This window comes from Megascapheus bottae, chromosome 11, assembly GCF_031878675.1.
Source record: "Megascapheus bottae isolate mThoBot1 chromosome 11, mThoBot2.hap1, whole genome shotgun sequence".
Taxonomy (NCBI): Eukaryota; Metazoa; Chordata; class Mammalia; order Rodentia; family Geomyidae; genus Megascapheus; species Megascapheus bottae.
In genome coordinates, this window is record NC_143519.1 from 39,961,757 (window position 1) to 40,074,351 (window position 112,595).

At 38.2% G+C, this 112,595-nt stretch overlaps 1 protein-coding gene across 2 annotated transcripts; it reads right to left on the minus strand.

The window, feature by feature from the left end:
• Positions 1 to 24,243: 24,243 nt before the first annotated feature.
• On the minus strand, positions 24,244 to 105,871 carry Epsti1 (epithelial stromal interaction 1). 2 transcript variants are annotated; one of them, XM_090341722.1, is made up of 11 exons: positions 105,581 to 105,871; positions 86,427 to 86,485; positions 84,370 to 84,453; positions 81,481 to 81,554; positions 80,287 to 80,370; positions 67,183 to 67,256; positions 55,308 to 55,401; positions 47,928 to 47,960; positions 31,950 to 32,023; positions 26,781 to 26,880; positions 24,244 to 24,571 (listed from the first exon to the last, which is right to left on the minus strand). In XM_090341722.1, exons 1-11 carry the CDS (start codon positions 105,748 to 105,750, stop codon positions 24,563 to 24,565), a joined length of 855 nt encoding a protein of 284 aa, XP_090197848.1. In that variant the 5' UTR covers positions 105,751 to 105,871; the 3' UTR covers positions 24,244 to 24,562. The 2 variants fall into 2 exon arrangements, with proteins under 2 accessions (XP_090197848.1, XP_090197849.1); XM_090341723.1 differs by lacking the exon at positions 47,928 to 47,960.
• Positions 105,872 to 112,595: the final 6,724 nt, after the last annotated feature.

The following is a 112,595-nucleotide window of genomic DNA, read 5'->3' on the forward strand; positions in this document are numbered from 1 at the left end:
CAATTTCAAAGGTACTCATAAGAATTGAACCTAAGGTCTCAGACATGCTATGGATGTATACCACCAATGAGTTACACACATGACCTCTGCACATTCTTATATTGCATGTTGTACCTCAATAAAAAGCTTACTTAAATGTTGAAGAAAAAGTCACTCATGAGTATCAGGCAGATAACTATATTTTGTGTTTGAATCATCAGCCAAACCAAACCAACCAAAAGCAGGCAATTCTGAAGACATCAGAGAGATTTGAATATGACTTGGTTATAAGTGATAATGGTATTCTAGAATAGCCTTAGATTTTAAAAATCCTCATCTTGGGGCAGGAAGCCTAGTCCAGTGGTAGAGTGCTCGCCTAGCATGCACAAAGCCCTGGGTTCTAGTCCTCGGCATCATACACAGAAAAAGTCAGTAGTGGTGCTGTGGTTTAGGTAGCAGAGCACTAGCCTTGAGCAAAATGTGTCCATGGACAGTGCCCAGGCCCTGAGTTCAAGCCCAAGGACTGTCAAAAAATTTTTTAAATCCTCATCTAGCTAGGAACTGATGGCTCATGCCTGTAATCCTATCTACTTAGGAGGCTGAGATCTGAAGATTGAAGTTCAAAGCCAGCCCAAACACAAAAGGCCATGAGACTCTTATCTCCAATTAACCACCATAAAATCAGAAGTGATGCTGTGACTCAGTGGTAGAGTACTAGCCTTGAGATGAAAAGCTCAGGGACAGTGCCAAAGCCCTGAGTTCAAGTCCAACACAACCAAAAAAAAAAAAAAAAACAATCCTCATCTGTTTGGTGATGATATATTCTTAAATGTGGGAAATCAAAACAAGAAGTCTGGCATTTGCTTTAAATTATTCCAGAAAAAAATTAAAATCTAGGTGTGATAGATAGGTAAAATAACAAACTGTCAATATTTGTTGAAACCAGGTATAAAAAATAATGAAGATTTGTTATATTATTTCCTCAACCTATGTCCTAGGCTTAGTTTTTAAAATTAAAAAGAATAAAGTTCTGTCAATTAACCTGGTGAATTCTCCATAACTTCTTGCTGAGTAAAAGCAAGATGAAATGCAATTATAAAATAAAATTATTTTTGCAACCTAATCACCTGGTTTCCTGAAAAATATACATATGTGTTTTTAGGATTATATATATTTATATATGCATATGACTTTTGGCTAATGAAAATTATTTGAGAGGAAATGTGCTACCTCTAAATACTGGGGTAGAGGGTGATATGATGGAAAAGAACAGACAAGAGCAAAGAAGAACAAGATTTCATTTTTCAAAGGCGGTGTGTGATACAAATCCCACATATGGATTTAGGTGAATCACAGAATCACACATGTCAGTTTCTATACATGATCTTGTAAGATCTGCTCATGCTGAACCCCAGTTGTGTTCCCAGCCACAACAATAGGGTAGCTGCAGGAAACTTCTGTCAGTCTACAGGCAGGAGGAGGAAAAACAAGCCAGGAGTTCCCAGAAGCAACTACAGTGAGACAAATAGACTTGGGTGTGTGATAGGGATTTGGGGCTGGGGACTGACTGGAAATCAATACTTTCACTACGAACGGAGACACCACTGTGTGTGAGTGTAGATAACAAGGAAACAAAATGAATTGTCAGCTAAGCAACGCACGGAGCAGGAACATCTCTTTCAGAGTCCAGGTATTCAGCAGAAAGCTCAGTGGTACCAGGTAGAGTACAAATTTTGACCCAGGAGTCAGAGGCTACAGAATCTGCCTTACCTCAGCTCAACTACCAACCAAATGCATGACCTTGGAACAGATGCTTCACCTCAGTTTCTACACAAATTATGAATAACATCTCATCTGTGATGATCAAGTAAGATCACCTATACCAATATTACAAAGTGTTAGCAAAGAAAATAGGACACTTATGAAAATACCAGAAAATTACTGCCCTTTCTGTGCACATACATGGTATGTTCCTGTAGACACAATATTCCTATACTTAACATATATTCACACATAGAGATATATGCCCTTCACATGTAGAATGATGTTATATGTGCACTTGGGCCCTCCATATTGGTAGGTCCACCTCTGCATATGCTGATTGAAATATTTTCTAAAAAGGTTATATCTATACTGATGATGATGTTAGGATGTAGCAGAGAGCTCTGGTTTGAAAATATTCTCCTTCATAATTGATAAATGTGATTGCTAATCTGAAGTAGGGTAAGTTTGGCCTAGAAAATGAACCAAGTCAAATGTTCTGAACTGAATTACATCTAACACTCATGTACTGAAATCCTGGTTCCCAGGTGATGGCATTTGGAGTTGGAGCTTTTGGAAGGTAATCATGAGATTGGGAGTTACATGCTGAGATTAGTGCCCTTATTAGAGAAGAGCTTACACCATCTGTCTCTCTATCTTTCTGTATCTTTCTCCATTTCTGCTCCTCTATTTCTCTCTCCTCTCTCTTTTCTCTCTCTCTTTCTTTCTCTCTCTCTCTCTCTCTCTCTCTCTCTCTCTCTCTCTCTCTCTCTCTTTGTTGTTTCTGTCTCACACTGCTGTCCTGTCTCTATCTTCTCTCTGCCTCTTTCTCTTTGTCTCTCTCTGTCTCTTATATGTATATATATACACATATATACATGTATGAATACATAGATATGCATGCACATGTATTACATAAACATATATAATATGGCTGTCTATACAACAGAAAGAAGGCCTTTACCAGAAACCTAACATTGCTGAACTTTGATCTTGGACTTGATAGCCTATATCCTAAACTTTGTGTAGCATAGCATCCATCAGCCTGTAATATGTTCCCGTCTGTGTGGCTTTGCTCCTTCTGCCTCCACTTCCTTTTATACTACATAGATAAAATAATGAAACTTATCTCAGAGCTCTTCCCACAGCTTATGTAATGATTAAGTACATCTTATTGTAATGATTAAGTGCTTAATGCATAAGCTCATTTCCAACGGTATCTGGCAAATAGTAAACACTCAATAAGAGTGTCAGTGAGAAGCCGTGGTTGGTCACTGTTGTTTTTGTTTTCAGTTTCCTTGGCTAACTTCTAGATTCCATAAGGGTCTAGAGACTGATTATCTGGCTTACAGTTATCATTCTCAGAAGCAAAACTGTAAGATGGCAGATGGATAAATAAGTATTTGTTAAATGAACAGCAGATGATGAGAAATAAAAGAGTGATTCGCAATAAGAGGGAAGACCTTTTCAGGAACCACATACTGTAGCTACCTACAAACAGAAACACAATTTCCTGAGGAATTTTTAGCAGCCATTTAGACCTTACAATTGAATTGATTCAACACATAGTCAAAAAAGATGAAGAAATCCTAGCAAAGGGTAATACTCTTTGAACAAATGTCCTGTGCACAGCAAAATGTCCATGGAGAAAGTAGCAGGGGTATGTATTCTATGTGAAAGCCAGTAAGAGCTGTTAAACAAACATGGGAAAACTTTTGGTTTTTCACTTAATTTTAACAAAATATTTTACTGGAGGAAGGAAGGGCTGGGGTTTCATAGAATGGAGAGTGTGTACTGAGTTAGTTGACATGTCATTTCATTTCCAGACTCCTGGGGAAATGAATATACTAAAACCTGATGCCTAGGAATTTTAGTTGCTGGTAATCCAAAAAATGAAATGTCATGTACTGAAACTTGTTCTTTATTGTTTAATTTCCAACCGTCTGCCCAGCAAATCAGAATGACAAAGACAATAGCTATTTCAGGACCGGGCAGCACATACATTAGAGAAAATGCATCTCATTTGAAACCTGCATCCTTTCATAACAAAAGATCAATAAAAATGTGAATTTAAAAATATTCTTCACTGCTTCCTGAAACAAGGGTGATTATGAGCCTTTAATTTTGTCTCGACTGAAATCATAAAGCAAAAGCATGGATATATATTGCATAGATTCAGCCATGCGGTCTGCATAAACAATTTGTACTGCTGGGCAAATCTTTTATAGCCTAAGTAAGAATGGAAGACCCTGAGAACAGTAAGTTAGATTCTTAAAGCAAGAAAGTGATCTGTAGCTGAAGGAAACCAGACAAAGAGCCAGAATGTTCTCTTACCAGGACTATGGTTGACTATTCTCAACTGTATCACCTATCTCCAAATGTAATAGCACCTTGGACTAAGTCACCTCAAAAAAATTAGCCATGTTTCCCCCTCCTCTGAACTGTAAATCAGTTGTACAATTTTATGCTCAAAATGAAGAGAGAAAATTCTCTCAGGTCCCTTCTCAGTAGCCTTTGGGGCTACCAAACCTTGTAAGAGATTTATGTCCCAAATATGTGTACTGAAGCTCAACTCTAGGTCACCTGCCTCAGAACCTGTTCTACCTACCTCACAGGACAGAGAGAAGGAAACAATATTTATGAAAGAAATCTGACTATTTTTTAGAGCAATCAAATTTAACACTATTCCATAGCTGCTACGGCTGAAGGGACCATTCTTTAAATCTTTCTCTGTCATGAAAGACTTAGAAAAGATCATATTAAGTGAAGTAAGCCAGACTCAAAGGAACTTAGGCTCAATGGTTTCCCTCATTTGTCATAATTAGTAGAAACCTTGGGCTCTCCTAGCAGAGATTTACAATAGAGCAAAACCTTGATACAAAGGGCCATATAGTAGGACGCTAAATGAAAGGATCTCTAGGATATAGAAACATAAGCCATATAATGAATGATTGTTGTTCTTAAGGTACTATGTTATCTCTCATCTCTTTTGCTGTCACTTGGTTATGTCATATTGGTACAGTATCTCACTTTGTTACCTGATATATCAGATATATTTGCATTTGGTTATTTGAAATTGGATAGGGAATGGGGGAAAACAAGATGAGGGGTGGGGGTGGGGGGGGGAGGGAAATAGGGACCAAGACATGTGAAAGGGTATCAATGTATGGGAATTAATGCACCATCTATCTAGCAAATATCATGTAACCCTTCTATTAACTACAATAAAAATATATGAAAAAAATCTTTCTCTGTCATGAATAAGAGTTAAGCTAACATATTCTTGATAATTCAGCTAAATTTCTTTATCATTGTACATGTATTCATGTGATGGCATTTCCTGGTAGCTCTCACTCTGTCACCAGCACTTTGCTTTTCACCTGGATACCACTGTCTAGTCATGTGGCTTTAAATATTACCTGTATTCAATAACACCCAAGCAGGCATGTCTGTCTGAAGCTGTTGCTTGAGTTCCTGGCTTTTATTTCTAATTCCAACTTGAGTTATCTACTGGGATTAAGAATAGAAATCTCAGGACTGAGAGTTTGGCCTAGTGGTAGAGTGTTTGCGCAGCATGTACAAAGACCGAGGTTCAATTCCTTGGTATCACATACATAGAAAAAGCCAGAAGTGGTTCTGTGGCTCAAGTGGTAGAGCTCTAGCTTTGAGAAAGTCCAAGGACAGTGCTCAGTCCGCGAGCTCAAGTCCCAGGACTAGATAAAAAAAGGAACAGAAATCTCACCCATAAACATTTTGAAAACAGAACCAAGTTCCACCCTTTCCCTGTTTCTATCTCAGGTATCTACTGAAGCCTCAGATCTAAAATAGAGCCTTCATTATTTCTTTCCTTTCTCCATTAGTAATCCCCGCCTAAAATAAACATATGAAAACATAGATTAGTGGTATTAATTTATGTAGTGAGGAGTGTCATGGGGTGTTATGAAAGGAAAAGAGACTCTACTCTTGCCAGGATAATTAAGAAGCTTTTGTATTTCTTACTGTTTGGGTTGTAGTTGTGTGTGGTTTATTGAGAGGATGAAAGGTGGCATAGAACACTCCAAAGATTAACCTTCTCCAATTTCATTTGAGCCAAGGCAGAGGGCTACTCAAATATTAAAACCATAGTTTTAGGTCACACATCTAAGTTTTGATATTCCTCATGTCACAGCTGGTCACTCATTCCTGTATCTCAGATACAGTATCAGGAAGGGCAGAGGAAAGAGATTGACGACATGACAGAGAAAGCCATATGGGGCAGATAAAGCAAGTTAACCTAACTGCAGCCATCTTTGGGATACATAATGTCCTGATTTAAACAGGCAAAGAGTTAAGGCAAGGGGGAAAAGGATGCATACTTATTAAATAATTGCAGTAGTTAAGGTGTGCGAAATGATGACGGGTGGTCTGGTAACTCACTGTGGTAGGAGTTGGCCTGGTGGATCTTGGTTGGCCATTATTTCATTCCTTTTTCTTAGAGAGTTCCATAGAGGGTGTGATAACTATTAATTTGAGGAGAGCAGCCTTCTTCTATAAGATGATTACTCCCACTCCAGAATGTGGCCTCATTGTCATAGATTATTTTTCTCACTTTGGAGGGAAGTTTCAGCCCTACAGGGGCTGTTTCTCCTCAGGGATAGACTGAGTCTCTTGTTAGCAGGATATTATCCATCCATCCTGAACTTCCTAGGACCCCAGAATATCACAGATTGACTAAAAGGGGATGGCATCGATCAGAGACAGGAATGGACACCGAGATGTAGCTTTTCTCCTGCTTGTAGTTAATTCATTGATCTAAGTGAAAAAAATATATATATCAGTACTCTTCAACAAAAACAGTTTTAACAGTGTTACAACACAGTGACAGAGAGGTTCTGTGAACATTTCTAGATTCCCAAGTGCCAAAGACATGTATCCAAGGCAACTTTTGCACATGAGGCCCAAAGCAGCATTGAAGCCAGTGATGGTGACCTTAGTGATTCTTATCGTGTCTCTCAGAGGTAGAAGGACAATGTCTCACCTCAAGGCACAATGCAGTTTGGGGTGGTGTTGCAGGCAACCACAGCTCTAAAGTCTGTGGAGAAGAGAATATTGTTTCTAATTCCACCAGCAGACCCCGCCGTAGTGCTCAGTTTGGGGTGGAAAAGGGAGTGGTCAAAACCTAGAACCCTCTGGACTTTGATGGGGCTGAGATGCCCAGGTCCCTGGTTCCACCCTCCCAAGATTTCTGAACTTCTACACAGATGAATCAGGGCTCCTCCATCATATAAATCTTATGTGGGGTAACATATGGTATCTGGGATGCAGAAGTCATTAGCTTTTGAGCGTTTATTCTCTGTCATTGACAGAGTGGTCCTCAGCACACAGCAGGAAGCTGAGTGGCGGTGTTTTATTCCTCGGATCTCATTGCAGGAATTACTGATGTCAACATAACACCCGACATTGGGGATAATGCAATCTGGAGTTAACTCACTAGGTGACTGATTGGCACAATCCGAATGAGTTAAGGGATGAAAAAAAAAAGTACCAATGTGAGGAAAAGTTCTTTAAGTGACGTTGGTCTCTAGAAAGTATGTTTCAAGTGTAAATAAAGTCTGTAGTGTTGGAGTAGAGATTTGAACTCTTGTTTTGCCTGAGAGGAAATGATTAGTGTAGATTCCAAAGCCCTCCTTTAGTGAAGTCAAGCAGGATGTCTCTGTGCAACTGACTTCTTGCATTATATATGCTCCTGTCCCCAAAGTTCATTCATGTTGCCCCAAATGGCATAGTAATGTTGGACTCGTATTACTTTTTACTTGACTTTTTTTCCCTTAGGGCCTATCCCTTCTACCCTGAACTAGGGCTTGGCTGTGCAGCTGGGGTGATAACATGAATCATCAGATGTAGCTGCTTTGTTGGTCTAGCTGGGTCTTCACTCACTTTTTCTTGCCCAGGCTGTCCTCAAACTAAGATCATTTGAATCTCTCACTAGGCTTTAGACGTGGGGTTGCCTGCAACATCATTCCAAATTGCACTGTGCCTTGTGGTAGGAGGTTGTCCTTCTGCATAGCTGGGATTACAGATAGAGACACAGTGCCAGGGTTGTTTTTGTTGTTGCTGCTGTTGCTTTGTTTTGTGTTGCTTTTTCATTCTGAAAATCATGTCTGGCAGCAAAGACTAGGTAGGCTTTCAACTCTCCTTCCTCCTGGCTTTGCCTCCTGGAAATCTAAGGAATTAGGAAATATCTGTAACAGGAAGTATCTGTAACAGGAAAATACTTGTTAGGGAAAAATGACATCGGTTAAAATATAAAAGATAATAAAAATTCAAAGTGTCACTAGATATTGGTGAAATGCCAAGAAGGTCACCAAGAGAAAGAGGTCTCTACATGGCCTGTATATATGCTTGTCTCTCATTTCTGGATGTGGTACAAGATAGAAAGGTAAAAGACTTTTATTCAGTAAGCTAAGTAAATAAAAGGCATATCCCCAAAGTAGAGTATGGAAAGATATAATAAGTCTTCTAACATCAGGAACATATTACTTAAAGCAAAATAGTTTAGGGGGTTCAGTTTAAGCATCCTATAGATACATTTAAGTGACTGGTGCTTTCTGTCACTCTTCTTTGTTTTTTTTTTGGAAGTCCAAGGGGCTTGAACTCAGGACCTAGACACTGTCTTGGGCTTTCTCAAGGCTATTGCTTTACCACTAGAGCCACAGCACCACTTTTGTCTATTTCTGTGTATCTGGTACCAAACAATCAAGCCCCAGCACTCTACCACTAGACCTCACTCCTGGCCCCAAAATATTATGGGGGGTTTTGTTGTTTGTTTGCTTATTTTTCCAGTCCTAGGGCTTGAACTCAGGCCCTGGGCACTGCCCTTGGGCTTTCTCAAAATTAGCACTCTACTACTTGAGTCACAGCACCACTTCTGGCCTTTTCTGTGTACATGCCAACCAAGGAATCGAACCTAGGGCTTCATGCACACAAGGCAAGCACTCTTCACTAGGCCAAACTCCCAGCCCTTTCTTTTCCTTTTAAGGTTTTCTTTCTTTGTTTTTAACTCTCTGTTAAATGATGCACAGTGTGGGGTGATTTTGTGATTTTTTTTTGTTTTGCCTGTAAGATATTTTATTTGCTTAAGAGCACCAACAGCAATCAGGATTATGTTCATAGCTGATTGTCTAAACCTTACAAATTAGTGATTCAATAAATATTACTGATTGAAAATAAGAAGACTTGTCTTGCTGTCTGGATATCAGGGTGATGGCAGCCTCTCCAAGTCCAAGTTACCCACTGTTTCTAGCACACTGTAGAGTTGAAGAGTGATAAAAAGAAGATTGAAAAATGGAGTATGGTTTGATCTCTGGCTAAACAGGAAGATAGGGAGCAACTCATGTAAGGAATTTTAAAATAAGGAATTTAGAGTTTATTTTTGTGTAATAGAAAGTTCTATTGGTGATCTTAAATTGAACAGCAGCATGAGCTATTTTACTTTTCAAAATTCACTGTAGGGGCTTGAACCACTTGTGGGAAATGACTTGCGTCAGAAGGGCACACTCTGGTACATTTTGGAGCTTGTAAACTAGTCTACTCCTTGAGCCACATTCCCAGCCCTTTTGCTACTAGTTTAGTTTTCAAATAATGTCTTGCTCTTTTACAAGGGCTCATCTTGGGACCCCAATTTTTCATAGTTGGGATTACACCATTGTGCCCAGCTTAACCAGACAGGATCTATTGCATTCTAAACAAGTAAGAGTGTTGGGGAAAAGAGATAATTCCAAAAAGGAGAGAAAGTAGAAAAAGAGAGAATAAGATAGATAGAGATGGGATAAAATGGAGGAAATCCTTGAAAAACCAGGATGAAGAAAATGTAAAAGCCCTCAAAAACAGACTGTTACTCTTGACAAATGTGAAAGAACCTCAAAATGCAAAGCTAGTATATTGGCTTGAGTGGCAAGGGCAGGGCCTTTTCTTCAAAAGAGGAGATGAGGCCCAAGGCAGTGTGAGACAGAATGCTGGAAACAAGACATCCAGCATCCATCAAGTAAGGCTCCTCAAAGAACAATTATGCTAAAAAAAAATAGGAAACTAGAAAAGCAGCATCTAGTTATTTAGAGACGAACAGAAGAAACACTAGGAAGTGTGGAGCATCTAAATAAAAAAAAACTCTTCTCAGTGATTGCAACCCCACAGTGGATATGGTATTTGAATGTTACAATACCCAAGTAGTATAATAAATTCAAACCAAAAGAAAATTATAAAACTGCTTTAGTACTGCTAAGCCCCAACAGCCTCACTAAAAGTAAATGCAGAATTGAGCCACAGAGGAGTGTATGAGTTGTACAGAAAAATGACCCCATTTTGGCTGCAATTTACAATGGAAATTACAACCCACACCAGACATAAAATCACCTATGGGGGATCACACATGATAATCAGGAGAGATAGCTCCACAAATTCTAGAGGAGTTGATAAAGTAATCCAAAGGAGATCATAAAATGAGAATGGAAATAAAAATGAAAACTGGGAATTATGACAAAGGGAAAGACAAAAAAGGAAGCAAAAGCACTATCCATATGTCTTTAGAATATTAAAACTTAGTCATTAACACCCAAAAACTAAACAAGTGAGTGAAACAGATGAGAACCAGATCAAGAAGAAATTAGTCAAATGTAAGATATATTTGAGAAAATAACACCAAACACTGAACAATGATATATATAAAAATATGAACTATGCAAGAGGGATTAAGAACCATGAATGGAAGGAGAGATTTAAGATTTATCTGTAGGTCAGCAAGAAACAGACAGCGGGGGGGGGGGAGGAAGCAGTATTCGTCATTTTTCTATAGTGTTAGCAGTATTCATGCAATTTTATTCTCCTAGACCTAAGATTTGGTCCAAGGTAGAACACAGGTCCAAATGAGTCTAAACAAAACCCTCCTTTAGGCTCAATATAGGAGATTGAATGCTTAATCTTCTCACTAAGTTGGCTTGGAAGGTACAAAGTCAAGAGAAGGGTCTTCTGCCTGGGTCCTGGTGGCAGAGGTTAGAGGATGTGTTGCACAGAATGAAGAATTTCTACAGTTCCCTAGTTTTTGATTCATTCCACTTTTTTTTCATTCTGTGGCAATGGATGTCATATAATGAATAAAATCAGATCTCTGGAGAATCAGAACCTTAGGCACTTCAAGAGGCTCGAACTTACGACTCTTGTTCAAGACTCCTCTTGCTGTGTCTGCCTCCTTTCCAATTCTACAGCATTGCATATGTACCAGGCTTGACAATGATTGAGAGCTAACTAAAAGTATTTTAACCTCTCAATCCTGGTCGGAGCTGATAATGAAACGGGATGCATCAGCCTCCCTCTGGTAACCAGAGTCTCTTGCCCTATTGCTTTGACAGAAGGATTTCATCTGGAACAGCATGGGCTCCCTGGGCTCTTTGAAGAGATTGGTGAGGATGAGTTTTTATGTTTTACAATTGCTGTGAAATTTTTTTCTGCTCACAGCCTAAGGGACAGTGAGGCCAAGTAATCATGCCCGGGGCATGCTGGAACCTGCAGCCAGGCTGCCCTGGACAGACCTGGGGTCTGCTGAGTGACCACAACTGGGCAGCAGACACAGTGATTTTAAATGGAGAGGAGGAGTAGCTGAGAATGAAAGGCAACAGTGAAAGTACTAAAGCCCCAATGACTAAATTGTACACCACACAAAAAGAATCAACTTCAATCCTTTTTGCATTTGACTGACACCAAGAAAATTAGTCAAAATATTTCTAGATTAGCCACTCATTTTCAAAGCTGTTAAACTGTTTTTTGTTTTTGTTTTGTTTCCTCCCACAGAATTCATGCCTTGGACTACCCTTTAGAGAAAGTAATGTTTTCCTGGCTTGTTTAGGGACCATTTCAGCTTACCTCTGTTCCATCAACATTTTACCAGTTTAAGCATTTGTCCAGGATGATGAGAAGCACTGTTGTTAATAACAAGAATGGTATTCATCATTGTGTTGGAAATAGAGATATGATCCAAGTGGTAGATTATCAGCCTTGAGTAAAGAGAGAGAGGTAAGGGAGAGGGGAAGAGAAAGGAGGGGGAGAGGGACAGGGAAAGGGAGTGACAGAGACAGAGACAAGGGAAGACTGACAAGAGTGTGATCTCAGTAGACTTCAGGCCTAAGTGCTGTGACATGCCTCTTAGCACGCCCTTCAGGACTGGAGGACTATTCTCTCTGTGGACTGGCAGGTTTGGGGGAGGAAGCCCCACCTATCAGCCCTCATCAGAATGATTTTGATGAGAAAAGCCTTCTCAACCATGGCCACCTCCTTTTCCCAGATCATCCATGTAAAATCACAGATCTGTGGAAGGTCACAGCGGTCATCCAGCTCACCAGTGGCTTTGTGTCTATTAAGACTGAGCCACAAGCCAGCTTTTCCTACCCAAACTTCTATCCTGCTTTCCCCTGCCACAGATAATAATCCTCAGCACTCTCTTGACCAACCCATTTGAATATCAATAACTATTTCAGAACTTGTTCTTAGGCTACTCCCAGCCTGTAATAATGACCATGTGATGCTTTTGCTAATCTTTATGACACATGTTCAATGAACAGAGTTCTCAGTTTGGTTAGATTAGATGATGACCAGAGACAATCTGTCCCATCTTTCACAATCCTATCTAAATGCAGTGCGATGCCTAGATTTGTTCCAAGGAAGGGCTTGTGGCTAAGCAAGTATAGTAAGCAGTGTAGTGAACAGACAGCCTCAAACTGACAGCTTCTTCTTCAGGGTTGGCCACAGTGGTAGAACGGCTCCACTGAAAGATAAACTATGTCCCTTCCAGATTAGCGGATGAATGGGTTAAAAAAATGTGGTATACATACACAACGGAATTTTACGCATCCATTAGGGAAAAAAATGGTACTATGCCATTTGTAAGGAAATGGAAAAACTTGAAAAGAATTATATTGATGAAGTAAGTCAGACTCAGAGGAGCAAAATTTGCATAGTATCTTTCATTATTGGTAGAATGTGCCTATAAATCTATAAAGAAACACCCTGGGTGGTATGTAAGCAGTTCCAAATGAAGTAACTAAATTATAGAAGATGCTATGGAGAGCTCAAATACTACATTTTAAAAGAAAGACTAAGTCAAAGGCCAACAAAATGATCACCAAGAAATGCGTACTTGCAGAGTGGGGGAGGACGGGGTGGTAGGCGGGACAGACGGTAACAGGATGATGAGAATGCATTCTATATATCACAAAACTGAGAAAGGTAAGGGAATGGGTAGGTCAACGGGGAATGGGACTATGGAAGGGATGACAGATTTAGATGCATTGTATTCATGCACTGCTTTGTCAAATGACAACTATTTCTGTTAAATGTATCACTAATGATAATAAAAATAATTTTAATTAAAAACCAACTTCTAAAAATTTATCATTAAATTAAAATTACTTTGAAAGTGCTAGTAAATATCACAAAAAGCCACATACTACATGTTTTACTCATTTGTAGAAGCTAGATATAAACGATATATGTGTGTATGATATAATACATGGGTTTACATATATAACTTACATACACACATAATTTATTACATATAATTGTATATAATATATGTATATATGCATTATTATATATAAATATAAATTTATATTTGTAAATACCTAGGGCATAATTAAATGTTCACTCTTCTAATAATGTACAAGATTTAATTTTGATCTTCGGAGTGCCTCAATCTATAGACTGTTTTTGCACAAGCTCTTATTTTAAACTATTTGAAATTAAGGTAAATACAAGAATAACTAAATATAAATTAGGAAAAAAAATAATGAATAGGGGCCAGGAGTTTGGCCTAGTAGTAGAGTGCTTGCCTAGCATGCACGAAGACCAGGGTTCGAGTCCTTGGTACCACATATATAGGGGAAAAAAAAGCTGGAAGTAGTGTTGTGGCTCAAGTGGTAGAGCACTAGCCCTGAGGAAAGCCCACGGACAGTGCCCAGGCTCTGAGTTCAGTCCCTAGGACTGGCAAAAAAAATTATAAAGAAGAATAATGAATAGGCAAAGTTAATTTGCCAAGCTTTGCTTTTTAAAATACTTTTTGAAGAAAGATACTGAATAGAGGCAAAAAGAAAGTGCCCTTGAAGATATATTAGAATTGAGAATGTCATGCTCTTAGCAGAATTGTTCTGATCCTATTAAGTACAGTATCAAGAATATATTCTCAAACATGAGATGGTTCACAGAGAATGTCAATTGAAGGATTATTTAATATATTTTATCCATGAAATATAACTTGGAAGAAAATTCAGGTTTGACATAGAAAAATTATATTAGAAGAAGCAACAATTTTAGAAAAATTCAGTGACTTGATACTATAGATACTACAAAACCTGAGTTAAGGGGGTAATTATTCTGAATTTTTATGCCAGTCCTAGGACTCAAACTCAGGACCTGGGCATGAGCTTCTTTTGCTCAAGGATAGCACACTACCACTTGAGCCACAGCACCACTTCCAGCATTTTCTGTTTATGTGCTACTGAGGAACTGTACCCAGAACTTCATGCATACTAGGCAAACATTTACTTCTAAGCCATATTCTCAGCCCCTAATCTTAACTCTTTTCACCACAAGGAAGTCGGGTTTTTGTTTGTTTGTTTGCTTTGCTTTTTGTTTTTCTGGTCATGGGGCTTAAACTCTGGGCCTGGGTACTGTCCCTGAGCTCTTCAATTCAAGCCTACCACCCTACCCCTTGAGCCACAGCACCACTTCTGGTTTTCCAGTAGTTAATTGGAGATAAGAGTCTCATGTTCTTTAGTGCCTAGGCTGGCTTTGAACCTCAATCCTCAGATCTCAGTCTCCTGAGTAGCTAGGATTACAGTGAGCTACTGCACCTGGCAAAGAAGTTTTATAGGTTTACTTTGATACAGAAGTATGCTACTCAATTTTCAAGAAAAATATCAATGTTCATGTAAAACCATCAATGTAATGATAATGATGTACCCCTTAATACATTTTCAACAAACACATTTATTTGTAGGGTTTATTTTTATTCTCTTGAGACATAGCCCCATTGTGTGATTCAGGCTGGATTTGAACTCATCATCTTCCTTCCTTCACCTCTCAGGTACTGGGTGTGCCACTGCATCTGGCTTAGTATTTCCTTTCACTCTCAGAAGTAAATATCCTAGTTTGAAGAATAAAGTCTGGGGGCCAGGAGCACAGCCTACTGTTAGAGTGCTTACCTAGCGTGCACAAAACCCTGGGTTCAATTCCTCTGTACCACATGCCCAGAAAAATCTGGAAGTGATGATGTGTGGCTCAAGTGGTAGAGGACTAGCGTTGAGAAAGCCCAAGGGTAGTGCCCAGGCCTTGAGTTCAAGCACCAGGACTGGCAAAAAATTAAAAAAAGAAGAAAGTCTTTTGTCATCTAGGTATAGGGTCATCAGATGTCTCACATTCTAAAACAAAATGTTTTCTGGTTCACTTTTCTAGGATCTCAGAAGGATTTAAGACTTCCAGGGTGGGGGCCGGGAGTTTGGCCTAGTGGTAGAGTGCTTGCCTAGCATGCACGAAGACCTGGGTTCGATTCCTCGGTACCACATACATAGCAAAAAGCCAGAAGTGGTGCTGTGGCTCAAGTGGTAGAGCCCTAGCCTTGAGAAAATCCAGGGACAGTGCTCAGGCCCTGAGCCCAAGCCCAGGAGTGGCAAAAAAAAAAGACTTCCAGGGTGAAAAAATGTTCTCCAAGATGGGACATGAACTTCTCTAAAGTTTTCTAATACCTGGGTAAGTGAAAGTTTCTGTGGTAAACTAATATGATGTAAATTTCTGATCTGGATAATAAGATTTATAATATGAGTCCAGGTTGGGGCCCTAAAGTTTATGTATTTTTTTTTACCAAGTCTCCCTCTATCCCCAAGAGATGAGAAATGTACACAGTCAATCTCTAAATTTTTTTACATAGAATCTACACCTATAATATAGTGACTAGTACTTGTAGTTACAGTGTGGGGGGACAACAGTCCTTTTTACCATGATAGGCCTTCAAATAGAGGAGAAATTGGTTATCTATTTCAAGACTTTTCTCCAGTCCAACTACTTCTATTATTTCATTGCTTCTCCAGAACATAATACAATGCAAAATCATATACACAGACATGCACACTCATACAATACTAAGAAGTATTTCAACAAATAACGTTTAGAGTGCCATTTCTCACAAGCAATGTGTGTGGAAAAGGCCAAAGCATTGAGATGACAGTAAACCACATGAGTCAACAAGAAGAGTGGAAAGGAGGAGAAGGTAGAGAGAGGAAAAGAAAGGCAAAAAAAAAAAAGAGAAAAGTTCTGTATCAATTCTCTCATTGCCAAATCAATAGCATTCCTTTAATCAAATTCCTTTCCACTTTTAGAAATACTAGCTTCACCCCTCCCAACAAGCAATGGTTTTTCAAAGCCATTTCTCTTTCAAGATTTTAGCTCAAGCAGTAGTAACTCTTGAAATCTCTTGAAAGGATAAAGAAAGGCATTTGCCTCCTTCTCTTTAGATATCCACTGTCCATAAAAAAATTTACATCTCATTCCATGCAAATGACTTCCTTAACCTCTACTTCTAATACACTATGTAATAAATATACACTATGTATAAATATAGTTAGATAGGGGGGTCCATCTTCCTAATGATCATGAAAAGATTTTTTTTAAATGTATTTTACAGCTGGGTGCGGTGTCTCACACCTATAATCCTAGCTACTCAGGAGGCTGAGATCTGAGGGTTGCAGTTTAAAGCCAGCCCAGGCACTAAAGAATGTGAGACTCTTAATTCCAAGTAAATGTGAAGTGGTGCTGTGGCTCACGGGGTAAGGCAGTAGGCTTGACCTGAAGAGCTCAAGGACAATGCCCAGGCCCTGGAATAGGGTGATAACCTTGAGCTGAAGAGCTCTGAGACAGTGCTAAGGCCCAGATTCCAAGCCCTACCACTACCAACAAAAAATATATACATATACATATATATACATATTTTACTGTTACTATAGAGGTGCTGATATGGAAGGATTACAATGAGCACATTTCTTTGTGAACCATGTCTCCCCTTCCCTTGCTTTCTCCCATTTTTTTCTCTCCTATTCCCCACTGACAAGTTGCATAGTTCATTTTCCATACAGTGTCTAGTGAGGACCACTGCTGCATCTGTGCACCCTTTGTCCCACCTTTTCTGTGCTTCCCCTTTCCCTTCCAAAGACAAATAAACAAACAAAAGGAAAAGACGACAAAATCAGCAGCAACAACAAAACTCTCCTTTCCATTTCTTGGAGATAATTTCAATAAACCCCATTTTATATCATCATATGCACATCATTATTGAGCCTTTGTGATCCACTCCTATGAATATCCTTTGAGAAATCTGTATAATTTATCATGTCACTGCTTTTTTTAACCATACAGTTTGTTTACTTGTATATTTATAGGCACAGTCTAGTTACCACAAATGAGGAAACTATACAACCTAGGTTTTTAAATTTTTCCAAGTCTTTCCATTTCCTATGGATGTTACGATGCCCTCTTTCAAATGGCAGAGAATTCCATTGTGTATACATACAATTTTTTCTTGATCCATTCATCTTCTGATGGACATCTGGTTTGATTCCAGAGCTTGGCTACTGCAAACAGTGCTGCAATAAACATGGTTGTGCTGATAGCTTTAGTGTAATATTGTTTGTGTTCTATTGGATAAATGCTAAGAGTGGAGTTCTATGTTTAGTCTTGTGAGAAACTGCTATACTGTTTTCCAAAGTGATTTAACAAGTTTACATTCCCACCAGTAGTGTAGTAGAGTTAATGGTTTTATCCTTAGTACTTTGAAGAGTGCCTAGTGCAAACTAGGGACTCAAAGAATTTTAATTAGAAACAAAATCTCCCACCCAGAAATTCTTTACATAAAGAGACAGAAAACAATTTAAATGTTGAGTAGGCAAAAGTGGCATGAGGTGGGGCCAGGAGTTTGGCCCAGTGTTAGGGTGCTTGCTTAGCATGCATAAAGATCCAGTATTGATTCCTTGATACCACATGCATAGAAAAGCCAGAAGTGGTGCTGTGGCTCAAGTGGTAGAGCATTAGCCTTGAGAAAGCCCAAGGATAGCATCAGGCCCTGAGTTCAAGTCCCCAGAATTGACCAAAAAAATTAAAAAAGCATGATGTACATGAGAGAAAATCTGCCACATGATGCCAGCAGGTAGAAGGCAGAATGTTTCACTTGTGAGATAACCACTAGTCATATGGTGTGCCAGGAGTGAATGACAAAAGCTATGTGCCATGCTGGATGGAGGTTAGATATTGTTTCATGACTTTGCTCATGAAAGGCACCCTCCCCTGCAGGACCTCATGCCAGCAGGTGGCAGCTCCAAGATCACAGGAGTTCAAGGCTTTTTAAAAGGAAGAGGTGGACTAGGAATGTGGCCTAGTGGTAGAGTGCTTGCCTAGCATGCATGAAGCCCAGATTTCATTTCCTCAGCACCACATAAGGAGAAAAGGCCAGAAGTGAAGCTGTGGCACAAGTGATAGAGTGCTAACCTTGAGAAAAAGAAGCTCAGGGGCAGTGCCCAGGTCCTGAGTTCAAGCCTGAGGACTGGCAAAATAAACGAACTGAATCAAATAAAAAAGCAGGGGATGACTCTGATGAGGTTGATTATATCCATAAACAAACATGTTACAATGAAACACCATCATATAGCTAATTGATGCTAATTTTTTAAAAATTAAAGCAAAACAACAAATGGAAAGAAACGAAGAATATTTGCCGTGGAGCTCATAAAAATAAAGCAGGCTCATAGCTAAGTGAAGGGCGCATTGCATTGGTAGGTTTAGGGATTTGGACAGCCTGTCTTCCCTGGCAGTTCAAGAAAATATTCTTAGATGGTAAAAGGAAAATTTCTGATTGTGAGGCATACAAGGAGTTCAACCATGAAAAAGTCTTGTGTACATGAAAAATAACGATCAAGACGCATTGACTCATAAACTGACATCTTCAACTACAACTACTTAAAGGTAATAAAAATAATTGTAAAAGGCAAGAAGTGAGAAAAGAACAGAAAAACACATTCTGAAGGAGGAGATCGACTGATGGTCCTTGGGAGTGCACTACTCCCAGACCATAGCTTTTGCTTCTTCCAGACATCAGAGCTCTCCAGACTTGGGTGGTTAAACTCATGCAGCATTTTCCTTCGGAACCCTGCTCTGTAATTCATTCAGAGCCAGAACCTTGGGCTCATTTACAGCAGCTGCATGCTCGTGCGTAATCTCTTTACCCATCTTGGACTTCAATTTTCTTTTAATAATGTTCGTTCTATCCTGTTTGGTCCAAAGATCACTCTGACAGAGAAGACAGGAGCAGATGGTAGAAAAGGAGTTCTGCTTTTTTCCTGACATCCATCAACATCACATGGTTGGACTCAAGCAGCAGGCCTCTTTGTTCCAGCTCTAAACTTAGAAGTCCTCCATTACCCCCATGCATTTTCCTCATGCACCTCAGTTCACTGTCGCTGGTTCTCGTCTTCTACATCTTTAGTATCCTTGCTCGTCTTTTCAATTTTAGGCACACACCTTGAGACTCCTGGTGAGGGTGTGCAGCCACCCTTCTCTCACGTTCAGCATGAATAGCATCGGGGATGGTGAAGACAGATTCACCGTTTTGAAAACTTACCAATTCCCTTGAGTCTCCTTTTCGGAACAGTAGCGATCTTTCCTTGAACTCATTAGAATCCACTCCTCGAAGCAGGGATTGTAGCCTTCTCTTCTTGGCTGACACAGGTCCTGCAATGATGAGGATGAGATCACTTCCTCACTAGATCCCTGCTCCCCACTATCTCTTCTGTTATAATGTAGAAGTGAGAAGCAAGAGACAAGAGAGACAGCCATAGGGATGCTATGAAGCATGGCAGCACTCTATGTACCCCAAATTGGTACAAAGGGCAGTTGTGTCAGCAACTGCTCTTCACAGGGCCTAAGGTTAGTCATTACAGGACAGCCTGGTCTAAGCCTATTTCCAGAGATTCTTCATCCTTGACACTTGCTTCAGAACCTGATCTTCATCAGCCTGGCTTCCTGAGAGATTAACTGGAAAAAAAGCTCCAAATCTGCTTCAAGTACTGCATGAGCAAGAGACAAAGCATGAGGGCTCCATGGAGATGCAGGGAGAGTCTAATGTAGTCATGTATTAGTAGATTGTCCTGACTGCTGAAGTCCATAAGGACAGGGCCATACCCCTTACCATTGTGTCTGTCAAGAACCATTTTCATAACAGAATTCACGATGTACATCTTCACATATCCTTCTCCTGTTTCTGCTCATTCAGCAACAAACCATGATTTCTATTTTTGGCTCAAGGATCAGTTCAATGTATAAAAATGAAAACTTCTCACCAATTCAGGATGGAGTTCTGATCATTTGTATAACATTCTATAGAGAATGAAATGTCAGTTCCACCAGCTGATGGAACAATCGAGAGGAGAGAAAAGAGAGGAGAGAGGAGAGAGGTGAAAGAGAGAGAGAGAGAGAGGGAGGGAGGGAGGGAGGGAAGGAGAGAGAGAGAGAGAGAGAGAGAGAGAGAGAGAGAGAGAGAGAGAGAGAGAGAGAGAGAGAGAGAGAGAGAGAGAGGAGCAGCAGAGCCCCGGATAAGCCCTGTGGTAGAGCAGCAAAGCCAAGGGGAATGAAACACATTAGCTGACCAGCAGCTATGCACGCTGCAGCATGGGTCTTCCTGCATCTTCTACCCCAGTAGATGGCACAATAACATGACAATAAAAGTAATGAAAGTGTCTGTCCATTTGCCATTTGTATGTCCTAGAAAGAAAATCCTTCACCTTTGAACCTATCATGTGAGAGCAGAAAAAACAAATCCAAAGAAGATTCTCACCATCCTTTTCAAACTCCATTGTGAAACAATGCAGTACTTGTCAAAAGGAAAGAATCCTTTTTAAAGGAGCAGAACCTGCTCCTTGAAATCCTAACATGTTTATTCTCTGCAACTCTCTTGGTTACTTGAAGGGCATAGTTTTAAACTAGCGTAAATCTCTAGTACATCATGTCTGCGTTACTTTGTGCCCATCAGACCATAGCTAATTGCTATGGTGCCTTCATTCATGTTAAAAACAACCCACAACTTTATCTCTTTTTATCTTCCATTTGTGAACAGAAGATGATTCCTGTTTCTTCCTCTACCAGGAATACTTTCAAACATATCTTTTGCTAGGAATAAATAGGCCCAGCTGATCACCATCCATCAGCTTAATACTTTGACATTTAAATTCGGCATACAGGTACTATTTCTGTTGTCATAGGCTTTATAAACCAATTAGTCAATTTTTAGCATGCATTATTATAGAATTTTGAATTTTAACTTATACTTTTCATATCTATAAATGTCAAATGTTTTATGGGGAGGCAGTAGAAATATGTTAACAGTTATTATAGTTACAATATCATGTTCTGAAGATACTTTCTGAAAGAATCATATCTCAGGAGTTAAGTATGTTTTCTTCTTTAAAAAAAGATACCAAAAGTAACCCAAAGAAACAATCCAGTGCTTCTTTCAACTTGAACTGAGTATCTGGGGGTACAAAATAGGACTCTGGTCTAAACACACATCCAAAACCACCAAGGGCTGTGCATTACAGGATTGAGATCTTCTTGTCATCCCTATAATATGGTCCAGCAGGAGGGTGCTATCTTTTGTTGTTAGGAGAGCCACTAGGCAGGTTGTTGTTTTCCACATTTAAGAATCTATCAACCTGATGCCAAGAAAAGACCACAGGAAAAATATAAAATAACATATTTAGATTTTCAATACGAAATTGAGTGCTAAAATATACACAAAAATTAGAAAAATATTGGCAACAGTGTACCATGACAAAGAGAGATCTTTTAAACACATACACGCATACCCCATTTAGGCACAAAAGAAAAAGAAATGACCAGCAAACATATGGAAACAAAGAAGGTTATTGAACATTTTTTGCTGGTAATGGGGCTTGAACTCAGGGCTTGGGCACTGTCCTATAGCTGTTCTACCACTCTGAGCTACAGCTTCACATGTAGCTTTCTGGCGGCTTTGAACTGTGATACTCAGATCTCAGCCTCCTGAGAGGATTACAGGCGTAAGACACCAGTCCCTAGTTTTCCAAAACATTTTTAGCTCAACCTTCAGGCAAGGGTTTTTAAATCATTAATAGAACTGGAGAATAGGAACAAAGACACTATTGTATGTTTCTGATGATATTTAGTATTTTGCTGTCTTGACTACCTACGAATGTGGTCTAAATGTTTGTGTTCTCCCAATTACATACCCAAATCCTATGTTGAAATTACATCCTATAAGGTGATGTCATTAGAAAACAGAAGTTTTAGAAGGTGATAAGGTCCCTGGGGGTAGGGAAGAGCCCTCAGGAACTGGAACAGTGTCTTCATAAATGAGGCTGAGACAGTCTTTCCATCATTTAAGAGCACAGCAAGAAAGCGGACCCTCCAGGTAGTGAATTCGCAAGCTCCTGATTTCTGGTTTCACAAATATGGGAAATAAATTTGTTTACAAACTACCCAGCCAAGAAATTTTATTATAGAATCCTGAATAGACAGATAAAGACAATTTATACCCCTTTTAATCAACTCTAAGTGATTGTTCTCATCTAATTATCAGATAAGTAATAGCAAAGATTTTGATATTCATGCAGATAGAAAAGGATCTGGGAAGTTGCACACCAAACTAATAACTATGATTACCTATGAGTAAAACCTGAAAAAGTACCTCTTCAATTACTCTTTATCATCTAATGTTGCTAAAATGCACATGTTGCTTTTTATGACAGTTTGTTTCTTATTTTCATTTTCTTTTCCAGAAAAATGAGATCACTCTAAGAGCACAGAATTGGTAACTGGAACTTTGGGCTATTCAATGCAGAGTTACCTATATGTCAAAGTTTATTCCCATTGATTTTGAAGAGCAGATTACATGTGAAAATCAAAGTTGCAAGTTATTGTAGGCAGCCAGTCTCATCTCTTTCCTGATTCCTTCTGCTTACATAGAAATTATTCAAGACAGATGTTTATCACCCCTATGTGACTTTGAGAATTTCAGTCACAAGGTCACACTCTTTTTAAAGCTGAATAATATATTTTTTGGAAGTACAGACTACTCTACACAGTGGAAGCTATATTGGCACCAACTTCCCCAAGAGTCCTAAAAAAAAATCATCCTTTTCCAAAACTTACTGCTGGTTACACACTGGAAAACCACAGTAAGTTAAAAATTAAATAAATGCCAAGACAAGACACGAAAAGCACAAAACAACTGTAAAATAGCCAAACTATCAAGTGTGGGGCTGGAATGGCCGCTTCCATGACAGCCAAATGCCTACTACAGCCAAACATTGACAAAAGTTTGGTGATATGTCTAAGACTGGCTGTGGCATTTATTTTCCCCATGTAAAGCAACAACAAAGATTTCAAAAGGACCATGCATTTTATATTAGTGTCAACAGCACTAATGCAGTGTCAGCTGGCAGAGGACAGGGGATGCAGAACATCTGCATTTTTTATTCTAGAGAAACAGCCTGAACATCATCTGCTCTCAGTCACCTTTATCCTACTCAGCCTGGCACTTTCTGTAGGAAAATTGTGCCCCTGGTGTCTTGGCCCAAGAACTTCAAATCCTAATGTTTCCAAAACATAGAGATTGGAAAGTTAATTTCAACAGGGTAATTGGCAACACAGAAGATTTCTTAAGGATGCACACACACACACACACACACACACACACACACACCCACACACCACACACACACACACACACACACACACACACACACACTTTATTCTAAGATTAAATGAGTGTTTTCCCTGTGTCACATGAGGGATGGAAGAAGAAGTGAGAAACCAGATTACATACCATGGGAAATCAATACTTTTGTACTCTGGGATTTATGAACTGGGTCAAGGTCACAAAAATTGCAAAGGAAAGTCTATTGAATTAGCAGGCAAACTAAGCAGCATAGAACAAAGAAGGTACATTTTCAATATAATTTACAAAAAAATATAAAGTCTCTACATTTCTGTGCAGTTGATTTGTACAGAAATAAATATAAGCCTTTCAGCAAATATAGTGTCCATTCTAAAAATGAAGGTCACTATTAGTTATATTAGAGAGACAGAAAAGTAAGATCTAATAGTGCTTACATAACTACATTGGGTCTACATGGAGTGTTATAAAGAATATTTAAGTAAGATTTCTTGAAAACCCAAGTGCTTTTCAATAACAATAGAAATGACCCATTAATGTCAAAGCAATTCAAACTTTATTTATTTGTTTATAAGAAAAAGGAGAAGTTTATTGTTTTGATCACATTTGTTTCCTAGATTAAGAGAATAGAGATTAAAATATTAAAAAAAAACTCAAAAGCTTCCCCAAACTTGATCTGAGAATTAACAAGAATTACTTAGTGAGACATGAGACTTATAGCACCCACATCTCTAACCTAAAAGTACCGAGTGATTTTTCTCTTTTTCTGTCATCCTAACATTGTTGTAACTATTCTCCTCATCAGAGGTCAAACCAATTAGAAAAGCAATGTGCGCTTTTTGGTAGCAGATTAAATGTGAGTTCGGCAAACTGCTCTTGTAGACATGCATATGTAATGGCAGGGAAAGTTGGTCATTTCTAACTATGCAGGTAAGAGGGTGCGCAGTCGATGTGAAAGCAAAAGTTGTGAAGTTGAACAAAATCAGAGTAAGGGAAAATATTTCATGAGGTTTGTAAAGGTCAGGGTCCACTGCTAGATGCACGTAAATCTCATATATCCTAGAAGTAAAAGGAAACATTAATTACCATAAGAAACAAAACAAAATGCAGTGCCTCTGCACTCGAAAAAAAAAAGTTCCTTCAAATAATACATAGCAGGCTAACCTGGCTATTTTTTAATGATTTTAAAATACAAGTGGCATACTACATTTGATTCACAATAGCCTCTCTGAACAATGGAAGAGCTTGACCAATACATCTTATTGGGTGTGCTCTTACAGATAGGCTAATATAGGTCACAAATAATAGAATTTATGAATGTGTCACCCAACCCCCACAAGGACAGCCAGAACACAAGGTGGAGCCAAGTAATCTAAATGGAAATATATCCTATACAGTTGTACTGCATTATGTAGAAGGAAGGTGGCTTCGTAGGGCCCCTTGAGAAAGGAGACAGATTGAGTCTTGACAAGGTCAAAATATCTCCTGGAGTCTTCCACAAGATAGGGTCAAGCTATGTGTGGAATAGAGACAATTGTTATATTTTCTAACATTCTGAGAACCTAAGCTCAGCTTGCATCACCAGGAAAGGTAAATGCTTAACTGCCCCTGAAGACAGAGGATTTAGTTTCCAAAGTATCCTATAAGGTCCCTACTGTTGCCAAATCACCATTGTTTTTTTGCCCTATCATGGTATGTATACATGCTCCCATTATCATCCCTTTAACACCAGCTATTTTTCTAAGGTGCTTTCTAAATTTGAGCAATTGTTCAAGTTGGGAGAAAAGCTCAATCAACAATGAGTTTCCTAGTCCTGACTCACACCTGTATTCCAATCATGTTTCACAGCTAATGAACTTAGATGGTGTCTTCAACTCATAACGCCCCATTTTCCACAAGACTCCTGCTTGCGTATTATTATGAATAAGTCAGTGCTGTGTATAGTGTTTCATATAACACAGAGATAGTGTGTTTTGATTATTCTTTCTTTTCCATGTCACCCCTATTCTAAATGCCATAGTAAAGCAAATAAAATTACATTATAGAAAAAACAGAAATGCACAATATGCATTCTCCACAAATTTGCCTTCATTCAATTATCTTAAATATGTATGCTTCTATAAAATCTATCTGTTTTAGTTACTAGATCTATTACCAGGAAGCATGCATATCAGATTTTTAACAAATAGAATTCTTAAAAAAAACTATCTTTTGCGGGGGGTGGGAGTGTAGCCTAGTACTCGCCTAGCAGGCATGAAGATCTGGGTTCGATTCCTCAGTACCACATATACAGAAAAAGCTGGAAATAGCGCTATGGCTCAAGTGGCAGAGCACAAGACTTGAGTAAAATATGTCCAAGGACAGTGCCCAGGCCCTGAGTTCAAGCCCCAGGTCTGTCAAGAAAAAAAAAAAACGGAATGCTAGGATTAAAGTCATCACATTAAAACAAACAAAGAAACAACAACAAAAAAAACTATCCTTTGCCCATTAGTTATTTATCATAGGGTGATCCTTTTCAGTTTACAACTAGCAAACACCGGGCTATTCGTTGGACTTGCTAATTTAAAGATTGCTTTCTGATTTTTGTAACATATATATGCATATGTGAATGTGTAGAAGTACATATAGAATATAAATATGCGTGTAAATATGCATATTCACTCAGGCTTCAACTAAACTAAAAATTTCATAATTGGTTTTGGCTTTATACACATTGTGATCTTCATAATCATTTAATCACGTTTTCTGAAGCTTTGGTTCTAGTTTAACGGTAAATGTACACAAAATATATTAAGTGCATATTACAATATATTTTCAGGGTTTTCTTCAGAGGAATAAGTAAGGGCATTTCATTTTCAAAAAGTGCTTTTGGCTGCAACTTTTTTAATGTTTTGTAGTGACAAATTAAATATTAGTTTCTTTGATGTGCTAGTTTCACTGAAATGAACATATTACTAGAGAAAAAATGTTTACTATTTTTATAACCTTATTTTGCCTTTTAAATTCTTGGGAAAATGTTCATTTATTTTTGTTGTAGGTCTGGACAAGGAGTGATAAAAGACCCTCAAGTCTAGGCAACCATGCTGAGAACAAAGAGCTGGTGTCATTCATATATATATATATACATATATATATATATATCTCAATTAGCCAAAGCTAAAATCAAGACTCTCAGAGGTGGTGAGGGTTTTGAAGAAACCCTCATTGTTTTTATTTTTCAACTTGGGAAGATGGTATTATTTTTTTTAAGAGAAAAGAAAAAACTCACCCAACTGTTAGCACTGTTCATATTGCAATAGCCTCCAGACTGCCCATGGCCACCTGGTTGACTTGAGCCTTGGAGTCGGTCCAGAAAAGCATTATTTACTCTTTAAAACAATGAAAAATATGTGTGAGTGGAAAGCCTGCTGGAGGGCTAACAGATTTTTGAGACCCTAATGCACGGTGTGAACTGGCGGTGGGGATTGCTTCCTCCCTTTCTACTTAGACGAGATCTCTCTTTGCATTCACCATCCTTTGTGGGGGCTAGTGCCAGTCATGGGCATAATTCGAAGCAGGCAGAATTCTGAACTCTACGCTTTCAATTGTCCATCGTCTACCAGTTCAGCAAGAGTCTCAGTCACCCCTTGGGGTCAGGAAACTCTGAGGCTGAGCATGAGGCTTCAGCAGAAGCCAAAACAGAAAAAAAATAAAAGCCGAACCAGTTCAATGGTTACTGTTTAAGACAGACATTATCCCCATGTACGCTGTGTAGTTTACTGCCAGTCTTGCTAAAATAAAACCCGGGAATAGAAAATAGAAGGAAAATTGGAAGAAAAATGTGGGAAAAGCTAATATCAGAAAAGAAAGAAGCTCAAGCTTTAAAAAAAAAAGAATATCTTATCCCAGAGGTCTGTCATTTTTTGTAGCAATTTCAGAAGTTCTGACTTTATACAAAAGTTACTATCTCAAAGGTTAGTATAAATGCTACCACTATAATTATTGTCGTGCAGCAGCTCCTCAGTATCCATGACAAATTGGTTCCAGGATCCACAGTGAATACCAAAAATCCATATGTTAAATTCTTGATATAACTGCTATTATATTTGCATACATCCTACATCTATCCTCCAATATAAAACCATCTTTGAAATCATCTGTAGGTTACTTGTAATAACACAGTAGAAGTGATATGGAGAGGGTTATTACACAGCATTTTTTAGGGGGAAAAAAAAGGTCTAGGCACATCAAGTACAGGTGCAATACTTTTTTCCCAAATATTTTCAATTCGCAATTGGTTGCATCCATGAGTGCAGACTCACAGATATAGAGAACTGACTGTATTCTATTTGTTGAGCTGGCTACCTGAAGGTTCACCTTCTACTTAATCATTATTCTCAATATTCCTTGTATGGGCCTTGTGGCCTCATCATCTGTGTAGAGTTATACACTTGTACTTGGAAGCTAGAGATGCATCCGTGGATTCCTTAGGAGCTTTGCAAATGAGGCTGTGAGATTTTTGGAGGTAGAAAAAGTTCCTAACACAGATCAGCCACTGGATGCACACATATGGGAAGAAGCACAAAGAACCCCCAGTCACATTATCCTTTCTTTTAGTCAGGAAGATTTAGCAGAATATGGTCATGGTAGGTGCTGATAGTTATGGACTCAGAGATATAAGAACTTGGAAGACATAATGGCTAGATGACACAATCAAAGGCTGGACTCAGGGCTAGCCAAGATGTCCACTGTGTTTTGACTCATCTTGTACTCTGGGTCAATTTGCTATTTCTCTATCATCTTCTTATATTCTGTCAAACAGTGGTTCTATGTCAGTTTTCATAAGGGCTTTTTCCTCTCTCACCAGGTATTTACTAGTCTTATTGCAGGACTCCATGTTTAAGTTGCCTTTTCTGGATCACCCAGAAAATATTACAGAAGCTTATAGAGCTGTAGTGTGAAAGGGGAAGCTGCTCCTAACTCCCTCTTCTACCAGCAACACACCAACAGTGTTTCTGCAGCTGCCTATTTGCTTGCAGCTATGCTTACATAATCTTTTTGTCAGTATCAAAGAGGGGTAGTCCCTCAGTATCTTTACCCTTATCCTATACTCTCAGCCACTCGAGGTGTTTTCTCCTTTACCTACTCAATACACCCTGACTTCACCTACTTCTGTCCAAGGAACACCATTTGAGTTCTAATCACAGTCACTTCTCCTGTCTACTGCCTCCTCCCACACTCTGCAACTCCTTCTCTACACAACAACCCACCAAGGTTTTAAAAGAGATCCTCCCTTGATTTCACTAATCTCTTCATTCTCATACCACGTCCCCTCCAGACTACTTTCCAGACCTCATCCACCACAGCCCAGTCATTTTGGACTCGAAGTCCAGCCACTTTGCTATGTAGAGCCCTTGCATTTGTCCTCCTGATTCCACGGGATTACATGTCTCTGCCCTCAATCTGGCCGGCTCTTCCTTGTCCTTCAAGTGGTCTCCAGTCACTAACCACTCCTATAGCTCTCTGAGCGCTCCCTGGGATATATTTCTCAGGATATTTCGCACCATCTGAAAAAAAAATACTTTGCTGCTTTGAGGTTGACTTGTTCCTTTCTCCCAGATTGCAATTTCTATGTAGCCAGGGACCTTTTCATCCTCTGAATCACATTCTTGGTATCTAGTACTTATACTTACCGACAGAACCTGTCATCTAGGCGAATGACCTAACCTTACCCACTGCTATGATGGCAGCTGCATTGTTAACACACACACACACACACATACACACACAACCCATTGGTGGTGAATGTAAAATATGCTGCTCAATGCCAAGTGCTTTTGTGGCTTCTTTTGAAGCAAGGTGATGTGATTCACAACTATCAGCTACCAAGAGAGGCAAGAGTGGTTGAGCTTTGATGCTTTAGGAATGTACTCAGCTAGCCTGCCATCCATGGTATGATCAACCAGAGATGATCATGAAAAAGATGTTTTCTCTCAATTTCTATCCAATAGAATATTGGATAGAATAGTGAATATTGATCCAATATCTACCCAACTAGGCATGAAAAGTTCCTGTTTATAGTTTGCTTGCTAGTTTAAGACAGGACATACATTTTCTTGCTGTCAAACTTGTGCTTCTGGGTTTACCTCTGAGTAATAATGCAGAACAAAAAGTATCATTCAGAAATGGTTCAAGTTTCAATCAATCATTTTGGTTCTTTCTGTTGTTCACCTCCTGACCCACGTCCTTTCAAATCCATGACCCCATGATCTGCCTGTTCTCTCTGGAGTCTCTACTTGTCTTCTTTTGCTCATAGAGTTACACTAGGTCAGGCTCAGGAGCAGAGTCAGACTCAAGCTCATTTCAGGACTCATTGAAAGCCTATGATGACTCCCCCAAGCTTTCCTTTATGAGTTCAAGGTTCAGTGTTCTGCTAGTAAACTTCTAGACAGGAGAGGACATTTTGCTTTTCTCAACTATAATGAATTTATGCCCCTGGAGAATACCTAGCTTATATTCCCCATGCACATAATATACAGCTTGTGTTTTTACTCTAGTAATAGACACCAGTACTTTGTTCATTAACAGCTGATTGAAAGAGTATCTATAAGAAAATTGGAAAGAAAATTCTATATAAACTTTGAGGAAAACACAAACATAAAATTCTCTAAAACTGAAGAACATAAATGGGTATTTCTAAGTCTTGATCAATGATTTTAAAACCAATTACTGAGTTTATTATTTAGAAAAACCTCCTCATGGATTAAATTTGGATCTTTCTTTAACCCAAATCAACAAAATAGAAAATAAGGGATAGAAAATAAACAACCTTACCAATATTTATTCAGCAGTATGAATAAAGAGAAAAATCAAGGGTCAAGATTCTTATAATAAGAAAGATACCCTTTCCATGTCTGATCAAATAATACTAACACATATTTTTCTGGGTTACCATCAAAGGTGAACATATTAACAACAGGACCTATTAATATGGTATATCTGTATATAGTTAAGATGTTTAAAGCTTCCCAATCTAATTAATCTGCAGAAATGCAGAGAAATAATTGGCAACTTACAGCAACAAATGTTATATGAATACAAAATGAATATATAAGGATAAAAATAAGCAAGGATAGTAAACAGAGATAAATAACTATGGGTACTTTATCATAAATATGTAGCAATAAGTGTTCCTAAACAAGGTTACCCAACAAAATGGGATAGACAATATCTCAGACTCTTAACCTTTCCATAAAACTACATTCGACACTTAAAAACTATTTTTGGTTGTTACTTGTCCAACAGTCTTGCTCTGTGACTCACAATATCCTGAAAGTAGGTTCCTCCTTGCCACAGGCTCCTTTGTGCTTAGATAAGCACAAAAATGTCCATCTGAACACCCACCCATAGATAGTGGCCCCTTTGAAACTGGGAACTTCTATTGACAGGTTTTAGTCTCTTTTACCAAATGAAACAACTCAAAAACATGCAACGGAGGAAAGTCAGATACAGAAGAGAAGCTACTCACTTTCAAAGAAGAATCTGCTTCATTAAATAATGAAGGCCCTTACATTAAATTCTTCTCCTAAGCCACTCAAGCATACCTTTAATGAACTTACTCTAAGTATCTCCCAGGAAAACCCCAGTAAAATAATGACTGAAGATATGGTGGTTATTAGTATTCTTCTAAAGTTAACATAGTATTTACTGGTTCCTCTCAAGTAATTACATCTGACAATATTAAGAAAACAGGATATTTTTTTGCCAGTCCTGGGCTTGAACTCAGGGCCTGAGCACTGTCCTTGGACTTTCTCAAGGCTAGAGCTCTACCACTTGAGCTTTAGCACCACTTCCGGCTTTTTTCTATGTATATGGTACCGAGGAATCGAACCCGAGCCTCCGTGCATGCTAGGCAAGCACTCTGGCCAAACTCCTGGCCAAACAGGATGTATTTATACTATTAAAATCACTTCCTGATTTTAGATAATGTATTGATATATTAGTCAATATAAACTAACATTAGTAAGTTTTTCTCTGAACTTTTAGACCCAAATTTGGTATCTGAACAACTAAGCAAATCCAATTATTCTACAAACAGTAGAATACTATCTGATGGTACTCTGAGAACAGAGGTCTTAGACAGAGCATATCCATGATGTTTCATTCCAGAGAAGTTAAATCAAATGTAACTAAATACCCATGTAAACTCATTTATATTATCTTATAATACCATCTGCTCATGAAAACAGGATATATATATATACGTATATGTATTGGGGTACATAAACACAGTATGTATACCTCATATATACACCATAACCCAACAACAAAGATTTAAAGAGGATATAGATTCCAATATCTTTTTTAACACTATTGTTGTAGTGTTTCTCTAAAACACCACAAAACTTTATAAGTAATTGATTTTACCAAGGATGCTTATTTTATTAGCCAGTTATACCTCCTGTGCTCAGTTTGATGGATTTTGGCTCTTTCTTCCTCTTGCTGCTGTCGTTTAGGTTCCAGTAATTTATTCTAGGAACAATAAAAGTTTTAAAATATGGTTTTCAATTAACACGGTTGTACAGAAGACACCCAAATCAATTACACATTTAACCTTAGCTGGTGCAATATTTCACTTTTGAAGTTTTTACTTAAGTACTATTTGGATGTGAAATTATTTTCCTATATAAGTAAGTAGCAAAAATAATTGCAGCTTAGTCAAACAGAATAGCTCCATGAGTGTAAAATTGCCAGATTCAAAAGCCAATGTGCATGACCAAGAAGTCAGACCAAGAAATAAAAGACACACAGAAAAATACAATATAAATCAAACTCATCAATGTCCTACAAAGAAAAGCAAATCAAATTAGTTCTTTCAAGAGGATCAGTGTCACACAAGACTATTTATTGGTACTTCTTTAAAGTACTTCATGCCTGTGCTGGTCCTGGGGCTTGAACTCAGAGCCTCAGCTTCTTTTTGTTCAAGGCTAGCTCTCTACCACTTGACCCATAGTGTCACTTTCAGCCTTTTCTGAGTAATTTATTACAGATGAGAGTCTCATAGATATTCTTGCCAGCTCTCGCTGTCTTCGAACTGAGAGCCTCAGATCTCAACCTCCTGAGTAACTAGAATAATAGGCATAGGCCTCTACTGGCCAGCTTAAAATAATTTGCAATGTAATGTTTCAAAACTTTATAAAAATGATTGGCAGGGGAAAATACCAAATATGTAATCATAGCCATGGGGAAAAAGTATGAAAAAGAAAGAAGTTATGAATAATCAGATCTTAAACATGAACATGTATCACGAAATGTATCATTACAACAATTTGAATCTAGGAAGGACCCTGATGCACATGGAAATGTGGCTTATCATGAAGCTGTTGTGTTAGAGCCAATATGGAAGAAACCATTTGGTGAGTGATAATGGTGGACTAAGATTTGAACTTAAAAGGTTGCTATTCAAAGGAAACAGAGGTAAATTTATAACTTGTAGTAGGGAAGATCCAGAATCTGTAAAAGGAAAAAAAATGAACTTGGATGAGAAACTGAGAAAGGAAAACATGCTTTATATGTTTATTCATATATAAAACCTAAACCTAATAATAATAGGAGGAGGAAGAGGAAAAAGAAGAGGAAGAGTGGTGGGAGAAAAGAAGAAAGAGATAGTCATAAGAAGAGGATTTCTACTATTTTCCATAGCAAAAATATGGAACCAACCCAGATGTCTCTCAGTTGATGAATGGATCAACAAGACGTGGTATTTATACACAATGGAATTCTATGCTGCTGTCAGAAAGAATGACATCACCCCATTTGCTAGAAAATGGAAAGACTTAGAAAAAATCATATAAAGTGAAGTAAGCCAGACTCAAAGGAACATAGGCTCAATGGTTTCCCTCATTCGTCATAATCAGTAGAAACCTTGGGCTCTCCAACAGAGATTTGCAATAGAGCAAAACCTAGATACATAAGGCCATACAGTATGACGCTAAATGAAAGGACCTCCAGGATATAGAAACAAAAGCCATATAATGAGTGATTGTTGTCCTTAATGTACTATGTTACCTTTCATCTCTTTTGCTGTCCCTTGGTTATCTCATATTGTTACAGTATCTCACTTTGTTATCTGATATATTGGATATATTTGTATTTGGTTATTTGAAACTGGATAGGGAAGGGGGAAACAAGATGAGGGGTGGGGTGGGGGGAGGGAAATGGGGACCAAGACATGAGAAAGGGTATCAATGTATGTCAAGTAATGCACCTTCTATCTGGTGAATATAATGTAACCCTTCTCTTAATTACAATAAAATATATGAAAAAAAAGAGGATTGCTGAGCTGGAAACCAGATGTCGGGGGAAAGAAAAGGGTACTGTGAGGGCCAGGAGCATGGCCTAATGGTAGAGTGCTTGTGTAGAATGCATAAAGCCCTGGGTTGGATTCCTTGGTACCACAAACACAGAAAAGGCAGGAAAAGGTGCTGTGGCTCAAGTGGTAGAGCACTACCCTTGAGAAAGCTCAAGGACAGTGCCCAGGCTTTGAGTTCAAGACCCAGGACTAGCAAAAAAAAAATTGTGGTGGAGGTGACCAAAAGTGAAATACTACACACACACACACACACACACACACACACACACACACACACACACACACACATATATATGAAAGCAGCATAACAAAATCCACTATTGCTTTAACAGAAAGGGCTATTAGGGAAATAGCAACAGATAAATTTGGCCAAAGTATACAGTGTACATGGATATAAGCATATCTGGCAGAATTCCTCAAAGGTACATGGATATTAATATTTGCATTACTAATTGTAAGGAACAATGTCTGCTGCTAAGGAACAGATTATTATGAAACAGTTAAAAAATAAGGCAACTTCTTGGTACAACTACAGAAAAATAATTTTAAAAATACACAAAATAAAATTAATAATAATAAACACAGGCTAAAAAGAGAATGTTATATTTTTCTGGGAGAGGGTAGGCCTACAGAGAGATTGTTAAAATATGATAAATGATCAATCCATAGCAGTCTTACTGGGACCCTTCCATATAAATAAAAAATATATTCATATATCTATTTCAACTTTTATTTTCTAGTACATATCAGATATAAAATGGTTTATTGAAAAATACATGGTAAAGCCAGGTTCTGAGTGACTCGTGCTTCTTTCCTGGACTCACATAAGGCTGCAATCTGAGGATCAAGCTCTAGCCCATGCAGGAAAATTCCTGAGGAGCTTAGTTGTCGTTAACCAGCAAAATCCAGCAGTTAGAGGTATGGCTCAGGTGGTAAAGCACCAAATTTGAGCACAAAAAAAAAGGTAGGGGACAGTGCTCAGGCCTTGAGTTCAAGTCCTAATACCATCCCTAAACAAACAAATAAATAAATAATAACACAATAACTATAATTACTGCTGGGTAGATAATCTTGGAGGATGTACTGACAGGAAAGACAGCTTTAATGTTATAGTTTTTATTTTTCAGTCATAGAACAAGTGTATGTATTACTTTCTCATACCATTAGCAAGGATCGGGTAGCCAAGTGGATGGTCATTTCTGTTTCATTCCATTTTTCCTTTACTTCCCAGGAAGTTGGGTGTGGTGACATACATATATCATCCCAGTTGGCCCAGGAAGTCTAAAACAGACCCACTGTGGTCCAGATGCATGCCTGGGCAGGACAGTTAGATTTTACCTCAAATCTAACCAGTATGAAAAAAGACTTGGAAGTCTGGTTTAGCATAGAGGCCCGGCCTCACAAGTGGGAGACCATGGGTTCAAACCTTAGAATTGAAGGGAAAAAAATCCAATAAGTATATACTTTTAAGCATTTTGAAATATGAAAAAGAGGAAGGCACTATTCATGAAACTAAGAACTTCTAAGAGGAAGAAAAGAGGAAGGGAAGAAGGACAATGTACAATCTCCTATTCCAGAAGCTCCTGTGGGAAAAGGAGATGAAGACCTGGCAGGAAATGGGGTCAGGGTTGATATAGCCTCATCATGCAAGAACATTGTTCCAGATGATAGAAGAGAGATGCTGCCATTACTGTACCTAGGGTCAAGTTGTCCTGTAGCTAGCAAAGGGCACTTCCTAGGGAGAGGATTATTTTTCATTGGTACCCAAAAGGTTAATTCCAATGAATTGATTTGATCTGTTGAGCTGACAGCCACTGAGAATGCCATATAAGAATATAAGACATGAATTCATTCCCTAGGTTTATACGAGGAATTGCAATCTCTAGTTGACAAATACCAAGTAAACGTCTCTGGTGCTAAGGACTGAGCTTGGGACATTAAGAGAATTAAAATGCCACACGGAGGAGTCCTGTCTAGCCCAGTTGGACTCAACACCTATTTGTTAAAGCAACCAGTTTTCAGACAGCTGGATTCATGCAGAAGGTAGAGATACAGGTCAGCTGAGCTCTTCCCTGAAAGCAATTATACAATACACAGGAAGACAAGAAGACACAGAAACAACCATGCTGTATCTACAAGTGATAATCTACAAGTCATTTACATCTACAAAGGAAGAGAGAGACGCACACAATTGGATGCTCCTTAAGTTCATCCACAAAAGTCCTCCAAGGAGACAGAAGTGGAGTGGAGGCAGGGGTGGGGGGGCGGTTCTTCTCATTGTGCTACACAACTCCCTGCACTCAGCGTGAGCACAAACAATGGAGATGCCAAGTGGTCTATGGTAAATGAGGCAAGAAGTAAATGTCAGATTCCACAGCAAGGCTTCAGTGCAGTAACTGTAGATAAAGATAGGGCTACTTTCAAACCATGTCTGAATCCCACTGGGATGTGTGCGACATGACTCAGCCTGACTGCTGCATGTAAACATTAAAGGGCCATCGCCTGGCAGCACAGACATCTCTCAGGAGAGGATGTCTTCTCAACTTAAGAGGAACAGGACAGGGGGAGCAAGAGAGGACTCCTTGGCTTTGAGTGTAGACTACAGAAGATCATGTAGGGAGAAGGACCATTTAAAGCAGTGCTTGATCTGAGGCTCCTCACTGTGATTTCTTTGCCTGGGAGGACACAGAGGTAAAAAGAACCTTGGAAAATTAAGAGAAGACCGAGCAACTCAAAAGAAATAAATACACATGAGAAGAGAAATGGCACTCCAAAATGTAACACTTTTTTACTAGCTATCATTAACTCCAACCTTTTAATATGACCATAAATAAATGAACTCCAGCTACAAAAAAATCATCGAATTTTACAGAGTTGTATTTTTACACCTAGGACAGATACTATCAACATTATAGTTTTTATTGTAAACTCTATTGCAAAAATAACTTAGGAACATCTTGCTATCTATAGTAAATCAGTGGACTGTCTTTCTTCAGTCCAAGACAGCAATAAGCTAAAACGATATATGTTTTCTGCTTTCTTCCTTCCTTTTTAGCTGAGGATGGAACTTAATTATCATTAATCCAGAGTGTGTACCAGAGATACCATTTTCTAGCCTTGTCATTTTCAGGACATTTTCTGCTGATTTTAGTAGCCTTTGTAACATCTTTCCAAGTTGTCATATTTCAAACTTAGATTCACTGTGGCTGGAAGGCCCAGGCCAATAGATAAGAGACATGTTAGAGAGCGTGGCTGTATCCACCTTGCTGAATGTTGGGCAGACAAGTCTTGTGACCTCCAATTTTAATGGAATTGCACAGAATTCACATATTAATTTGGTGAGTATGCGGTCATTGCAACTTTGCTAGCATACTAGTCATCTCTGCTTTATTCAAATTGGATTCTATGGATTACAAGAGAGTTTTATTGTCCCTTCAGTCTAACTACTGAGTGATTTTCATAGCTCCTTTTTCATGGGGATTTTATTTCCCATTATATTTTCTAATTAAATTTTGCTGATATTTGAGAGAGCTAAGTTTTACATGTTTAGATCTATTTTTTTAGACAACCCTCGCATTGGACTCCAGGTTTTCTAATCAGGTTCCAGTTAATTCTTTTAGATTGTACTGAAAAGTGGCTTTTTACATTTTAATAGAATACTTTTTTATTTTCAATAATTGGAAAAGCACCTTTTGATTTCTCATCTTTTTCAGTTGACTGAAACAATTTCCAAATCTTATTTCATATGATATTAGCAGAATATATATTTTTAGTTTTCTATTGCATAATTTTGATATGTATTGGCATTGCCACAAAAAAAGCTGGTTAAAAGGTGGCATTTGTGTTAAATACTGTTTTAGTATTTTACTACAGAAAATGCTATGGCTATTGCATTGAGAGGCTATGTACATTAAGAATATCTTTTATTCTCCCAGTACCTTAAAATATTTTTTCATATATTTTTATTGTAATTAATAGAAGGGTTACATTATATTCGCTAGATGGAAGGTGCATTAATTCACATACATTGATATCCTTTCTCATGCCTTGGTCCCCATTTCCCTCCCCCCACCCCCACCCTCATCTTGTTTTCCCCCCTTTCCTATCCAATTTCAAATAACCAAATATGCATATGTCCAAAATATCAGATAACAAAGTGAAATACTGTAACAATATGAGATAACCAAGGGACAGCAAGAGATGAGAAATAACATAGTACATTAAGGCTAACAATATCTCATTATATAGCTTTTGTTTCTATATCCTAGAAGTCCTTTCATTTAGCATCATTTTTGTATCAGAGCTTAAACTCAGACCCTTGAGCTAGTTCAGCTTGCTTACTCAGCAGGATGCCCTATTACTTCATTTAAGCCATGCTTGAATCTAGATATTTGCTGGTTATTTTGGAAGTGGCATTTCCCATACTTTCATGTCCAGGATGGCTTCAAACCATGATCCTCTAAATCTCAGCTTCCTGTGAAACTAGGATTATAGGTATGAGCCAGAAGTTTATTTTTTTAAGTGATAGACATTAAAGCTTGCCAATACTTTTTGTGTAACTGAAGAGATAGCTGAATTATTCCTTTCATGACATATTCTCTTCTAGTGATAAGATAGGACGTTAAAATGCAAAGTTGGTCATCTTTGTGTCTCTAGAATAAACCCTAATTTGCCTTGGTAAATTACTATTTGAGAGGAAAATTCACCTTTAGTTATATTTTCTCTGAAATGTTAACCTTTATGAGATTTGTCTATTATGAGATTTGTCTATCTATGAAGTGTGTGTGTATGTGTATATGCATATGTGTACACAGGTATATGCTTTTACCAGATTGTTATGCTGTGGGGATGAGAGTCAAATAGAATTCTAACATGTTTCCTCTTTTTCCTTGCTGTAAAACAATTTATAAAGCCTGAGGATGGGGGGGAGAGATTTAGTCCTCAAAAATTCAGAAGACTTGGCTTGTGACTTTAATCACCTGTAATTCTCTGACAATGAGTTGCAGGAAAACTTCCCAACCATCAGCATTTTCATTTATGTTTATGTATTTTAAATCTCTGGGCCACTTTATTTTTTTTTGCTACTTCTGGGGACTGAACTCAGGGACTGAACACTGTCTTTGGGCTTTCCCCAAGGCTAGAGCTCTACCACTTGAGTTATAGTACCACTTCCAGCTTTTTCTATGTATGTTGTACCAAGGAATCGTGCTAGGCAAGCACTCTACTGCTAGACCAGACTCTCAGCCCTCCAGGCCACTTTAGAGTTATATTTTCACAGAAAAATCATTTACTTAATTCAGATTTTCAATTTATTAGCATAATATTATTCATAGCAATATAAATGTAATCTTTTTTCACATATGTACATTGAATGCTATGACTATATCAACCCACAACCCACCTCTCCTCTCTCCAGTCATCTGTACACATGTGAACCAGGTAACTTGAGAGGAGGGCTGGGGTTGAGATGAATGGGTCGAGAATGATGAAAAGGGTATCATTGGTCAGTATATGTTGTACTCATAAACTGACATGGTAAATTGAAACCTTTTTGTATAATTACTTGAAAGATAATTTTAAAAGATTTATAGCAATAAAAATAAATTTAGTCTTTATAACATCTGTGGGTTTAGCCTCTAATTTTTAAAGTTGTATATTTGTGTTTTTCTTAATCTCTTCTTGGTTAGACTTGTAGATTTATTGACTTTGTCAAAGAGTGAATTTGGCTAGATTTTTAGAACAGCTGTTTCTTGAAGTTTCACTATTATTTCCACTTCTTATTAATTATTTCTTAACAATTTCATTTGTTGTTCCTGCTCCAAATTCTTAGTTGGAATGTAAAACTCATTCATTCATTTTCTTAGTATTAAGTGGATTAAAAAATCATAGTTTTCCTTCTTTGAGTATAAGCTTTGCATGCCTTCCCATAAAATATTCTCTTTAGAATTGTTTTCCTTTCTTAGAATAATTTCATTTGTTGTCAAATAATTAAGATATATCCTGATTTCCTATTGATATTGTACTTTGTAAATGATGAGAATCAATAATTCTGTGAAAATCAGTAAGCACCGCTGGCCTTTCAAGATATGACTGAAAGACAGAAAGGAGATAGCTAGGTCTCCTTGGGGGAACACAGGTCGGGATACCTGGAGCCAAGGAGTAATAGTGCAAACAAGGAGCTTCAGGAGGGTATGCTATCATCAGCCCCATAGCAGCACTGACAGCAGCTTAGTGCTGGGATTCATCCTTCCTGTACCTCACACAAAGCATTATGGACAAACAGGCTAATATCCCCCAAACCCACTGAGCCTAGGATAAGAAGCCTCCATACTCAGAAGACAAGGGTCTGAAGGCTTCATTTATGACCAGATGAATATAAGATGATAGGAGGCAAGAAATATCAAACATTTGAGAAATAAATGAATAGGAGATATAGTTTTAAAGGGAAAGGAAAAATACAATTAGCATAGGGCTTGAACTCAGGGCCTGGGCACTGTCCCTGAGCTTCTTTTGCTCAAGGCTAGCACTCTACCATTTGAGCCACAGAGCCACTTCTGGTCTTTTCTTTTATGTGGTACTGAGGAATCAAACCCAGGGTTTTCTTGCATGCTAGGAAAGCACTCTACCACTAAGCCACATTCCCAACCCTGAAATAGCAATTTTTCATGTTTGTGGAGTTATTATCAGTGGGAAGACGAAAAAGAGTATTATATTCATAACACGGTAATAGAGGAAAAAATAAACCCTCAGAAATCTTGGTAAGTAAATTCAATATATGAGCCAAATAAACATATAAGAAAGTTTTGAAACCATATAGTAAGTAGATGATCTAGCTAAAGGCTTCTTCCAGAAAGAAATGGAGGGGAAAAAAGAAGGAAGAAGAGAGAGGTCAAGGGAGAGGAGAAAGAAGGGGGGGAGAGAGTGAGACAGACATATTTTAATTTAAAACCAACTGAGAAAGTTGGACATTAAGTGACAGAGATTTAAAAATCAACTGATACAACAGATTAGAGAGAGATTCAACAAATGGGACTACTTAAAAAAAAGTTTCTGAACAGATAAAGACATAGCTACCAAAATAGAAAGACAGCCAACCAACTAGGAAAAGATATTTACCAACAATACATCAAACAAAGGCTTAATATCTAATATCTACAGGGAACTTAAGAAATTGATCCCCCCAAACCCAACAAACCACTCACTAAATGGGTAAGGGAACTAAAGAGACTTATCAGAGGAAGAGGGAGAATTAGCAAAGAAACATATGAGAAAATGCTCATCATCCATGGTCATAAAGGGAATGCAAATATAAACAACCCCGAGATATCACTTTACCCCAATCAGAATGGCCAATATTCTGAATCTAGACAACAACAAATGTTGGTGGGGATGTGGAGAAAGAGAAACCCTAATTCACTGCTGGTGGGAATGTAAACTAGTACAACCACTTTGGAAGGCAGTTTGGAAGTTCCTCAAAAATCTAAACATAGACCTTCCCTACAAACCAGCCATACCACTCCTGGGCATCATAACCCAGGATATGATAAGGACACCTGCACAGCCATGTTCATCTCTGCACTATTAACAATAGCCAAGTGATGGAAACAATTCAGATGACCCACTACAGATGAACGGATACAAAATGTGGTACATATATACAATGGAATTCTACATAGCCAACAGACAAGATAAAATAATGGCATTTGCTGGGAAATGAATGGAACTAAAGCAAATCATGTTGAGTGAGACAAGCCAAGACCAAAGGAACAAAAGGCACATGGTATCCTTGATATGTGGGTATTAGATCCAAATAATACGAGAGCTGTGACTCAATACTCAGGTACTGCAGGTCAATGACATAAATCTGGAGATATAACTATATCTATGTAGACATGTAATTCTATGATGCAATATATATTCTATAGACATATTGATGCATAGATCAATATATATCTATGACATACAAAGACTCAGCTTAATTTTAATTATGTTCTTAAATTTATGTGCCATTGATTGAATATAGATATTTTTTCTTGAATACTTGTTTGTAGAACATGACATTTGAAATATGATGTAAAAACTCAGTGTTAATAAAAAGTTTTAATGAAAAAAATCAAGTGATAGATGTTTACCAATAATGAATAAAAATTAAAAGTATTTCAGTACAGTTCTTTTCAAAGATTAAGAACATTTCAATGATTAATCTCTCTTCTTTCTCCCTGTCTGACTTTTTTCCCCCCTTGAAAGAGTCAACTCGAAAGCATATGGCCCAGGAAGAACATCTCCACTTCTTTAGAGCAATAAGCCAGCTTTTACATCTCTGCAGGTAAGAGTATACAAATGACTTCACAGGCAACAGCTTCCATAGCTTCCATAGTTTTAACACTGATCAATCATAAAAAGGTTGTTTGATTCTCCTTCCCTCCAAATCACGTGATAGAAACAGGAAATGCCAAGCAAATTATAATAACAACCAAGCAACCAACCACCCAAACCAACAAAACCTAAGTATAAGAAATACTGGAATCAGACCAAGTAGGGAAAGAAATGGGAATCAAGGAGAAAATCACAAGATGTAAAATAGAGTAAATCATTTTAATACAGTATCTTCTTACCTTGTTATCTGGTATATTGTATATATCCTTGTTTATTTGAAATAGGATAGGGAAGGGGGGAAACAAGATGAGGGGAGTGGGTGAGGGAGGGAAGTGGGGACAAAAACATGAGAAAGGGTAGCAATGTTTGTGAAGTAATGCACCTTCTATCTGGTGAATATAATGTAAACCTTCCATGAATTAAAATAAAAATTTAAAAAGCCAGAAGAAAATTTAAATGGTATTACATAGTGTGATAGTTATAGGAAGATACATGTCACCGAAAGTGACAAAATGTGCTGAATTGTGTATTCAGGAGCTATTTTACCTTTAGGGAACAATTCCATAAAAGCCATTTGTGAAAATAAAGCAGATCATAAAGAATTAAGGATGAAGTAGAGATAAGAAAATGGTTACAGTAAGATGAACTTTGAGTTGTTCATTAAATTTGATTTTTAAAAAACCGTAAGAGATAGTTTCTCTGGAGATAGCAATATCAGAAAAAGAGTTGGTTGGTGCCTTTCATTTTAGTTTAGTTGTTTTATTGATGGTATTAGGGACTGAACTCAGGGATTGCTCCCAAGGCAGGCTCTCTACCATTTGTGCCATGCCTCATTTATTTTAGAATAGTAAACATATTATTATAAAGAGGAAATTATTAAATATCCTTATATCCTAATTATTACATATTATTACATAATATATTGAGATGAAAAGGGAATCATAGAAGGTAAATAACTTGGTAGAAAAAGATGGAACCAAATCAAAAATAAGATACTGAATGGTTAACGTTAAAGAAAAAAACGACAACAGCAACACACACACACAAAGAAGATTGTCCTCAGAGGCCACTGTAAAAGAAGAATATGAAAGCAATATATGCCCAGAGCAAAATAATTGTGTTGTCACTTCAATTTTAACTCCTTATGAATTCATACTACCTATGAAATATGCCCCTGTAGGCATTCACTACATGTCTCTTGAATGGCTAGAATTAGCAAACACACAAATAGCTGCAATGATATCAATTTGTTTTCTGTATCATCTTACCATTTACACAATCCTCTTGCTAAGGTAAATCACTGAAGTGATCAGGGCTGACAGATTCACCCAACCAGAGAATGCCTTTAGTGGACATTTCCCAACAACAGATTGAGCAAAGAGGGAGGGAACCAAAAATAAGATAGAATGAACAGATGGGTAAAAATCATGATGTGTCATTCCACCATTAGAAAGTCCCAACAGACACAACAATCTGAACACGAAAGCTATTCTTTTCAGTCACAGTTACAGTAAATAAGAGAGACTAAGTTTTGCAAAAGGATATGTCATAAAAACATGTTCAATCAATAACCAAAAATGTGTACACATCAATATTTGCTTATCTGTAAAATAAAAGCAAGAAGTAAACATCGTTTAATAAGAAACTGAGCCACAGGAGCCCCATGCTTCTGCGCGTAGCTACCCATTATTTCTCTTGCTTGTACTGGGGTCCTGATAAATCCCAAATGAATAAGTAAAGGAGAAAGAAAGGAGATGGGAGAATAAGAAGAATGGAGGGAGGGAGAGAAAAAGGGAGGGAGGTAAGGAAACATTTTCCACTGTTTCACAGCTCAACCTGAAAATTAAATCTGTTTTTCTAAGCTGCTATGCATTCTGTTTGTGAAATGTTCTGCTTTTAATGGTTTCTGTGACCCAAATAGATATATCAAGTTTTATAAAATATTATTTAAAATTCACTAGAAGTTCTCTTAAAAGATACCATTCTACAGTGGATATGACAATATTCTCCTTAGAAGTCAAGTACCTCTGGACTTGATATTAAATTAGAAGCTCATATAAACATAAATACTTTCACCTTCTTTGAGAAACATGATTAAAAATACAATATGAACATATACTAGATTTAGCTTCTACTTACTAATTATTAGAGTCTAACTATAGCATTGTTTATTTAATTGTAGATTTCCAGTAAGGACTTATCAAAACAAAAGAAAATATTTGAGAAAATCACCAAGGGCTAAAAATTGCTTCCCATTTCTTTATTGCTTGCATTGTGGATTTAATCATTAAATACACAACTCCATTTATTTATTTCAATAACTTAATGACCACAGAGCAAAAAGGTGACTGGATGGCACAGCCATGGACACTGTGTACTTGTTGAACCACGTGCCAGGAAATGTTTGGCTATTTGTTAAAAAGGACTCAGTGCTCAAAACCATGGAAACTACAATGGGTGGACACTCCACTTTCTAATGAAACTTTCTGTACAAGGTTGCTGCAACAAATGTCTCCATCCTCCAAAGCCATGCAAAACATAATGTCAAGGAAATGCACATGGGAGTTAGGATTCCAATTAATTGTGCAATCAAAGAAAGCAGCGTGAGAAATTTTCTGGAAGAAGTACTGACAGCATTCGTCACCCACCAATATGGCAAAAAGCAAAGCTAGAATGACGACAGTAAGTTACTCAGCTAGTTGGAGATGACTGAAAGGATGTGGAAAATAGTAGCACCTTGAAGTTAGTCCTTTGTCTTCCTCACTCTTACCTTATGCGAAGGATCTCTTAAGCCTATTTATCAAAGGAAGGTATGAGTATCATGTCATAACCAATTCCAAAGAACCTTGAGGATTCACATTTAAGAATTCAGGAAGCAGAGAGTTTATCTCCATTGCTCAAAATATTTGGAATGTAACACATGGGTATTCAGATGTGGTACATTAAGATACACCACACCTGTATATAAATATGCTTAGTTTTGTAAGTTTGTACACCTGCCTTGTTATCCATCATAGGATGGCTCTGGCCTTCATCTGTAATTTCACATGCCTTGGGTTTTAATGGAATTTGTTTTGTGTGGCAGATCCAAGTTCACTGTGCCCTATGATCTTCCAGGACCAGCTGACACCCACTCACAGGGCCTCACTGCAGGGCTATCTTACCATGGAATTTTGATCAGAAGATGTGGTTACCATACCCTCAAAACACAGAACTCAGATATTATTTTCAATGGTGGTGGTGTTTTTACATATCTAAGTATGGCATTAACTAGGAATGTCTTATAATTACCCTTCTGATACCCTACAGCCTTCAGCTCTTTCAAAGTTTTGTGTGTCTTCCTCCCTTTGAGAATCCTTTATAAGCCTGGCTTACTGGCCTATAAAAGTGCAGTAGAGAAGTCCATGGAAAATTCTTACCACAGCTTACAACTCTGTCTACCACGGGACTAGAGTTAATAATTCAACTTCTATTTGGAGCATCCACTAAGCTCCCTCTCCATACTTGCTTACTGAGTGATTTATGCATGTCTAAAGACATCCCTTGGGATATATATAAAAAGAAGGCTAGTGTAAGCACAACCATGCAGCACATTGTAAAGGATGATTTAAATGTTTGTTTAATTAAGCTTTAAAAATTTCCCCTCAGAGATAACCAACATAATTTATTCCCTCTGGTGGAAGCTACAGATAGTTTCAAGAATATTCCAACTGGCTGATCAGTCCCTATTAATGACAAACAATAGCAGCAATGTCTTTAAAAGCACTGACAAGTCCATACTTCATCACTGGCATTCTATTATATATGCCACTTGGTGATGGATACCATGCAGTTCAAAGGATGGGTGTCTTTTTAAGTCTTTGCATTCCTAATCTGTACCTGAAGCACACTGAGAGAGGAAGCAAAGCCTATCCTAGTAGACAAGAGCACTGGCAGAACCAGCCTGTACTGTGGAAAAGTCCTTCTGTCTTCCTCACCCACCCTATCAGTGCAACTGGCCAACCGAGTTTTCTGAAATGTATGAGATTCAAGCACAGACTGGTTCTGATCAGGGATGGCTCCACTTAATATTCCTCAACTTGACCACAGTGCCAAAGTGACCCATGTTCAGTAAGAGTTACATTTGAATTTTAATCTCTTCCCAGGCCAGAGATACACAGTAAAATATGATCTCTAGATGCTGAGAAGCACAACAGGAAGCCGCTGCTTCCATCAGCTCTGCAATTTAGAGGATAAACAACGGACATCCACATCGTGCTGCGCTGCTGAGCTAGGATGCTTGGTGGGTGAGATGTATGGAATGGATTATCAACCTGCGATATTTTCAACTTAGGATGGCTTTATTGGGCGCTAACTCCATCCTGAGCTGAGAAGCATCTGTATTCTGTTCATTTGTCTTTCGACCTCACGTTGACTTGTAGCATCAGCCTCGGTAAGGCAGAGGCACCAGTCTGAGCATCTAATGCTTAGGAAATTCCACTGATCTCATAAAACTCCCAGCAGCATTGCAGTAGCAGATTCCATATTTCAGGCCTCGTTCTCTGGACTAATAATCCATAAAGCTTATGTAGGCTGGTTCCCCCTTTTCCCATAGTATAATTTTTCTCAAGCACTTCTTAGCTCATTGCTCCATTCCTGTCATGATGAAAATCTATATGCCATCACACAGTAAGACCTACTTTGTACAGAGGGGGAGAAACTTTTAGAATTGTATCATTTATAGCAGTACCAATGAGAATAGAAGAAACCCATGTATACAGAAAGCCCTCATATTTCTAAGGCCTGCTGCACCAAATAGGCAGGCCTCTACAGTTTGATTTTCTCTTATCCCCTAACCTGAGGGAACTGTAGTAAAGCACAGATGAGGTCTAGCCTTTTGATGATCCCTACTTTTTTACAGGAGAGGATGGCCTTTTTCACAAATCTTCTACATAGGACCCAGCTAGCAAGGGAAAAAAAAAAGAAAGAAAAAAGAAAAAGAACAGACAGTTTCTATTTAAGAAGTTAAAAGGTAGGGTAAAGTAGGTAGATAAAGCAAATGCTGGCCGGGAGATTGGCCTAGTGGTAGAGTGCTTGCCTAGCATGCACAAAGACCTGGGTTTGATTTCTCGGTACCACATACATAGAAAAAGCCAGAAGTGGTGCTGAGGCTCAAGTGGTAGAGCTCTAGCCTTGAGAAAGTCCAAGGACAGTGCTCAGGCCCTGAGCCCAAGCCCAGGACTGGCAAAAAAAAGAAAAGAAAAGAAAAGAAAAAAAAAAGCAAATGCTAGGATTTTCGCAAGAAACCTAAATTTTATTTGAATACTTTCCTTTTACCCTTAACTGCTTCATTCTTTTATCCGAATATGGATCCTAGCTTGTGACTGGGCAATAAAATGGTTATTATACATATATAAAATACCATATAAACTGCTTCAGAAACTAGAAATTTATGTGATACCTTAGCTAGGAGAGCTTGAAGTTACTTATAATCTTGTTTTGCCAGTCGTGGGCCTTGAACTCAGAGTCTGAGCACTGTCCTCGGGCTTTCTCAAGGCTAGAACTCTTACCACTCAAGCCACAACACTACTTCTGGCTTTTTTCCATGTACGTGGTACCAAGGAATTGAACTTGGGTCTTGTGCAAGCACTCTACTACTAGGCCAAACTCCCGGCCCTGAAGTTACTTACAATCTTAATGCATACATACCAAGTTGGAATCCCTTGGCAGGATTGGAAGTTTCTGTTTAAAAACATTAATAGGAGGGTAAATATTTGTTAATGCTATTTTTCCTTAGTTCCTAATATAAGACATAGCTAAAGTCAGAATAATCATATAATTTTCCTAGTTATAAATGTTTATTGAATATAATATGTATAACATTGATGCTAAGATTTTTGTGTTAAAGTAAAGCACATTTTAATCTAATTCTTCCCGAAAGCTGTGCTTATGATATATGCAGTCATAATAATAAATCATACTTAAAGTCAATAGGAACAGCATTGTGCCCACATCTTTTGTACCTGTTACCTCATATGGATGTCAGACAAGATGAAAATGATTCTAGTGCCACGATGTGATAACTGTTGTGACAGAAGCCACTGAAGAGGACACTTCATTAAACTGAATCTAGGACACTTTCTCTGAGTAGGTTACTATACAAAGTTGTGCATCAAATACTAAAAGAAATCACTAGAAGGGAGGATGGATATCCTATAAACAAGACACAAATAGCATTATATGCTTTTAAGCTAAGAAAAACAAAGAACCACATTCTGGTAGCTTACAGGAAAGAAGCTTCTTATCTCAGGGACTAACAGACAAAGTCCTTGAAGACAAGTATCTCCAGAATTGGCTTATTCTAAATACTGTGAGAAAAGGAAATTTGTTTGAAGCCTGGCTCCTTGGCTTGATGATAACCATCCTTTCCTGTCTCTTCCTGTCATCTTCCTTTTCCATCTCTATGTCCCAATTTCCCTTTTGATATTGAATGGGAACTTCATTTTTATTTCACTGCCTCTGTAAAAAGCCTATCTTCATATAGGGTTACATTCTGAGTTGAGAGTTGGGATGCAACATATAAATTTGAAGAGCAGACCAAAATTTGGCCCATGATATGCAATAAATCTAACTTCTAATGGCGGAAAGCAGATATATCTTTCTTCTCTAGTCTCAAAATATACTCCTATGAGGGGATGTAGCAAACAAACTCTTATCTTTAAAACCAAGGAATAGCCAGGTTCCGATGGCTCATACCTATAATCCTACCTGCTCAAAAGGCTGAAATCTGAGAACTATCACTGGGAGCCAGCCTGAGAGGAAAAATCCCAGAGATTCTTATCACCAAATAATTAGCAAAATATAGAAATGGATATGAGGCCTAATTGGTAGAGTTCCAAACATGAGTCAAAAAGCTGAGAAAGGGCAAAAGGTCCTGCGTTTAGGCCATAGTGTCAAGCGATATCTAATAGAGATACAATACAGATACTTCTCGATGAAAAAAATCTATGAAGATGAAATAGAATTGATTAGTGACTTAGGGAAAGGGTGAACTTGCAGATTTGCTAGAAAGGAACAGAGGATACCCATTTGGGAAGTCATTTTTTTCCACAGAGCATCATGACGTTCAAGAAGTGAATGTACTAGCTACTGGAAGAGCCGGGGGAATGACAGGAAAATGAAAGAAAGGAATTATGAGGAAGTCTTAGTAGGAAGTCCTAAGAACTCAAATACTAATTCTCAGAGCCCCAACAGGAAATCAAAACTGTTTTCTAGGAAAATGAGACAAGGTACAAAAACACAGTAGTTTTAGAATTCTAGACTGAGAAAGAAAGAATGGAATAAAATCTTGTATATCAATCTCCTCTGGGAGGTATTCTTTTGTTTCCTGTGCTGTTTCTTTAAGTAACAGAAAAACAAAAAGGAAGAAAAGAAAAGAAGCCCTTGGGGGAAAGAATTTAATATATTCTCTGCAGAAACAACCAAATCAGTAAATGATTAGAAGACAGAAATATATGTCTAACTAAAAAGGAAGAATATTTAAAATAAAAAAGTTAGAAGATAAATTCATGTAGCCTAGAATCTGAGTAATAGGAATTCTATAAAGAGAAAATGAAGAGAAATAAATCAAAGAAATAGCACAAGAAAATCATTTAGAACTAGAGATGAGTTTCCATACTGAAAAATGAATTTTTTAAAAAAGATCCTTACATTAAGCCACATCTTTATAAAATATAAGAAAAAGTAAAGATATTAAAACATTTTCAAGGGAAGCAGGGAAAAGTCATTATATGAAAACTGAAATTCAAATTGCTTGAAATCTCTTAGGAGACAATGCTTAAAAGTAGAAGTACAATGCACTCAAAATTATCAAGGAAAATGATTTCCAATTTGGGACAGTGACTAGTTAAATTCCAAGCACAATAGAAGGGCTGAACAAAGATAGTTTGAAACTGAGAAGAATCTGATCATCTTTTCTCAAGAAACAACTAAATAATATGCTCCACCAAAAGAAATAAAATTAAAAAAAAACAACAGCCAAAGAAACTAAATAAACCGGATAGCAAGCTATAAAATCAATTCCCAAGCTGACTTCAATGTAGTGATTCTCAGTCTTGACTGCACTTTAGAACTACCTTGAGAGCTTTAGAAGACTGAAGCCCCCAGGCCATAGTACAGCAGGCTTTCTAGGAATGTGACCTAGGCATCAGATACTTTTAAAGCTCCCCAGGTTTAGACCACAAAGCAGACAAGACCATGAACTTTTGTGATAAAGATGAATCCCAAGACAATTTGCTGGGCAGAAAAACTGAAGCACAGTCAATGTGGTTTCAAGCAGATGGAGATTCATTATGGGATGGGACAGTCAAAATGGACAAGCAATCTCACAGGCACAAAATAGAGATCTACGTCCAGAGGCCATTTCAAGATCAGTCACAAAAATGGAAGACAGCTTCCTTTGGACATTCGACTGAGGAAATGCAATAAAAGGTTGTAAAAATTATAAAAGAAGAAGGAAAATGGAACTATAGCATCAGAACATGCTAGGCTGTGAGAAAATGCTCATGTAATCATAATAAAGGAAAGCTTTACACTAAGAGTATAAGAAGAAATGAGTTAATAAGGTTTAAAAGTAAACAAGAATAGCAATATTGTGTCAATGGTCCTAAGAGTCAAATAGCAAAGCAACAGAGTCAAATGGTATGCTAAATAATGGTTTCACAAAGATTTTCTCAACCTAAACCCTGCAGTCTGTTAGTGGTACTGCATGTAGCAAAAGAATTTCACAGAAATTGAAAATCTTCAAGATGGGGAGAATGGACTGGATTTTTCAGGTAGGCCAATATAAATATAAGGGTCCATGTTAGAGGAAGACAAGAATGTCAGAGGGGCAAGAAGGAGATATGAAGGCAAAATAGAGATTAGTAAGATGGGGACAAGAGTAAAGGAATGCCAGAGGTATAGAGAAGCTGAGAGAGGCAAAAAAAAAAAAAGTCCCTAAGGCCAGAAATTAGCCTGTAGACACACCAATTCTATCACCTTAAAACTAGTTTTGAATTTCTAGATCCAGAAATGGAAGCAGAATATACTTGTCTTATATGAAGTTATTAAGTTTTTGGCATTTTGTTACAGCAGTGATACAGAAATTTAAAGTAGCAGGGTAGTATTGAAGGGTACATGTGACTCAGACATTTTCATATCATTTGGCATGCCAAGAAGTGAATAGCAAACTGGGTGTGGTGGCTCATGCCTGTAATCCTAGCTACTCAGGAGGCTGAGATCTGAGGATTGTGGTTTGAGCACTAAAGTCCATGAGTTCAGATACAATCCCAAGCCCAGAGGTAGGGTGGTAGCCTTGAGCTGACGAGCACCAGGGACAGTGCCCAGGCCCAGAATTCAAGCCTCATGTCCAACAAAGAAAAAAATGAATAGCAGAGGTGAGGAAGAATGATGGATCAAGATGCACTAAAATCTCCAAACTGATAAGTTGAATTGAAATCTTTTTGAACACCTACTTAAAGATAACTTTTTTTTTGTCAGTCCTGGGGCTTGAACTCGGGTCCTGAGCACTATCCTTGGGCTTTTTTCCTCTCAAGGCTAGTTCTGCCATGTGAGCCACAGCATCACTTCTAGCTTTTTTTTCTATTTGTGTTGTACTGAAGAATTGAACCCAGGTCTTTGTGCATGCTAGGCAAGCACTCTACCACTAGGCCAAACTTCCTGCCCCTAAAGATAACTTTTTAAAAAGTGAATATGTGATAAGGCACAGATGAAAAGAACAGTCTTAGTGAGTGTTCAGAGCAATGTGTGAGTAGATGTCCAGAGTGGAATGAGTTATAGGGCATTTTTCTGACACCATTACTGCACATCTAAATCACTGTGTTTCAACACAGGTCTACAGTAGGCCCTGAGATTGTGTCTGTATTCAGGTGATGCTGATGCTGCCAGCCCATGGACCACTCTGAGTGGAGAAAAGATCTAGACTCAAGACTAATCCCCCATACCTTGGAGGATAAGGAAAGACTACAGAGAGAGACTGAATCAAGAGGAGAAAGAAGACAGGCAGAAGCCGGGCATGAAGGCTCCAGCCTGTAATCCTAGCTACTCAGGAGGCAGAAACTGAGAGACTCTTATCTCCAATTAATCACTAGAAAATGATAAGTGGGGCCTTTGGCTCTAAGGAAGGGTGTAGCCTTGAGCTGAGGAGTTCAGGGACAGCACCCAGGCTGGAACAGCAGGGCTGGACAGCCTTGATCTGTAGAGTCCCCGGCCAGAGTTCAAGCCCCATGATCAAAAAAAATTAAATTTAATTTAAAAAGACAGGAGGAAAAGAACAGAGAAAGAGGAAGGAAGGCAGGAAGAGGGCATGTCAGAAGAGGTACTGTGTTTAGTCTAGGGCATTTTAACTTAGCCTTAGGATATAGAGAGACAAGTCAGGTGCTGGTGACTCACACCTGTAATCCTAGCTACTCTGGAAGCTGAGATCTGAGAATCGTTCAAAGCCAGTCCAGGCAGGAAATTCCATGTGAACTAATCTTCAATTAGCCACCAGACAACTGAAGTGGTACTAAAAGTGGTAGAGCTCTAGCCTTGACTGAAAAAGCTCAGGGATAGAATCAAAGCCCTTAATTCAAAGCCCCATGACCACACACACACACACACAACACACACACACACACACACACACACACACAGATATAAGGAGCCAGAGATGAGTTTGAGCAGTAATGATGTTTAAATACCATTATTCTCTACAGAAAAAGGGGAGGAAGGAAACCAAGGGCTAGAAGCTTTTAATATGTACCTGAAAATCCATAATGCTAAGGCAGAGGAGGGTAGCACTTTGGGTTCCACCAAAACACCATATACTTATAGGAGAAGACTATGTAAATCTGTATGTAAGTAGATTCTATAAATATATTGTTTGGAATCCTAAACCTAAAGTTTTCTTGTGATAATTTAAAGGAATTTTTATGGCAGAACCACACTCAAATGATTTCATGAGAAAAAAAAGAAGATTCCCAGGAAAACTGATTTAGATAGTATAAGTAAAATTGGGGGGTGGGGATAACTGAAAGCATCTCAATTCCTTAAACTCCATATTGATGAGTCATCCATTTAAGAAGCTCTATGCATTGATCATCCACTAAGCCAAAAGTCAAGTACCTTCTTTGAACATGTTCATCACAAAAGTGCAGTGTACATACTCCATTTCTTTCCTATAGTGTTAGGAATAGCTTCACAAAGCATTCTCAGAAGAATTCCATGCAAGTGGATTATATAGTATGAGAATGCCATACTATGGATTAAAAAAAATCACCTAAATATATTGAATGCTAGCAACATACTAATAGTCAAAATGAGAGAAGCTGTCACATGTGGTTCATAAGGAGCCACCCAGAGTCAGTCATGCTCCATGTTTTCTATTGATAGCCCTGGGAATCTTGTGACAAATGCACTCATCAGTCCACAAACTATGCAGCTCTGGGAGAGACTGTTAATGCTTCTGAGAACAATATTAAAATTCAGGATGATTTTTCAAAGTTGAAGAAATGAGCAAAAATCAATAGAGCAAGCATACACAATTCTGCCAGGTGTTTCAAACCATAGGTTTCAGAAGCCCTCAAAGAAAAAGGAAGAAATCCTGGTAGGCAGAAATTCAGTCTGTAAGCCACTCAATTCCTGGCTATTCCCCTCCCCTTCTTCCAGACACAAGAATATCATCCAGATGTTTGGAAATGGCATTTATACATGATTCAACTGAAAGCTTCCCAATTCTTTCACCCAAAGTCCTGAAATAAGAGAGATGGTCGATTTGTGGAGTATACACTGAAAAACTGAGACTCTCAAACATGATTTTATAGGAAAACCTAAAGGTTTGTGGTAGAAGTATCATGTTTCCTTGACATTTTAAAATGTGGTCCCTATTGAGAAAGGCATTGGGAGGAATGAAGACTAAGTTTCTCTAAACAACTTAGCATTCACCTACCTGAACCCTGGGAAAGCTCAGGACTTTTTAAGACTTCAGCCCAACTTTTCTTTCATCCACAAGAAGGAATCCTAATTGCATTACTTCCCTGTCTCCAGTTAACCAGTCAATAACCAAGTCCTGCTGATTTCTCCTTAAAAGAAATTTTCCACCAATAACTTCATCTCCATCCTCTCACCTGCCATCTTTGATGATGTCTTCATTCCTTAACTAGACCAGGGCTGAAGGCTTATTAGATTCATTCTTGAAATGGTTACCAGTGTGATTCAATGAGAATACAAACTTGATCCTTAAATTTTCTTCTGTGTCTCAGTGAATTCTGACAAATGGAATGGCTCTACTAACTCATTTTTGTGTGTCTGTGTGTGCAAGTCATAGAGCCTGTACTCAAAGCCTAGAGCTCTGTCTCTGAGCTTCTTTTGCTCAAGGATAGGGCTCTATTACTTGAGCCACAACTCTAATTCCAGCTTTTTTGTAGTTTGTTGGTGATAAGAGTCTCACAGACTTTTCTTCCTGGGCTAGCTTTGAACCGTGATCCTAAGATCTTAACCTCCTGAGTAGCAAGGGATACAGGTGTCAATACAGCCACTGGTGGTCAATTTTCAAGCTGTAGTCCAGGTGTCACCTTTATTAGGAAGCACACACACACACACACACACACACACACACACACACACACACATACACACACAGAGTTTGGTTTAAATGTTTCTTCCACATACAGCAATGGTGCTAATTACAATATGCTCTACACTCTGTACTTTTCTTCCTAGCTATTGTTTTACTCCATTACTCCACTTACAGTCCTTTTGGGAAATGATATACACATAGTAGATTTTATGCACATGTTAAGACTCTGTGGGAGGGATGAATGGATAACTGAGTGAGATCAATGACATTAAGATGGTCATAATATAGCTAACATATACAAGCATCATTTTACACATATCTATATATAGCTCCGGAAGGAGATGTGGCTTAAATTTTAGGTTATCCCATCAACCTTTTGTTCTAGCATTTGGTGTTATGCCAGTCATTTTGTGCCCTTAATTTTCAGCCTCAAAAGCTCTCTGAAAGTTTCCAGATGATGTTGCACTTACCCATGTTGAGGATTGTGGGTCATGGAAAGTAGTTTGGCAGGTCCTTCTGTTTGGTAGTTCTGTGTCTAGCCCACTCAAGAACTCAGCAGTTTTGCTATCAAGAATAAAAATAGTATTAATGCCTTCATTAAAAAATGAAATACCACTCTTTATTTTATCTTGGATACTGGCCTAGACTTTATTGGGTTGATGACTAAAATAGAACAAAAAGTTAGGTTGGTCATATACACATAGCTATTGGGCCAACTACTGCTATACATATGCTCCCTTGGCCTCAGTATGTGAATGTGTAGAGTCTTATATAATTTATCATGTCCCAGTGCATATGTGTGTGTGTATTTTTAAATAATTCAGTGTGTTTACTTGTAGATTTATAGGCCCACTCTAGTTAGCACTTAATATAATTTTTCCAAGTCTGCATTTCCTTGCAAATGGTACAACATCATTCTGATGGATGAATAGAATATGAGTGTATATGTTGAGTGTACATGCCATATTTTCTTGATCCATTCATCCACTAAGGGACATCTGGATTGATTCCATTATTTTGGCTATGGTAAACAAGGCTGCAACGAATATGGTTGTACTAGTGGCTTTAGTGTGTCTTGGTTTGTGGTCCATTGGAAAAGTGCCCTGGATTGTGACTTCTGGGTCACAGGGAAGCTCTATGTTTAGTCTTTTAAGGAACTTCCACACTATTTTCCAGAGCAGTTGAACTAACTAGTTTATATTCCTAACAACACAGCCCTGCCAGCATTTTTTATTTAATAGCTGTGTGCCTATGATCATATAAAATATTTTATGAAATGAACTCCAAGAAAATGAAATGAACACTTCTTAGTTGCCATTGTGCTGGGTTTTTGTTGTTGTTTTCCTTTTGTTTGTTAGTTGGTATTTAGGATGGTAAGGGGAGCAAAGAAAAGGTGGAACAAGGATGAACAAATAAAAGTGTGGTACTCACTAGACACTATGTGCATAATAAACTGCTCATCTTGTGTGTGGGGATGGGAAAAATTGGAAGAGAAAAATTGGAGGAGAGTGAGGTAAAGGGAGACTTACTTAAAAAAGAATGATATTAATTACTCATTATCTAGTTCATACAACTGTAACCCCTCTGTATATCAACTCTACAATAACAAGAAAAAGGTTGGAAACAAGCTATGGGGCAACATCAAAATTAAACCTTTTCAGGTTTGCATTCATGAACACTATTTTGAAAAATGTAAAGCAAGATTTGTGAAAGGTGAACTTATCACCTCATTTTTCTACATCACGTTACTGATTTGGATGATAAACCCTTTCTCAGACTCCACAGCATGGGACCTAATTTCTCTGTGAAGTTTGACACTAGGCTTCAGTATAGAGCTATGAAACATTATTCCTCTACAACATCCTATTTTATACTGGGTTTAAATTAGATTCTTTATCAATCATGGGTCTTTATCTCCATTGGGACTATGGCTGTGCCCAGGATATATGGGTATAGTCCAGGAGCTCTTTCCTATCTACTGATCAGAAATCCTTTGTGATTTTGTGTTCAGAAAACAGAAGTGGAACATTTATACACACACACACACACACACACACACACACACACACACACACACACACACCCCTTTGCATTTTACTCAAGGATCACAGTGAATAAAGGCTCTATAGAGACCAAAAAGCTCTGTTGATTGTGGCCCGTATTTCTGATATCTCTTTTTAGCTTTAAAAAATTGATCTAGAAATGTCCTCGTGCTTGGTGATTATGGTGTTTGCTTTTGCTTTGGGAATTCAAATATGTCTTTAGGTAGAGCAAAGAAGGGGCAAGGAAAGTCAGGATGGATAAACGATGTGGAAAATGAACTATGCAACTTGTGGGCTGATCCAAGAGGGGGAAACTAGGGGGAGCAGTAAAGGAAGGGGTGACATTATCCAAAAAAAGAAATATGCTTATTATCTGACTTATGAAATGGTAACCTCTTTGTATACTTTAATAATATCAATAAATTTATGTTTAAAAAAAGAACCCTCAATGATCCATTTGGCTTCTTATTCATCTCAGAAATTAAGGAGGGGAAACAAAAAAAGTAAAGGGAGAAATTTTAACTTTTAGATCTCTTTTTTGTGATGTCTAGAAAACACCTACACCTAGGAAAGAGAGTACAGAAATCAGCAGTAAATTCACCTAGGTGGTTAGGATCTTGTCTAATATAAAGAATGGTGGAGGACTTAGATAAGAAACATCATTGTGAGAAAACTAAAAACAAAAAAATACCTTGTTATATTGCAAGGTGGTAGAATATTTAAAATACTTTAGTAGCTATTCATCAACAAAATTTGAACTTCATAAAACACACACAAAAAAGGAAAAAAATCTACAGAGCAAAATTTTTATCTGCTCATTTATGTAGATAGTGCAGATTTGCAAAAGACAACTCCCATATGGTTGACTAGTTAGAAAATCGGGGTTCTGGCCAGGTACAATAACTCATTCCTATAATCTCAGCTACTTAGGAGGCAGAGATAACAGTTTTATGGGTTCAAGGACAACATAGGCAAAATTGTGAAAGTTTATCTCAAAAAACAAGTTAGGTGTGGTCGCACATAGAAAACTCAAAACGCTATGTAAAATAACAGACAGGAATAAGGGCTGAAAGTGAGGCACCTGTAGCTTACGCCTACAATCCTATCTGCTCAAGAAGCTGAGATCTGAGGATAACAGTTCAAAGCCAGCATGTGCAGGAAAGGCCATGGGATTCTTATCTCCAATAAACTACCCAAAACCCCAAGTAGTGCTGTGGCTTTCGTGGTAGAGTGCTAGCCTTAAGTGCTAAAACAGTTCAAGGACAGTTCGTAGGCCCTAACTTCAATCAAGGCTAAAGATCACACATTCACACACACACATACACACCAAGATCTAGAAGCATGGCTCAAGTGGTAGAGTACTTGCTTAAGTATGTGATCCTGAGTTCAAATCCCAGCATTGACAAAAAGGTAAAAGAAAAAGACAAAAAGAAGGATAACTAGAATCTTTATAATTTAAAAGAAAAATAAGTAAATATACCAAAATATGGAATTGTATAAGTTTATGAGTCAGGAGGCTGCCACTTATACTATGCTACAAGACCTTAAATATCTTTCTCTACCTAAGCACATCACAATCAGAATGTTAAACTAGTGATTGTAAGCAGTCATAATTAGGCAGGTACCGTCACTAGTAAATAAACATGACAAGCATCTTTCTTAGTACTATGTTACTCGGTATCTACAGAGCAGTTAACCTTCTCTTATCCTCTGTTAGCTAACATACAAACTCAACTATAGGGTCAAAAACATTTATGTACGAGTCAGCAAAATAGGAGCTCAAACACTGTGATAAATAGCACCAGTCACACAGATCAAGGTTAGAGAGAGCATCAGGGATTTAGACAAACTACAGAGGGATCTTTCATCTCAAGGGTCAGATGCTATTTAATTCCACACCACAGCTGTCCATGGAGACACAGGCCAGGAATGCCAGATGTCCTTGTTTATACTGCTATAATCAAAATGCTGAAAACATTCATTCTAAACAATTTGGCAACTAATACACAATTTAAAAAAATACTACAGGCCTGCATTGTATAGCACACATGCACACATGCACATGCGCGCGCGCGCACACACACACACGGAAAACACTAATATTAGATAAAAAGATGAATTGCAGCTGAGTGAAGTGGCTCACACCTGTCATCCTAGCTACTCTAGAGGCTGAGATCTGAGGATCAAGGTTCAAAGTCAGCCTGGGCACAAAAGGACCTGAGATTCTTATCTCCAATTAATCTCTAGAAAAGGGAAGTGGGCTTGGCTCAAGGGTAGGGTGGTAGCCTAGAGCTGAAGAGCCCACTGACAATGCCCAGACCCAGAGGTAGGGTGGTAGCCTTGAGTGGAAGAGCTCAGGGAAAATGCCCAGGCCAAGTTGAAGCCCCAGGACCAAAAAAAAGAAAAGATGAATCACAGATAATGTTTGTAAAGATTAAAGTTCAAAATATATAAAAGAACACCAACAAATTAAGTTTTAGCAAGACAAATTACTCAACAAAAAGGATAGAAGTTAGAAATACACACTTCATATACAAATAAATGCAACTAACAGCAATAATAAAGAATGATAACAATGTAGGGTTTATAGAGTATTCATTATGCATCAAGCTCTGTTGAAAGCACATAGCTTTGTGACTGCTTTGCAAAGGCTCCATTATCATCTCCAATTTATAGAAGGAAGTTCATCAGTGTCACACAACCATGAAATGTCTAAACCTGAACTCAAGACCAAGGAACCCAGAGCCCATACATGTGGCTATCACATTTGACCACTTTCTTCTGAGCAATCCCTATTGAAAATTATCTTCAATCTCACTAGTAATTATGAACATGAAAATAGAAAAAATATACCATTACACATCTGCTGGGAAAGAAAAAAAACATATGTAAAAATCTTGTCATACTTGAGGGCAGAGCAGATATCTGACGGAACATTTCCTCTTTCCTCTTAAGAATTACTGGTGTGAGAATTAATTCCAAATGGATCAAAGACCTTGAGATAAAAGCAGATACTCTGGGGCCGGGAATTTGGCCTAGTGGTTAAAGTGCTTGCCTAGCATGCATGAAGACCCGGGTTTGATTCCTCGGTACCACATATATAGAAAAAGCCGGAAGTGGTGCTGAGGCTCAAGTGGTAGAGTTCTAGCCTTGAGAAAGTCCAAGGACAGTGCTCAGGCCCTGAGCTCAAGCCCAGGACTGGCAAAAAAAAAAAAAAAAAAAAAAAAAAAAGCAGATACTCTGAAAACTTTACAGGAAGAAATAGGTATAGTAGGACTCCTTGGCACATATATAAACTTTCTTAGTAAAAACCCAGAAACACAGCAAATTAAAGAAAGTTTGGACGAATAGGACTGCATTAAACTACAGAGCTTCTGTGAGGCAAGGCAAAGCACATAGCTAGCGAGTTAAATAGAAAGCCCACAGAGTGGGAGAAGATCTTCACTAACCATACAACAGACAAGAGTCTCATATCTAAAATATACCTACAGCTCAAAAAATTCAATTTCTCCAAAACAAATCTTCAAAGAAACAATCCTCCCATTAAAATATGGGTCAAAGACTTAAAGAGAGTCTTCTCTGAAGAAGAAATAAGAATGGCCTATAGACACATGCAGAAATGCTCGATATCTTTGGCCTTATAAGAAATGCAAATCAAAACAACTTTGGTTTTCCATCTCACTCCAATTAGAATGGTCATGATTAAGAAATCTAATAACAACAGAGGCTGGCGAGGATATGGCCAGGAGGGATCACTGTTGGTGGGAGTGCAAACTCGTTCAACCACTATGGAAAGCAGTATGGCAGTTCCTCAAAAGACTAATCATAGAGCTTCCCTATGACCCAGCAATACCATTCCTTGGCATTTACCCAATTGTCCAGAAACAAGGCCATACTAAAGCTATTAGCCCAACGATGTTCGTTGCAGCATTGTTTATCATAGCTAAGATATGGAACCAACCCAAATGCCCTTCAGTAGATGAATGGATCAAGAAGATGTGGTATTTATACACAATGGAATTTTATGCTGCCATCAGAAAGAATGACATCGCCCCATTCATAAGGAAATGGAAAGACTTGGGAAAAAAATCATATTAAGTGAAGTAAGTCAGACCCAAAGAAACATAGGCTCCATAGCTCCTCTGGTAGGATTCCAGAGGACCCCAATATCTCAAAAGCTATGTACAGATGGTTATACCAGATAAGACTAAATGAAATGAACTCTCAGCTATGGAAACAAGAGGTTTACCTTTGTGATAGTTTTTCTTAATGAACTATGTGAAGTTATTTCTTTTTTCCACTTCTGGTTAATCTCATGTGGTTACTGTATCTGACTTTGTTACCTAGTATATTGTATATACACTTATTTATTTGAAATAGGGAAGGGAAGGGAAGGGAGAAAACAAGATGATTGTGAGGGGGTGAGGGGAGGGAATGGGGAAAAAAAACATGAGAAGGAGTATCAAGGTTATAGAAGTATTATATCTATTACCTGACAAATGTAATTGTAACCCCTCTATACATTATCTTGATAATCAAATATAATTTAAAAAAGTATTACTGGTAGGAAAACAAATAGTTAGAAATTAATTTGCATCATGAGTTACTATGGGTAATTTCAACTTACAAAATTATGCCATATTTTCCAATTCCCAGCCAAATAAACAAACAAAACTTGCAATGTAAGAGGGAAGAGGAACAATTCCTTTCAAGAGTTGATCTTGAGAAGAGCCAACAGAAGACTATGTATCTCAGAGTTTCCTGTGAACAGAGCTTTGAAAACAAAGTCTGGTAAAACATGTGAGTCAAGAGAAGAAACTGAGAAACTGATGGGGAAGACAGTAGTGAAGCCACTGCCAGGGAGTGGCCATGGGGCACAAAGAACAAAGACTATAATTTAAGGGACATGTGACAAGTTCCAACATGAGGGCAGTTAGGGAGAATAAAATGAGTTAACAGGCCAGGTGATAGTAGGTCATCCCTGTAATTCTCTACTCAGGAGGCTGAGATCTGACGATCACAGTTCAAATTTAGCGCAGGCAGAATAGTTTGTGAGATTGTTTTGTCCAATTAACCAGCCAAAAAGAAAAAAGAAAGAAAGAAAGAAAGAAAGAAAGAAAGAAAGAAAGAAAAAGCAAGCAAGCAAGCAGTAGATGCAGCCAGAAATGAAGTGAAGCTCAAGTGATAGAGCTTCAGCCTTGAGCAAAAAAGCCAAGTGACAGTGTGTGGCCCTGAGTATGAATACACAAACCCCAGGTGTAGTGCATACACACACACACACACACACACACACACACACACACACACACACACACGAGTTAACATACATTAAATACAACAGGGTATCTGTGGGAAGCATTGATAGTGGGTAATGGGTAGAAATTTTGCTCTGGCTTTAATCACTACATCTAGCAGTTAGCACTCGGAGATTTTCTCAGACCAGATACCTTATAATAAGCTGGTCACTTCTGTTATGAAGTAAATAGAGGAGTGTGTGTGTGTGTGTGTGTGTGTGTGTGTGTGTGTGTGTGTGTGTGTGTGTGTGTGTGTGTTGTTCCTGTTACTGGGAAGGGATTGGCCTTGATCTCAAGACCTAGATACTATTCCTTAGCTTTTTTTTTTCTTCTTCTCCTCAACAGCACTCTACCACTTGAGCCATAGCTCTACTTCTAACTTTTTGGTATTTAATTGGAGACAACAATCTCACAAATTTTCCTGCTTGGGCTGGCTTTAAACTGTGATCCTCAGATCTTAAAATCTCTCTTGAGTAGTTAGGATTACAGATGTGAGCCGCTACCACTTGGTAATAGAAGGATTTTGTGTATCTATACGTTTGCTTCATTAATTTAAATTAGAAAGTTATGAGTAGGTTGCTATTCTATTCACCTTACCTAAATTATAAAATTCAAGGTTGGAAACCTAGCATATGGATAAGGGAGCAGTGCAGCCCTTAAGTGTCTTTCAGAAGTTCCCATAAAGGGCATTAGAAGTTTTGCGAGCATATCAGAAAGCAAACTCGGGGCCAAAGTGTGCATAATCAGCAGACCTGCCCAGATTCTCAACTCTCAGAAACTAAAATAGATGGAGATGTGCCTCCGAGGAACTAAGCACACTATTACTCAACAGGAAGTGTAGGAGACGCATGGGTCCCAGTAGCAGGAATGAAGAAAATTTCCCAGAGTTATAATTGATGGGTTGAGCTGCAGGCTCTTATTCAGGAACGGGCTTGATTCCAAGAACTTTTCCAACTGAATTTTTTTTCTTTTTCTTTTTGCTGGTCCTGGGGCTTGAACTCAGGGCCTGGGTGCTGTCTCTGATCCTCTTTGTGCTCCTGGCTAGTGCTCTACCACTGAGTCACAGCACCACCTCCAGCTTTTTCCAAGTATTTTATTGGAGATAAGACTCTCATGGACATTCTTGCCCATGCTGGCAAGCTAATCCTCAGGTCTCCACTGCCAGAGTAGCTAGGATTATAGGCATGAGCTTCCAGCATCCAGCTTTTGAAATAATGTTGGAAACTGCCTTAGAGAAGACACAGCTTAAGGTCACAAAAAGACAAGGTCAATTCAATGAGATGATAGGAGGAAAAACAGATTTATATTTCTAGGCTTCTTTTGGCTACTGTAGGCAAAATTCACGTATTGGTAGAAAGACACAGAATCAACTCAAGTCCAGTCTGTCTCTGAGCTGACTTGCCCTTTCTACTAGTTCTTCTCACAGAGCTGCCCACAGTCTTGACATGCCTGGCTTGCAAAGCACCCCATGCTCCCTAATTCTCTATGCTCCCTATGAGTGAGTTTAAGACCCAAATTTGGAGGCATCATTTACTATCTCTGTGAATACAGCAAAAAATCATTTTTAAGATAAGAGTCTCCTTACAAAGCTCTGGCTGGCTTCAAACTCTCAATCCTTCTGCTTCAGCTTCCATCCCAAGTGCTGAGATTAGAGCAAACTCCATCATACCTAGCCTTGCTTTGGAAATTTTATTGCCCAATACATGTAAAATGGGGATGAGAAATCCCTAATAATGTTGATTTGAGAATTAGATGGAAATAGGTCTATGTAATATGCTTAATGGTGAGCCAGACAACTCAGTTTCTCTACTACATGGAAGCCTCTCATTGCTTTCTTTTTTTGTTTTTGTTTTTAAAAGAGGAATCCCTTTTCCTTTGCTAAACCATATATGTGCACAATCTCTTATGTTCAGTTGGTTATTAGGTACGAATTACCATTTTAAATGTGGAAAATATACCAAATTTTCATGGTTCCTAAAAATCTTTATATCTTTTTTCTTAACACCTGCACACAAATTGCATTTATATTGCCACTACATACCCTTCCCTCACCCCAATGCTCAACAGCCTCGGAATCCAAATTCATCTCAACATTCATCCAAAAACAATTAGAAAGATGACTGTGCTCCCTCTCACTCATAAATCATCATTTAAAATACCCAATGTTATAAACAATCTCCATCACACTATCCCCTCCTGGATATTTTACAAAGAAGATTTAAATGGTATTTCAGATTTTCAGATCTTGATATCGATCAGTAAACACTGAGTCACCCAAAAAGCCAGCTCAATGTACAGCACACTTAAAATTAAAAAAAAAAATTGTAAATGGTTACGGTGAAAATGATGACATGTTTAAATCTCTATTTCTACTCTCCACTTTCAGGCTCAAGAATCCTAGAACCCATTCTGAATTGGGAAACTGGAGATCATCCTCAGCCAGAGCAGCAGACTTAATGCATCATTAATCTGGTCTGCTCTCAGCCGCCAACTGCAGTAGTCACAGCCATTCGATTTTTAAGGAAAAGACAGGGCTGCAGAAGTACATTCCAGAGGTCTTTTCATAAAAACTATCCTGTGTGCTCCATCTGCATGTACAATCTGCTTGTGTATTTTCAGCCAGCTTGCACGGGCAGATTAATGCGTACAATTAGAAAGCAACCTCACAGGCATTCAATAAACTGCCTTCATTATTACACTCAGGAGAGTCCCTTTGGATGTCAATAAAAGCCTAGTTTTCTGCCTGTTAGCTAAATAATTGACAACACTAAAAATAATCTGAAGCGAATGAACGGAGTCAGGAGCAAGGTGTGAAGAAGAGCACATTACGATGCCTGTGTGTGGTACCCCAGGTGGCCGTCATATCGCTTGTCTCCGGCTACTTGGATTTACAGTCTACCCAAGTCCACAGCTGACCTTCTTTACAGGGAAAACACACTACTGCTAGTCGGCTGTGTGAACCACACATCACAGCATGCAGAAACCAGCAACAGACTGCCTCATTTGTGAGAACTTATTTAGGTTTCTACAGTAGACAGCTACTGGAGAATCTAATTTGGGGAGTAGAAGGCAGGTAGACTGGTTGGTCTGATGAACTCTCCATGCTGCTTAGCACATTAACTTTCCCTCCACCTCGAACTAGTTCTAAGAAAGCATGATGAAGTCCCACTTTTCTACAAAGCTCCTTTCATACTTTTGGGCCTTATAATGGTCAGTCTTTTCAGGAGCTATTGTCTTCTGATTTCAAAAGAAATTAAAAAAACAATATTGTTAAGAGATACAATTATAACTGTAACCCTTTTATACATTACAATAAAAAAGAAATACAAAAGCATATACATGTATATCTCTTCTTGTATTTCTCGCTAGGCTTTCAAAATTAATTTGGGATACTTCTCAATTTTAGCCCACTTCTCTTTTTCCTGACTAACTGGGACTTTCCTGATAAGCAAGAAGAAAGAGAAAGAGTGAAATTTGCACGTAATTGAATTCAACTAACTGCACAAATAGTATATGAGGTGGCTAAGGGCAAAGCCTTCTATACAGAAGAGAGGTGATTGATCTTTAGTAAAACATAAACTCAAGGAGCTAGAAGACTAGGAAAGAAAGGAGGCTTGGCAGCACAGTCTCCCACTTTTGAAAGCTCCAAGAATCTCCCCACCTTCCACCTTGCCATATGTCTAACTTTCCAAAGCATGAACTTCCTACAACTTCCCAGCCCTGTCCTTAAGACTCGTTAACAATTTAGTTTTCCCTTTTCCAATGTGTAATGATTATACAAAAGGATAATTACAATTATGGCTCTAGAAAAAAAACAAATTCTTGTTTTTTTTCATAAAGGAGGATGCGATAATACATACACTCTTAATATACCTTTAATCCATTTTCTCCCTCCTGCCATGTCCACCCAGATCTGTTTAGTTCTAATTCTACTACACTTAAAATTAGCACAGAGCAAATACAAATACAAATACTGTAAAAATATAAACACATGAAATAAAAAATATTTCTAGGGCTCTGAATACTCACAAAAAGAAAATATTAATAAAACTTCCATGCGTATAAAAATGTATATAAGGCCAGCAATATGGTCCTTTGGTTTTATCTTTTTAAAATCTGTATTCAAGTAACCTAGTTACTTAGAGAACATGAATTTATCTTTGAGAGCTATATAGATTATCTGTATTAAGACAGATTATAGTTGTTCTAGTATATTAACATCAACTACTGCTATTTGCAAATCAAACTGGAAAATTTATCTAAGCATATGATCATCAACTGATGGTTTTGACAATTAACTTATAAATGATACCTCAGTTGCTGACTATTAAAAAATAATTAGGTAAGACCTTAATTAGTTTAGATTTTGCTTGGGTATTTATTTCAAGTATCCTCTTCCTTATGCCCATATGTTAGACGTCAATCAGAAGTACTTGGGTCACCAAAGTATCAATTGCTCCAATTGATTGGCGGTGATGAACCTCTTAAATTAGTAGTGTTATTACTAATCAAATTACCACTAAAGAATACTTTGATAATTATAGAAATCTCCAATTTTAGATTCTCACATGGATGGCAGAACTCAACAGCACAATTACTGTAATAGCCAATAATCTAATTACCAGGTGTTTGAAAGGTTACCATCATCTGGTACTCAAAAACTGAGTACACTAATAGCTCACACTTATTATCCTGGCTGCTCAAGAGGGTGAGTTCTGAAGACCACAGTTCAAAGGAAACTTGGGGAGGAAAGTCCATGAGACTCTTATTCCACACAGAAAAAGCTGGAAGTGAAGGTTTGGATCAAATAGTAGAGCACCAGCCCTGAACAAAAAAAAAAAAGGAAAGAAAAAGAAAAGAAAGAAGAAAAAGCTCAGGGACAGCACCCAGGTGCTGAGTTCAAGCTCCAGAAGCAGCATACACACATACACACACACACACACGCACACACACACAAATTAAATGTACAACATGCCTATAAAGGTATAAAGTTCTGAAAAGAAACTTACTATTGATGGTGGTCTCTAAGCCGTTCTCTTCTGAGGGTTTCTTGAAGTCGCTTTTTCTCCTCTAGTTTATTGCTCTGAAATTATAAATATCAAACTGTGATCTTTTAAGGAATTATAGTTAGAATTATGATGTTGAAGTAACCCAAGGTCTAAAATTCTTGGGTTCTAACAGTTTTCAAGACAGTCTCCCCACTCAGAACCTATGAATACCAGATACCACCATATTCTTTCCCTAATCCTTTCTCCCAACTGGACTGGTTTAAATCTCACACTTGAATTTTAGTTCAAATGAGAGTAACACTTACTTGTAAGCAGTATTTTCAAAATATTCCAAGTAGAAACAAGGAATTTCCATACCAAGTGTATTAAAGTTATAATAAATGATTAAATAGTTTATATGATATATATATATATATCACAGTCTACTCAAGCATTCAGGAAAATAATTTTAATAACTCAACTCAACTCCCTTCTGACATAGTATCAGATACTTAAAAGCTATTGAGAAACTGACTAGCATATGTCCTTAAAAAATTCATCACTTGAATAGAAAACCTACTTTTAAAAAAATAGCTGTTTAGAGCCTAGAGAAAAAAGAAATTCATATTTGATATTACTGTCAGCATGGCTCTGCCATATTTTAATTCAATTTTAATTAAAGCAAGTAAGATTTGCTTTGCTCACAGTATTTTTTTAACATGCCTAAGAAAAATAGGCAAAACTCTGAGATAACAAATTTAATGAGGAGTTGAAACAAGTTCTAAAGCATATCAAAGGAACTTAGGCTCAATGGTTTCCCTCATTCATCATAACCTGTAGAAACCTTGGGCTCTACTGGCAGAGACTTGCAATAGAGCAAAAACTTGATACATAAGGCCATATAGTATGAAGCTATTTGAATGGACCTCTAGGATATTGAAACAAAAGCCATATAATGAATGATTGCTGTCCTTAATGTGCTATGTTATCTCATCTCTTTTGCTGTTCCTTTGTTATCTCATATTGACACAATATCTCACTTTGTTATCTGATATATTGGATACATTTGTATTTGGTTACTTGAAATTGGACAGGGAAGGGGGGGAAAACCAAGAGGGGGGTGGGGGGAAGGGTAATGGGACCAAGACATGTGGAAGGGTATCAAGGTATGTGAATTAATGCACCCTCTATCTGGCAAATATCATGTAACCCTTTTATTAATTACAATAAAAATATTAAAAAAAGAAAAAAAATAAAGCATAGGAAAAATGTGAATTTTAAGTAAATCTAAGAGAGCAAGCAAGCAGCTGGGTTTAATAACAAAAAAATTGGATTCTTCCAGGGAAGTACTTGTGAAAGAGAATAATGGAAGTCATCACTTTAAACTCTAAGTTTGGCTTCATCATTCAAGGAAGGGAAAATAATTCTTCATATTGTTTATTTCCATGAAAATCTTCTCTCACATATAACATTCCCATTTTGGCAGGCAAAATGAATGATGGTTTCAGCTTTAAAAAATAAGCTATGGGAAATTTTCTAGAGTCAAAGGGAATCGATTATAAAGTAAGCAACTGGATTGTCGGCAAAACAGAATCATAGGAGAAAAAAAGAAACCAAGAGAATGTTATAAACCAATAAGAATAATAAAAAACCAATAGACATTATTCCACTGTAGACAAAGCTATGAATCATTAACTCCAAAGGTGATTAATTGTGAGGGTAGGGAATGGGGAGGCTCAAAACTATGAGAAGCAGGAAACAAGAAGTATGTTTGATTAAACCAATGTTATGAATGCTCTTCTATGAATAATAACAAAGCGACATAAGCATTTAAAGACAAGGGCTGGATTCCTTTAGCAAGGTCAGAAATTGAGAAAAATCAGTTTGAATGTCCTCACTAATAGCTTCCAACTCAAAAAATCTCTGCTATAGTAGCTAAATTTCCCAATGAAATTTGGAAGCCAACAGAGAAGTCTTTTTCAAAATAGTAAGGGTATTTTAAGAAATTGTAGGCAACAATTTTAATGCTGACTTAGGTTGTTTTCTTTCCATTTAACAAAATGGAAACAACCTTATTTATTTTGATTTAAACACACTGAAGGCACATACACAAATATAGAATGTAACATCTAAAACCACAAGATGCAGAAAAAGAAAACACAGATTCAGCTCCAGTCCAATGTCACTGACAAATGATTTCATTTACTAACATGAATCTCATTCATTCAACAAACATCCATCTGGAGTATGTTTGATTCTGTTAGATGCTGGTAATACAGCTAGTATGAATTTCTACCCTGAACTTGCTCAGTCAGTTAAAGGTATAGAAGGAAAGCAAGAAGGTACACTGAGTTTGCAAGTGAGCTCACATGAGCATACAGTTAAAACGAAGATTGTCAGGAAATGCTCACAGTAGTGCCATAAACGTCCACTCAGTGACTAATCTAAAAAACCTCCTGAATATGTCTTCTAATTTCAGGTTCATAGTGAGCTGTAAAAAGTACAGGGATGGGGTGAGGGGGAGGGAAATGGGGACCAAGACATGTGAAAGGGTATCAATGTATGGGAATTAATGTACCATCTATCTGGCAAATATCATGTAACCCTTCTATTAACTACAATAAAAAAATATATGAAAAAAAGAGTACAGGGATTCAGTGAAGAATAAACTTAGAGCTTTCTTCATGTTTTCCAAGCACTGATGAATAACTTAAGGGATTAAAGGAGGAAAAACAAAAAAGCATGGGTGTAATGAAAGATAGTCTAGATAGAAACCAGTCTCAAACAACCAACAGCTTTCCAGAAAGATTTAGAGGGAATGGAAACAGAGATACCACGTAACATTGTACAAGGGTTCCAGCAGAAAGAAACAAAGATAGCATGCTGCACCTCCAGCTTTGCTTGTAGCATAGGGTTGCTTCTGTGTAGAGCAGGGTTTTTGATTTTTTTTGTCTTGGTTTGTATTCTTTTCTTTCTCACAAAGATGCCATTTATCATCAGCTGGAGCACATACAGAATCGACTTTGCTTTTTTATTCTGGTTGCTTATAAACTTTATTGACTGTGACCCACAGAATACATTTTGTTTATATCATTACCCGACATAGATGCATGGCTGAAAAATAATGTATGACATGACATGGTCTATTCTATTCTTCTATTCTTAACAGAATTGACTCTGGGTCGAAGAACTGTTTTCTAATTTGAACAAAGGCAATGGTGGGTTTATAATGGCCTCAGATGGCAAAGGCCAGTTCCAGAAATTACAATGTCCTCAAAACAGAAACATCATGGAGTATGCCAGCTCATGAAATTGTGAGAGTCTCATGGATGAACTGAAAGATGTTTGTGAACACATGAATGGATAGTAAGACTGGAAAAGTATGAAGAAGAGATAATGAAGAAACATATGTTAAGTAAGGGATCTGAACCTCACTGATAGGTTGTTACATTGTTTTAAACAAGATGGTAGACAACTTATTCTGATAGCAACATGGAACCATAATTCTCATAGTAATCCAGGCCATAAATGATGAGAGTTTCAAAATTAAAGCAAAATGGATAAAGGAAAAAAATGGGACCTTTGCCAGGAGTTCGGCCTAGTGGTAGAGTGTTTGCCTAGCATGCATCAAGAGCTGGGTTCAATTCCTTGGTACCACATAAACAGAGAAAGCTAGAAGTGGTGCTGCGGCTCAAGTGCTAGAGAAAGCCCTAGGACAGTGCTTATGCCTTAAGTTCAAGACCCATGACTGGAAAAGAAAAACTGTCATAACAAAGGACATAGGTAGCAAACTAACTAGAAATCCTATAGAGTGGGAAAAGATCTTCCCTAACCATACAACAGACATAGGCCTCGTATATAAAATATATCAACAGCTAAAATAATTGAATCATTCCAAAACTCATCTCCAAAGAAACAACCATCCCATTAAAAGATGGGCCTAAGACTTAAAGAGAGTCTTCTCTGAAGAAGAAGTAAGAATGGCATTTACCCAACTGTCCAGAAACAAGGACATACTAAATCCACTAGCACAGTGATGGTCATTGCAGCACTATTTACCATAGCAAAGATATGGAACCAACCCAGATGCCCCGCAGTTGATGAGCAGAATAACAAGGTGTGGTATTTGTACACAAGGGAAATCTATGCTGCTGTCAGAAAGAATGACATCGCCCCATTCGTAAGGAAATTGATAGACTTGGAAAAAATCATAGTAAGTGAAGGAAGCCAGACGCAAAGGAACATAGGCTCAATGGTTTCCCTCATTTGTCATAATCAGTAGAAACCTTGGGCTCTCCTAGCAGAGATTTACAAGAGAGCAAAACCTAGATATATAAGGCCATGTAGAATGACGCTAAATGAAAGGACCTCCAGTATATAGAAACAAAAGCCATATTAGTGATTGTTGTCCTTAATGTCCTATGTTATCTCTCATCTCTTTTGCTGTCCCTTGGTTATCTCTTACTGTTACAATATTTCACCTTGTTATCTGATATATTGTATATATGCATATTTGGTAATTTGAAATTGGATAGGGAAGAGGGGAAAACAAGATGAGAGCAGAGGTGGGGAGAGGGAAATGAGAATCAAGACATGAGAAAGGGTATCAATGTTTGTGAAGTAATGCACCTTCTGTCTGGTGACTATAATGTAACCCTTCTATTAATTACAATAAAAAAGAAACACTGCCATAAAAAATGGGACTTTACAAAAATATAGTTGAGGGGCCAGGAGTGTAGCCTAGTGGTAGAATGATTGCCTAGCATGCATGAAGCCTCAGGTTCCTCAGTACCACATACTAAGAAAAAGCCAGAAGTGGTGCTGTGGCTCAAGTGGCAAAGCACTATCCTTGAGTAAAAATTGTCTATAGACAGTGTCCAAGCCCAGAGTTCAAGCACCAGGACTGGCAAAAAAAAGTGTAGTTGATAGAACAACAGATATGACTATTTGGGCAGAGGTAGGGTAAGTATAAAAAGAGGAAAACTTTCCTTTATAGAATCAGCTTGAATAGATGCCAATTTTGAACTCATATTCAAAGTGTACATGTGAAACAGGAAGAAAATGATCAATCATAGAGTATAAAATGTATATATAGATTCTGTGTTCAGAACATGGTCTGACTAGAGGATGAAGATTTCAGAAACCACTAGCATTACAAGTCATAGCTAATGCCTTAAATGTGGGGGTTTTTAACCTAAGGATGGGGCTTAGAAACAAGTGATATCACAAGAGACCAATGGATGAACCTAACAGATCATCAGTAATGGAAAAAAATAAATGGAGGGAAGTAATCCATAGGGAATCTAGAGGGTCTCACTCCTCTAAACTTAAGGTAGGGGATATTTAATAATAATCTGATACTCCACTGAAGAATACCACCAGATCTTTGTACAAGAGAAGTATTAGGGAGAGAAGCCCAACTCAGCCCACAAAGGAATGAGAAAAGAAGAGAAACTTGAAAAAATGATTTCCCTTCACTTAAAACCTTTGGTTTATGTGAAGGGGAAGAGTCAGTCCATAGACTGACACTTAGAAATGAAAAGTTCTTGAAAGCCTTCTGTCCCATGATGCTTGAGACAGACAAATGTAAAGTATTTGAGAATACGAAGATGTGATTTGTTAATCTAAGAGACTTGACTATGATGATTATCTACTGAGAATGGAAAAAAGTACAAGTGAGAAGAAAAATCCAGGTGGGGATTAAAGCAGCAAAACCCCTGAGATAAGAAAGGCAAGATGGTGAACACAGGTGAAAGAACCCATCAGAGAAACCCAGAAATGTACCTGCTTACTCCTCTTAAGGAGGAGTGAGGAATAGAGGAGTAAAAAGTAAAGAAAAATAAAGGCACTTGAGGCTTGGTGGTCTTTATTTCCTAGAAAATAGAAGATGAAGTCATGAAAGAAGATAAAAGGACCTGAAATGAGGAAAGACCGTGGTGTTAGGAACTGAGCCTGTAACACAGAGCAAAAATGCTGGGCACTGGGTATTGTTAGCTGAGAAGGAATCCCTGAAATACAGTGTACAAAAGCAGTTCTGTGTGCTTTTCCTCCAATGACCTCATTTGTGTGGCTTAATAGAGATGAAATGATTAAGCCCATCATGTCCATGTGTTAAACAGGAATGTTTCTATGCCACTCTTACAAAAAGCTGACATGCTAAAGTAAAAAGAGATGGTAGTTAAACTCCTTTATATTTATAACATTAGTGCATCTGGACCGAGTGCTCAATAAGTGTCAGGTATTATACAAAGGACTTGAATGCATAATGTTTTGAAGCATGTCATTTAATAAATTACATTTCAGTTTCTCTAGTTGCTTAATGTGGATATCACTATGATAAGTGTACTCAGACAGTAGTTGTCCAAGTCTGTCTAATCTAATTCTACCATATCTACTATATCTATTTTACAAACAATGAAAGTGAAGCGTGAAGAGTACCACATCTGCACTTCCGAAATAACATTTGCACTCCAATGTAATGGTATTAAAAATGAGTAAAATCTCACTGTGCATCAACAATCCAAAGATTTAATATTTCCACCAATTCATCCAGAGAAACAGAGGATCTAAGAACTAGAATTCTTAAAGACAGTGGTAATCCTGTGAGTTTTCAGAAATGGACAGGTTTCCCAGTTTATACATGTTGTATTGAAATAATTTCCTCAATGTTAGGCTCTGTTTTGTTATAATGTTGTTTGTAAATGATTTTGGCCCTTGCTACTTTGGGCTTCCTAGGAAGAAAAAGCATCAAAGATGATATATGTATGTGTGTATATATATATATATATATATGCTATGTGTTAGGCAACAGATAGAAACACATATATGTGTGCATGTGTGCATACGTTCCAGTTTCAAAGAACATTCTTGGAAGTGGCAATGAGACTCAAGGGATAGAGCACTGGCCTAGCTGAAGAGTTCAGAGACAGAGCCCAGGCCCAGAGTTCAAGCCTCAAGACCAATCCAAAACAAAACAACAACAAAAACAGAATAAAGAACATTCTCCATATCTTACAGCCAATTAACCACCAACCCTAATTTTAATTGTGAACTAAGTATCTTTGGCCATGTAATATAGTCCTATATTTTAAAAACTAGAATTTGAGTATGTTGAGGGAAGATGAAGAATTATTTTGCCTACCATGAATTATAATTTATTTTTGAATCAATAAGGATCAGGCACAATGTGTCAGGTACCTCATAAAATCTTTGCCCTTCTTAGCCTTCTAAGGATTGACTACGGAATGTGTAAGCAAGTACCCCTTTCATTTTAGTAGTAAGTAGCTAGTGCTGGTAGACATACAATCAACCATTCTAACAGAAAGGAGGAAGGGAGGGTGAATTGTGGCTTTTGCCAATTCCTACTGCATAAGTATTCCCACCACACTCCATTGCACACTACCAACACATAGTAAGTAACTCACAACATCTCTGAAAATTTAACAATCTGTTCTCACAAGCCATCTGAGGCTGCTCTAGGATAACACTGGAAGTACTTAATATTAACATCCTCTAGCTTAAGGAATCTAACTTTGACCAAAATGTCCCAGTGAGTCCTCAAGACATCCACTATCATCTATAGTATTGACATATTCTGTGTTCCATCATTGAGAATAGGTAGTAAGGAGCTGGCTGCCTTTTACACCTACTTATTGATTAAAAATCGAAAGCCAGGCACCAGAAGCTCATACCTATAACCCTAGCCACTCAGGAAGCTGAGATCTAAGGATTCTGATTTGGAGCAAGCCAGGAAAGAAAAGTCCCTAAGATTATCTCTAATAAATTGCTCATGCCCGACACAGTGGCTCACACCTGTAATCCTAGCCAGCCTGGGCACCAAAGTACCTAAAGAATGTGAGACTCTTATCTCCAATTAATCACTAGAAAACAGGAAGTGGGGCTGTAGTTCAGGGGTAGGGTGGTAGCCTTGAGCTTAAGAGCTCAGGGACAATGCACAGGCCCAGAGTTTAAGCCCCACAACCTACAAATAAATAAACAAACAAATAAATGAAAATATATTCTTCAGAGCCAGGAGTTTGGCCTAGTGGTAGAGTGCTTGCCTAGCATGCATGAAGACCCGGGTTTGATTCCTCGGTACCACATACATAGAAAAAAGCCGGAAATAGTGCTGAGGCTCAAGTGGTAGAGCTCTAGCCTTGAGAAAGTCCAAGGACAGTGCTCAGGCCCTGAGCTCAAGCCCAGGACTGGCAAAAAAAAATTACATATATATATATATATATATATGTGTGTGTATATATATATATATGTATACATATATATATATATATATATACATTCTTCATAAAAAACTGGAAATGATGCTGTGGCTCAAGTGGTAGAGAACTAGCCAGGAGCATAAGGAGGCTAAAGGACAGTGTCCTGGCCCTGAGTTCAAGCCCCAGGACCAGCAAAAACTAAGTAATTTTTTTTTTTAAATCAAGGAACACAGGGCCAAGAGTTTGGCCTAGCAGTAGAATACTTGCCTAGCATGCACAAAGACCCAGGTTCAATTCCTTGGTACCACATACTTAGAAAAACCTGGAAGTGGTACTGTGGCTCAAGAGATAGAGCTCTAGCCTTGAGAAAGCCCAAGGATAGTGTGCAAGCCCTGAGTTCAAGCCCCAGGACTGGCAAAAAAAAAATCAATGAACAAGTCAGGCACTGGACTCTCATGCCTGTAATCCTAGATTACAGATCAAAATAAGCACAGGCATAAAAGTATGAGAGACTATCATTTCTAATTAACATCAAAACAAACAAAAAAACATGAAAGTATAGCTGTACTTCAAGTGGCCGAACACCAAGCCTAGAGTGAAAATGCTAAGGGGCAGTACACTAGCCCTGAGTTCAAGCCCCCCACTCCAACATACACATACACACAGTGAGGGGAAAGAGACAGAGAGACATGGAGAAAGAGAGAGATGATGTTTGGTCTCCCTTTACTCAATGTCACATATGCAGACACAGCAGAATGAAACTCAGCTTCCCCTTTGATCTCTCCTGGGGTAGGAAAACCCAAAGGACACAGTTGGCAGGGGATGAAAGTTGGGACCAGCTCATGGGTAGCTGATTAGCTTGGCTCAGTTCTGACTTCCCTGGCAGCACCCACTGTCTGGGGAGGAGGTGAGTGGTTTGCAGGCTGGGGTCTGCGCGTGTATTTGCTATGCATTGTAAAGAATAAGTGCTCCATAAGCTTCATCATTATCACTTCCCCCTGGCCATTATCACACTAGCGATGTAAAATATGTCATTTCTAGATGGCTAATGTCCACTTTGCTATCTGACACGAGTTACTGAATAGGCTTATATTTAGTATGGAAAGCCATATATTTGTATATGACAGGAAGGGATGGGTCACAGTGGCAGTGCAGGCCAACCAGCCACAGAAATCAAATCTGTAGTGGCTTTTTCTTTCTTTTTTGGTGGGTTATAGGGCTTGAACTCTGCCTGGGCACTGTTCCTGAGCTCCTCAGCTCAAGGCTACTGCCTTACCCTGGAGCCAAGCCGCACTTCCCATTTCCTAGAGGTTAATTGGAGATAAAGAGACTCAGGTCCTTTTGTGCCTCAGATCTCAGCCTCCTGAGCAGCCAGGATTGCAGGCATGAGCCACCACACCCAGCTGGCTTTTTCTTTTGTAACATCATGTAAATGAATATACCTCAAACTCTTGTATGCACAGGAATTAGGGCTTGGCACAAAGTGGTTCTCATTCAGTAGGTGTGAGGTGGGCTTAAAATTCTGTACTTCAGCAAAATCTAGGCTGTTCATCTCAGGGTCACATTTTGAATGGGAAGGGGCTAAACATCAAGTCTCTTTCAGAGATATGGAAGTGAGTCAAGACATTTGCCTAGCAAGTGCAAGCCAAACCTCCCTGCCCCCCGAGTTCAAACTCCAGCACTGACAAAAATAAAAATAAATAAAAGTGTCTCTCCTTGTCCCTTACTCTCCATCAAATATAGAACAGTAAGCATTATAGTTATCATTTTAGAAAAGGCAAGCCAATGAAAGTTTCCATATGTAATGATCACTGTAGATCGAGTGCTCTAATAGAATTTAGAAGGGACAAAATAGTGCTTTGACTTAATGTTAACAGACTTTCAGTCACTAACATTTAAGAAAAGTATCTGCTATTGACCCACAAAGAGCTAAGCTATAAACAACCCACAAGTGGCCAATTATAGGGGTTAAATGACAACCAATAAATGACTTTTAGGACAAGAGTGTAAAACACTGTAATTCTTTTGGGCCTGCAAGGCTCTTAGTTCCATTCCTGGTGAAGGTTTGCTTGGTTCCACTTGAAATGCAGGCAGACTACACAAAGGGAAGGCATCCTTCCCCCCCCCCCCCCCAATCACCGACCTGACTTTTAGGACAAGAGTGTAAAACACTGTAATTCTTTTGGGCCTGCAAGGCTCTTAGTTCCATTCCTGGTGAAGGTTTGCTTGGTTCCACTTGAAATGCAGGCAGACTACACAAAGGGAAGGCATCCTCCCCCCCCCCCCCCAATCACCGACCAAAGGCTTTGAAGGAGTAAGTTGGAGGGGGAAAAGACAGCTGAAGAACAGAACTGTTGGGATTAGAACAAAAAAGAGAAAGACAGAGAAAGGGATGGATAAAAATAAAGATTGCTGTAAAAATCTTTTACAAAGAAGGTATAATAGCTAAAATGAATGATATATGTATATATATTGTGCATACATATGTATATATAGAAATATGTCTATTATTGGTCATGGGACTTGAACTCTGGGCCCTGTCCCTGAGCTCTTCAGCTCAAAGCTAGCGCTCACCACTTTCAGCCACAGCACCACTTCCAATTTCTGGGTGGTTAATTGGATTTTTGTGCCTAGGCTGGCTTTGAACCATGATCCTCAGCTCTCAGCCTCTTGAGCAACTAGGATTACAGGTATGAGCCACCAGTTCCCAGCTTGAAACAACATTTTTATTTTATTTTTTTTTTGCAAAGTTAACATTTTTATTGAACTGAAATTGGTGAAGGAACAATTGGGGCCACCACAGCTGCTGAGCTCACACAAGAGCAGCCCCAGTGACATTTTAGCCTTGAGAGGCCTAACATGTATGGAAACAGCATAGAGATATAGGTATTATTTTTTTTTAAACACTCAAGATAGTTTGAAATGAGCCTCACAACCTTGTCGAATTTCCAAGTTACATAGAACATTGTTAACACCTGTGGCCTTCATTTAGTAATGTTAGTTACTGTCTTTTCCCAAAATATTCCTCTCAAAAGTGCTGGCTCTATTTTGGTTCCCCGTTCCATATCAGTACACATAAAGGATTTAGTAACACTTGGGCAAGTAATAAACTGTCAAAACTTTAAAAGTAGTAAAGGCATTTACCAAGCATATGGACTTGACACAAGGCAGGTGAACTGGCTACAGAATCCCAGCCAAGTTCCAGGAGCTAAGAACACACTAATGAAAATGGTAAGGAACCCTGGCAGTGTCTGAACTGACGACCTGTTTTTGTCTGAACGTCTCCTCTACATCTTGCTTACAACATGTAAATATTCACGTATTTTACATAATGAGATGAAATACATTAAGCTAAATGTAGTTTCTATACTTTTATTTTGGGCAGTTCAGGAGCTTGACCTCAGAACCTCGTCTTCGCTCACGAGGCAATTTACCACTTGAGTCACTCTGTCAGCTCTCCTATAGTCCTTATGTATCTCCAGCGTTTTATTACTGTTCTTCCTGTAAAGTTTAGTCTTAGCTTCACCCCCAATACCTACCTCTCTAAAGTAATAAGCTCTTGGTGGGCTTGATGAGGTGGGCTTATAGACTAATTTTCCAGGAATAGTTCTGAGAACATTGGGTATCTGTCCTAGGTCACAGAGTACAGCATCCAACTTCCAAGGAGGACCAGCGAGATCAAGCTAACAGAAAAGGGAGAGCAAGATGCCTATGTATTTCCTGTGTTTCACAGCCACCAGTGTTTGGTTCGTTAACTTGTAAAAGTGTCCATTGTTTGATCATTTTTGGCTGAGATTTAACTTTTAAAAGAAGATAAACTAGGAAGAAAGACCATCAGGAAAAGGAATTGTACTTCTCTAATATACACCTGAAGTAGGTGTTTAGCAACATGATGTCATCTTCCCTTTCCCCAAATCTCTTAACCCTTAAAATCTATTTCTGATGAGGACTTTGTAGGGAATGGGAATGAAATACCTCTACATTCTTCCCTCTCTGGCAAATGAGCATTTTATAAAGATGAAAATGGCTTCAAAACTAAAAACATTAGTGGCTCACGCCTGTAATCCTAGCTACTCAGGAGGCTGAGATCTGAGGATCATGGTTCAAAGCCAGCCCAGGCACAAAAGTCTATAAGACTCTTATCTTCTAATAGTCACTCAAAAACCAGAGGTGGCACTGTGGCTCAAAGTAGTAGGGCTCTTAACTTTGAGCTGAATTGCTCAGAGAGAGCATCCAGGCCCAGAGTATAAGTCCCACCACCGACAAATGAGAACTAAAATCATTGCTTTGGGTTTTAGAATAGACCCTCTCAAAGTGGGAAATAGTGGCTATAATTCTAGTAATTGGAAGGCAGGGATTGGAGGATTATGAGTTGAAAACCAATCTGGGCTACTTTCTGTTTAAGGAGAGGGAGGAAGAGTCAGAGTAAGATGGGAAGGAAGTGTTGACAAGCTTACCATTAATACTGGCACTGTAATGCAAGCTTTTCCTTCTGTCTGTAAGAGGCATGGTTACCTATGTCACAATTTCCCTTGTGGAAGTGGATAAAACTATATGTCACGAACTGCCATTATTAACTAATCACAAAGCCTCAAGTTATCTTTTGGCCAAATATGCAACTAGTAATTTGATTATACACCTTCTAGGTGATACAGTACTGACTAAGAAATCCAATTCTGAGGCCATGAGACTCTGCCAGAATGCCAGTTTTCATTCTTTTTCTTGCTCTAGGACCTCAGGCAAATTATCAACCTACTCTGTGTCTTCATTTGCAAAATTGGATAATATCTGCTTCCCCAGATTACAGCAAGGATTCAATGAGTCGATGTATGGCCAACATCTGGAAGGGAATCTGGCACACGGTCCTGGGTAGACGATATCTAATCACACTCTCCACCTTCTTTCTTACCTTCTCTCTCTGAATGGCCTTCATTTTTTGGAGCTCAGCTTCTTCTGCTTCTTTCTTGATTCTTAAAGATTCTTCTCTCTTTAGCTAAATTGTATTGAGATTACAGAGGACAAAAAAGCAGTTACCATTTTTCAGTCTGAACTTCTAGAACACAAAATTATGATGAAAGGCAAATTATAGTATTGTCTGTGCTATACCTCACCGTGATTATAGGTGTTGCTTCAAGCTACTTAGATTGTAGTGAACGGCTAGGCTATGTCTCATGCCTATGAAATGTCGGTGTTTCCTATATGTGTATGTGTGTATGTGTCCATTTCTCTTTCCTCTCTCTTTTGCCTCTATCTCTCTCTTCCTCTTTGTCTCTGTCTCTCTCTGTGTCTCTGTCTCTCCACATCTTTTGTCTCTTTGTTTGTCTCTCTGCTTCTGTTTTCCTCTGTCCCTTGATTTCTGTCTCTTTTGTCTCCCTGCCTCTCTCTTTGCCTCTGCCTCACAACTCATAGTGGCTGGTTGCTGGTGGGTCATACCTATAATCTTAGCTATTCAAGAGGCTGAGATCTGAGAATTGTGATTTGAAGCCAACCTGGACATGAAAGTCCACGAAACTCCATCTCCAATCACTCACCAAAATATCTAAAAGTGAAGCTGTAGAGCACTAGTCTCTTAAAAATCACTGGATATCTTAAACTTTTTATAACTTCCATGATCAGTTAGGGTAAAGCCAATCAGCCCTCCCAAAACATTAAAATATAGGACAGTTGATACATACTTTCATTAGAGAAAAATTAGCCTTAACCAAATGTCATGCTGATACCTGCATGGCTTGGATTAAAAAAAAAAAAACTCTAGATAGTTCTCTTTGCACCTCACTTTCTAACTTCCATTTTAAGAGTTGTATTTTGCAGTGGTTTAAGGACTTTGTTTATGCTGGGCACTGGTGGCTCCTATGCTGCTCAGGAAGTTAAGATTTTAGGATTGGAGTTTTAAGACAGCCTTAGCAGAGAAATCCTGAAATGCTTATCTCCAATTAACCATCACAAAGCTGAAAGTGGACCTATGGACCCACTGGTGGAATACCAGCCTTGAGTGAAAAAAATCCAAGAGTTGGTAAAGTGACCACATTATTTTATGGTTGTTTGTTGGATTACAGTACTCAAAATTTTTGCCAAAATTGGACTAAAAGAGATGAGTTCTGACCTTTTGCTGATATTTAGATTGCATCAGTTGGAGTTGTTGCTTCTTCCTCACTTCATACTCTGATTGGTTCCCACCTAATTGAGGAGAAAAGAGCCATGAAAGCAAAACATAAATGCTGGTCATTAAAGACAAGTGCAGGTTAGGTCTACACCATGAGCTTCCTTAACGGTTCCATACTCCTGGAAATAAAGGTCTTAGTTAAGACCTTAAAGAATGGCAATTACTTAAAAGAGAAACAGAGCTAGACAAAAATGATAATGTCCTGTTTTGTTGTTTTTTTTTTAGTCCCTCTGCCCTCCCCTTTATTATTATTATTATTATATTACTATTATTTTCTGCAAGGGTAGGTAGGGTAGATGATAAGACCTGTCACTTGGACAGATGAGTTGTTGTTGTTTGGTTAGGACCCTACTTGTACCTGATGACATTAATACCTGCTGCTTACTGAGAACATTTGTGGTTGATCTGTGGGGCAAGTTGGAAATTTTAGTTAGCAATGTTTTTAAAAAGATAATAATGCCATGTATTTTCAGCCAGTAGGTCACTAAAAATGTTTTTCTTAGATTGAAATCATAACTGAAGCGCCAATCTGAAGAGTTCTAAGTACTTCCTGTCTTAGAAATTCTAGAACATTTTTCATGCTTAAATGTTTCCTAACAGAAACAGTGACCAGTAATACTTCTGTTGTTTATGTGTGTTTTCTTCTTCAACCTTTTACTGTCCTCTGTTCATCCAGTTCCTGGCACTACACAAGTATTTGCTCTTCATAACCCAGTCTTTCAAAAGACAATGAGAATATTCCAGCTAGTAACTAATTATCAATCCATACTATTTATTGTTCTTTCATTGGTGATTCAAGAAGACAACAGGGAAAGAAGGATATTTTCTTGCTCTTTCTTTAAAATACTCTGGGGTAGAAAGCCCTCACAGATTTCCCATCTCCTAAGAATTGTCACTTAGGGATCTACCCATATTTATACAAGCTTGGCATTCACATTAGGAAAATACCTCTGAAATCATTTGGGACATGACAAGTGTAAGGTCTGAGAGTCACTGTCACAGAAGATGCATTCAAAACCATTTGCCTTTAATCTAGGTTTTATCTGATAAAGACACAGTAGAGTTTTCTTGTGAGTCCCAAAAGATGTAACAAATCCTATTTAGTTGGGGCTTTTCCGTCATTTTTGTCAGAGATCAGAAAGAAAAGAATAGGAATGTTGAAGCCTCTATCTATTGTTACAGATATTCCCAATATTTCCTAAATTATTTTAATGTTTTAAGTGGTAGGAAAAAAAGGCGGAATTGAGAGAAATGGAGAGTCTAAGTGTCTAAACGTTTTCAGGTTTTGTTCAAAACTCATCTCTAAGGGCAACATAGTTTGGAATTTATTCCACTCCTTGGATCCTTTCCATGACCACATACATGTCCATTTCTAAATACTATATTAACAGAAATTTTAAAATGTGAATTTTTCTTACTATCTTCTAAAGTTAAAAAATAGGTACCAACTACTCCAAAGTTCAAACTGAGGCATCAGACTCTCTAAAAAAAGAACTAAAATGTGGATTGGAGAATCTTCACAGAGAACTGCCATCAGTCTATAAAAGAGATAAAAGGGATGTAGAAATCTGAGGATTGTGTTGTCTTTCTGCATTCCATCTTCCCTGTGCTCATGTTTGGAGAAAGAAAATGATTTAGTTAAAAATAAACAAGGAAGTTTAATCAGCTGAAGTCCCATATCCCTGAGTGTATGGGAGATGAGAAGAAAAGAAAAAGCTAGAAAGCACAAGATGGTTGTCAGTTGGATAGTCTATTGATGCTCAGCAAGCTGTGGCTGTGTTTTAATAGCTAGACCTCCCATAGCTGGTGGAGTGGAAGATATAATAGTGTGTCCTGGAATTTCCATGGATTTCATGAGAGACAAAGTGCCAATCTAAAGCCATCTTAGAGAAATACATCTCTGCATACCATCTAGAGAACAAAACCCCTGGCTGAGCCCTTAGTAAGGCCTAGAGCTGACAGAAAATGTACCACCTCTATCAGAAAACCAAGGAGAGATGAGACAGGGAAGGAAGATGACATTTGACCTTAATCTCTTTCATGAAATACAATGGGATGTTAGTGATAATGTCATTCCTTTCACTCATGAAGTGATTTCAACTTAGCTTATTTCCCTGAGATCCTAGAAAAATTCTCCTTCAAAACCACTAGGAGAATAAATAGCCCTGACCTGACTCAAGACAACTCTGTACTAATTTGATCGATGGGCTCTATGTTCAGCCCTTTAGGTTCTCCACCACTGGTGGTAGAGAAAAGAAAAGAAAGGAGGTGAGCGAGTGCCCATTATGTGTCTTCTCCTTGAATGACTCAGACCCTGAAGAGGTGGCCCAAGCAATTCATCACATTGGCAGTACCTGCTCACATGCCCAAAGGTCTCTTTCTGTCCCTACAATGAACACCTGAGTCATTTATCTTTATTCCAACCACTGTGTCCCCAGTTCACTCTACTCTTGCTCTTGGAATTGACTCTCCCTTCCTTTGCTTCACATTAGCATTTAAGTGCCATGATTAACACGCTGTGAAAGCCTTTCTGCTCATTCAGACTGGTGCTATGACAGGGCATATGCAGTGCCCCAGGTAAGCTTTCTTCAGAGCACTCATCTAGAGGCTCTAAATTATTTAGCAATTAAGCCATCAGCTTATTCTCACATGAGTGTGACCTCATGGGAAGACTAGACACAATATGCCCAAACAGTGAAATGATTCAAAGTCAAATGCATCCCATCCCAAACAACAAGATTACCCAAACCACCCCTCTAAGGTGGCCCTAGCTCCCTTCCCCTCCTCCAACCTCTCCCCGACCCCTCAGGCACCTGCTTTGCTGCTTACCCAGACGCCTTGGCACCAGGTGAATTGGTTTAGGTCTATTCTGCTGCTTCCATTTCTCCAGGTTCGCCAGCTCTTGCTCAGCAACTAAGCCAGGTAAGAAATATCTGATCAATTTGTAAGATTCAGAAAGTAAATGGAATTGTTTCAAAGCATAACAGCTATCAGCTTGATATCTTAGATACTAGCATAAAAGGATAAGATATCCGGCCCTACCCTTCTTGGAGTCACTCACCCCTATGACATTCCCCAAGTGTCTGTGCAGAGGGTAGACATTTGAGAAATACCCTAAAGTCCTAGTAAAACCAGAGGTTAGTTTTTCCTCCAATTCTCAGATTCTGAAAACCCAAGAGCAAGTTAATTTTGAAGGTTTTTTTTAGCAAATGTGTGGAAAATTAGAATATTCATATGTCAACATATGAGAACTTCTGTGCCTATATTTGATGCATTTTAAGCATTCTCCAAATTCACTGCAACAATAGAAGAGTGAGGGCCCTGTCTCTGCTCTGGGTTCTGGCATCCTGGACTACTAGTCAAGAACTTTTAAACTGGGCTCATTGGTGAGAATTTAATTCTTTGTGACAGTAGGGCACACTGGGGAGATATTAGTTCTGTTTCATCAAACCCATTAGACTATTTATTTTTTTATCTATTTATGTCGGTCATGGGGCTTGAACTCTGGGCCTGGGTGTTGTCCCTGAGCTCTTCAGCTCAAGGCTATTGCTCTACCACTTGAGCCTCTTCTAGTTTTCTGGTGGTTAATTGGAGATAAGAGTCTCACCGATTTTTATGCCCAGACTGGCTTGAAACAAGATCCTCAGATTTCAGCCTCCTGAGTAGCTAGGATTACAGGTCGTGAGCCACTGACGCCTGGCTTACGCCAATTCTTTAAATGTTCATTTACAAAACTTTTTAACTAAAAAAGGAAAATTCTAAAATATATCAAACTTCAGATCACACTAAGATGTAAATTTCTATTAAGTGTTTAAGGCAAAGTTTTGTAAGATGCCAGAATCTTTGGGGCTCTGTTGCAGATGCCTTCAGTTCCCACTGAAGAACTATGATGGGTATATGATCCACTGTATCATCCAGAGGGTTATTTATCTTTGTTGTTGTTGGCTGTAGGGATTGAACTCTGGGCCTGGGCACTGTCCCTGCGCTCTTCAACCCAAGGCTTTATCACTTAAGCCATAGCGCCACTTCCTGGGGATACTTTTGACAGTGGCCTGTCATTAGGTATAAACTTAAATTTCCTACAAATGAGAACACAGAATTTCAATGATGGCATTGCAACTTGTTCAAGATGAGGGGAGGGGGGGAGGGAAGGGAAATGGGGACCGAGACATGAGAAAGGGTATCAATCTATGTGAAGTAATGCGCCTTCTATCTGACAAATATAATGTAACCCTTCCATTAATTACAATAAAAAATATATGAAAAAAAGAATTTCAATGCTGGCATTGCAACTTATTGTGAGCAAGTCTCTAAGTGTCCTGTACACTAACTAAGAGAACTTTAGCTTGGCTGGCAACACTTAAAAAAGATAAAACTATAATGACAGAAGGTAACATCCATACTTGCTGCATTTCAACGAAACACAAAACATGAGGAGCATAGAAAATAAAATGTGGTCCCTTCCCTCAAAGAAGTTACGATGCAAAGAAGAGACAAATTACACAAATCAAAAGAACTAAAGGGCTGGATGTGGTTGCTCAAACCTGTAATCGCAGCACTTAGGAGGACAAAGTAACTTGGGCTATATAGTAAATTAAACCTCAAAAAAGTGAATATATGAGCAGTTTGCTCAGTATTTCCACAAGATGTCTGTACTTAGGCCCAACAGAAACACAAGGTTTATAATCACACCATGGTTTCCATTACTGACATCAATAAATTTAGAGCAACTAAAAACAGAACAACTTTAGAGGAGGAATGAAAACCACTAACATTAAGAAGATGTTGAGAGATCTGGCAAGTGTATGTAAATGAGAAAACAAAGATAAACGAACTGTAAAGAACACATGAATCATTGTAAGTGGCAGGTGGATACATATACATACTCCTTTGTATCTGCTGTCTTCGGTTTTCATTTGGTGCTATCAAGGTATATGCATTTGTGCTAGAATGAAAAGGGGGGAAATGGTTATTGTCATGAAAATCTACTATTATATTTAAACCACCATCTTCTTCCTGATACAGGGGATTTAGTCTGATCATCATTAGCTAGGCACCAAGGAAGACGTGTAACGTTATCTTAAAATCTAGGCCTGTGCAGTTCCTCAAAAGACTAAACATAGAGCTCCCCTATGACCCAGAAATTCCACTACTAGGCATTTACCCAATTGTCCAGAAACAAGGACAGACTAAATCCACTAGCACAACGATGTTCATTGCAGCACTATTTACCATAGCAAAGATATGGAACCAACCCAGATGGCCCTCAGCTGATGAGTGGATCAACAAGATGTGGTATTTGTACACAATGGAATTCTATGCTGCTGTCAGAACAACATCGCCCCAATTGTTAGGAAATGGAAAGGCTTAGAAAAAATCATATTAAGTGAAGTAAGCCAGATTCAAAGGAACATAGGCTCAACGGTTTCCCTCATTTGTCATAATCAGTAGAAACCATGGGCTCTCCTAGCAGAGATTTGCAATAGAGCAAAATCTAGATATATAAGGCCATATAGTATGACGCTAAATGAAAGGACCTCTAGGATACAGAAACAAAAGCCATATAATGAGGGATTGTTGTCTTTAATGTACTATGTTATCTCTCATCTCTTTTGCTATCCCTTGATTATCTCATATTGTTACAGTATCTTACTTTGTTATCTGATGTATTGGATATATTTGTATTTGGTTATCTGAAATTGGATAGGGAAGTGGGGAAAGCAAGATGAGGGGTAGGGGTAGGGGGGAGGGAAATGGGGACCAAGACATGAGAAAGGGTATCAATGTATGTGAATTAATGCACTTTCTATCTGGCAAATATAATGTAACCCTTCTATAAAAAAAGAAATATTAAGTGAGTAACCTTGTAAACAATTCTTATTAAAATAATGGTGTTTGGAAAGTGAAAAAAAAAATCTAGGCCTGTGCTCTGGAAACAGATTAAGCTCTAGATGTTGAAGTCATGCAAATGCACACTGTCAGGGGTGGAACTATAAAGTGCTAGCTGGATGGACAAGTTTTTGGGAGCACTGCTTCCCAGTTGATTCTTGGTAGACTGCCCACCCAAGACTCCATAGCTCCGCCAAGAGGTGCTCATAGGTAAAGCCCTTTAAACAGTGCTCTTTTCTATAGTGGGAGAACAGGAAACCCTGGTGCTTCTTTTGTTCCCATAAAATGAGATTACCAGCCTTGTCCCTGCGGCTGCTCCCTTTTGAAGATCCATCTGAGTAGCCAACTGGCCACAATCTTATACTTTTAGGCTTGGACATGGGCAGAGAATAATCAGGTGCTAAGAGAAGCAGAGAGTTCATGTAACATCGTGATACTAGGGACACTAAAATACTTAAAATACTGTGAGCTTTTGAGGGTAGAAGGAAAGACTGGATTGATGGATGTGCTAACTCCATGGCATGGTGCCTAGTACGAAATGCCTAAATGATGAAATGTGAGCAGAAATGAAATAAAATGATATCACAGATGCAGGTTGTGAGTCTTGACTTGAGGGGTGGCTGGTGTATGTGGTCCCACTAGCCTATGAATTACTTCATAAAGCAGAAATATAGCACAGCCACTGACTATAGAATACATGTGGGTACAGTTTTAGAGGAAATAGATGATCACAGCTAGGTAGTCTTTGAAGTCTCTCTTCAACCTGGAATGTACCATTTCATAGGATAAATTAGCAGAGGCAGGGCAGTAGAAGCCAAAATTGCTGATTAGCAGAAGTCATTTTTCCCGTATCTCATGATTTTCCTAGCCTTCAGCCAGATTCAAACGGGGGTTCTCATTTTAGCCTTGTACATGTGAGGTGAGCAACCACTTTTTCATGCAAATGGGGCTGCTGGATGCCCAATTACCTAACATATATCAGCAGAAGTTGCATGGGTAGCCTAGCATGCGCACACCATAATGAATACAGAATTAGAAGACTGCCACTGGAAATTAATCCCTTATCCATTCCATGTTCTTTGTTCACAGGAAGGAAGATTTTTCACTCCTCAGTTGCCAGTTCCTTATTGGAGCTCAGGAGCTGCAATTCTTCTGTGGATCATACCTGGAGACTTGAATAAGATGCAGTGGTGAGCCATTCTACAGAGCCGTAAACACAGGATATGTCAGATTTAAGATTAACCATGAAATTGCTGCACCATCTTCCATGTCTGCTACTAAAGTGACAATGCCCATCTTCTTGCTATTACAGGGATTTGCCTATATTGCAAGTTACCAGTTCTCCATCTGTATGATTCATAGATTCACCCAGAGGAGTTTCTGGCATGTGTACTAAAGCAGGGCTTCTGATTCGGTCTTCATTATGGTAAGGTTCAATAGTATGCATTTTTTAAACAAGTTCTTAGCTAGTATTGACATTCTTAGGTACCATAACAATTGGAAAGCAGTTGCAGTAGATCAAGCACACTGTCTGTAATAGTTCAGATGTGACTGGTCCCCATCAAACCTGATCTCGAGGGGCTGGTCCATAGAACTCTTGAGAAGATGATGAGCTGGGGCAGGGAGGCGAGGGAATACCACTCTCAGAATTAATGGGGCTGGGAATGTGGCTCAGTGGTAGAGTGCTTGCCTAGCATGGATGAAATGCTGGGTTCGGTTCCTCAGTACCACATAAACAGAAAAGGCTAGAAATGGTGCTGTGGTTCAAGTGGTAGAGTTCTAGTCTTGAGCAAAAGAAGCACAGAGATAGTGCCCAAGCCCTGAGATTAATGCCTATATCTCAGAAATAGAGACTCACTAGATTGGATGAGTTGAGACGATTGCTATAAAATGGAGCCATCCATATACTTGGTCTTTTGTATGTGTCTGCTTCTCTGCCATGATCATCTATAGCCATAGGTCCTCATGAGATTCTAGCATCATGCTGTGTGAACTCTCTAGGCACCAGAATTGTAAGCTAAATAAACCTCTTTATTCAAACATCGGCCAGTATCAGGTATTCAGTTATAGCAATAGAAAAATATGAATAAAGGATACTTTATCTAAAAGGGAACTTAGAAATTCATATGTAATATATTATGTACTAATGTTATATAATTATATATTACATATTTATATACTAATATAGTGATATTGCTTTCTGTTAAATTATATGTAAATAGATTAATATATTACAAAGATATATTATGATTAGATTATTTTATTTTTGCCAGTTCTGGACCCTGAACTCAGGGTCTGAGCACTGTTCTTGGGCTTTCTCAAGGCTAGAGCTCTATCACTTGAGCCACAGCATCACTTCCAGCTATTTTTCTATGTATATGAAATCAAACCCAGGTCTTCATGCATGCTAGGCAAGTACTCTACCACTAGGCCAAACTCCCAGCCCCAAAGATATACTATGAATTAAGTATTTATCAAGTTTAAAATATTAATGATAAATCACGTGCTAGGCTAAGTAAACAATCAGGCTGAAAATCAAACCTAGGCCTTGTGACACAGACAACGAAACTGTCTGCAGTTAACTTTGCAATTTAACATAAAAAGCATAAAGATATGATGACTCTTCAACATCATCCCCTTAATAGATTCCAAAGATTATGACTATTTATCTAATACCAGTTAGGGACTTAATATGCCAAAGGTTTATGGGGTGGTACCAAAATATACACATTAATCTCTATAACAAAACTTACATTTTAATAAGGAACAATTAAAAAAAAAACACCAGACTAGACCATAAAGTTGTTCAAACAAATGTTAAGATAGAAAGACATAGAAGTCAGAAATCATGGCAGAGAAGAAGACCCAAAGGAGGAGGAAACTTCAGGAAAGGGGTGCCTCATACTTACATGAACTGAAACCCCCTTTGTAAAACTACTTATAGAGGCTGGGAGTTTGGCCTAGTGGTAGAGTGCTTGCCTAGCATGCTTGCCTAGCATGCAGGAAGAGCCGGATTCAATTCCTCAGTACCACGTACATAGAAAAAAACTGGAAGTGGTGCTGTGGCTCAAGTGGTAGAGCTCTATCCTTGAGAAAAGTCCAAGGATGGTGCTCAGGCCCCGAGTTCAAGCCCCACAACAGTCAAAAAAAAACTAGTTATAGAGGACTTTTTAATATATGAAAAACAAAATTTGAGGGAAGAATAAGAGCACATTAAAGTCAGAAGGGGTCTCTGGAATGCTAAGATATGTTTCTTGGCCAATCATTTGCAAAGAATGCTTCATAGACAATTTTCCAAGCCCACTGGTCTTTTGGAGATTTTTAAATAGGCTTGAAAAGACAAAAAAAAATCTGTAATTAAGTCTGATACTAGAGTGTCTGGCAGAAAACACAAGATTCCTGGGTTGGAGACAAAGAGCTTATTGCACAGCCAGCAGCAAGACCATTGCTTATTTTTCTCTGTTCTGTTTGGCCTCAGATGTTATGAGGTAATCTTAGATATAGGACTGGCTAGTGTGTGTAGGCTTACAGAGCCAATCAATGAAATAAATGACCTAGACCTGGATGCAGAGATTTTGATCAACCATGTGTTTACTAATGATCCTACTAAAACATGTTCTGTGTTAGGGAATACATTGGCAAACTCCTTAACAATATTTTATTGGCTAATAATGCCAAATTTAAAACATCTTATAAAATTCACAAGAAAGCACTGCCAAATAACTTAGCTTTCATGTCTCTTACTTGCAGTAAGAAACAGAGATTAAATCTAAGGATACAAGCTTTTTTTTCCCCTCAAGAAATATCATGTGTCAGAGTATAATGCCCTAATGGATAAAAATATTCATCCCTTTGCTCTTAGCTTTTTTTGACATGAATAGGAAGCATCATTTATTAATGATATCAACCAATTAGTTTCTACCCACAGCAAAGGCCTTTACCATTGTAGCCTTTACAGCTTTCCCTTGAATGGGCTGACTCTGTCCAAAGCTGCTTATCTGGACAAGCCCATGCTACCTAGTTTTAGCATTCTGGTCATTTCCTGATTAAGCAACATTCAAGCTACTGAAACAAATATGTTTTTTTTAAATGAGTTTCCTTAATTATCTCATTGAAATTTAATGAAATGTCTCAACTGGTATGATTATTTTCACTTTCTAACAGCACTGAGACAGACCAAAGAACATTCGGGGAAAGTAACTGGAGACAAAGAGAAATGTCTTTCTGTACAATAAAGGAAAGAAAAACAAAGGAAAGAAAAGATGCAAGACACGTTTTCCCTGTGAAGTCTCTGAGTCTTACAACTGCCTCTCACAAGTACATTCTTGTGCTATTTTTATAAAAATCTCATCCGTAAGCACTATATGAAAAACTGTTATATTGAAGTTATGAAAAATATCTTGGCTGGCTAAAGATATTACATAAATATATCCCCTGGAGTGTGCAAACTGCACCAGATGTAATTTAAATTTCTAATTAGGAACAGTACTGGTCTGATTGAGAAAGAAATGTAGTCAAGAATAGAAATTCAGAAGGAGGTGGTCAAGGAAGTTATAGATAACTTCAAACCCAGTGGTAAACATGTAAAATCTATTCTCCTATTTTAAAAAAATAACTGGCTTGCTGTTTTTATAGTTCAAGAAAATTTTGTCTTTGGACATGACTGGAGGGAAAAAGGATGTGGAAGTAATGAAAGGCATTAGATATTTTTCTAGATACTACAAGGGTTCTGTGCTGTCTTTCTTATGTGATCTTCAATATAGGAATCAAAAGCTGTACTGTTTTTAATCCACAGGAGTTAAAACTTAAGGTTGCCAGAAGTTCATTTTTTAATAGACTAAATTCCCAAGCAAAACAAGAAAACAGCAAGATGGGGCTAAGTAAATCTCCTTTGAATCCCCATCCTTCACCATGGCTACCATCCAAGCCCTCACCCAGAATTCCACACCTCGGGTGTGGACAGGCTCAAAATTCCTCTTTAGTCTCAGAACCTGTGGAACCTAAAATATTCACCACCACCCAAGAAGCTCATACATACTTCATTCTTTAATAAGAACAACTCCTAGCTTTCGCGAGACGGTGAAATTTGACAGCCAGAGGATAAAGATTTGCTAGCAACAGATCACCAGAGCCTTGAGCTGACCTGATGGCTGGATGGAGATGTGTGTGCACACACATGCCAGGATCCCCATGTCAGTGAAACATGGCAAGTTTAGGCAAGTCAGAAAAATGTGCCCTGGCTTTCAGGTGGAGATAACCCCTACCAAGGTTCATGGTTAAGTAGACATTTCAGCTCTAAATTAATACCTTCCCAGAGCAAGCTTGTACCACATCTCTCATGTGCCCAGTAAGACAAACAATCCTAAAAACCCATCTGGGTGGACTGGGTGTGATGGTTAATGCCTATAGTCCCAGCTACTCAGAAGATTGCTTGATCCCAGTAGTTTTGAGACTAGCCTGAGTTACATGTATGATCTTGTCTGAAAAGAAAACAAATATAAACAAAATTTGAAGAAAAAAGTAGTCCCAGTGAAAGAGTAGAAGACTTCGACATCCAACAAAAACATTTGAGTTCACAAACCCACAGTTAGTATTATACTTAATGGCGAAAAGCTAATGCCATTCCCTCTAAAATCAGGAACGAGACAAGGATGCCCACTCTCTCCACTCCTCTTTAACATAGTATTAGAATTCCTAGCCAGTGCAATAAGGCAAGAAGCAAGCATAAAGGGGATCCAAATAGGGAAAGAGGAAGTAAAACTATCCCTCTTTGCAGATGACATGATTCTGTATTTAAAGAATCCTATAGACTCTACTCCCAAGCTCCTTGGAAGGGTAGCAGGGTATAAAATTAACCCTCAAAAATCAACTGCCTTCCTCTACGCCAACAGTGAGAGGAATGAGGCAACACTCAGGAAAGCAACTCCTTTTGCAATAGCCTCAAAGAAAATAAACTACCTAGGAATTGCCTTAACTAAGAATGTAAAGGACCTTTTTGATGAAAACTTTAAAATCCTGAAAAAGGAAATTAAAGCAGAACTGAGGAAATGGAAAAACCTCCCTTGCTCCTGGATTGGAAGAATCAACATCGTGAAAATGACAATCTTGCCAAGGGCTATGTACAAATTCAATGCAATACCCATCAATATCCCAAGTTCATTCTTTAAAGAAATAGAAGAGGCAATCCAAAATTTCATATGGAATAATAAAAGACCCCATATAGCAAAAACACTTCTTAGCAGAAAGAACAGTGCAGGAGGAATTTCAATTCCAAACTTTAGACTCTATTACAGAGCTTTAATTATCAAAAGAGCTTGGTACTGGCACAAGAACAGGCCTGAAGACCAAAGGAATAGAACCGAGGACCCAGATATTAAACCACAGACCTATGGCCACCTAATCTTTGACAAGGGAGCCAAAAAAATTGAATGGAAGAAAGACAGCCTCTTCAACAAGTGGTGCTGGCAGGACTGGTTAAGCACCTACAGAAAACTAAACTTGTCACCCTGCACTAGAATTAACTCCAAATGGATCAAAAACCTCGAGGTAAAAGCCGACACTCTGAAAACTTTACAGGAAGGAATAGGAGATACACTAGGCCTCCTTGGAACAGGTTGAAACTTTCTTAATAAGGACCAAGAATCACAACAAATCAGAGAAAGGCTGGATAAGTGGGACTGCATTAAACTGCAGAGCTTTTGTATGGCAAAGGACATAGCTAGTAAACTATTTAGGAAGCCTACAGAGTGGGAGAAGATCTTCACCAACCATACATTGGACAAAGGCCTCATAGCTAAAATATATCAACAGCTCAAATAATTGAATCACTCCAAAACTAAGCTCCAAAGTAACAACCATCCCATTAAAAAATGGGCCAAAGACTTAAAAGAGAGTCTTCTCTGAACAAGAAACAAAAATGGCCTATAGACACATGAAGAAATGCTCAACATCTCTGGTCATAAAAGAAATGCAAATCAAAACAACTCTAAGATTCCACCTCACTCCAGCTAGAATGGCCAGGATCAGGAAAACGAATGACAACAGATGCTGGAGGGGATGTGGCCAGGAGGGACCACTACTACACTGTTGGTGGGAGTGCAAACTCGTTCAACCACTATGGAAAGCAGTATGGCAGTGCCTCAAAAGGCTAAACATAGAGCTCCCTTATGACCCAGCAATTCCACTACTTGGCATTTACCCAATGGTCCAGAAACAAGGGCATACTAAATCCACTAGCACAACAATGTTCATTGCAGCACTATTTACCATAGCAAAGATATGGAACCAACCTAGATGTCCCACAGTTGATGAGTGGATCAACAAGATGTGGTATTTGTACACAATGGAATTCTATGCTGCTGTCAGAAAGAATGACATCGCCCCATTTGTTAGGAAGTGGAAAGACTTAGAAAAAATCATATTAAGTGAAGTAAGCCAGACTCAAAGGAACATAGGCTCAATGGTTTCCTTCATTTGTCATAATCAGTAGAAACCTTGGGCTCTACTAGCAGAGATTTGCAATAGAGCAAAACCTAGATACATAAGGCCATACAGTATGACGCTAAATGAAAGGACCTCTAGGATATAGAAACAAAAGCCATATAATGAGGGATTATTGTCTTTAATGAACTATGTTATCTCTCATCTCTTTTGCTGTGCCTTGGTTATCTCATATTGTTACAGTATCTCACTTTGTTATCTGATATATTGGATATCTTTGTATTTGGTTATTTGAAATTGGATAGGGAAGGGGGAAAACAAGATAATGGGTGGGAGTGTGGGGGAGGGAAATGGGTACCAAGACATGTGAAAGGGTATCAATATATGTGAATTAATGCACCTTCTATCTGGCAAATATCATGTAACCCTTCTATCAATTACAATAAAATATATAAAAAAGAAAACAAAAACAAAAACATTTAAGTTCAAAAAGCCCTAGGAGGACTGCTATTTTCACTCAGCAAATAAAGAATATGAGTGTATGAATGTTCTTTTAAAGAATAACTTAATGAAAAAGAATGACAACATCAAATCTATTTACTTACCAAATGCCTATTTAAGCTGACTAAGACTATGTCCCCATTATGTATAACAGTAAAAATTCAGGAAGTAACATGAAGTATACTTAAATCTATGTGACTATCTAAAACCAAAATCCATTTTATTCTTTATTTGAAATGGAACATATTCATACAAACGTCAGAAAAAATAATTTGAAAAATATTTTAAAGTCACTTGTTATACCAACTCTTGAAGTTTTCAAGTAGAATTTTACTTGGGTAAAGGTTCTCTCCACATCATAATCCAGCTTGCAATCATATGTGAAGTATAATTGTATGTCTTTGTAAATGGTTTCCCCAGTTCAATGATACATATAACATGTTTAGTACTAAATGGTTGCAGAATATTTTGCAGGCTGGATGTATTGTGACTGCATTTATTGTGACTGCATTTGTTTCAGATAGTCACTGTTATAAATAATCCTGCAGTCTGTGTGAAGCATAAAGCTCTTCGCCGAGCATTCTTTTTTGGAAAGAAAAAAATTCTAACAATTCTCTGAAGTCAATTCTCTGGGTAGAAATGTGAACTACATTTCAATTTCTCTCCCTTAGAGCTCCCATTTTCATTTCCGAGTCCCATAGTGAGTGGATCGTGTAATCCATTCTTATGGCTACTGATTCTCAATTCTTAAACTAGAAAAGACATGAGGCTATCCCAGTTTTCTCTCACACTTTCTCTTGATTAATGTATGCCTTTATCTATTCAAGTTGACAATGTGCCTATATAGCAGGTCCCACTGTAATCTTGTGATTAAGTGTGGGATAGTCAGAAAAGTAAAAGCAACTGAGAAGAACATCCAGAAAAGCAGTATGAAATGGAGTCATATAGATAAGGAAAGTTTTGTGTTGCTTTCTCCCTTCCTGGAAGGCTCAGGGAAAGTTTTGTGTTGTGTTCTCCCTTCATGGAAGGCTCAAGGATATCTAGGGCTCAATCAGCTACCCTGATCAATGGGACAAGTTTAATATATGTTATACCTTAGCACTAGCAACAAGGAAAAGTCAGAAATAGTCTGGAGCCTGACTAAATAACCCACGAATGCCAATCTGGAGCCTTTCTGGATTTAAATCCTAATTCTGTTCATTTCTATTGACCAATTTTTTAAATCTATTTTCCATCTATTTTATAGATAGAAATGGTAATAACCATGATATGCCTCACAAATTAAAAATGCTTAGTATGATACCAGTACACAACAAATATCCTGTTCTAATCACCTATGGTTTTCACTATATCAGCTCTGGACTACAGGCCTTCATACTTTGCAGGAGAAAAATAAACAAAGCCTTGCTCAGGAAACCTATCTATATAGGATCTGATGTTATCTGCAACAATTATAACTATATCTAAAAATGTTTACGACTCAGCCTGAGCCACTACTACAATTTCTCTTATACTGTGGTTTAGTCCTAATTCTGTGTGTGTGTGTGTGTGTGTGTGTGTGTGTGTGTGTGTGTGTGTGTAATTTAGTTTCCCTATTTTTTTTTTTTGCCAGTTCCAGGGCTTGAACTCAGGGCCTGGGCACTTTCCTTGGACACTTGATTTTGCTCAAAGTTAGCACTCTTGCCACTTGAACTGAAGTACCACTTCAGGCTTTTTCTGTGTATGTGGTACCAAGCACTTGAACCCAGGGCATACTGCATGCTAGGCAAGCACTCTACCACTAGGCCACACTCCCTACCCTTCTAAGTATTTTTTACTTCTGGTTCTGATTCTGATTAGTCCCTCTATATCTATATCCTCACTCCTGATCTTTTCTTTGGATCTCAAGAGTAGTTTTACAGAGTGAGATATATCTTTAATATGAAATGAATAAACCAGGCAACGTTGGCTCATTCTTGTAATCCTAGCTACTCAGGAGTCAGTTATAAGGATCAAAGCTTGAAGCCAGTACAGGTAGGAAATTCCATGACGATCTTATCTCCAATTAACCACAGCGCCAAAAAAAAAAAAAGCCAGAAATAAAGCCGTGGCTAAAGTTGTAGAGCACCAGCCTTGAACAAAAGAAGCACCCAGGCCCTGAGTTCAAGCCCCAAAACTGACACTAATACGTATGTACACACATTCATACATATATATGTATTCATGTCCTCAAAAATGTTAGCAGAATTCTAATCCCAGGTTTTGTTCCTTAGTTTATTAAAATGTGATATATCTAGTGACAGTGACCTGGGACTATAAACCTAGCTACATGGGAAGCTAAGAAAGAAGAATCTTTTTTGTGTGTGTTTTGTTTTTGCCAGTTTTGGAGCTTGAACACAGTGCCTGAGCACTGTCCTTGGAGACATTTTGCTCAAGGTTAGTGCTCTGCCACTTGAGCCACGGCACCACTTTTGGCTTTTTCTGTATGTGGCCCCAAAGAATTGAACCCAGGGCTTCATGCATGCCCGATGAGCATGCTACCGGTCCCAGAAGAGTCTTCGTTTAAGGGCAGTTAGGGTCTCTCAGACTTTTCTGCCCAGGCTGTCCTTATCTCAAAATTAACCAGCAAAAACAACAGGACTGGGTATGTAGTTCAAATTGTAAGTTGTCACTTGCTGTGTCACCAAAATATTTTATATATGAACCAGTATTAAATATACAATTCATGACAGACTAGGCTCCAAAAGCATTGCAAGCAAAATTAAAACATTAATAAAATGAATACCTAAATACCATCTGCATGTATTTTCCTCATGTTAATACTTCACATCTGAGTCTTCCCTCCTTTCTCCCTCCTCCTCTCCTTTCCTAATCATCCTCTCCCCTCACTTCTGCCCTTCTCTTTCCTTTCCTCTCTTCTCTTAACCTCTATTGGAAAAGTTAGCTACAGGATCACAACATATAATAGTAAATATTTAACAAGTACCTCCAAAGAACAAAGACATTTTCTAACTGGCACATAATCACATCCTAAGGAGTTTATTAACACAACATTGTCTAATTGTATTCAAATTCCAAATTATATTAATCTAAATATTGCTTTCACTCTACCTCGTCCTGGTTTCAAATTATGGGATTGACACTTTGTCTACAACAAATTCTTACAAACTTTTTTCTCTGACAACTGTCATTGTTGTAGCCTTCAGATGAACTGTCTGACATAATGTACCACAGGGTGATTTAAGAGTTAGGTTAAACATTTTTTTAGAAAGAGTACTAACCAGGAAGTGTTATCTGTGGTGAAGCCAACAGTTGTTTCTGTGTTGAAATAATGAAAGAATGTGTAAACCAGTACCTGTCTGTGTAATGCACAGCAATCCAATTTTAAAATGCAGATGAGACAGGGCACACCTTCTCCTAATCATACCTTTCCCTTGACAGTTCAAAGAGCATAATGACTCTAACACATTTTATATGGTTGGTTAGTTGTTTGTTCTTTTGTTTTGTCTTGTGTTGTTTGAGAGATTCTGACTGTGTAGACCAGGCTGAACTCAAACTCAGGATCCTCTTATCTGAACCTCCAGAATGGTGGATGTTAAAATTACAGGCATGAACCACCATGTCATAGTCTAGCCTTTGAATTTTACTACTGCTGAGTGTCTTCAACTTTTTTTGTAATATTCTTTTTTATTGTAATTAATAGAAGGGTTACATTATATTCACCAGATAGAAGGAGCATCACTTCACAAACATTGATACCCCTTTCTCATGTGTTTGTCCCCCTTTCCCTCGCCCCACCCTCACATCTTGTTTTTCCCCCTTCCCTATGTCTTCAACTTTTCTACAGGACTTTAATGGATTGCCTTTTAAGGCTTCATATTGAAGGATTGAGGGGGAGGTGGAATTATAAACATTACAGAACAAAGGACCCACATCAACTGATTTTCTGATATAGAATAGATCCTTTGAGAGCTGTCTTTTCCTTTTGGTTATTATTTTGTCTTAAGCTTTTGTTTCAGATTCAAATACATTCTGAATAGATGCAATTAACCTTAACAATATGTATCACCTTTCAGCACTCTACTGACTTTGAAGTAAGTAACCTTACTGTGTAATTGAGCTAAGCTTCATTTTTTCTCATTTCAGCCATACTTCAGCTGATTATTATAGATATTATGTGTTTTCAAGCTTTCATCATCCTGTTGATTTATTGTTTCACTGGTTTAGCTGTCAAAGACTTTATGAAAAATACCCATTCATTTTTGATGATACAGTATTTGAAAGAAAAATGATTGCTCCCCAAGCCTTGGCATGTTACAAATGCATACCATCGTATCAAGGAGCAAAATGCAGCCCCCTAAAAGGTAGAAGTAAGACCCTAATTTCTACCCTCCTCCACAAACAGAAAGGCACATTTAATTTAATCACACCCAAATCTTTTCTTTCAAGTCATTCTAATAACTCTTCTGCCATGCCTAGAACTACTTTTCACATTGTAGGTAGTAACCCACTACTTGTAGGTTATGAAATAAAGTTAATGGATATATTTTAATGAATAAGAATAAAGAATGTCAAGAGTATATCTCATGTAACAAGGGTGAGAATTGTTTTGTGAAATTTAGTCCCAAATTTACACACACACACACACACACACACACACACACACACACACACACACACACCCCTTCTATATCCACAAGGGTGATGATGTCAGACGAATGTTAATTATTCATTGTAGGCTGATGGTGAGATCTGAAAAAAATTTGCAGGAAGTTATTGTGTTTTGAGGTTAGTCAGAAATGGTGACAGTGAGAAGATTGCTCAAGCCAGGAGACCACAAAAGTCAGTCATTTGTGAAAAGCAGCAAAGAAAATAGGATCTTGAGAGAAACTTGATTCTTCCAGACATTTTTAATCTAAATCATTTTTAAAGCTGTGATGGGTTCAAGATGGATTGCCCCTAAATAAAGTGTCTTGGCATTTGGGAAAACAGCAGAAGCAAGGAAATCTCTTTGACTTTTCCTATCTTTTGAAGTATGCCAGAAGTGATGCTGTGGCCCAAGTGGCAGACTGCTAGCCTTGAGAATGCCCAAGGACGGTGCTCAGGCCCTGAGTTCAAAAACCAAGACTGGCAAAAAAAATTGTTTCAACTTTCTCCAAAGAAAGTCTTCATTTCAGAGAAATCCTCCCTATGACCAAAGGAAATGAATGAAGATCCAAAACATTAAGAGTCTAAAAAATAGGCCTTGCCAGGTATCTATATTTTCATTAAATCTTACTACTGTTTCACCAGTCATAACCTCCACAAAACTGTCTACCGGTCATCAAGTTTAAGCATAAAATGAAAATATCTTACCAACCTCATGCTATATGGTCCTAATGCTAGCACTTGAGAAGCTGAGTTCAGGGCCAGCCTAAACTCCATCTCAAAGTAATAATAATAATAATAATAATAATAATAATAATAGTAATAATAATAATGTTTTCCTTCTTGTGTAGATCTTCACTTCTGAAGACCCAAATGTCTCATGTCACATAAAATTACATCAAATAAATTTGCATGCTTTTGTCTTTGTCTTTTCCTATAGGGCCTCAGCCATGAGCATAGGAAAAGCTACAGTTCTCATTTGCATATGTAAATAAATTGCATATGTTTTTCTACTTCACACTCTTTTTGAGCCTTGGACTTTTCTCTTTTGGTGGTGTGAATAGGAAAGAACAGACTGGGCATCAGCTAACTGCAATCCACAGCCTCCTCCAGTGCTGAGAACTGTCAGGATCCACGCTTTAGTAATAGACCCATGCTTGAGCATGGGTCCTGTGATTAAGAAAGGCAATGAGAGCTTGGAAAAATCATTCAATCACCTCTAAAGTAGCAGCGTATTTATTTTGGAGATAGAATCAATAATGCATATGGCATGCTTAGTACAAGGTCTGCTACATGGTTAATTATTGCAGAGACATGAAGTACTATAATGTAGCCTGGTAAAGTAGTACAATGGTAGAATGCTTGTCTCATATGCCTCAATTTCCAAAATGGTAAGGAAAGGATTGTATAGAAGGAACTGACTGTTGTTTTGAGATGTTGGGTTTTTTTTTCCAGTTTTCAGTTTATTCGAAGTCACAACTAATTAACTTTGTGCTACAAGAGCTTTGTAATGTTTCATCCTATTTATTGTTTCAAAAATAAAGAAGCAGAGCTCTACTAGCTTGATGCTAGATATTATTATTTAGTAGAGTTTGATACTACTCACAGTTGAAACACTCAGCTCATTAAACTGTACTATTATCATGAAAAGTTAACTATTGACTATTATTTACACGCTTTCTGAATGCTTTTGTGCTTAGGGATTGTATTAAATAACCACTTAATGGATAGCTACCTATATTGAGCCATCAGAAAAATTACTAACTGGAACCAGTCATCAATTTTCTCTTCCAATGTACTATCATTTCCCAACACTAAAAGGAACTTCTGCCTTTTACAGAAAAAGAAATAAGACTGGTGCCTTCATAGCATTTAGAATCTATGGGGGAAAGCTTATTTTCTCATAATCATATGGAGAGAGGAAATTGAAATCTGAAGTACTGCAGTGAGGAAGAAACAGTAAATATAGTTCTTATAGGCACTAATGACTTTGTAAAACCTGGCAGCTAATTCAAGACTATTTTATATGGTTAGTTCCCACGTAACAAAGTTGAGTCAAGTTCTGGCTTAGCCATAGAAACAATATTTTGGGGTTTTGGCATACACTAAAGTGTTATTTATAAAAGTTGAATTAACATTAAAATTTAATGACTAAATTATCATCTAGTCAGTTCACATACTATCTTATATAAAATGATTTATAAAATTTAGCACATCTGGGATTGACTTTTAACAAGTACTCGTGCAAAGCTTGTGCTTTCTTTTTCTTTACCTCTCTTGAGAGTTTGGGAAGAAACAAGTGTCCACAACAAAGTTTATTTTCTTCCCCAAAGCAAAATGAACTGGTGAGAAACATTGAAAATACCCCTGAACTACAATGGAATTATAAGAGAAAAAAACAAGTTCATATATCCAATTTGCATAAATCTATATGAGTGCTAAGTGCTAGCCTTGAGAAAGCCCAAGGATAGTGCTTAGGCCCTGAGTTCAAGCACCAGGACTGGCAAGAAAGAAAGAGAGAAAGACAGAGAGAAGAGAGAAGGAGAGAGGGAGAGAGGGAGAGAGGGAGAGAGGGAGAGAGGGAGAGAGGGAGAGAGATTTTACTAATATATTTTGCTTATAAGTAGGCAGGTGTTATAAATGTGTATTTTTCAAGATACAAATAGCAAATTTTAGCAATTTTAAGGTGGCAAGAGAGTATTTGTCAATAACTTTGTCAAATGAACTCAAGGCAGTGAGTGAGCTCCCAATATTTGCTGAATATTTTCTTCAAGGCTATCACAATATCATTTTAATAATAAGGAACTGATACATACAATATGCAAACTTATTCAGAGACCTAGTGACAGCATTTTCAGAACTTGAACGTAAATCTTCCCCAGCATCAGCAGTTATATCTTTAATCCTCACACTGGATTCATTGCCCAAATGAGTTAACAGGTTGCCCCCAAGGTAAATTCCAGCTTTGCCCTATAAGAAAATTCATACTGTGACTGAACAAATGAAGTGTCACGATTGAAGTACTTATCCTATTTTCTAAATTCCCTATCAGAAAGTACTTCTGATTTCTCTCTCCAAAATAAATTAAAGAAAAAAACTTTTCTAACTCTGTTGTTGTTTTCACCGAGATATTAACTACTCTGCTTGATTTCCTCTTTCTGGAGAGGAGAGACATACATAATGAAAATGTAACCATTCACTGGGATTCCATCAGGATTTTGGATGCTAAACACTTGAAAAGGAATGCATCTTTTTTTTCATTGTTCAAAGTTCTTTTTTAATTCGTTGAAAGAAATAAAATTATATTAAAAAATAGAGTAATCTCACAAACTGAAAACCAGGAACAAAAAGAACAAGTTAGTTTTTTTTATCCTGAGAGGCACATCTGTCTGATGGAATTAACTATCTTGTGAACTTGTTCTTTGCTAACTTATCAACAAGCACAGAATCACTTCTCCTATTTCTAAGACATCAGAAAGCACCAGGAGTGCTAATTTGGGTGTTTGGATACAAAGTTCCAGCCTTCCAGTGGAGGTTAAGAAAAACCCTTTCAATTTCCTTAATGTCCAATGGTATACGTTGACTTTATAAAGAAACTTCAGACTGGCACACTCATGACCTCAATTTCCAACATCTGGTCCTATTTTAGGAAAATCTTGCTACTACTGAGTGAAAATGTTCCAGATTTCTGGAGCTGGAATCCTGGTAGCTTCAAGGAGCAGGCCAGGGAGAAGGGCTCTGACCTTAGGACAGGAGGAGGCCCTGCCAGTGAGCTTCTCTTCCAAGAGGTTCACACCCATAGCTCTACATTACACACTACAGCTTCCCTGCAACCTCTGAGCTGACCACAGAACAGAGCAAAAGTTACCCCCCAACACTCCTGCAAGCAATGCATCTTTTAATATATTTATTGCAAATGACTCACATGAGGGGAAAAAAAACGCATCTTGTGAGAGGTAACTGAATTCCTCTAGGAATTTCTCCACTTTCAAATCTTCTTATGAATCACAAAACAGTGTTCACTGAGGTCTTCTGGATATTAAAGCCTGGGTGATCATGGGAATCACCATACTTTTCTGAGCAATTTGGTCCAGCTAGAGGCAGAAATAATTGCCATCCTATAAGAAGATAGATGGATACAACTGCTAATGCATCTGAGAAGGTAAGAGCATATAAGTAGTAAGTTGTATCTAAATAGATGCCTTAAAAAAAAACAAATCTTCCTATGTAGCTTTCAAGCTAGCTTCAAACTCATTATCCTTTTGCTTCAGGCTTGAGTGATGGAATTGCAAGTGTGAGCCTCCATACTTGGGAAAATAGATGCTTTCTAATAAATAATGTTTTACCATTAACCAGTCTTGGATACGAGGCCATCTATCTGTGACCTCTGCTGCTATTAAATGCTGCAGCTAATAGACATGTAGGTTACTTGAAACTAATTGAGTTTCTGTTGTGGTAAGAAGGCAATTACTCTCAGAAAAATTCTGCCATTTCTAATTGATTTCCAGATCACTGATCAAAAGTAACCCTACCTGAATAATATCGAATAATATCAATGGTGTGATCCTTCCAAAAGCACCTAAAAAAGGGTAGAGATAGGATGAGGCATAATGGAGCATACAAAAGAAGGGGTGATATAGATTAAGATACATTGTACTACTCATAATCTGACTTTTGGAATTGTTACCTATTGTACAACTGCTTAATAAAATTGAAAAATGAACAACAATAGCAGCCCAGCTCAGTAGCTCACAGCTGTTTCCCTAGTTACTCAGAAGGCTTGGTTTTTCCTGCCAGCTCATGAGACTCTTATCTGCAATAAATCACCAAAGCTAGAAGTAGAGATGTAGCTCAGGTGGTAGATCACTAGCCTTGAGGACAAAGGCTCCAGGAAGGTGCCCAGGCCCTGGAGCTCAAGCCATGGGGCTCAGAAAAAAAAAATCAAATGGACAGTCAAGCACCTGCAGCTCAAGCCTTCAGTCATAGCTACTGAGGAGCTGAGATCTGAGGATCAAGTTTTGAAACAAGCCTAGGAAGGAAAGTCTGTGAGGCTCTTATTACCAATTAACTACTAAAAAAAGTCGGAAGTGAAGCTGTGACTGAAGTGGTAGAGCCTTGATCAAAAAGAAAAAAAAACAACTCAGGGATAGTATCCAGGTCCTTTCTACACACACACACACACACACACACACACACACACACACTCACTCACATATGAAAAGTGTATTTGCATAATTAGTCAGGGTATAAATTCTGAAGATACCTGAAAATCAGCAAACGTGCGCGCGCTCACACACACGAACAAAATGCATGTTGGCTTGACACAACTAAAGCTATCAATCCTATAGCCACTGAGAAAAGTTATAAGTAGTGTTTTGGAAGGAAGTGATGACTCAGATATTCAGTCAAGAAACCTGGCAGATTCAACATGTCCTAAGGGAATTCATGCATGAGTTTATGTAGGCAAATAATAATTCATCCTCTTGATAATCCTGTTGTCCACACTTATGGTTTCAAACTCCGAGAGAACCAGAGAACATCTAAGAACGGGGCTGTCACCCACTAAAAGCCGCCCCACACTTACCTCCTCTGGCCAGCATGCTCTGAGCTCTTTAGCGCAGGGCCCTGGGGAACCCTCTCCAGACCCTGTCTCTGGCTTTGCAGTGGACCCAGGCCTCTCAGCTGCTGGCTGGGGTGTGGGGAAATGGAAGAAGAGCTGTTCTTGGTGCCTATCACCCTGCTGCGGGTATACATGATGGGTCCCAGGCGGTGGCCAATGCAGGAAGGATGCAGGAGAGATAGGTGCGGGGCAGAACGCTCCAACTCTACAGATTCCACAGGGCAGGGGAAGCGGTTTTTAACAGCTGAGTTTCGATTTCTCTCTCACCAGCTTAAGGGAGCTCCGCCCACCCTCCTCCAGAACTTCCCCACTCATTCCATGTAGTGCCCTCTGACCCCAGTGAGGGTTAACAGCCACAACTCACTAGTAATGACTGAAGTTTGACTGTTAATCATGCAGGAAATGGAAAGTGAAATTTAAAAAAAAAAAAATATATATATATATATATATATATTTACCACAAAGCTGCAGAGGCAAGCTGAGGACACAGTACAGCTGATTCTTCCTTGCTGAGCAATAGACCAATCATTTCTTTAACAACAGGATGGTGTGTGTGTGTGTGTGTGTGTGTGTGTGTGTGTGTGTGTGTGTGTGTGTGTGTGCGCGCTTTAACGATATGGATTTGCAAAACTGTGGGGTCTAGGGCTGAGTTGTGGTGCCGCATTTTCAAAATGTTCCTAGGTAATTCTGGCTGTGTATGTGAAACTTGTATTTTAAAAGACAAACAGTTGTTAATGCCAACGTGGTGTACATAAAATGAAATGCAGAATGTAAGCCTAATGAAGACAGCCTTACAGCTCTTAATTCAAGAAAAGAGACATTTAACAATGAGCCACCACTGAAGAAGGAGAATTCCAAATTTAAGGGGAAAAGCCCAGCAAAATCACAATGTCCTGAGTTCAAGCCCCAGTACTGGCCCACACACATATGCACGCATACACACACACACACACACACACACACACACACGAATGAGTCACAGAAGACACAAGAGCTCATCAGACAGGAGACATTAAGGCCAACACCTATGGCTTAAAATGATCTATATAAAACTGACTCTACATGCTGTGGTATGGTAGAGACCCAGCCAACCTAGAAGCAAGGTTTTTTTGTTTTATGATTAATGCTTATGAAAAAAGACAAATACATGGTTGATTGCTAATGAAAGAATGACATGGAATTGTGAGACACAAAAGAGAAAGTAGTGGCAAGGAGTCAGGGTTTCCATGCCACCCCAAAGCTCTAGTGAGTGGGGCCAGAGGTCCCAAAGGTTAACACAGATGAACAGTGTAATGCAAGGAGGGATTGGGCATCAGAGGCAGAAGAGACAGCCTCTGAAGTATTTGAGACCAGTTCTACTGTGTAATGGCCCCATAACTGAGAAGTCTCTTAATTTCTCAGAGGCTCCATTTCCTCATTGGCACAATATGACCTAAAATTGCAGTACTTCCCTAGTGGAAATTGTGAGGAACAGGAAGAAAAGTCACACCTGTGGTTCTCAAATGGAGTTGATTTTGCTTCCACCGATATTAGGCAATGCCTAGGGACAGTGTGTGTGTGTGTGTGTGTGTGTGTGTGTGTGTGTGTGTGTGTGTGTGTGTGTGTGTGTGTGTGTGTGTGTGTGTGTAGCCTAGCAGAGGGAGGGGCTACTGGCACCTAGTAGAGAAAGGCCAGTGACCCAATCCTGAATGTCCGGAGTAATGAGGTTAAAAAGCTCTGATCAATGCTGTGCCCTTCTTACAGTCCCACTAATTTAATGATAGCTATTTTAATGGTGACTTTATGGTTTTAGCTTTATGACGGGGCAGATGGCAGAACCATTTAACCAGAGGAACAAGTGTCAAGGAAAAATAACAGTGTCCTCAGGGGCTATTTGATTTGAGGTACCTGAGGCAAAGAAATGCAGGATTGGAGTCCAACAAAAAGAATCAACATGGTCATTCTGGAGATCATCTTTAAAATCATTTCTGCTGGGAAAATCCCACTGGAATCCTTGCTTCAAAGGAGAAAGCAATTATTTTAATGGTTGGTTTAAATCTAACATTTGAATAAGGGAAAAGCCAAGAACTGGGGAAAACCCAGTTCTCTGATAGAATACATCTAGTTGACCATAGTTATCATAAACATGTCCCATATCCAAGTTCTAAATGTGAGTGAAAACAAGAGGACAATAGGCCAAAACAATTTTTTCACTTTGTTTACTCCTTGATTCTCCACAGTCTAAAAACAACAAATACATGTGTCTGTGGTATATTATTATGATAGATAGCTACTTCTTAAGGATTTTCAAGAATAGGTTGTGCATCAACCATTTTCTCATCTTACATATGTGCATTTGTGTGTGAAAATCTACTAGCTTTTTTTATCAGGGTTGTTCTAAGGTATGTTCATCTGTAAAGACAGTTGAAAGGCAGGAGCAAGATCCAGATGAATAGAATCAGAAGCCTCATACTCCTTTCAACCAAGAACCTTACTCCTAATCTTTTCTACACACTATACTGCTGTCTAAATTTTCTTTCAATACAAGAGATCTGTGGCTTTTAAGATTTGGAAATCACTGTACTAGATAATTACCTAGGAGTATGTTTTAAGGGATCTAAGACACACCTAAAATCTAGTGGGATTGTGATATTGCCTGAAATCTGGCCAATTAGGCATTCATTTAGGAAATGGTTTTCTTTGAAAATATCTCTGCCTTCTAGGAAGCAATCATTTAATCTTAATCGTTCCTTTAGGTAAATAAGTTTAATCTGATTGGAGAAGAGAGGCTGAATAAAAAGGAGAATTCAAAAACTATGCAAAAGAAAAGGCTACAAAAGGAAGCATTGTTGGGGTGTGTAAATTTAGGAATAAAATGAGTGATTTTAGTCAGTCTAATGAACACTATGAGATAACATTAAATCAAAATAGCCCTCACCAATTTGGTATGGTGCTAACATGAATATGCCTTCTAAGAAAAGAAATGGAAATACATATTTTATTTTTAAATTGTCTCCATTGGATAGCTCTTTCCTTAGTGCAGATGAATATGTAAAGACGGAAGATGCAGAAATGAATCCTTTTTCTGGCCAATGTCTCAGTGAAAAATCTTAGTTTCTGAAAATTCTAAAAACTTGCTTCCTTAAGTTTGGCTTTTCATTGGAAAGTTAGGGCAGCAGTTACTCTAAGAGTTTTTAGCTACCTTCTTAGAAGAGATAAATAATTTTTACTCAATTCTTAGAATCTCTGCATGTGTGTGTGGGGGATGTTTGCCTTGTGATTATTTCATCTTTTAAAAAACTTGTCTACCACAAATTATAAAATACCACAGCTATGTTACTATAATTTCATGCAAAAATATTTATTGAATGGCATATACTATTTGCTATATCAGACCCTAGAACTAGTGTAATACAAGCAGGCCTGCAGAACTACAATCTTCCTATCTCAGCCTCACAAGTGCTGGGGTTACCACTTCACTTTGGAAATGAGGAAGCAGAAACTAGGAGAAGCCAAGTAACTTCAGGCTGTGTAAAAATTAGTGACAAGGGGAAAAAGCTTGAAATTAGATCTTCCAAATTTCAAAACCAAATCATTTTTGCTTATCATACATTTCCCAATTATTAGCTATGTATTATTTTCCCAAACTAAAACAGTTATCTCAAAAGTTTTCAAACCTATCAAATATCAACACTAATCTAAACCACTGGCTTAATGCTACAATCCTAGATGCTTGGGAAGCATAGATCAGAAGATTGTAGTTCAACACTAGCCTGGACCAAAGAATTGTTCATGAGATTCCATCTTATCCTATGGTTTTGTCCACTAGTGTGTCCCTGTCATTTCAGAAACACTACTGATCACAAATAGGAGGACTAAAGTACAGACTAGCTTAGGCATTAAGTAATAATCAACATTAAAAGGACTAGCAAAATAGCTCAAGTGGATAGAATGCCTACCTAGCAAGTGTGAGACCCTGAGTTCCAGTACTGAAAACAAAACACACAAAACACTCAATCTATTACTCTGATATTAACTCATATAATTACATGATCAAATGTTTTCTAAATGACCTTACTGTGCCTAACTTGTCAAAGTTTCCTGAGTTGTAAGCATACCTAATTTGTGCTGAAATACCTTTTCTTTAATGGTTAAAAAATGACAAGCTTTATAGTACACCACAAAGAATTCCACTTAAGAATGGAAAGACGTATTGATGGCCTCTGCTTTTCAGATGACAATAGAGAGTGTCACTTGAGAAAATGAGGAATGCAGAAATGTACTTTTAGTGATCTTTCCTCTAATTAGTGGCTGAAACCCTTTGGTCTTCAATTCCTATCTTAGGAATAGGTAACTGCTGCCATGCCTGGGTTCTCAAGCAGAAAAGTGGCTCTCCCAAATTCTCCACCAGCTGCAGATAGGAGTTCCCCTTCACTTGAGGAAAGTTCTGTAGACTTTTGTTAGCAACTTTGGCAAGGAAATTCCCTAATGGGCTTTATAAATTGAGATAAACCAAACAGAAACTTTCCAAAGCAGTGTACAGGTTTTACCCAACACCTGTGCCTTTCCCCAAAACACCCACTTCTTAGGGAACTCATTAACAGATTGGTAATCATAGCTATGAGAATCATCAAGTAGGTTAGAAAATACAGGGCACAGGGGAAATGCAGTGGGCACAAGGATGGAAGACCAGAACTTGGGACCTTCAAGGTCAACCTTCATGGTTGACTTCTGAACTCTGATGGCTCCACTTCTAGGATGGAAATATTAATCATAATCTTCTGCCTGTCCTATCTCCTTTCAGGGATTTGTGAGGACCTGCTGAGATGACTTGTGAAATTGCAGCCAGACACAATGTAAATGAAACCTTTCTGTTTTTGAGTTGTCCTCTGGAGAGCTTTTACTATCAATATTTAAATTTGTCCTGAGTGTTTAAATTCAGTTCCTGTGGCTTTTGACTTTCAATTTCTACAACATTACAGAGCTATATCCACATTGTGTTTGATATTCAAACCCCGTTGAGAATAGAAACATAGCAGTACTTATAGTTTTACCTACCAATATGGAAAATCGTGACAAAATATTCTAATGTACTCCCAGCATTCAAGAAGCAGAAGCTATGGGCTACATAAGAGGACCACTGAAGAGAGGAATTATGGGCGAATACAGTCGTGATATTGAAAATGAAAGTAGGAAATGAGGAGACCTTTGGGGTTCGGGAAAGTTTCAGGGATGAAGGATGGGGTGACATGGTACAAGACACTCATAAATTGACATGTTCCATTGGGACACCTTTGCACTGTTATTCCATGATAATAAAAAAAATTGCTTAAGCAAAAAGAATGTGTGGCCCAGAAGTACAATTTCTAGTAAATGTAGAGCCCTGGTGTCACAACTGGAAAACACTGAGCACTTCATTGATATTTATGATGCGGGGCTATTCTAGAAGCTAATGAAGGTTCCATTACTGAAGATAATACCAATAGTTCTTTAGTTTGCCTTGACTTAGAGAAAGTACTCAGTTTAGGAACTCCTACAGATTTTGAATGTTTCTAAGGCTGTATTTTTGGACTGGGATTCCCCACACTTATACAGTTCAACTTTCACATGGGTCATAGCGGCCACTCACTCATACAGCTCCTTTCCTTGAGCTACCAAATAAAACAATCTTGGCAATCAAAGGGAGATGAGAAAATTGTTACAATAATGAAGTTACTTGAAGTCTGAAAAAAAGTGAATGATTCTTAGCCTATTCACCAAAGCAGGAGTGATTCTTGAGGTGGGAAAGGGCTTGTGCTAATACACAACTGAAGGCCAATGGAAATGGGGAGTGAGTAGGAACAAAGACAGAAAATGTAATGTGGGGACAGATAGTATATTGTCTTGTAAGTCATTGTGATGTCTTTAGTTTTTACTTCACCTAAAATGGAAAGTGTTTGGAGGATTTTGTGAGGAGGAACAGCATGTTGTAACATATTTTACAAAGCAAAGTGTGACAAACTGAATGTTTGTGTCTAGCCCAAATTCATATTAAGTGAAGTCAGTTGTTGATTTAGTGTGATGGTATTTCACTACTGTAGTGTCTTTAGGAAGTAATCATATCAAGAAGGTGGAGCATCATAATGGGATTACTGGTCTTATTAGAGGGAGAAGGGATGATTCATGTGAAAGCAGAAGAGAAAAAAGAAGCCATGCGAAAGCTAAGAAGAGCCAGCCTTTCCTTTATACCTTGATGTGACTCTTGAAGTCTCCAGAAGTGTCAGAAAATATACTTGAACAGCAATCCAGTCTGTGGTATTTGTTATGATAGCAAAAGCTAAGATTCAAGCAAGGTTGGAAGCAGGAGAAAAGGCTATTAGAATAATTCAGATTAAAAACGGTGGCAGCTTGGGCCAGGAGGATGGCAATAGAGGTTTAGAGTAATGTAGTGGGAAAATTCTTGAGATGAAGATTGATCTGAAGATAGATAGGAAGAAAGATAGATAGGAAGAAAGATAGATAGGAAGAAAGAAAGAAAGAAAGAAAGATAGATAGATAGATGATAGATAGATAGATAGATAGATAGATAGAGTATATGCAAGTGTATGCCAGTTGTGGGGCTTTAACCTGGACACTGCCCCTGAGATATTTTTCCTTGAGGTTAGTACTCTGTTGTTTGAACCACAGTTCCATTTCTGGCTTTTTGGTGGTCAACTGGAGATAGTTCACAGGCTTTCCTGACCAGGCAGGCTTCAAACCATGATTTTCAGATTTCAATCTCCTGAGTAAGATTATATGCATGAGGCATAAGTGCCTGGTTTGGGATATATTTTTATTTATTTATTTTTATTTTTTGCCAGTTTGGGGGCTTAAACTCAGGGCCTGGATGCTGGCCCCGAGCTGCTTTAACTCAAGGCTAGCACGCTGCCCCTTAAGCCATAGTGCCACTTCCAACTTTTCTCTGTATATTCAGGAATCATACCCAGGGTTTCATGAATGCTAGGCTAGCACTCCATCACTA

What these genes read in the sequence shown, in the direction of transcription:
- Epsti1 (XM_090341722.1), bottom strand. Translation starts at nt 105,750, where the DNA reads ATGTATACCCGCAGCAGGGTGATAGGCACCAAGAACAGCTCTTCTTCC. An exon ending in AGGCCATTCAGAGAGAGAAG is followed by an intron (nt 67,257 to 80,286) that starts GTAAGAAAGAAG and finishes TTATAATTTCAG; the next exon opens with AGCAATAAACTAGAGGAGAA. An exon ending in CATCAAACTGAGCACAGGAG is followed by an intron (nt 26,881 to 31,949) that starts GTATAACTGGCT and finishes ATTGTTTTAAAG; the next exon opens with AGTAAATAATGCTTTTCTGG.